Source organism: Leptonychotes weddellii, chromosome 4, assembly GCF_054177405.1.
Source record: "Leptonychotes weddellii isolate Sample4059 chromosome 4, ASM5417740v2, whole genome shotgun sequence".
NCBI classification, from domain to species: Eukaryota; Metazoa; Chordata; class Mammalia; order Carnivora; family Phocidae; genus Leptonychotes; species Leptonychotes weddellii.
Window position 1 is genome coordinate 40,173,290 of NC_138372.1, and position 106,078 is coordinate 40,279,367.

The 106,078-nt window shown below is 48.9% G+C and overlaps 3 protein-coding genes across 8 annotated transcripts; 2 read left to right on the forward strand and 1 right to left on the reverse strand.

The window, feature by feature from the left end:
• The first annotated feature begins 11,760 nt into the window (after window positions 1–11,760).
• Window positions 11,761–55,419, forward strand: MROH7 (maestro heat like repeat family member 7). The gene is made up of 22 exons (XM_081817184.1): window positions 11,761–13,788; window positions 20,327–20,400; window positions 23,311–23,385; window positions 24,736–24,815; window positions 25,098–25,227; window positions 27,283–27,378; window positions 27,887–27,991; window positions 28,202–28,337; window positions 30,235–30,347; window positions 30,711–30,887; window positions 31,307–31,461; window positions 33,677–33,815; window positions 36,871–37,061; window positions 41,528–41,665; window positions 42,743–42,857; window positions 47,098–47,238; window positions 47,914–48,093; window positions 48,680–48,835; window positions 49,109–49,231; window positions 52,296–52,398; window positions 54,432–54,494; window positions 55,028–55,419. The coding sequence occupies exons 1-22, from the start codon at window positions 12,558–12,560 to the stop codon at window positions 55,270–55,272; spliced, it is 3,966 nt and encodes a 1,321-aa protein (XP_081673310.1). The 5' UTR covers window positions 11,761–12,557; the 3' UTR covers window positions 55,273–55,419.
• Window positions 55,420–60,179: 4,760 nt separating this feature from the next.
• TTC4 (tetratricopeptide repeat domain 4) lies at window positions 60,180–84,101 on the forward strand. Of its 3 annotated transcripts, XM_081818456.1 has the most exons (11): window positions 60,183–60,373; window positions 60,978–61,095; window positions 61,879–62,040; window positions 65,363–65,440; window positions 66,915–67,039; window positions 76,236–76,322; window positions 78,099–78,316; window positions 78,941–79,022; window positions 80,113–80,199; window positions 80,721–80,803; window positions 82,925–84,101. In XM_081818456.1, exons 1-11 carry the CDS (start codon window positions 60,263–60,265, stop codon window positions 83,025–83,027), a joined length of 1,254 nt encoding a protein of 417 aa, XP_081674582.1. In that variant the 5' UTR covers window positions 60,183–60,262; the 3' UTR covers window positions 83,028–84,101. The 3 variants fall into 3 exon arrangements, with proteins under 3 accessions (XP_081674584.1, XP_081674582.1, XP_081674583.1); XM_081818458.1 differs by lacking the exon at window positions 76,236–76,322 and having other exon boundaries at window positions 60,180–60,373; XM_081818457.1 differs by lacking the exon at window positions 80,113–80,199 and having other exon boundaries at window positions 60,185–60,373.
• A 3,371-nt stretch (window positions 84,102–87,472) lies between these two features.
• PARS2 (prolyl-tRNA synthetase 2, mitochondrial) lies at window positions 87,473–95,801 on the reverse strand. Of its 4 annotated transcripts, XR_014144866.1 has the most exons (3): window positions 95,274–95,626; window positions 90,170–92,370; window positions 87,473–89,328 (listed from the first exon to the last, which is right to left on the reverse strand). XR_014144866.1 is itself a non-coding variant. In XM_031039405.2 (2 exons), exon 2 carries the CDS (start codon window positions 92,340–92,342, stop codon window positions 90,915–90,917), a length of 1,428 nt encoding a protein of 475 aa, XP_030895265.1. In that variant the 5' UTR covers window positions 92,343–92,370; window positions 95,752–95,801; the 3' UTR covers window positions 90,067–90,914. The 4 variants fall into 4 exon arrangements, 3 of the variants coding, with proteins under 3 accessions (XP_030895265.1, XP_030895266.1, XP_081674581.1); XM_031039405.2 differs by lacking the exons at window positions 87,473–89,328; window positions 95,274–95,626 and adding an exon at window positions 95,752–95,801 and having other exon boundaries at window positions 90,067–92,370; XM_031039406.2 differs by lacking the exons at window positions 87,473–89,328; window positions 95,274–95,626 and adding an exon at window positions 95,639–95,717 and having other exon boundaries at window positions 90,067–92,370.
• Between the last annotated feature and the right edge of the window lie 10,277 nt (window positions 95,802–106,078).

Below are 106,078 nucleotides of genomic sequence, written 5' to 3' on the forward strand. Positions count from 1 at the left end.
TTCCCCAATTTTGTTGTTTGAGGGGACATTGCTTTGGGAAAGATCTCCGGGATGCTCCTTTTCTTATTGCAGGTAAAACCCTTCCTTGTCCTATCATTGGGCTTGTCTGTGTCTTTTGGCTGTGTCTTGTTCACCTCTGAGGTAAACCCAGTTTTGGGCAACAGAGTGAGAGGGAAAGAAGATTCTAGATGGAGGGCATATCATGAGAAAAGGCACAGAGGCAAGAACCATTACCGTGAGTTTGGAGAAACCACTGTGTTGCTACAGCAGAAATTGTGTAGGAGGGAATGGGAGGAGAGGAGACGGGGGCACAGTTTCAGCAGTGTGATGAACTAAACACACCGGACAAACCTCCGAGGGAAAACAACTTAAATGCTGGATAAAATATAATAATCGCTTAAAGTGCATCTCTCAGCGGATGTAATAGGAAACTCTGAGAAATGACATGCAAACAGGAGCTCTGAGGGGTAAGCAACTGTCAAGGCTGACTTTTGTCCTGAGGAATCTTGCCAAACCCTGGCGACACTGAGCTTCCCCTCTGGTGGCTGTACAGATTGAGGTGACAAGGGATAAAGCCTAGGACTCCCTCCAAAGTGGGGATCCTAGCAGGATACACCTTCATGAAAATGGAATCCAAAGGTTGCACCCTTAGTAAAGGTTAAGGAGAAATAAACCCACTTGCCAGTTTGATATTGACACTTGGTGGGTTACAAAAATTCCTCTGGGGGAGCCTGGCTGGCTCAGTCGGTTGAGCATGCGACTCTTGATCTTGGGGTCGTGAGTTCAAGTCCCACGTTGGGCATGGAACCTACTTTAAAAAAAATAAATTCCTCTGAAAATTATTAACCACAGGTTGTCCCTCACACTGGTTCTTGATCCAAATTCATATCGCCTAAGGGGTCCAAAAACTCTAAATGGTAGAATTTAGTTTAAGGTAGTTGGGCGTGCCCCAAGGTAACTAGCAGAAGCAAAAACAAATCTTTTCAAGAGGAAATATATAGCTTCATCCAGGACTTAAGGAATTCCCAAGCAAAGGGTCAAAGAAAATGAACAGCTCATAGTCTGCAACCCCAAAACTCATAAGAAAACAAGGCCCCATGAGTGAAAACTGACAGAAAGGCAAACAGCAGAATCAGACCCAGGAGGTCTTTAGAAGTCAAAACAACCACAGAATAAAATATGTTTAAAGAAATAGAAACTACCTTGAAAATGTGAACAAACAGCAGTAGACTAAACAGAACGACCAAGCAAATTTTGAGAGGGAGCAAAACAGACCTTCTAGAAATGAAAAATACAATTAAAATAAAAAATTTAATGGGAAGACTTAACACAGCATAGACACAGCCGATTAGAGAATTATGTAAGATCTCTCCAGAAATCAGAGATGGGAAGTACGAGAGGTGAAGACAGAGAGAAAGGCTAGCATGCATGTAGTCAGAGTAGTAGAGGAACTGAAAGAGAATGAGGGAAAGGCAATTATTTTCTTATATTTGTGGGAAAACTTCCAAATGATTGAGCACCAACCTCCAGATTTAGGAATCACAATGAATTCCAACTAGGATAAAGTAAAATAAAAAGCAATCCATAGGGGCGCCTGGATGGCTCAGTTGGTTAAGCGGCTGCCTTCGGCTCAGGTCGTGATCCTGGGGTCTTGGGATCGAGCCCCACGTCCGGCTCCCTGCTCAGCGGAGAGCTTGCTTCTCCCTTTCCCTCTGCCTGCCACTCTGCCTACTTGTGCTGTCTCTCTATCTCTCTGTCAAATAAATAAATAAAATCTTTAAAAAAAAAAAATCTCTTTGAAATTCTTAAAAAAAAAAAAAAGCAATCCATAACTACATATGTCATAGAAAAATTGCAGAACACTCAAGTCAAAGATCTCAGAAGCAGCCGGAAATAATAGGTTGATCACACAAAAGCTGGCAAACTGACTTCTCAAAGCATCGATGGGAGCCAGGAGTCAGTGGACTATTAATATTATCATTGCTGTGCTCAAATAAAATAATACATACAGTGAAAACAGTTTCAAGAAAGAGGATAAAATGAAGTGTGTTTTTTTTTTTTTTTAAGCTATTAGAGCTCATCCCTAAAACACTCTTACTCAGGAAATGATAAAGGCTATTCTTTTTTTTTTTTTTAAAGATTTTATTTATTTGACAGAGAGAGATACAGCGAGAGAGGGAACACAAGCAGGGGGAGTGGGAGAGGGAGAAGCAGGCTTCCCGCGGAGAGGGGAGCCCGATGCGGGGCTTGATCCCAGGACCCCGGGACCATGACCTGAGCCGAAGGCAGACGCTTAACGACTGAGCCACCCAGGCGCCCCCTTTTTTTTTTTTTTAAGATTTTATTTATTTATTTGTCAGAGAGAGCACAAGCTTGGGGACCTGCCGGCAGAGGGAGAAGCAGATACCCTGCTGAGCAGGGAGCCCAGTGCGGGACTTGATCCCAGGACCCTGGGATCATGACCTGAGCCGAAGGCAGACGCTTAACTGACTGAGCCACCAAGCGCCCCAAGGCTATTCTTTTTTTTAAAAAGATCTATTTATTTATTTTAGAGAGCCAAGTGAGTGGGGGGAGGGGCAGAGGGAGAGGGAGAGTGACTCTCAAGCAGACACTATGCTGAGCGCAGAGCCGAACGTGGAGCTCGATCTCAAGACCCTGAGATCACGACCTGAGCCGAAATCAAGAGTCAGCCCCTTCATGACTGAGCCATCCAGATGCCCCGATAAAGGTTATTCTTTAGGCAGAAGGAAATTGATCTCAGGTGGTGGGTCTGAGACTCAATTTAAAAAATAGTCTGCCAAGATATCGGTTAAACCTAAACAAACATGGATCACATAAAACAATAATGTCTAATTGGTAGGGTTTAAAAAACAGAACCGGACTAAAATAAAGGATGACAATAGCATAGAAGTTGGCAGGTGGCTGACTAAACTTGAACTCTTGTAAGCTCCTTTTGGTTTTCGTTTGTTGGTTTTCCAAAGGTGGATAACACTATTACTTAATTTTAGACTTTGCCAGTAAGTATGCATGTTCAAATGGCTAGGGTAACCCTAAAGAATAGACATGAAATATGTAACTTTCACCAAGTAGAAGAGAGGAAAGCAGAGTAAGAGAAGGCAGGCAAATTCAGAAATCCTAAAGCAAGTAGGAAAAAAGAAAAATAAGAAAAAAAATTAAGAGGAGAGATTCTACTTCCAGTAACAGCAAAGCAGCTCCTTCGGACCAACCCTCCTAGAGATAACAACTGTGAACTCTGGACAAAATATAAAAAAACCAACTTCCCGGGGGCACCTGGCTGGCTTACTCAGTGGAGCACGTGACTCTTGATCTCGGGGTCATGGGTCCAAGCCCCATGTTAGGTGAAGAGCTTAATTAAAAAAAAAAAAAGAAAAAACTTACAAAGAAAAACAAAAAACAACTACCTGAAGATTCTGGAAAGAGAGAAAAAGCAGGAAGAGACCAGAGGGGGGCCAACATTTGGAAGGAGCCGCTACCACATGCAAAAATATGTGAAATCTCACAAACAGTATTCAACCGAGGAAGCTAGAAACAAGAGTGTGTGCTGTATAATTCCCCTTAATGAAGTACCATCTGAACGATGGTGTTAGAAGTCGGGATAGTGGTTACCCTTGGTGGGGGTTAGTGACTGGAAGGTCTCTGGGGGTCCCGGCAATGTCCCATTTCTACATCTGGGCACTGGTTACGTGGTGCACTTGGTGAAAATTCATCAGAATTGGCATGATACGCACAGTTTCCTGTATGCATATGGTGTTCCAGTATGAATTAACAAAATTCCAAGGGAGCAGAAACAGGCAGGTAGGAGCAGACTGTGGAAGGGCCTCGATGCCAGACCAAAGAGCTTGAACGAGCCCTGTGGGCAGTGGGTGACATGGAAGGCGTGGGAATGAGTTGTCAGGGAGGCTCCTTTGCTGCAGGATACTGCAAGTATCCTGTATTTTGCTGCAAATACTTGCTGCAAATATTTGCTGCAAATACTTGTCCTGTGGGACAGTATTTAGAAGACTGGCCAAAATCTGGGCTTCCGGTGATGAGGACTGAGCCAGAGCGGAGGGCGTGGGGTTGGAGGGACAGGACAAAATTGGAAGGACCTTTGGTTAACTGGGTGCATGAGGCCAGGGGAGGAGAGGAGGGAGTCAGAGGGGGTTCTTGGGAGAGGCTTGGCACCGCAGCTGAAGGACGGGTGAGGGGCTACTGGGACAAGAGAGGAGTTCCTGCCTGAGGAGGATTTTGCTGAAAAAGAAAACTTGGCCATGTTGGGTGGTAGGCCATGTGGAAGAGGCAAGGGGGCAGGAGCTCTAGATGGCACGGGGCCCTGAGGCCGCAGGTGGGTGGGGAGGGGGCAGAGCCAGGAGCAGGCAGGGCAGGGTGTGGAAGGCAGAGGGGTGGGGGCAGAAAAGGGAGATCTGAGGTGGTAGGAGGGTATTCACTGTTGAGCGCTGAGGCGCCTGGGGTGGGGGCTTCGGGGGCTGAGGCGGATTTCCAGGCTGGATTGAATGACCTGGGTAATCGGGAATATAGTTTAGTGGATAGTTTCAGTACGGCTTTTTAAACGGTGCCCAGTGAAGTTTTTCAGAGTAGTCACTGGTAATCTTAAGCGTTACAAAGCTTCTTTAGCAAGAGAGTAGTGTCTTCATTGCCTTATCCTGGAATCTAGGTTCCAGGGTCTGGGTCTCCCGGCCGGGCCCTCATTCCTGCCCTGCTCCACACTGTTATCTGTGCCTTGGGTGAGGAGGCAGGGTGGAGTAGGGAAAAGATAAGGGACACTCATGCCCTTGGGCCAGGGTTTTCCCTCTGTGGGTCTCAGTTTCCTCCACACAGACTGCCTGGTTCCAAAGACCTTTGCACACAGCCCACTACCCGCAGGCCTCCCTCTCAGATATGCTGTGCCCTAAGCCTGCAACATTCCTCAGAACGAGGCTGTCACCCCAAGACAGACAAAGGCGTAAGGTCATATGGTGAGGGGCTTTGATGGGGAGGCTTGAATGCTGGGCAAGGAACCTGGTCTTCCTTTGAGTAAGGCCATTTCTCGGCAGGGGTGGAGGGTCCTCCTTTGAAAGGATACCTCCCTGCTTCTAGCTACTGTGTAGGCAAGAGGAGGGGCCTCATTGGCTGGGAACTCCTGAGTCATGGTGACCTCACAAAGACCATAACACCAGCCTGGGCTGGGGGGAGACTAGGTAAGCTGAGGGGTGGCTCTGGGAAAGTCCCAGGGGTGGGGGCGGCCTGCACAGCCTCAAGGCATTTACCACCTTGACCCCACCCCCCTGGGTAAATTCCACAGTTAGAACTTCATACCTTTGGCTTAAAGCTGAATTTTCTGTTACCATGTGGATGCCCCAGGTGGAGGTAACACATTGAACTTTGTATCAGCAGCCCAAGGCTCATGGAGAAAGAGTTAGCCTTGTTTTGAGAGTATGGTGGGTGGGAGTTGGGGGAGCTGAGAAGACCCAGGAAGGAATGCCATAGACTGGGGGTGGTGGTGGGGGCAAGAAGGCAGAGACCCTGGAAGCCAGACTTGGTCTTTATCTCAAGTTCTTCTACCCTATCTTGACCCAGAGGGAGGAAGGGATGATGAGGAGGAGCATTTATTGGGGGACTCTTGGGGGTCAGGTGCTGTGATCCTCACAATGTCCATTATCCATTTTACTCCCTACACTAATGTTGTGGATTGAGTATTAATACTGATGCTCAGCATGGTGAGGCCACCTGCCCATGCTCACACCACTCGTGAGAGACCAAGTAGGTTTCAAATTCAGGTCTAGCTGACCACAAAGCCCTGGATTGGTGCATTATAACTGGGCATCAGGAGAGTTGTGTTGTTTTCTTTGGACTTTTCCTCTAGGGTAGGGCCTAAGTGGCAACGGGAATGAGGAGTGAGAAACAGGGAGATGTGGGCTCACTGAGGGATTCATGGCTCAGAAATCCCTGGGGTGTTGTAGGAAAAGCTGTCAGTTGAGAAGACCTGGGTTTGAATTCTGGCTGCCATTTGCTGGGGCTTTGCAAACATTACTTTAGATTCCTGAATAGTCTGAATTAACATGTCAGTAAGTGAAGATAATGATACCTATCTTAAAGAGTTGTCACCCATCCATCCATCCTTCCATCCATCCATCCATTCCCTTACTCCATGAATTGTTTCTGAACCTCCCCTGTGTGCTAGGCACTGTGCCATGTGCCGGGAAAACAGGGGTACCAAGATAGCCAGAGACTGACAAGCTCATTTTGTAGAGTGGAGACATATGAGTAAACAGAGTGATCCTCTAGAACAGAGTGATCACATGCAGAGGGCACTTCACCCACATTTGAGGGTCCCAGGAAGACTTCCTGGAGGAAGGGACTCCTAAACTGGCATCTACAATGTTAGATGTTAGCCAGGGGAAGTGATGGAGGTTTAGATGGGTAATCTTGGGGAAGTTTATAGGAAGAGGAAAGAGTACTTACAAAGGCCCCAAGTCAAGAAGGAGGCCAACACATTTGAGGCACTGGGAGAAGTTGAGAGTGGTTCAAGTATGGGGCTGGGGAAGGGAATGGATGGAGCTGGAGAGATAGAGGGGCCAGGCCTGTGGGCTGAGGGTCCTGGTAAAAGAAACACAGCCATCACATTGTAGACCAGGATGTCTCCACCAGTGGCCTACCCACCAGTTATGTGATAATCACTTTGAGGAGGGGCGAAAGGGGGAGAGTTTGATAAAAGTCTGATTCCTCAGCCCCTTCAGAGGTGCAAAGTGGAGGCCCAGAAATCTGTCTTATGAAAAATATAAGCTTTACTTACAACCCATTGTCTGAAAACCCATGAGAAGTCACAGAGGGGTTCTACAGGGGAATGACATGGTTGGATTGGCATGCATTTTTCCTTTGTCTGAGAATATCTTTCTTTCCCCTTCATTCCTGAGGGATAGTTTTGCCTGATCTAGAATTCACAGTTGACAGGTTTTTTTTGTTTCAGCACTGGAAAAAATGTGTCCAACTTCTTTCTGGCCTCCCTGGTTTCAGATGAGAAATCTTCTATCATTCGAATTGGTGTTCTCTGATACATAATACTCTCTGGTTGCTTTTAAGGTTTTTTTTCATTGTTTTTAGTTTTTGGAAGTTTAATCATGATGCATTTTGGGGTGGATTTCTTTGGGTTTATCCTGTTTGTGGTTTTCTCAGCTCCCTAAAACTGTATGTTTATGTCTTTCACTAAATTTGGGATATTTTCAGCTATTCTTTTTTTTTTTTTTTTTAACATTTTATTCATTTATTTCAGAGAGACAGAGAGCACAAGCAGGGGGAGTGGCAGGAAGAGGGAGCAGGGAGCCCGACATGGGGCTCGATCCCAGGACCCTGGGATCATGACCCTAGCCAAAGGCAGACGCTTAACTGACTGAGCCACCCAGGCGCCCCTCAGCTGTTACTTCTTTGAATGTTTTCAGTACCCTCTCTTCCTCTGGAACCCTGACTAAGAGTGTTAGATATTTTGTTTTGTACCACAGTTTCCTGAGGCTCTGTTTGTATTTTTTAGTCCATTCTCTCTGTTGTTTGGATTAAGTAAATTTTATTGATCTGTCTTCAGTTTCACTGATTCTGTCCTCTGTCACCTCCACTTTATTATTGAGCTGGACAGCAACTTAAAATTTTTTCAGTTGTGTCTTTAAAATAACTTCTATTTTAATTTCAGTTATTATATTATTTTATAACTTCTATTTCTTTGCTGAGATTTTCTAGTCTTTCATTTTGTTTCAGGAGGATTGGTAATTGCCTGGTGAAGCATTTTTATAATGACAGCTTTGAAATCGTTATTGCAAACTCCAACACCTGGTTCATCTCAGTGTTGAAGTTAGTTACCTTTTCTCAAGATGAGATTTTCCTAGTTTTTGGTATGATGGGTAATTTTTGATTGTAACCTTGACATCTTGGACATCATGTTAAAGACACTTTTGATCCTACTTGAATCTATTTTAGCTGGTAATCAACCTGTTAAGGCTCCGAGTGTGGGTTCTGGCCTGCTTTTACGGACCATAGTTCCAATGATAGTTTTCAGAGCCTTGGAAGCTTTGTTCTTCTGGCCCTGCTGGGGCTCTTGTTCATTCCCCGTGGTACTGCCTGCAGGCGCAAGATGGTGTTGCCCTTGGCCACCTCTTGTTACCGGGAGGCCAGGAGCTGTGGGACCTGGTAAATTCTCTGCCACTGGGTGGAGAGCCCAGAGAGGCAGGGCTCCTGCAGGTGGATTGACCTGCCACTGCCCTGGATGTGGAATGGGGATTAGGGTTCCCCACGCGGGGCGGGGGCATCTCTGTTGGGCTTCCCCTGTCCTGGTCCTTTGGCCAGAGGGAACAGGCTTTTTTATGTATGCACACACACGCTCTTGGTGGATCTGCGTTGCGGGCTCTCTGGTGCTCAGTCTGGGATATATGGGAGATAAAAAGAAAACCCTGGGCAATGAGACCAGTGTCATCCCTCCAGTCCTGAGGCTCCGAGCTGGTCCACTGCCTTCTTCCTAGCTTTCAGAGTCCTTTTATGGTTGTCAGTTGAATCATTTCCAGGACATCTAGTTGTCCTTGGAAGGGAGGAGCAGGGAAAAGTGAGTCTACACCCTCTTGCCTGGTACTTGTATTCAAAACACTGTGTCACAACATACATGGCATAAAATGCACCATGACTGACATTTGGTACCTTCGTCGTGTTATGCAACCACCATCACTATCTAGTTGCCAAACACTTCCGTCACTCCAAGAGGTAAGCCTGTTCCCAGCAAACGGTCACTTCCCATTCTCTTTCCTTGGTCCCTGGCAACCTCTCTCTATCTGCCTTAGTCTGCTTTTAGTCTCTCTAGAATTGATTATTTTAGATATTTCATATAAATGGAATCTTACAGTATGTGGACTATTCCATTCATCTGTATATCTATCCTTATGTCAGCACCACGCCACCGAATGCAATTTTATTTTTTTTAAAGATTTTATTATTTATTTATTTGACAGAGAGAGACACAGCGAGAGAGGGAACACAAGCAGGGGGAGTGGGAGAGGGAGAAGCAGGCTTCCCGCCGAGCAGGGAGCCCGATGCGGGGCTCGATCCCGGGACCCTGGGATCATGACCTGAGCCGAAGGCAGACGCTTAACGACTGAGCTACTCAGGCACCCCTGAATGCAATTTTAAAGGAAGATATGTGCAGCTCGATTTAGAAAATGGTATATTGGGAGCAGTCCCTACATACAGGAGTCGTAGGCAATGGGATCTGCACTAGGGTCTGGCAGTGGTGACGGAGATATGGGGGGATATTTGGGAGCTTTTCTGGAGCCAGAGTTGGCAGAACTTGGCCAAAATTGGATGCAGCTAGTGAGAAAGAGAGTAGTCAGGGATGATATCATTTCTGGCTTGTAGAGTAGTGCCAGTTTCTAGAAATGGAAGAGAAGAGGAAGTTCTGATTTAGGGGAAAGCTGGCATGTTCTGTTTTGGATTCTCTAGGTGTGAGGTGCCCCATGACAGACGTGTGTGTGCACGTGTAGGTGTGTGACTGCATTCTTACAAGTGCTTAACATATTCCAGGCCCATATAGCTGATAAATGTGTTCTCCACGAGGAACTGGAAGACCCCCTGATAGTTACGCCCCCTGAGGGCTCCAACAACCCTTGTTCAAGGCCTGGAAGGGTTCACTGAGGAGGGAGGATGGGAATTAGTCAGTGATTCTCTCAGTCTTAGACAGGATTAGCTGGTTGTTTTGTAGCTGTTCTCCGCCCTCCCCATTTGGGGCTCCAGGGCTTGGGAAGCAAAGGCTTGTGGCCGCCGAGTCAGCAGTGAGCTCCTTTGGCTCCGCCATGTCCCATCCAAGCCCCTCAACAACACCACTCTTCCCAGCACACAACGTCCCTTTGGTGGACGGGGAGACATGGGCTGCCCCCGTCACTGGCAGGCAGCTCTGAAGCCTTGCCTGTCTGTTGAAGATGAAAGAAGAGAATGAGGGAAAGAAGAGGAGAAGAGTGGGGAAGATCTGTTCTTTTCTCACGGAAGAGGGAGGGTCCGCCAGGGTCGAGACCTGTAGCTGTCTGCCCAGTGACCTGGTATTATGCACCTGCTACGTCAGAGGGGTAGAGATTGTTCTCTTCCATAGGCCAAACCACGTAGGCCTTCTAAAATCCTATGCACAGCCTCCGAGGCTGCACCTGATGCATATTTTTCCAGGTTGTGAATGCCTCTCTTTGATAGCTGTGGTGTGTGTGTGTGTATGCATGTGTGCACACACACACTTACATGCATGCACACAGGTGGGAGGGGCGATGACGGGAAGATCTAGGGGTGTTTGGAGCCTGAAGATTTTTTTTTTTTAGGCTCTTCTTTAAGTAAAAGAAGACAAAATTGTGAACACAAAAGTAAGTATAGTACCCTTGGAAAGGGACTGTGTAGGCCAGGAGTCCTGAATTTTTAAATTTCACTAGCTTCAGGGTCAAATCAGCCCTGGTGCTGATGGTAAGCGGCCACTTCCTGCTTCTGAAGCAGGATGCAAGCTATACATGATCTGCTTGCTTGGAATGAAGGCAGCTCCCCCTGCGCTCTGAGCACCTTACTCCTCTCTGCCCGCAGTGCCTGGCAAAGGGTAACAGAAAGGTAGCTATCATTTAGAGAGGCCTTCGGGAGCCCGTGTGTTCTGTGCTAGGCACTGAAACCACCACCAGCATGGGTGGCAGGCTTTATGCTTCCCATGTTAGCGCTGAGCAGGATGAGGGCCAGAGGGGGAAAGTCTTTTGCCCAGGCTCCCTCAGACTAGTGAGCAGTTGAACTGGGATGGAATCCAGAGCCATATGACTCCAAATCTATGGTGGTTCCGAAGCCAAGCTATAAAGAGGCACAGCGAAATTTATAGAATGAGTAAATGATTTCGTGAATGAGTTAGTGTGTGAATGAATAATACATGAATAAGCGATGAAATGAGCTAGCGAATGAATGAGTGAAGAAGACATAAGAAGAGGAAGCAAGCAGCTTATTTACTGAACAGTTCCTGTGTGCCAGGTGCTATGTTAGACTCTCCGAGGTCTTGCTGCCTAGTGGAGAGACCAGATATTATTATGTGCCAGCAAAGGAGAAGTGGACAAGGTACCCGGGGAACTTACAAGTGGACCTCACCTTTCTCGCGGACCTGGAAGGCTCTTAAGCTGGAATCTGAAGGGTGAAGCCATAGGTGCTAGCCAGGGAAGGAGTCTGGAGAAGGGTACGCCTAACTCCTGGAAGGCCCAGACCGAACCCGGGAGCCTGGCTCTTTGGAGAAACACAGAAGCATTGAAGGGTGGTGGAGTGGAGTGGGGAAGAGAGTCTGGAGGGGCAAGAGGAGTGAAAGGGGCATTAAGGCCAGACACAGAAGGGCCTTTTAGGTCCTGCTGAGACCTGGGAATGTTGTCCTGAAGATAGTGGAACGCCATGGAAGAGTTTAGGTGGATGAGTGGCATAAAGAGATGGTCTTGGCTTCCCTGAGGGCTGGTAGGGTTGGTGACATTCTTTTCCTTGACCTCCACTTCCTTAAGTATATAATGGAGCAATAATATCTAACTTCTAGGACTCTGTGTGTGTGGGGGGAGGAGGGGGGCAGATTTGGTTAGCAGCTGTGCATGTCTGGCCTGACTTTGCTCAGCAAGCATTGAGAAAACACACTTCACCTGACTCAGTCTTCTTCTGTGTCTCCTCGCAGGGGCCCAGTCCTGCTTAAGAACACCATGAATGCAGGTGAGCTCTCCCAGTGATTCCCACAGGGAGAGGAGCCCAAGGGTGCAAGTGGGGTAGGGTGGGGAGAGGGTTGGGGAATTCACCCTGCAGTCCGATTGCTGGCGTGAGGCGGGCTCTGGTTTGGAGGACTGCCCCAGGTTCTCCTCCCAGGTAGCCTGCCCCACTCAGAATAGGCAAACTGTCAAGGCCAGTTCGTAGCCCTGCCAGGGGCTGTTTTGGGAACCCAGTGCCACAGCCATCTGCAGAGTAGTTCTAGAAATTTAGGTTGGAAGTAGGGTAACCCCTAAGGAGGCTCCTTCTTGCCCTTTTCTACCTTGGTCTAGTATTTATGGACTTCCCACTGGGTGCTAGAGGCTGGGGATGTCCCAGGGACTAAGATAAGCATGGTTCTTGCCACCTCTTCCAGAGGCTAGACCACGAAATGGGTCACTGGAATAAAGTAGGATGAATATTTTGCCTGGGGGAGTGGGCTTGGCAAAGGACAGCGGGAGGAAGTTCCAAGCCAAGGGAATTGCACTGGTTAAGGGTCAAGCGCTGAGAGGAAGCAGGGTGTGGCCAGAGAAACCCCGGGGGATCTGGCTGCGACCCAGAGTGCAAGGCGCAGAGCTGTGTGGATGGGGCTGGAAAGGTGGGCTGGGCGTGGTCACGAAGTACCTGGGAAGTCATGCAAGGGCTTTCATCCTAAGGATAGTGGGGAGCCATGGAAAGGTTTTAAGCATGACTTAGAAGGTGAAGCATGCTGAATTTGCCTTTTTCTCTCTCAGGAGCATTGCAGGGAGCTCAACAGTTGGCTATTAGAGAGAAGGAAGCAGAGGCATTGAGAGACCGCCAGACCGGGCATGGCCCTGAACCCAGGGGCTAGTCTGGTCCTCTGTGAAAGCTCGAAGATGACACCTAGTCTCAGCTTCACTGAGGCCTCAGATTTAGGCTCCAGCACCATCTCTGGGCCCCACTCAGACATGGGCCTTGCTCCTCTCATGAACCCACCCCTGAATCCTGGCTCAGCTCTTGTTCCAGACCTTAATCCAAGTCTGAGTCCTGTCTCAGAGGAGGCCCCTGGCCTGGTGACTGGTAACACCCTCAGGCCTGCGGACAGCTGGACTGTGGGCCCCGCCTCCCTCCAGATCACCACTTCCCACTCAGGTGAAGCCCTGGGCCCGAGTTCAAATCAGGTCTTGAGGCCTACCTCCCAGAGGGCCCCAAGTCCAGCCTCAAACCTCGTTCTGAGCCCTAGCTCTTCTGAGGCCCAGGGTCTGAGCTCAGGGAGCCACACAGGGCCCAATTCTGAGGAGGCTCTCAACTCCCTCCCAAGCAAGATTTTTGATTTGGGTCAGAGTAACTCCAATCCTTCCAGGCCTGAAGCAAACCCATTTATAAGGCCCTATTCAAGAGAAGCCCTGGTTGTGGGCCAATGCGTCTCCAGGCCAGGCTCGAAAGCACTCCTTACTCCAGCCTCAAACTCTTCTCTGGACCCAGACGCCAACCGGATACTCGGTGTGGGCTCAAGAAACACCTCTAAGCTGGACCTGCATGCGGCTCGAGGTTCTGGTGGGACCCTGATCCCAGATGCCAACGAGACCATCAATGCGGTTTCACATAAGATCTCCGGGTCTGTCTCAAAAGGAGCCTTTGGTGCGGCCTGGAACACAAGTTCCAAGGGAACCATCAACGTGGCTTCGAATGGCAATCGCAGGTCTGACTTGAACATGACCATCACTCAGTCCTCATGCTTGACCCTGATTCCTGGCTCTAGTGATGGTATCAGCCTGCACTCCAGCACCCATGGACCCAACTCCACCCTCTCTCCACCCTCGTGCATGACCCTGATCCTGGGCTCCAATGAGACCCTCAGCCTGGGCTCCAGCCTCATTTTCAGTGACACCTCCACCCTGACACTGAGCAGCCAGCAGGATTATTCTGAGGACAACAGCATCCATGCCATACCCTTGGATGAGAATCTGGGGAGCTGGGGCGAGATGGTCAGCACTGAGACTGGTCAGTTCCCGCTGGGGTTCCCCACCCGTAACACCACAGACGAGGACACCACGGCCTTCCAAAGCATCCCAGAGGGTAAGCACAGCAAGGGTGACAGCCCCAGAGAGGGCACTACCCTGGAAGAATTTTGTATTCAGACTTGTAGGGCAGGGAGGCTAGAGAGGAGGAGTGGGAGGAGGAAGGAATAGCCTGCAGTGGACAGCATGCAATATATTAATTATACACAAGAGATCTAGTGCTCAGCCTCTGTTTGCTGTGTGACCTGGGAGGAGCTACATAATCTCTCTGAGCCTCAATTTCCGTAACTGAAATAACTCCATATCATAACACTTTTATTATGTCCAAATTATGAGTCACACAACTAACTATACATTTCTTTCAAAATATAGGCCTGTTTCTTTCCAGTTAAATTTCAGACCAGGCTTCTCAGGGTCAAGTTTGACCCATGGAGCAGGCAGGCTCTAGGCTCAGCTCACCTCTGTTGAGTGTTTGACATCCTCACTTGAGTGAAGCCTTGAAGGGCCTGTCTGGAGCCTCCGCCTCACTCACCTGGGATACGCAGGAGTTCTGAAAATTAATCCCTTGTCGATTGTTGATGTTGTAAAGACCTTTTCCCAATTATTTGTATCTCCAAATATTTTTGTTTGTTCATGCACCAATACCACATTGTGATTTTTAAAAATATACCATGGCTTTGTAAATATGTATTTACAAAGGTACAATATGTATCTGGTAGGGTGAGCATTCCTCTTTGAAGTTCTTCTCAAAATTATTCTGAGGACAATAGCATCCACACTGTGCCCTGGAGGCTATTAGTAGACTCTCATTCTTCCATATACGTTTAAAAACAAAAAAAATTTTTTTAAGATTTTATTTTTAAGTAATCTCTACACCCAACGTGGAGATTGAACTCACAACCCTGAAATTAAGAGTCACATTCTCCACTGACTGAGCCAGCCAGGTGCCCCTTCCATGTGCATTTAATGTTTGTTTGTTTGTTTATTTATTTACTTACTTATTTTTTCCATATGCTTTTAGAATACATTTGTCTAAGTCCTCAAAAAGTTTTTCTGACATTTTTATTGGAATGTTATTGATTTATCCGTCTATTCAAGTTTTCCTTTATATAGGATATACCCTTTGCTAGAATTTAAAAAAATTCTCCATAAAGGTCTAGTGCTTTTTTTTGGTAGGTTAATTCCTAGGTACTTTATAGTTTTTATTGCTATCACAAAGCATATCTTATCTTCTAATACAATTTCTATTTTGTGCTGGTGATGCTGATGATATAGAGGAACTTGATGCAAGTTGGTTTTTTCTTTTTTAAAAGATTTTATTTATTTATTTGAGAGAGAGAGAGCACAAGCAGGGGAGGGATAGAGGGAGAAGCAGACCCACCACTGAGCAGGGAGCCCAATGTGGGGCTCGATCCCAGGACCCTGGGATCACGACCCGAGCCGAAGGCAGACGCTTAACCGACTGAGCCACCCAGGTGCCCTGCAAGTTGGTTTTTTCTTTAAACAGCTTTATTGAGATATAATTTATATAACTATAAAATTTATCCACTTAAAGTGTACAATTTAATGCTTTAAAAATATACACAGTGTTATGCAACCCTCACCACCATCCATTTTAGAACATTTTCATCACCCCAAAAAGAAACTCTATACCCCTTAGATGTCATCCCCAACCCATGACCCCCAGTCCCAGTCAATCACTGATCTACTTTCTGTCTCTGTAGATTTATCTATTTTGGACATTTCGTATAAATGGAATCATACAATATGTGGTCCTTTGTGATTGGCTTCTTCTACTTAGCATAATGTTCTCAAGGTTCATTCATGTTGTAGGGTGGATCAGTACTTCATTCCTTTTTTTTTTTTTTTAAAGATTTTATTTATTTGACAGAGCACAAGCAGAGGGAGAGAGAGGGAGAAGCAGGTTCCCTACTGAGCAAGGAGCCCGATATGGGACTCGATCCCAGGACCCTGGGATCATGACCTGGGCCGAAGGCAGCCGCTTAACCGACTGAGCCACCCAGGCGTCCCTTCATTCCTTTTTATGACTGAATAATGTTCCACTGTATTCCACATTTTGTTCATCCATTCATCAGTTGATAGATATTTGGGTTGTTTCTACCCTCTGGCTATTTTGAACAATACTGCTATGAACATTCATACATAAATTTTTGTATGGATATGTCTCCATTTCTCTTTGGTATACACTTAGAGATAGGATTACTAGGTCATATGGCGACTCTGTGTTTAAGTGTATGATTTAGGGGCATTAGTCACACTCACAATATTGTACAACCATTACCACTATCTAGTTCCCAAACTTTTTCATCCCTCCAAATAGAAGCTCATACCATAAAGCCACAGCCCCCCATCCCTCTCTCTCCAGGCTCTGCTAAACTCTAATCTTTCTGTCTCTGTGAATTTGCCTACTCTAGATACATCATGAAAGTGGAATCATATATTTGACTTTTTGTGTCTGGTTCATTTCACTTACCATAACGTTCATCTATGCTGTATCATGTATCAGTACTTTGTTTCTTTTTATGGTTGGACAAAATTCCAAGATGTGTACCACATTTTATTTGTCTGTTCACCCATGGATGGGCACTTGGGTTGTTCCCACTTTTTGGCTATTGTGAATAATGCTGCTATTATAAACATCAGTGTGCAAGTACCTGTTTGAATCCTTACTTTCAATTCCTTTAGATATATACCTATGAGTGGATTTGCTGGATCATCTGGTAATTCTATGTTCAGCTTTTTGAGGAACTGCTAAATTATTTCCCAGAGCAGCTGTTCTATCTTGCATTTCCACCAGCAATGTACAAGGGTTCCAATTTCTACACAATTAATCTCTCCTTGCCAACACTTGTTATTTTTCTCCGTTCGAAAATATTTTTTATAATAGACATTCTAAAGGCTGTAAAGTGGTATCGCATCGTGGCTTTGATTTGCATTTCCCTAATGATGACCGATGTTGAGCATCTTTTCATGTGCTTATTGGCTGTTTGTATGCTTTCTTTGGAGAAATGTGTATTCAAGTCCTTTGCCTATTTTCAAATTTGGTTGTTTTTGTTGTTGTTGAGTTTTAGAAGTTCTGTAAATATTCTCTCCCATTCTGTGAGTTGCCTTTTCATTCTCTTGGGTAGTGGTTCCTTTTTTCTTTTTAATAAGATTTATTTATTTATTTAGTTATTTATTTGAGAGTGAGCACGTGCGTGAATGAGCAGGAGAAGGGGCAGAAGAGGAGGGAGAGGGATAAGCAGGCTCTGCGCTGAGGTCTGAGCCGCTCACAACCCTGTGATCATGACCCAAGCCGAAATCAAGAGTCTGACGCTTTATCTACTGAGCCACCCAGGTGTCCTGATAGTGTTCTTTGATGCACAAAAATTTTAAATTTTCACCAAGTCCAATATATTTTTTCCTTTATTGTTTGTTCTTTTGGTGTCATATTCATGAAATTATTGCCATATCCAATATCACGAAGGTTTCCTCCAATGCTTGCTTTAAAGAGTTTGTAGTTTTAGCTTTTAATCTTAGTCTTCAAGTCAATTTTTGCATATAGTGTGAGGTAGGGGCCCAACTTCATTCTTTTTTTTTTTTTTTTAAAGATTTTATTTATTTATTTGGGAGAGAGAGAATGAGAGAGAGCACATGAGAGAGGGGAGGGTCAGAGGGAGAAGCAGACTCCCTGCCGAGCAGGGAGCCCGATGCGGGACTCGATCCAGGGACTCCAGGATCATGACCTGAGCCGAAGGCAGTCGCTTAACCAACTGAGCCACCCAGGCGCCCCCAACTTCATTCTTTTGCATGTGGAAATCCAGTTTTCCCAGAACCATTTGTTGAAAAGGCCATCCTTTCCCCACTGAATGGTCTTGGCACCCTTGTCAAAAATCAATTGACTACATTTATTTCTGGGCTTTCTATTTTATTCCATTGGTCTATATGTCTGTCCTTATGCCAAAACCACACTGTTGTGATTACTATAGCTTTATAGTAAGTTTTGAAATCAGGAAGTGTGAGTCTACTAACTTCTTGTTTTTGGTTTTTTTTTTTAAGATTATTTTGGCTATTTAGGGTCAATCTTTGCTTTTTATTTTTATTTTAAGTTTTATTTATTGGGTGCCTGGGTGGCTCAGTCGGTCAAGCATCTGCCTCTGGCTCAGGTTATGATCCTGGAGTCCCAGGATTGAATCCTGCATCGGGCTCCCCGCTCAGCAGGGAGTCTGTTTCTCTTTCTGACCCTCCCCCCTTCGTGCTTTCTCTCTCACTCTGTCAAATAAATAAATAAAATCTTTTAAAAAAATGAAGTTTTATTTATTTAAGTAATCTCTACACTCCATGTGGGGCTCAAATTGACCCTGAGATCAAGAGTCACATGCTCTTCTGGCTGAGTCAGGTGCCCCCAATCTTTGCTTTTTAATAGGAACATTTTGTCCATTCGCATTTTTTTCAAGATTTTATTTATTTATTTGAGAGAGAGTGAGAAAGCAGGGGAAGGAGCAGAGGGAGAGGGACAAGCAGACTCCATCCCTGAGTGGGGAGCCTGAGTCGGGGGCATCCCACAACCCTGAGATCACTACCAGAGGCAGAGGTAAGGCGAAACCAAGAGTCAACGCCCAACCAACTGAGCTACCCAGGCATCTGTTGTCCATTTGCATTTTTAAAGACAACATGTTTTCAAATTGTACTAGCCTTTTAAAAAACCTTTTCAAGATACATAACATGTATCAGTAAAATATGTAAAGTGTACTACTAATCTCAAGTACAGCTTGATGAGTATTTACATATGTATACATGCTGGAGACTACCACACAGATCAAGACAGAGATCTTTTCCAGCAGCCCAGAACCGTCCCTTGTGACCTTTTCCATTTAATACCCGTCTCCTGGGGCAGGATTTTTCAACCTTGGCGCTACTGACATTTTGTTAGATAATTCTTTGTTGTGGGGATGTGGGTGTGGGTGTGGAGGGGCTGACCTATGCATTGTAAGATGTATCCCTGGGGGCGCCTGGGTGGCTCAGTCGTTAAGCGTCTGCCTTCGGCTCAGGTCATGATCCCAGGGTCCTGGAATCGAGCCCCGCATCGGGCTCCCTGCTCAGCGGGAAGCCTGCTTCTCCCTCTCCCACTCCCCTTGCTTGGTTCCCTCTCTGGCTGTGTCTCTTTCTGTCAAAGAAATAAATAAAATCTTAAAAAAAAAAGATGTATCCCTGGACTCCACCCAATAGACGCTAGTAGCACTTAAACCACCTGTTTGTAATAAACGCTATGTGGAGAGGTACTTGGAAACTATGTAAATATTCCATTCCTCATCAAACTTTCAATGTATTCATGTACTTGTTTATATTAGTATAGACTCATGATTTCTTAGGTTTTTCAATGAACTATAATCTGTTGCTACCACTATTTACTGTGATACCCAAATCGTCCCCAATTTGGCCAGTGGGATCCCCTTTAACCAAGCTTTTATGTCCCTTTGACATGTCCCCATCATTCTTTGAGCTCTCTTGTTTTCCGGTACCAGATGTCTCAGGCTCATTCTGAACTTTGCTGCCCAAATCCCAGGCTCAGCCATTTCTCCGAGAAGGCTTGTTCCTTTCAGTGGAAAAGGTACCTAGGAGACAAGATCTTGGAGCAGGCCATGTTCACTACTATTGGTGTCTCTTCCTCTCCCTGTTGGCTCCATCCTCCAGAAGCCTCTGGTAGTCGAGATGGCCCTGAACCAAGTTCCAGGCACTCATAGGCCCTCAGAAAGAAAGAGACCCATTTTCTTTTGGGTTTCCCTCAGTGCTCTTAAATAAGGGGCTCTATTGGTCCTGTTCAGCCAAGTGCCCATCCCTGGGCCAATCACTGTGGCTGGGGGCATGGGATGCTTTTATTGGCCAAGCTTGGGTTCCAGGCCCACCCCTATCTGAAGAAGGGGTGATGGGTGGGCTTGCATAATCCAGCTTTACTAGCTACATGGAAAGGGTAGCCCACAGGGGAGAAGGGCCTCTTTCACCAGAAGAAAGATGAGGAAATCTAGGCCTGACAAAACAGGTATCTACTATAACAAATCAGTTTGATTATACATTGTGATAACAGCTGAAAGAAGAGAATAGGATGATGCTCAAGAGGATTGTAGTGAGTCCTCCTTTACCCTGAAGGTCAGGGAGGCCTCTCTGCGGAGTGGCAGGCAAGCAGAGATTTGAAGGAGGGGAGCCCCAGCTGGGCCAGTGGGGTGTGGTAGTGGAGTGGCCCAGGTAGAGGACACCACCTGTGCAAAGGCCCTGGGCGGGAAGGTTGCCCTGGCCTGGAAGGAGGACAGTGTGGCCAGAGCATGGTGAGCCAGAGGAGAGCAGCAGGAGATAGGCTGGGGAGGTGGGCAGAGGACACTGATCCCACAGGGATTTGAGGTCCTGACAAGAATGGAGGCTTTATGCTCAGTGGAATGGGGTGCCACTGAAGGCTTTCAGGGAAGGCAGCTCAGTCTGGCAGCTAGGAAAACAAGGATTGGAGGGGCCCGGTGGGGGGAGAGGAGACAGGACTATGGCACCAGATCTATATCAGATCTTTACCCTCCCTCTTGTCTCCTCATTGAAACTGTGACATTCAGGAGTCTTCGATGAAGTGACCTCATGCCTGGTGAACGTGCCAGGGAAGAGCGAAGATGACAACAAGATGGCTCTGGTATGCTTCCTGCCCAACCCCCAGCTGACTTCCCCAGGGTGCCCCCCCTCCCCCACTCTCCAGCCCCAGTGGTCCCTGTTTCTCTGCTCGGCTCTTCTTTTCTCCTTGGGACTCATCACCATCTGGTATACACTATGCTTTGCTACTTCATTTGGTTTTTGTTAGCCTCTCACACTGGAATATGTCCTTTATCAATCAGGGATTTTTTTAAAAAAAGATTTTATTTATTTATTAGAGAGAGAGCGTGCGCACATGAGTGGCGGGGCAGAAGGAGAGGGAGAAGCAGACTCCCCTCTGAGCAGGGAGCCCGAGGTGGGCCTCCATCCCAGGACCCTGAGATCATGACCTGAGCTGAAGGCAGACATTTAACCGGCTGAGCCGCCCAGGCGCCCCCTAAATCAGGGAGTTTGGTCTCTTATTCCCAGCTCTACTCCGAGCATCTAGAACGGTGCCTGGCACATCATAGGTGCTTAATAAAGGTTTTTAAGCACTGAAGGAGGCCAGAGAAAGCCGGCACCTATAGGACTTGGTGAGGGCCAGTGGGGGCAGACTGGACAGGCTGCTGGACGTGAGTGTGAACACACACACAGTCAGGGAGACTGGCTGGTGGACGGAGGCTGGAGGTGGGATCCACCCAGGCCAGGCCGTGCAGGAGGGAGGCCCTGCCCTCAGGCTGCTTCAGAGGCAAACTCCAGTCCCTGGGTGCCCCAGGGTGGGGCATGGGGAGAGGGTGCCAGGAGTAATAAGAGGTCTGGCATTTTAGGAGTTTCCATCCTCATCCCATGGCATTCCTCCGGTTGTCCACCTTGTTCTTGCCACACTGGCCTTTCTTGGTTTCTCACACATGCCATACTCATTCCTGCCCCAGGGCCTTTGCACTTGTCCTTTCTGCCAGGAAGTTTCTTCTCAGCTACAAAATGAGCATAATAAAGTTGAAGTGAGGCCTAGTTTGGGGAGATAGGCAGAACTTCCTCTAGTTCTTCATGTGGTTACGTCCTTTTTTTTTTTTTTTAAATGATTACCTCTTTCTTGTCATTCAGGACTCAGTCCAAATATCAACTCTTCTGAGATGTCTTCTATGACCATTCAGTCTATAAGCTATCCCTCTATCATCACTTTGGCCGTTTAAGTTATCAGTTGTTATTTAGCAAACCAACCTAAAACTTAGTGGTCTAAAAGTTTACTCCGCTGGGGGATTAAGGACTGAGGGGCCCAATTTCTCATGATTCTGAAATTTTTGAAAAATTTTAATTTTAATTTATTTTTAATTGAAGTGTATACAATATTATAAGTGAATATTATAAAATATAATATATATTCTATATTATACAATATTATAAGTGAATACAGTATTATATTAGTTTCAGGTGTACAACATAGTGATGCAACATCTAAATACATGACCAAGTGATCATCAGGATAAATCTAGCTACCATCTGTCACCATACAAAGTTGTTACAATATTATTAACTGTATTCCCTATGCTGTACATTGCATCCCTATGTCTTAATTATTTTATAATGGGAAGTTTGTACCTTTTAATTCCCTTCTCCTATTTTGCCCAGCCCCCCCACCCCCTCCCCTCTGGCAACCACGAGAATGTTTCTGTATCTATGAATCTGTTTTGTTTTGTTTTGTTTGTTCGTTTGTTTTGTTTTTTTACATTCCACATATAAGTGAAATCATATGATATTTGTCTTTCTCTATCTGCTCTGTCTGACTTATTTCACTTAGCACTATATCCTCTAGGTCCATCCATGTGGTTGCAAGTGGCGAGATCTCGTTCTTTTTTATGGCTGAGTAACATTCCATTGTGTGTGTGTACATATAGATCTCACCCACCTTCTTTATCCATTCATCCGTCGATGGACACTCAGGTTGCTTCCGTATCTTGGCTACTGTAAATAGTGCCGCAGTCAACATAGCAGTGCCCACATCTTTTAGAATGAGTGCTTTTGTTTTCTTCAGCTAACTACCCAGAAGTGGACTTGCTGGACTGTATGACAATTCTGAAACGGTCTGGGCTCAGTGATGTGGCTCTTCTGCTTTGTGCTGTAGACTGAGGTCACTCGGGAGCAGGGGCTGGGACATCCGAGATGACCCTCATCTTCCACATGCTGTCATCATTCCCTATCTAGCTGGGCTTCCTTGCAGCATGGAGGCTGGGTTCCAGAAGGAAAAGACTGCCAGTTTCCTTAAGGGCTAGGCCAGGAATTGGCACATCATCGCTTCATGGCCTTCTGTTCGTCCAAGCAAGCGATGAGATGAGCCCTGATTCAAGGGCTCTCCATCCTCTTGATTGCGGTGGCGAAGAAAGTGCGGCCTCTTGCACTCACCACACCGCCCGTCAGGTTCACTTGCTTTGCTTTCTTCACTACATGAAGTTAGTTTCTCTATTCCTTGAGTTTTTCTTCTTCTACCTTAAGATAATGAGAACTCATAGATTAGTTGGACGTTGGTAAAGGTATTCCCTCTCCCAGGTGGCAGGATGACTTGACCTGACTAGGATGTGCCCTTGAGAGTGGATACTAGAAAGCCCTTAAAAGGTATTACTAGTCGTGGGATTTCGGCGGGAGGTGTCAGCACTTCTGTCCCATCAGCTCCTGCCTCCTCTCCCTCAAGGGAGCGAGACTGGAGAGGGGGTGTGCTTGGCAGTGCCTGAAATCTGGTCTTCCCCCAAACGCTGCCCTTCAGGGATTATCCAACCCCTCCCCCGCTGCCACCACAGTCTTCCCAAATCTGCACCCCACCCCAAGTGCCCCCCGTGGTTTCTCATTTCTCTGGAGCCGATGCTGGGGGCTGGCGGCTGGGGACGAGTTGGCGGTGGCTGGTGGGGGTGTGCGGGCTGTCCCTGAGGGCAGGGGTCAGCGCGGCTCTCACCCTGTGGCTTTGCCCTCTGCTGCCTCCGAGGTGGAGAATGTCATCACCCTCCAGAAGTGCCAGGAAGGGGAAGGCGAGAAGAAGACCATGATGAAGAAGATGATGGTGTGGGAACGCCGTGCGGGTCTGTGGCATTGGGTGGGGAGGAGGTGGGAGTCCACCCACTGATGAGACAGGCTTGAGGTGGGAGGAGGACAGAGGAGGAGGCAGGACGCTTGGATGTGAGCCTCAGCCCACCTCTAACTGCCCTCCACCCCCCCCCCCCCCGAGGGAGCTCGGCAGGCCATTTTCCTTCTGTGAGCCTGGCCCTTCGCATCTCCTCAGTGCCTGTGGTAATGCCTGTGCGGGGGCTCGCTCGTTGGGAGGATGCGACCTGGTGGCAGATCACTGTAGAGCCCGGGCCCCGGGACCAGTCGTTACTATTTAATACATTCTTTTCCCAGAAATTCCTCCTGGTGGGAAACTTCCAAGAGTTTCCTTATCATTTTGCAAAATACATTCACTTCTCAGTTATCCACTGGAATGGTTTGGGCCACTGAAGTCCCCAAAATTGTATTTAGTTTTGGGTCCCTTAAAGATCAAATCCTTGCCCTTGATAACTTCATTTAACTAACATTAATTGAGCACCTATCGTGTGTAGATGGGAGATGAACAGTGAGAAGTAATTAGGATGTTTTAATTTTATTATTTATTTATTTTTAAGATTTTATTTATTTATTTGAGAGAGAGAGAGCCTGCATCCGCGTGCAAGCATGAGTGGGGGAGGGGCAAAGGGAGAGGGAGAAGCAGACTCCCCACTCAGCAGGGAGCCCAGTGCGGGGGCTCGATCCCAGCACTCTGGGATCAGGGCCCGAGCTGAAGGCAGATGCTTAAAAAATTGAGCCACCCAGGCGCCCCTATTTTTTATTTTTGAAGATTTTATTTATTTATTTGAGAGAGAGAGAGAGAGAGTGCATGCACAAGCTGAGGGAGGGGCAGAGGGAGAGAGACAAGCAGACTCTGCACTGAGTGTGGAGCCCAATGCGGGGCTCGATCCCGGGACCCTGAGATCATGACCTGAGCTGAAGGCAGATGCTTAACAGACTGAGCCACCCAGGAGCTCCTAGGACAGTTTTAAGGAATTCAAGTGGACCCCCTTCAGGAGCCATTCATGGTGTTTTTTGCTTTGGGCGAGTCCACGGCTTAAATATACCTCCTTCCCACGAGGCTGCTGAAGCAGTTCTTGCTGGGCCCTAAGTGTGGGATGTGCTTGGTGGCCTTGAACTGAGCTCAGGACGGGATTTGAGCTGTGAGCTGGCTCTCCCCAGGGGAGGCCCTGCATGGTGTAGAGGTGGGGAGTTCTGTCCAGGCTGAGGGGCTGCCGCGGCCCGCACCCTATGCGGAACAGTGCCCTCGGTCCTGGTGGTCTGCAGTGGCCTTGCCCCCTCATTGGCCCCTCTGTGATCCCCTGTCCAGAGGCAGATCCGGGAGGAGCCACTGGATTCCCTCTCAAGCACCGTCCGCTGGCAGGCCATGGAGACCCTGACCCAGCTGAGGTGTCCACAGCCCCCTCCCCGACCCCCAGCCCTTTCCCCTCTTCCCTGGGCTCCACCTGTCTCCTCTGGGGCCTGTCCTCAGTGCCCCACCCACTTGGGGGCCTTTTCCTCTCCCCAGGCCCAGTCCTCCACACCCGCTTCCCTCCTCCCCACCTCATCTTGCTCAGGCCATGCCCAGGCCCCCAGCTAGGTGCCCTCCTCCCAGCCCTGAATCCTTACCTTCCTGCCTCTGGCCCCAGGGCCCCTCCCTCACTGAATGTCCTTGCTTTCTGTCTCCGCCAGTCACACTCAGCCTGTGCTGGGTGGGCAAGAAAGATCAGAGCTGGTGAACACGTGTGTGAAGAGTGTGTTCTCCCTCCCCTCTGTGCAAGCCATGCAGGAGAAAGACGAGGCCAAGGCTGAGGCCATACAGGTGAGTCCTCAGGGCCGTCAGTGTCCTTAGAGTAAGGTGCATTTCTGATCTCCCAGTGGGGAGAGAAAGAGCGTTCCAGAAGGTAGATGTGAATCTTCACACTCCTACTCCAAGCTGGATGAACTCACCTCTCCTGGCCTGAGCAGGCACTTGATAAATATTTGGTGAATGAGTGAATCTTCAGAATAAGGGATTGCTCATTTGGGGTGCTCTGTCCACTTGTGGGTCCTGCCCTAAGAGAGGGATGTGAGCACGTGTTGGCATGGCCAGCGGAGGTGGCCAGGAGTGGGAGGAGGAGGGCTGAGGACTGGGTGAGCTGGGGTGAGGCCTAGCTGGGGTGAGGGTAGAACCTTAAGGGGCTCCTGTGAGCATCTTCCAACTCGGCAGGGTGGTCCCAGGAGAAGTGGGTAGAGGTGACCCTTAGTGTAGGATATAGGGTCAGTGGGGGAGGTTTAGGGAGAGGAGTTTCAACCAGGAGGGAGGCACATTCATTCATCCTTTCATTCACTCCAAAACCACCAGGGGCTGGGGGATACAGTAGAGGGAGGGCAGGGGGGAGATGGACATTGTCAAAGAATCATACGAATAAATGCACATTTGCAGCGGTGGTAAATGTTGCAAGCAAGCCTAGAATGGGTGTCCTGGCCTAGGTGGGGGTCAAGGGTCATGGTGCTGCAGCTGAGAGGTTAAAGAAGAGCTAGTTAGCTGGTGGGGAAAGGGGGGATGGCAGAAGGAAGGGCATGCCAGGCAGAGGGAACAGCCTGTACAGTGGCCTGAGGCCAGTGAGAACATGGTGATGGCAAGGATGACAAGGGGGCACTGTGGCTGGAGCGCAGAGGTCAAGGCAAGAGTGCTGGGAAGCGAGGCTGGAGAGCACTGGCAGCATGAGGGCCCTGGGTCCCGGGAGGTGGTGCACTGAGACAGGACCGGAAGGAAAGGTGGGGAATCCCTGCAGCCTGGGAAGAGAGCAGGCAGCCCTCTTGCAGTACCAGGCCCAGACAGCAGAGGTCAGTGCTGCGCAGCGATGGGCCAAGGATCAGAGGGAAGGAGGAGGTAGTTGGTAAGTGGGGCCTGCTTGGTGGTTGTGGTGTAACCCTGGTGTGCACAGACTGGGGAAGCCTGGACAGGGACAACCTGGGAGACAGACAGATGTGACGAGCTGGCAGAAGGAGAGGAGCCAGGGGACAGAGGGTCTTCCCAGAGTGGCTCAAACCCACTCTTCCACCTTGTGTATGTGTAATGCCTGCACCTTCCTAAGACGATTCTCAGACTGTGGTGTGGCTAAGGGAGCGGGAACCTGGGCAGGCGAGACATAGCTCCCTGCAGAGGCAACTTGGAGAATGTATTTGGGTCTAGGAGCAGCAAGTAAAAAAAGCATCCGAGAACTTCCCAGAGACGTTAATACAAGTAAGGCTGGCCCCCGCATTTATCTGGCTCTTAATTCCCCCACCCATCCCCTCATTCGTTCCTCACGACTTGAAGCCTCCTTGTCGTGGGAGCTGGGACAAGTGCGTCCTCATTTGCAAAATGAGAAAAACACTTTGAGGACAAAGGGATATGGTTGTGCGAATCACCAGGCACTGAGCTGGCCCATGGTAGAGTCTCAGTCAATGTTGGGGTTCCTCTTCCTCCTCCTTTAAGGTAGGAGTGCAGGGATAATAATCACCAGTTGTTTTTTTTTAAAGATTTTATTTATTTGAGAGAGAGTGAGCGAGCGCAGGAGGGGCAGAGGGAGGGAGAGAATCCCAAGCAGACTCTGCGCTGAACACAGAGCTTGATGCAGGGCTCAACCCCAGGACCCTGAGCCAAAACCAAGAGTCTGACACTTAACCGACTCTGCCACCCAGGAGCCCCACTGATTTGTTGATAAGGAAACTATAACCCATAGGGGGGTGGAATAATTTGTCCAATATCACACCTCAAGTTAGTCTCCGAGGTGGGGCCAGAAAGCAGCTCTCATGGGTCCGAATGCTCGTCCCCTGACCCATAGCAGGGGGTGCAGGCCGGGTCTGCTCCAGAAGCCTCCTAGTGGCTTGGTCCTCCTCCTGTCCACAGACACTTTACCGTCAGACCCTGGAAGCCCTGCAGACACTGCTCAACGCCCTCTTTGTGGAGGACCCCACTCCTGCCGGGCTGAAGAGCATCTTGGAGGTGTGGGGGCAGGAAGGAGCACCAGGGCAGAGGGGAAAGAACAGGCTCCAGAGCGGTGGGGAGGCTGTGCCCAGAAGGAGTGGTTTGACTTCCAGATGTCACCTTGTGCTAGTGTTCCACCCCTGGGTCCCTCTTACAGGCCCTGTTCCAAACTCCTGCCCCTTCGCTCTCTCCCTATCCCCCATGCTCCTGCTGTAGCAGCCCCCATGGCTTTGCCTTCTCCGTTCTCATCCCTCTCTCTCTCTCTCTTCTATTCTCATGACTCTCCACCTATCATCTCTCTCCTCTCTGACCTTCCTCCTCCCTCTGGTCTTCCAGTCCTAGCCTCAGCTTCTGGACCCCATGTCTCCCTATGCTCCTGGAGGAGGGGGAGGAGGGGGGCTGTGGACTGTTGCCTTTATGCCCTCCTGGAAGCTTCCTGCTGACTGGTGAAGGCTGACCTGCCCACCCAGGCAGCAGAAGGCTGGCCTCCAGCCTGTGGCTCTGAGTCTCGCCCTTGTCCTCACAGCCCCTGGGGCCCTGGATGAACTCCGGGAAGGCCCATGAGCGAGCACGGGCTGTGAACAGCAATGTCTCTGTGTTGAACCACACGCTTCTGACCCTGCCTTTCTTTGTGAGTGGCCCCTGGGAGGGGAGGACACTCTTAGGGAGAATCTTCTCGGCTCTAAGGGAGCCGGTGTATCTGTCCCGAGGTTCCCAGGTGGTCCTCGTCATCTTCAGAGGGCTCTCCTATCGGGGCCAGACCATCCAGCTCTGTTCACTAATTACTGTATAATAGTATTGAACCTATAAGACTCAGTCCCTGAAGTTATGACACAAACAGATGACCTCGGGGTTCCCGGCGCTGGGGCTTCTGCTGGGGAGGCTCATCCTTCGCATCGGGGATCCTGATGAGGAGATTGGCCGGGAGGCTCTGGACGGCATCATCATCCTCTACACCATCCTGGAGCTCCAAAAACGTAAGCTCTTTGGAGTGCCTCTGAGGCAAGCCTTCTGAGCAGGTGCTCAGCCTGGGACTGGACTATAGCCTTGGCAGCAAGGCACGGGGAGAAGGTGGAGGAGCCAGCGAAGTGTCTGTTGGGGTCTGCAGAAGCCAGTGTGAAGCCTCAGTCCCCACAGACCCAGAGGACAGAGGCGACAAGCAAACCTATTTTGATTTAAGCAGTCCTTCCATCAGAGCCCCTCCTCATCCTTCCAAGTGTAATCTGTGACTCTCACCGTCCCATTCCTGTGACGGCCCCACGCACATGCAGGCGTGCTGGCCCTAATGTGCCGAGAGCAGGGAATTTGTCACCGCTGCATTCCCACGGTCTAGCCCTGGGCCTGGGCACAGGTGGGTGCTCAGTGAATGTTTACTGAGTGAATGAACAAAGAACAGGTCCCACGTTAGAATCTGGAGTGGCTACAACGTGTAGACGCAGCGTTAGGGAGCTGGGGACGGGCAGTGGGCTCACCGGCATCGGGCTGGTACTGTGCCGTCTCGGCAGCTACCTGCTCCTCCCTTTCTCCGCGGTCCCAACCCTGTCCAGGCCTTTGGCATGTTGTTTAAACTTCCCTGGCTCCGGAGGCCGAGTGACCTGGCAATCTGAAATCGCAGTTAACCGGCTATCCTGTGTTTTATCTGGTGACCCCAGACCCACACTGTTAGACTCTCAAGGGTGAAGTGGTTTGTCCAGACCCCCTGAGTGGAGGGAGCAGCAAAGCTAGGCTTTGATCTTGGGTCTCTCTGATTCCAGGTCTCAAGCTTCTTTTCTTTCCAGATAACCCACACATTTGGTCCTTAGGGTCCCTCTGTCTCGATGGCCCTTTCTTGTGTTTATGTCTTGCGTACCCCAGGGGATCCAGGCCAGGCCGCAGTCAGGCCTTAGGAAATGAGCCTAAAAGGTGTTTCCTTCAACAGAAAATATGAAGCCACCTTGTGCCAGGTCTATTCCAAAGGCACTGAAAACAGCAATGAAGTTAAATAATCCTCCCTGTTGAGCTGCCCTTCTCATTGTCAGGAGACAGTGAGCAAAATAAACAAGTGATACGTATAGTGAAGTTAGATAACGAGCACTTAAGAAAACAAATCAGAAAAGGGGGTTTGGGAAGGCCAGGTAGGGGGGGTTGCAATTTAAAGAGGTATCACCGAACACCCACCAGAAAGCAGAAATCAAACCAACAGCTCACTGGTGGGATGCGGACCCACGAGAACTCTCGTGCATTGCTGGTGGGCACATAGTTGGGCCCGACGGAAAACCATTTGGCAGCATCCCCTGAGGCTGACCCGATGCCTACCCTAGGACCCGGCAAGTACGCTCCTGGCTACATACCCAACACATGTGTACATACATTCACCAAAAGGCATGGACTAGGCATACCAGAATGTTCATAGCAGCACCAATAGCTGGACGTGACCCAAAGGTCCATCAGAAGTAGGAGAGAGACATAAATTGTAGTGTATTCCCACCATGGGAAATGATGCAGCACCACGAACCCATGAGTCAATGCTACCTGCAACAGTGGATGAATCTCCCCCACATAACGTTGAGGGAAACCCAGGCACACAGGAGAACATGCCACATAAAGTCCAATAGCAAGAAATCTAACCTGTGGGTTTAGGAGTCAGAACAGTGGTTACCTGGGTGGGGGAGGGGGCAGGGGACTGGAAGGGAGAGCAAAGAGGGGCCTCTGGGATGCTGATCATGTTCTGTTTCTTTTCATGTTCAGGTGCTGGTTACCTGGATGTGTTCATTCTGTAAAAATGTACCAAGCTGGTTATCTGTGATTTGTGTACTTCCTCCATCTGTGTTTAACAAAAAGTTAAAAAAAAAAAAAATAGGGTGGCCAGGCCTCACTGAGGCTTTCTTCTTGCAGGATCCAGAGAGAAGGAAGAGACCAATAAGGAGGAGCTATATGAGAGCAACAAGCGATTCCTGGGGCCCTACAACCCTGTCAGCCCATGCCAGAATATTCTGCGCGTGATTGCGGTGACCGCCTGCTGCCCACCAGCTCGGGGCCTTCCTGGGAGCGGGGGAGAGGGGCAGTGCCAGCCCACCCTAATGTCTTCTTCCCCGCTTCCATCTTTCCAGGCTCAAGTCCCCTTTAAGGAAGCCTTCCCCAACCACACAGGCCCACCCTGAGTGCCCCCTCCTCCTCTGGTCCCTGCCCAGAAGCATGTTATCCCATTCTGGGGGCAGGGGCCATGTCTCCCCTTCTTCTGTAGCTCCTCCCCAAAGGGTTGGCCCCCCGCAGAGTCTGCACGGCCTGCCCTGCTGACGTCTGCGTGTATCTGGTGGTGGCTCGCTTGGGGTCCGTCCACGGGTGTCTGTATCTCTGTGCCTTTGTGTCAGGAGTTTGGAGACTTCCTGGGACCCCAGCAGATAAAGGACCTGTTGCTAGCAGCCCTGGAAGGCTTGAAAGGCAGCTCAGAGGCCCGGGGGAAGGACTCTGGGGAGATGATGCAGCTGGCCTCAGAGGTCACGCTCAGCTCAGTGCTGGAATGGTACTGCCACAGGGTGCTGGAGGTGGTAAGGCTCCCTGGGGGCAGGGGCTGAGCCGGGAGAGCCCCCAGGGATGAGACCAGCCGTCTGGCAGCGGCAGGGTGGGGGGTGCGGGAGCCCCTAGCACTGGGGCGGGCAGGGGTGGTGGTGGCTGAGTTCTAGGTGCCTCCTACTTGCGGGTGAGGAAGAACTCACTTGCTGATCTGGGCGGGGGTGGGGAAGGCAGTGAGGACCATTGGCTGTCTCCCAGGGAAGGAGCAGGTGCGCTGCTGCCCGCTCCCTCATCTGTCTCTTGTTGCCTCCTCTCTCTCTCTCTCTCTCTCCCCTGCCCCTCTATCCTGCCACCCCCACCTCCTTCCTCCTCCCCTCTCCCTGCTCTCCCATGCCCGCCTTGGCTTCTCCAACTGGCCGCCTGGTTGCTCACGGCCACTCTGGCTGTGCCCCAGATCCCAGAGATCATGCAGGGCATCTACGTGCAGCTGAACCACATCCAGGAGCCGCGGGCCCGCGAGGTGGCCCTGCTGCCCGTCTCCCTCCTGGCCAGCTCCTTCATGACCGAGGTGGTTGTGGCCCTGCTCATGTGCCCCCTCCCGCTGGACAGGTACCAACGGAGGGGGTCCCGCCACCAGACCTCAGAGGGTTGGAGCAGCCCCCATCCTGGGCTGGGAACCTGTCCTTCCACCCAGAGCAGGCCCTGGCCCTCCCAGCTGGCCCCTTTTCCGTACGGTCTGTGGTGCTTATGACAACCATTAAGCACTTCCGAAGCACCACTGGGTGTCTGAATGCAGAGCATTAATCCCTTCCCTCAGTACAACAACCCCACTCTGCAGATGGGGAAACTGAGGTGAAGTTCCTTGTCCTCGGCACCCAGTGAGCAAGCAACAGGATGAGGACCTAAACTCAGATTTGACCAGCTCCAAGCCCAGAGCCCTAAGGAGGCCATAGAAAGGAGGCCTGAGTGTTGGTCCTGACTCTGCCTCCAGCTGTTGTGTGGTCTTGGGTAGTTCACCTGCCCTCTCTGGGCTTCACTTTCCTCCAAAGGCAAAAGGGGGAAATACTCCCTGCATGCTTCCCACTCCAGATGGCTGCTTGTGACAAGCAATGTAGCCAGCTAAGCTGAGTGCCTGCCCAGGGCTGGATGGTGCGGGAGGATGCCCCCTGCTCTCAGCCTTAGGGGAGCTCGTGGTCTGACGGGCAGAGGGCACTGTGGCCAGAGAGACCAGACTGACTGCTCCAGCCTCCCAGCCCAGGAAACACTCCCACATCTTTGAATGACCAGAACAAGGCAGCAAGTATATGGCCCACACCTTCAGATAGTTGTACGAGAGTGCGTGCAGAATCGTGCCGAGCTGGGTGATGAGCTCTGCTTCTAGTAGGGGACAGTTGGCGTCACTCATAGAGGCCAGGGAGACCGGCTGGGAAGGTGAGGGCCGGGGGGCACGTCCCCATGCTCCCACCTGGAAGAATTTCACCCTTTCTGGCCCCCACTACCCCCCACCCCCCAGAGGGTTTCTTCTTGGAATCATCAAACCTTCAGACTCACAAGACTGGCAGGGCCACACCTGACATTGGAGTTGCTCAGGCCGTAGGACAGAGCAGGGGCAGGGGCTCCTCCTCCCAGGAGTCCTTGCGGCAGCCCATGCAGCAGGCCAGACAGAGCCGGGACAAGATGGAAGGAGGCCCGGCTCTCAGGTGCCACGCCGGTGCTTGCGTGAGCCCGAGAGAGATGGCCTCCTACCATCTCGTGCCCGGGATGCCCTAGTCTTCCCTCTGGGCTTAAGAGCTGGACACTTGGGCCTCCCCGGTGAGAGGGGTAGGGGCTGCCCTGGCTGAAATGTCTCCTAAGAACTGCTCTCTCTTACAAAAGATCTGCAGACTTTGCTTCTGGGGTCCCCACGGGGACAAGCCCAGTCCCAAGAGTCACTGCTCCCTGGGAAGCTCAATGCTACAGCGTCCTCTTCGGTTCTTATAGTTAATTTATAGTTCCTCCCAGCCCAGATGCAATTTACCAATTGGGTCATTTTTACCATAGGCAATGTTGCCTAGCAACATAGTTGACATACTATCTTTATCAGGTTTCCAGGGGAACAGAGTTAGCAAGTTAATGGAAGGTTCAAATGCTCATGCAGAGGGGCAAGGGGTTCCGTTAACCCTTTCGTGCACCACTGGCCTCTCAGTGCTCTCAGGTCCGCACAGACGATAGGAATGCCCACAGGCTGGGGCCGGCTGGCCCAGAGGCTTTCCCCTGCCTGGAGTACTGCCTTGTATGGGGACAGGTGCAGGCACTCCTTGATATTATGTGACAAATGTAAGGTCCAGGCCCCAAAGGGCCCCCTGGTATAGAGGAATGACCACCGGCTTTGAAGGCACCAGACCTGGTCACTTCCTGACTCTGCAGCTCATTAGCTGTGATGTCTTGGACTAATGATTTCACCTCTCTGAGCCTCAACTCCGCATCTGTAAAATGGGAAAAATAACCCACCTTGAGGGTCATTTGAGAGTTCAGTGAACTTGAATGTCTTGAATATCTTGTTCACATCTATACGCCCAGAGATTTGCCTAGTGCCTGGGGTACAGCAGATGCTCCATATTTGCAGAATAAATTGTGTATAAAGCACATGGCATGATACCTGGGAAATAGGGTTTTCAATAATTGTTAGCCCCCTGCCTCTTAGAGAGTGTCTTCTGGACCATTGCTCACTGGCACACATGGAATTTTGATGGCATCTTCCCTTCTGCTTCCCCAAACCACTGGGAGGCAGGGTGGCCCCAGCACCCTGGTCCCCACTAACCATCTCCACCCCCCCGCCCCCCAGCAATGGCGCAGAGATGTGGAGGCAGCTGATCCTGCGCAAGCCCAGCTGTGATGTCCGAGACCTCCTGGACCTGCTCCTGACCAGCCTGAAGGAGAAGCCCTTCACCAAGAAGGGCCGGGCCTCCATCGTGCCCCTCGCAGTGAGCACCCGCCTCGCCTACCCCCTGGCTGCCCTGTCCTGAGCTCCCTGTCTTCCCCTCCTGCGGAGCTCAGCATGCCCAGCTTCTAGTGCCCTGCTCTGCCAGGGACTAGTCATGTGGCTTGGGCTCTTGTCTCCGGGCTCTTGTTTCTGACCCACTGGATGCCACGGTGCTACTGCTTACAGGGAAGGGGGCAGTCCGGGAGGGGGACTCACAGACCTGGGTCTGAGAACAGGCTTGGCTACGGGTACTAGTTTGTGACCCAAGCAAGTCACTTCTCCTCTCTGAGGCTCAACCCCTGCGTCTGTAAATGGAATGATAATGAGGAGATCTGGCTTATGTGGTGGTCGTGAAGATAAAATGAGGTACCTCATTCATTCATTTAATGACGGAACATGTTTACGTGCTCTCTGCCAGACTCCGAGCTCAGCCCTGGGAACACAGAGGGAAAGGCGGTTCTGACTGCAGGAAGGTGACTGGGTAGAGGGACAGATTTCTCTCTGCCTCTGTCACTGTCATCCTGGCCCTAGCCAGCTGGATAATACCCCTGCTCATCTCCCTGCTTCCACTCCAGCCCCTCCAACCTGTACCACAGCCAAAAAATCTTTGAGAATGCACATCTGCTCTTCTCAATCCCCTCAATGGCTTCCCATTCCCCTTGAGAATAACACAGTGTTCCTACCTGTGTTGCAAGGCCCTGAGCCCCTCTCGGGCCTTACCACACTCCATGGTCCCTCTTACTTGCATGGCTCCAGCCTTGTTCTTTGTCAGAAATTCATACACACCATGCTCTCTCTGTCACAGGGCCTTTGCACATGTAGTTCCCTCTCTTGACTGCTCTCCGCTAACCTAACTTCTACTCATCCCTCAGCTCTCAACTCAAGCATCACCTCCTCAGGGAAGCCCTCTCTTATCTCCCTGACATGATCAAATCTGTGCATATTACACTCTGCTTCACATACTTTATCTTGGAGGAGTTTACCCCAGTTGTGATTTGATTTGACACCAATTTGTGGGGTCATTTGAGTAATCTGTGAGATGCATGGATTCAGTGCCTGAGCCTCTTTTGCTCACCGTGATATCCTCAATGTCTGACATATACCAGGCACATAGTAGATGCTCAAAAAAAGTTTTGTTGGACTGATTTGCTTATTCAACAGCATTAATTGAGCACCTCCTATGTGCCAGGCAAGCTCATGAATTCTGGGGATTCAGCGGAGAGCAAGACATTCGGGTGGAGGGAAGCGAATAAAGGCGGGTGGGGGCATGGGTGGTAATAGGTTTACAGAGGAGGACACTTACTCAGTTACATCCCAGGCCTTAGCTAAGGTCACAGAGCTAGTGAGTGGTGGGGCCAGGGCTCAAGCCCAGATCTCCTACTTCTGAATCCTGTGCTTCACCACTGGGTCTCTCTGCCTCTCTGCCCCAGCACTGAGGTCTACAAATAAGGCATGAGCCTCCATTCTTTCCCTGATTTGGTCATTCATCCTCTCCTCTCTCAATCAGTGTGTGTTAGTGTATTCTTGAGTCACTCATTTGTGCTTTTGTTCAAGTACAGTTTGAGCATAGATACAGCCCGGACTACTTTTTATCTCATGGTGTTGATAAACAACGTGAGCAAGACTGAGCCAAGAGCAGAGCCCTATGGCACATCACTAGAGACTTTTCTCTGCAGCACAGACTGTTTTTTTTGGATACAATCATTATCTTTGGTTTACTGAAAAACGTAAAGGCTTTGAGTCCAAGAGGTTCATCTTAGCTCTGCCACTGCCTCACTATATAATCTCAGTCAATCACTTCCCCCTCTCTAGCCTTGGTGTTTTGATCTGTAAAATGGGTGGTAATGAGTCCTGCCTTGTCTAACTTCCCTTTTCAGAAGAGTGAAATAGTGTGTGTGAAAGGGCTTCCTAGGCTGTAAAGTATAAATAACTGCCATTCATCATTCTCATCCAGCCCTCATTGTGTCACTTATTTCCCTGGGAACATGCCGTGGGCTCTGTCACTTCACAGTCAAATGCTCTTCCCTTGGGCCAGCAGCATGGGAGCACAGATCTTGGTCACTTCTTTGTAAAGCATTCTCACCTCTCCCCTCATTCACTCTCCACCACACCTGTGGGGCTGGCGGGACGAGGACCGTTGACCCCCCTTGACAGGATGAATGAATCTGAAGCCCAAAGAGGGCCAGGGAGTGGTGGGGCCAGAATGAGCTATCCAATCTCGTGACCCCAGCTCATCATCTCCCCCGCCCCCCGCCCCTGCATTGTCCTCCTGCCAGTTAGAGAGGCCTTGGTGGGCGGGGCGGGAGGCAGGCCCAGGCCAGCACCAGAGATGAATGGCAGGTGGAGAGGTTGGACGGTGAGCACGTCGGGTCCCAGGGAGCATGGTGGGCCAAAAGCCAATAAAGCCAAGTTCCTGGGACTTGGGACAGCTGGTGTGGGGAGTCGTGGAGAGAAAAGGCAGGGAGTGATCAGTAGGCATGGAGTGCCAGAGTCCAGGGCTGGGTCTCCCTGGCTCCCACTCAAGGCTGGGATTTGTTTCTCTTGGTTGCTGGGCACCAGGGGAGGCAGTGAGGGCGGCCTGGTTTAATGGCCCAAAGCGAGGGGACAACTGGTGCCCCATCATGGTCTCCGTGCCTGTGTTATGAATGAGGAAGAGGCAGGGCATGTGGAAGCTGGTGTCTGAAAGCCAGGGTTCCAGTCCCAGCTCTGCTCCCAAAGGCCAGGTGACCAGGGCTAAGTGCTTTCACCCCTCTGAGCGCGTCTCCTCACCTGCACAATGGGATCAAGACTCCACCTCACAAAAGGTGGGAGAGGAGCCCTCCATCCAATTCTTCCAGGGCTGTGTCAACACAAAGAGGCAGGCCATTGTTCTGGTGTAGGGCTCACCCACAGAGCCAGGAGTTGGGGTGCGGTGGCGGGGCGGGGGGCGCGGTGTGGGGAGATCTGGGCTCTACCAGTTTGAGCCAGAGAAGAGCAAAGATCCAGGTCCAACCTTCTAGAGAAGCAGCCTGGGCCCCTGCCAGGAGCCTCCAGCCAGCCCCCTGCTCTGCCCCCAGGCAGCCAGCGGCCTGTGTGAGCTCCTGTCGGTCAACAGCTGCGTGGGCCGCGTGAGGCGCATTTACCCCCAGCTGCTCCTGGCCCTGCTCATTCAGGTCCATTACCACATCGGTCTCCACCTGCCTAGCCGCATGGCTTTCCGCAAGGACGCCAAGAAGGACACTCAGCCTTCCCTCTTCGTACCCGTGCGGTATGTCCTGCTGTCCCTGGCTGGGGGAGGGCCACGAAGCAAGGGCCCTTCGTAAAATCTTGAGGGCAGTCAACCGGTAGAAATTAGCTTTGGGACTAAAAGAGAAAACAGTAGCACATTTTTAGGAGAGCCAATAACTTGCACAATAGCTACTTGGTGTGTGTGTCAGGACTGCCTGGTGCTGGACAACAGCAATGAATCAGCCTTCCCCCAAGGAGCTCACAATTTCATGTTTCCTCCTCCCTCCCTAGACATATTAATTTGTATTAGATTTGTATCCAAGGTCCACCTTTTATTTTATTATTTATTTTTTATTATGCTCAGTTAGCCACTGTGTAGTACGTAGTTTTTTTTTTTTTAATATTTTATTATTTATTTGACAGAGAGAGACACAGTGAGAGAGGGAACACAAGCAGGGGGAGTGGGAGAGGGAGAAGCAGGCTTCCCGCGGAGCAGGGAGCCCGATGCGGGGCTCGATCCCAGGACCCCGGGTCATGACCTGAGCCGAAGGCAGCCGCTTTAACGACTGAGCCACCCAGGCACCCCCGTAATTAGTTTTTGATGTAGTGTTCAGTGACTCATTAGCTAAGTATAACACCCAGTGCTCATCACAACACGTGCCCTCCTCAATACTCCTCACCCTGTTACGCCCTCCCCCGCCCCACCCTCTGAGACCCTCAGATTGTTTCCCGGGTTCCATAGTCTCTCATGGTTCATCTCCCTCTCTGATTTCTCCCCCTTTGCATTTCCCTCCCTTCCCCTATGGTCCTCTGTGCTATTGTTTATGTTTCACATATGAGTGAAACCATATGATAATTGACTTTCTCTGCTTGACTTATTTCACTTAGCATAATCCCCTCCAGTTCCATCCATGTCAATGCAAATGGTGGGTATTCATCGTTTCTGATGGCTGAGTAATATTCCATTGTATATATGGACCACATCTTCTTTATCCATTCACCTGTTGAAGGGCATCTTGGCTCCTTCCACAGTTTGGCTATTGTGGACATTGCTGCTATGAACATTGGGGTGTGTGTGCCCCTTATTTTCACTACAACTGTATCTGTGGGGTAAATACCTAGTAGTGTAATTGCTGGGTCGTAGGGTAGCTCTATTCTTAACATCTTGAGGAACCTCCATACTGTCTTCCAGAGTGGCTGCACCAGTTCGCATTCCTACCAACAGTGTAAGAGGGTTCCCCTTTCTCCACATCCTCGCCAACATTTGTTGTTTCATTTTGTTAATTTTTGCCATTCTAACTGGTATAAGGTGGTATCTCACTGTGGTTTTGATTTGTATTTTCCTGGTGGCTAGTGATGTTGAGGATTTTTTCATGTGCCTGTTAGCCATTTGTATGTCTTCTTTGAAGAAGTGTCTGTTCATGTTTTCTGCCGATTTTTTGACTGGGTTATTAGTTTTTGACTGTTGAATTTGAGAAGTTCTTTATAGATCTTGGATATCAGCCCTTTATCTGTAATGTCGTTTACAAATATCTTCTCCCATTCCGTGGGCTGCCTCTTTGTTTTGTTAACTGTTTCCTTTGCTGTGCAGAAGCTTTTTATCTCGATGAAGTCCCAAAAGTTCACTTTTGCTTTTGTTTCACTTGCCTTTGGAGACGTGTCTTGAAAGAAGTTACTGTAGCCGATGTCGAAGAGGTTACTGCCTATATTCTCCTCTAGGATTTTGATGGATTCCTGTCTCACATTGAGGTCTTTTATTTTATTATTTTATTTTTTAAGTGGACTCCATGCTGGGCTTGAACTCACGACCCTGAGATCATGACCTGAGCTGAGATAAAGAGTCAGATGCTTAACCGACTGAGCCATCCAGGCGCCCCTCACCATTTTATTTTTAATTATTAACCCGTATAGATAATATATGCACATGGGTAAAAATCTCAGAAGGCATTAAAAGTGAGTCTCCTTTCCTCTCCTTACCCAGTGAGCCTCCCCAGAACAACCAGGTTCTTTCATACCCTTCCACAGGTGGTTGATATAGAGATAAGCACACGTTTCTGTTTCTATTTTTACACCAATAGTAGCGTACTTTACAGTTACACACTTTTGCTTTTAGCATATACTATATCTTAGGAGAACATACATATAGAGCCGCCTCGTTATTTTTAACAGCCACGTATTATCTCTCTGAGTGGAATTCCAATGTACCATAATTTATTTAGCCAGGATCCTCTTGGTTTAGGTACTTTGCACTTACAGACAAAGCTGCAGTGAGTTCGTTTATGTGTCTTTATGCACACATGTGATTGTACAATGTAAGACAAATTCCTGAAAGGAGACTGGGCTCACTGAAGGGTTTCTGCATTTTCATAGTGAGCTGGGACAGGGATATGTGGTAGAAAATATTCTTGACCAGTGAATGATGAAGGGGAAAATGGAGTACCCCCTCAAGCACCCAGTTTGCCACATGGCCTCCCCCAGAGGTCACTGCATCAGGAGGGTGTGAGAATGGCCGTTCCCACACCTTGGCCAGCACAGTGGAACAGAAGATATTTTTATCTTCACTGATCTGAAAGTTGAAAAAAAAATGCTGTCATTTTAGTTTGATTTTCTCTTATTATGATTGAGGTTGAGGTTGAAATGCCCTTCCTGTTTTCTTTTTTTAAAGATTTTATTTATTTGAGAGGGAGAGAGCGAGTGCACGCGTTAGCGGGGGAGGAGCAGAGGGGGATGCAGAGGGAGAGAGAGAATCTCAAGCAGACTTTGTGCTGAGCATGGAGCCCCATGCGGGGCTCCATCTTACCACCCTGAGATCATGACCTGAGCCAAAACCAAGAATGGGATGCTTAACCATCTGAGCCACTCAGTGCCCCTGTGTTTCCTTTTCTGTGAGCAACATTTGCTCAATTTTATATAGGACTGTTGAGATTTTTTTTGTGTTAATTTCTAAGAGCTTTTTATATATTAATATAAATATATATAACATATATATATTTACATATATATGTTAACTCTTTGTCACGTGTATTCCACTTAACCGGTAACTATTTTATGGTCTTTGCCATTCAGAAGGTTTAAGTTTGTATGCAGTCGAGTTTCTCAGTCTTTTCTTCTTGGGCTTCTATTGTGTGGGATGCTCAGGGAGGCACACTTGGAGGGGCTGAGGGCAAGCAGTTGCAAGGCTGGGCTTGAAGTCAGAACATCTCAGATTTGGGTGCTGGTTCCATCATTTGGGCTTTGTCCTTTGGGTAAACCACTTTAACCTCTTGGAAGCCTGGTGTGCTTGCCCATGAAATGGGGTAAGTGATTCCTGCCCCACAGGTATGTTGTAAGGACCAAATAGGACCCCGCCTCCCAGTGGGACACCCCGTACCAAGGCCATGGCACCACCTCTGACTCCCCTGGTGCTTGTGAGGGTGGAGAAGCTTGCAGAGTGGGCGTTTGGGGGAGCCATAGGGCCTGCACCACACCCATAACCTTCCTCCCACACTGTCACCTCTGCCTTTTTACAAAGCAGCGCAGACCTTGTCTGGGGCTCCTAGAGGTGTATCTCTGGGAGTGGGGTGGGGAGGAAGGAAGATGGGTAGGGTCATTTGTGTTAAAATTTGGAGCCCGATCAAGGAAATGGTGGAAGAGTGGAGTGACCTAACTAGGAATGATGCGGCACTGTGTCCAAAAGCTTTAGCCTGATTCCGAGTTCCTCAGCTGCACACACCGGGAGCAGGTGGGTGAGGTCTGGGTAAAAGCTGCGACTGTCTGAAACCTCTAAGTCACGTCACTGCCTGTGAGTTCCTGAGCCCAGAGCTGTCCCCAAGCCAGGTGGTGAGAAGGTGACCGGCTGCCCCTGGAGATGGGGACACACTGGGAGAGGAGGGTGGTCAAGTCACAGAGGAGAACATTACACAGGTGGCTCATTTGGTCTTAGTTAAAGGTGCTGATGCTTGACATGGAAGGTAGAACCTTCCTTCTAATGAAAACATGTAAATCTTAGCTTAGCTATTCAGCCAGTTTTTGTGGGGAAGGGAATAGGTGGGGGAAGGGAGAGTCGGGGAGGGCAAGCTCCAGGCTCTTAGGGTGGGCAACACCTGGAGCCTGCCTCCCTCTCTCCCTCCCTGGGTCTTTGAGACATATGCTGTCAGTTACAGTCCTGGACCAGCAAAGTCAGACACACACACACATACACACACGCACGCACGCACGCACGCCCCGGGGTGCTGGGGAGGCCTGGCTCCAACCTCTCCCTCCAGGGAAAGAGACTCGGGAGAAAAGGGAGGATGAAGCACCATTTGGCAGAATTTTGCCTCTGTTGACTCTCTTTCTCAAAGCCAATAATAATTTTTTAAAAGCCGCTTTTGGTGGATACACCGATGACTGCTACCTCACGATCAGCCCGGCCCAGAGAAGCTTGTCTGTCCAGATGGGAGCTGGCCAGATGGGAGGCTGGCTGGAGGGAGGCCCGGCCCACAGGGGGGTGGGGGGCATAAGGTCTCAGCCCCCTCATCTCGGCAGCTGGGTGGTCAAAGTGGTGAAAACGCTGCTGCTGAGGATGGGCTGCTCGTATGAGGCCACCTTTCTGGAGGACCAGGGCGGCTGGGAACTCCTGGAGCAGGCGGAGAACCACCACCGGGGAGTGTCCCTGCTGGCCAGGTGAGGCTGGGACAGCAGGGCGCAGGGGGTGGGCAGAGGGAGAGATTTGGTTTGCATCTCTCTCTGGGCCAGGACCCTTCCCTCAGTCCATCACCTCTGCTAAGCGGCGGGGTATGGTCTACCTCGGTGGGTGGTCGCACCCTCTGTGGGCACTAACTGTGGCTGGGACAGTGCTGGCAACTGCAGGGCACTTAGCTTCCCTACGTATGGGGGACTGTATGGGGACCTTAGTTCCTACACTCATACAGACATGGGGGCATAGCCGAGTAGTTCAGTGTGGCCTTGGGGCTGGTCGGCCTATGTCCGAGTCCCAGCCCACCACCTCTCAGCTGTGTGACCCAGGGCAAGTTCTTGCCCCTCTCTGTGTCTCAGTTTGCCCCTCAGTCATGTGGAAATAATAATAGGACCCATCTCCAGGGTTTAGGATGAGGGTTAAAGTACTTTAAACAGCCCCTGGTATATGGAAAGGGCTCAGCACAGGTTAGCTTTCACAGGTTATGCTGACTGGTGGGGCAGGGATTATCAGCCCACATTTTGCACAGCAGGATGCCAAGGTCCAGAGGGGGACAGCTGTGTATCAAAGGTCACACAGCCAGGAAGTGGCAATGCTGGGAGATGACCTGCTGACCCAGACCGGGGTCTTCCCTCGCCCCCATACACAGCCTCCCATGGGGTTGGGAAGGGGCACCTCGATTCCGATGATGTGGCTCCTGCAGGAACAGTCTGTTCCTTAACCTTGCACCCTGAGTGCCCAGGATGGTGCTGTCCCCAGGGGTCTCAGGACACAGTTGCATTTATTGAGCACCTACTATGCTCTAGGCATTGTGCAAAGAGCTGTATGCTCTGCGCTCTTGGGCAAGCTTTTCCACTCTGAGCCTCAGGTTCCCCATCTGTAAAACAAAGCAGTTAAACTAGATGGCCTCTGAGGTCCTGTCCAGGTAGGAAATCCTGGAAACCCAGGAACCCCGGTGCCTCTGACTTGCTCAGACTTTAGGGTATCAGGCCAGGCCCTCCTACCCCCTAGCAGGTCCCCTGGGGCTGGAGAGCCTGAGGCTGCCCACCCTTCCTCACCCCCAGGGCCATGGTTCACTACTCGTGTCAGGAGCTGTGCCGCATCCTCTACCTGCTCATCCCGCTCCTGGAGCGAGGCGACGAAAAGCACAAGATCACTGCCACCGCCTTCTACGTGGAGGTACCGAGCGGGCAGCTCCTCTGGGCGAGGAGCCTTGCCCAGAGGAGCCCTGGGCGAGGCTCCTCTCCGGCCTCCCCAAGCACACACATCAGTTCACATTACCGGTCATTTCTCCTGTGCGAACAGTACTTAAAAATGGAGAGTTTGGGATCTCCCATTTGCTCCTCCTCTCTCCACCCCTTCACCCCATTCTACTCTTTCCAGACTCCCCCCGTGCCCGGGCAAGCCCCAACCTTTGCTGGGCACTGCCATGTGCTGAGCGCCAGACTAGAGATACAAGGTTGGAGGTACAAATATGAAAATGACTCTGCCCAGGCCTCAAGGAATTCTCAGTGTGACAGGGAAGCCCGAGGATGTCCCAATTATGAAATGGGGTGCCATGGAGTTACTTGTGCTCTGATGGGGACAGTCCACGCTGTGGTGGGAGAACAGGAGACTTGTGGTGGTGGTGGTGGTGGGAGCATCAGGGAGGGCTTCCTAGAGGAAGTGACATCTAAGCTGAGTTGAGTGTGTGGAGGGTACTAGGGGGCGCTGGGAGAGATGAACCAGGAGGTTGGTTAGGGTCAGACCCAGAAGAGGAGACCCACCAGCAATAATAGCTGAGCAGTTACTATCTTCCAGGCACGTTCTTAGAGTTTTACCCATATTGATTCATTTAATCCTCATAATAATCCTATGATGCAGATGCCATTTCATCCCCCATTTTAGAAGAGCAAACTGAGGCACAGATTTAAATCCATTTTCCAAGGCCACGCAGCTCATAAGTGGCAGACTCAGGATTCAAACCCAGACTCTTGGGTTCTCAAACCCACTCTCTCCCGCCCTGCCTCTCTCTCTTCAGTTTAGAAAGAATCATGGTAAAATACACATAACGTAAAAGTTACCATTTTCGCCAAGGTTAAGTGTACGTCCAGGGGCATGACGTATGCTCACACCGCCCGTGCAGCCGGCAACACCAACCACAGAACTGTTCATCTTCCTTCCCCAGTGCAGCCTCCGCCTCAAACTGAAACTGTCTCATGAAATACTACCTCCCCAGGGGGCCTCTGCAGCCCCTGGCGACAAGCATTCTACGTTGTCGCTATGAGCTTGCCATTGCAGGTTTCACTGAAGCTGAATCATGCAACGTGTCCTTTTGTGTCTGGCTTATTTCACTCAACATCATGTCTTCAAGGTTTGTGTATGTTGTTAACAGGGCTCAGAATTTCATTCTTTTTTAAGGCTGCGTAATACTCCCTTGTATGTATCTACCACACTTGGTCCGTTCACCTGTCCGTGGACCCTTGTAAAGCCCACTCTCCTTACTGCCACCTGTGCTGTCTCATGTGACCTGCTGGTTGTCGTGCTGGGGTCTGTGCCATCATCAGGGTCTGCAGTGCGGTTCAGAGGTAAGAGGCTCACTTTCTGCTCGGAGAGTAGAAGGTCAAGGAAGGCTACCTGGAGGAGGTGTCATCTGAGCTGGGCCTTGACAGGTGAGTAAAGTTTGCTAGATGGACAGGAGGCAGCATGGCCTTCCAGGCATTTCCTGCATCTTTTCTGCCTCTCCAGCTGGACTGTGAGTCTGGGGAGGGGGGACCATGTCGTTTTGGCATTGCATCCCCAACCCCAGCCCTGAAAGCTCCCCAAGTAGGCGGATGGATGAGTGAGTGCCCTGTTGAACACTTGGCCTGGCCCTGCAGGCACCAGTAGAATGTGTCACTTCCGGCAGGGCAAGCTAGGGGCATGCTCAAGGAGTCCAGAGAGATTCTGACTAGGTCTGCCCGACTGGATCCTCATTTCCAGTCAGCCACTTCTCTCTTAAGTCTGTGAGTGGCTACCACTTGTGGTTCTTGGGGGGGATGGTGGTGGTGGCATCTTGCCAGACCTCAGGGGACACTCCCATGTCCACCCCAAGGTCAGGGGTGCTAGGCTTAACCTTTCCCGAACATTCCCCAGGGAACTCTGAGCAGTGGCCCTCCTCCCTGGAGCAAGTATCCTCAGCCAGGTTCAGTCCTTCTCCCGCGCCCCAGAAGAGGTGGGCTGCTCTCCGCCAGAGCCAGGCTGGCCACAGTCACTGCGGCACCTTGACGTAGCTCACATATCCCGCCCCGGCCTCCCCCGTCACCTACGCTGTGATCGTCTATGTGTGTGCTTGCTGCTCCCAACGGCAGGGGAACTCAAGGGAGCTGTGTGACCTCAAGTCCCGGAACCTGCCTGTGCCTCAGTTTCCTCATTTGCAATATGGGGATAATGAATTGCCCATCTTATAGGGTTTTTTTAATAGAGAGAGAGCACTAGAGAACTCATGCAAGCGGGGGGAGGGGCAGAGGGGGAGAGAGAGAGAGAATCTCCAGTAGACTCCCAGATGAGTTTGGAGCCCCACTCGGGGCTCGATCCCACGATCCTGAGATCATGACCTGAGCTGAAATCAGGAGCCAGACGCTTAACCGACTGAGCCACCCAGGCACCCCAAGGGTTTTGATGAGGATTAAATGAGTACGTAAAACTCTTAGGATAGTGCCTGCATCTAGGAAGCATCGTCTGTGAGTCAGCTATATTGCTATTATTATTATTATTGATTATCATCAGTACTCTTCTCTACATCTCTAGTGTGCAGGCTGGAAACTGGTGCCGAGCGGGCCTGGGTACCAGTTGTGTGGCTGGGCAGAGCGAGGGCGGTGGGTGGAGCCTCTCCTCTACTGCCTCCTCCCCCTCTGGGCCACCGCCCTGCCCCTCTGTCCGGCCCTCTCTCCTTGTCCTACTGACTCGGGGTCTCAGTAGTCACAGTAGCGGTAAGGCCGGGGAATGGGTGAGAGAAGTGTTTATGAGGATGACCAGGGAGGAACTGAAGACGAGTTGGCTGCTGCGGGTGGGAGGGTGGCGGGGAGAGGAAGGAGATGGGGGTGATGCCTGATTGAGGCTAGGACAACAGAGGGGTGGTGGTGCTAGACCTGGCAATGGGAACACAGGAGGAAGGGCAACTCTAAGGAGGAAAGGAGCTGAATTTCATGTTGGACCTGAACTCTTGCACCAAAAGTGTCCCCTAAGCACACACTCTCCCCCAGAGCTTGTAATAGGTAACGGGAACCCAGGGAGTAACGGTCAGTGTTTGTCCTTAAGGAAGCCCCGGGAGGATGCAGGAGGCAGATGCATTAAGCAGATAGGGGTACTCAGGTTTCCATGTTCAGGGCTCCCAGGGGCCCAGAGAAGGAGGCAATCCACCCAGGTGAGGTGAGGTCTGCGGGCATTGTCAAAAACAGCTTCAAGGGGGGCCGAGTTTTAGATGGAGCCATGCAAGGTGAGTTGGGGCTGGAGTGGAGGTGGGCACCTTTGCAGAAGGGCATCCTGCCAGCACAGAGAGGACAGAACAGCCTGGATCATTCCACAAGCAATGGGCAGCTTGGTTAGAAGCTGGTTGGTGGTAAGAGTGTGGGCTATAGGGTGGACATGGAGTGAATGAGGCCCCAGAGGCAAGCTGGGCCCAATGGCGAGAGGCAGTGGGGGGCACGGGGCTCTGAGCTAGAGGGTGACGTGTTCAGCCTTGCTATGAGGTGGTGATGGACATCGGGTGGTGATGGACATCGGGCAGAGATGTCTGGCAAACTGTTGGTTTTCCAAGTCGGAAGCTCCGGACAGCGGCACAGACTAGAGACAGTGACTAGGGTGTTACATGCCCGGGGACAGCAGTTAAAGTCCTGAGCAGAGGAGCTCATTGAGGACAGTGGGCAGAGGGAAGCCAGGCAGAGAGGACAGAGTTCAGCGTCACCAACACTGACGGCTGGGTGGGGACAGGAGTGAGTGGCTGTCATAACTAAACCAGTGCCATCCAATATGATAGCCACAAGCCACATGGGGCCTATTTGGCCCCCGAAATGTGTCTGTCTGAATTGAAATGTGTTTTAAGTTTAAAATTCACACCACATTTCAGACTTGGTTCAAAAAATTTTTTTCACAGAGTGTAAAATATATTAATAATGTTTATATTGATTATGTGTTGAAATGATAATACTTTGGATATACTGGGTCAAGTAAGAGGCATTACTAACATTAATTTCACCTATTTCTTTTTTGCCTTTTTAATGTGGCTCCTAGAAAATTTAAACTTAATGCACGTGGCTTGCGTCGGACAGCACTAACCAGATAGCCATCATTCATGCCCCACACTCAGCCCCTGGTCATCCAGCGAGCACTACCGGTGCATGGGGAGACGGGGGGCTGCCCTGCCCCTTGGCTCAGGGAGTAATTCCTGTTACTCCCGTAGCTTCTGCAGATGGAGCAGGTGCGGCGGATCCCGGAGGAGTACTCTCTTGGGCGGATGGTAGAAGGCCTGAACCACCAGGACCCCATCATGAAGGTGCTGTCCATCCGAGGCCTGGCCATCTTGGCCCGCAGGACTGAGAAGGTGAGCAGAGGGCAGAGGAGAGCCTGGCCCAGCCAGGCCCTGAGCTGGAGGAAGGAGGGAGCCTGGCCATCACTGACTCTCAGATGCTGGAATCCCTGTCTCTCCCTGCCTCAGTTGCCCCATCTGTAAAGTGGATAGCCTTTAATGATTCCCTATACACTTTATTCTTTTTGAAATAGTTTCTACTCCAGTTTTTTTCCACAGTAACCCTGAGGGCAGTATGTCTAAGAGGGGTTGGGGATGGCAGTAATTATTCCTATTTTATAGATAGGAAACTGAGGCCCAGATTGTTGGTACATCTTAACATTTTAAAAAAGTGCTTTGTTTTCCTCTACCAGGCACTGTTGCGGCTCATGGTATAGAGGGATGAAGGGACAGGATGTAGACTCAGAAAGCTAACCAGCAATGCAGGTCCTCTACCGAGTGCCAACAAGGGGTGGCAACAAAGGGCCTCAGGTGTCCAGACCCGGAAGGAGTCAGTGAGGCCAAAGAGGACTTTGGGGACAACAAGAGCTTGAGCAAGGGCATTCCAGGCAGGTGGGATGGCATAACCAAAGGCCTCGGAGGCAGCACGTGCTCCACCAAGTTCATCTTAGTGAATCAGAGGCTGGGTCTCCCACCTGTCAGCCCCTACTGTCAGATAGGAGCCCGCATCCCAATGGTCCTGCCCCACAGAATGCCAAGGTGCAGGCCCTCCTACCCTCTATGGTGAAGGGCCTGAAGAGCATGGACGGGCTGCTGGTGGTGGAGGCGGCCCACAACCTCAAGACCATCTTCAAGGGGCAGGACCGGAAGCTGACGGACAGCTCCGTCTATGTGGAGATGCTGCAGATCCTGCTGCCACATTTCAGCGACGTAAGGGATCCCACGGTGGGGTGAGGGTGCGAGGGTTGGGGGGCAGCCCATGGAGGGTGGCTCTTGACTACTCTGGGGGCTGCTATAGTTCCGGTGGCCTGCTGAGGCAGGGCAGAGCGGAATCAGCCCCAGGGGAAGGGGCACCTTGTTCCAACTGGCCCATGTCTTTTGCACCGAGAAAGATCCTTTTCTAATCAGTTCTCACAGAGAGAGCTCTTTTGTAATCAAGTCTCGCCAGACAACTTGCCTCATTGCAATTGGCCCACCTAGAGGGGGGCACGTGTTTTTGATGCTTCCAGCAGAGGGGGGCATTTTCCCACTTGGCACTAAGGCACCTTTTAGGTTAGCAGGGGGCCCTGGCTGGGGAGAGCGGGCAGAAGTCCAGAGCTAGGCTCCAGTGAGGGAGGCGCTGGCCCCAGATCAGCCCCACCCGGTGGCCTCCACCCTGCTCCATCTCTGTGTGTCTTGTGCCTGGAGGGTCCCCCAGAATGAGTGGGAGGAAGGCCGCATACCTCCATGTGGGGCTCAGAGGCCCAGGCAGCCCCTTGGAGGAGGGAGCATGCCTGAGCCTCGGGATCTGCCCCAGTCTCGAGAGGACGTGCGCTCCTCCTGCATCAACCTGTATGGCAAGGTGGTCCAGAAGCTGCGGTCGCCCTGCACCCCAGCCATGGAAGAGCAGCTGATCAGCACCTTGGTGCCCCTGCTGCTGATCATGCAAGAGGGCAACGCCAAGGTGAGCCAGGTGAGTGTGTGTAGGCAGCGGGCCCTGTGGCCGAGCCTCCCTTTATGGAAACCAAGCCAGAATCACTAACCATCCATTATGGACAAGCCTGTGTTCCAAAGGCACCATGTCAGAATTCCTCCTCAAAATGGACAACTTCACTTGTGCCTTTCAAATAGGAATTGATTTTTCTAGAATTCAGTTTCACAAAACCCTTTTTTTTTTTTTTCTGGAAGATGTTCTGGCTGTCCTGGAATTCCCCATCTCTGGTATTGTCTTCCTATTGGTCCCCAGAAATGTATAAAGACCCTGTTCCGCTGTTCTTGCATCATGGCATGGGAATTGCCAAAAAGAGCTTATAGCCGGAAGTCCTGGGACAACCAGCCGCAGACGGTGGCCAAAATATGCAAGTACCTTGTGAGTGCTTTCAAGACCACAGTGGTTCCCGACGAGCGTGTTGGAGGTGGGCAAAGCTTTCCCCTTTCCTCTTCCTTCTTTCTGCACAAGCATCCTGACCGGCAATTGCACTATTACCCACACCTTGTTGGCTCCTAGACATTCATCTGCATTTCTGGCTTCTCACTTCTGGTGTCCCTCTCTGGTGGCTTACCGGACACGTCCCCGCTGACCCACACACGCTTCAAGCTCGACATGCCTCTTCTGAGCTGATGGTCTTCCCATTTCAATTCTGCTCTGTCCCTCTAGATCCCCAAAGCAGAAACCTAGAATTACCCTAGACTCCATCTCTTCCACCTTCCACAATTGATCAATCTGAAATATCCTAAACATCTCCGCATCTGTTTTCTTTCGCTTCCTGTCCCCACGGTCCTTGCCCTTAGTTCAGGGCACAGATGTCTCCCAGCTGGGCTGTGGATCCAGCCACCTCCGGCTCTCTCTTCCTTGAACCTCATCTCTTCCGATCCTATTCCCACTCGGGCCACCAGAGCAGTCTGCTTCAAACACGAGTCTGTCTGTGTTATTTCCCTGTTTCAGGAGCTTCACTGATTCCCTGTTCTGCATCAGCATTTCCCAGGGTGTATTCTCTGTGACACCCACCCCACAGGAAATGCCCCACAGGGGAGAAAAGAGGCTCTAAGATGAATAAGTTTGGGAAACACTGCCTCGCCATCTTCCTCTTGGGGGTTTTCAATCCCTTTGGCTCACTAAAGGCTCTGAGATGGTCTGTACTGAGATGTTCCATGGTTGTTGATCCATGGTTTCCCAAACTTATTTAACCACCAAACCCCCTTTCTAGGTAACACGTGAGGGCATCCTGAGGTAGGAGCAGGCCACCCGTACTCCATGGAATGCACACTGCAGGATGCAGCCCAGTCCCTCTGCACACCATTTGGGAAGCTTTGTTCTAAGTTCCACCTACCTACCCTGCTGTCACAGGCACCCCAAGACGCAGACTCAGGGACAGAGATTAGCATGCAGGAGGTTTATTTGGGCATGGCCTTGGGATCGACACCTGTGGAAGGGAGGGCAGGGACAGGAGGAGAGGTCAAGCTGCAGTGTAGCTTTGGGGGAGGTCTCAGCCACTGCTGCAGTGAGATCCCCCACATTTGGGGCCAGGGGCCAGGTCTTTATACCCCCGTGTCCATTTGTTACCGGATGCCAGCCACCCTGGGAAAGGGACGTGACCTTGGGTCGGCAGTTCTCTTCCTCGGAGGCAGTCCCCAGTGTTGGGGGAGAAATCCTTCACACCAAAGGGAGACCTGGGTGGGGCACGCCAGCACCCCCCACAGCAATCTAACGAAAATATGCAGAGTCACAGATGGTTCCTAGGATTAAGAAAAGGGCTGGACACCACCACTATCAGTAATGCTCAAAACCTCTGCAGTCCAGGGTCTAATATTATTCCCGTCATTTCATGAGGGAAAAAGAGGCCTAGGGGCGGTGTTTGGCCAGGGCGCTAATTCAAATACCTCCAGCGACCAGGGAACGGGTGGAAAATGATCATGGGTGACACAGAAGCGGTGGGACCTCTGGCAACATGGAGGCCAGGCCCTGTTGAAAGCATGAGTGGGTGATCCTGCTCACGGTGCAGGCCGCTCTTGCCAGCAACTCTGCTTTCACAAGAAAAGCTAGAGACCCAGATTTTTATAAGACATTAATTAGCAATCAATTTAGCTTGTTGAAAACACTGTGCTGGTCACTGCTCTGCCAACTCTTCATGGTTTGTGGGCTGTCGGCTTGTGACCTCTGTGTTAGGCCCTTCTAGAGTCTCTCTTTTGGCTCTTCCAGCATCAACAGATTTGCTCATGTGAAGGTCAACTTCTAGCCTGAGCTTTAAGGAGGGGGGCAGTAACCCATTAATTAATTAATTAATTAATTCATCCATCCATCCATCCATCCATCCAGTGCTTTCTGGGCAGCTCTGCCACACCAAGCTTTGTGTCCAGGAAGCTGCGGACTTGGAGCTGAGTGAGCTGGCCCCTTCTCTTGGGGGAGCTCTGGATCTGGTGGGGGAGATAGGTATAAATAATCACAGCACAATGTCATAGGTGACATGACAAGGGCTGTGCAAGATGCTGCAGAAACGTGAAGAGTGGTGAGAGCCGCTCTGCCTGAGAGTTGTGAAAGGCTTCAGGGAAGGGGTGGCTTCTGAGCTGAGCCTCAAGGGATGAGAGGGATCCATCAGATGAAGAAGAGAGGGAGGGGCACTCCAATCGGGAGCAATCGCTTGTACCAGGCACAGAGCTGGGGAGAGCCGGGCCACATCCTGGCACTGGAGCAGAGTGTGCATACCAGGTAGAGGCATTGGTGGAAACTGAGGCAGGGGAGCATGATCATGAAGGCTTTGATGCCAGGCCCAGAGTTTACTCCCTGACATGCAGATTGTCAACAGGAGAGTAATCGTATCAGATTCTTCTTCATCTCCCTCCACAGCGTCTTAGCAGAATGCCTGCCCCCTAGTTTCTACTTGATCAAACTCATCCTGAACACCACCGTCAGACTATTTTGCCCAAAACATTGCTTTGTCATTGCTCTATCAAGAATGGATTCTGGCTTCCTACTTTCTGATGCATAAGTAAGCCTTATTCCTGTCTGGCTTTTAAGGACTTTTAAGACCTCTCTAACTCTCTAATTTATTCTTCACTGCACTGTAACTTGAATTCTTCACCCCCATCAGACCTGTCTCCTTATCCATCATGTCCCTTGCATGCCATGTCCATTCTCACTTGGCTGGACTTCTTATTTTAGAACTTTATTTTGACTTGCAGCAGGGGGTGGACTGGAAGAGGATACACTCAAGGCAGGAAGACCATGGAAAGGATTGTTGCAATCCACTAAGAGAAGATGAGGCCTGGCCTCTGGGGGCCTCAGGCGGAGGCCAGGATGGGTGGCAGAGAAGTTTAGGAGGCGAGGAGCCAGGGCTCGGCTGCCTGACAGGATCACCATTCCTAGCTTTGGGAAGGGTGGATGGGCGATTAGTCCCTCCGAGGGACAGCACTCTTGGGCTTTCTCTTTGTCCCAGGTGACTACACACCAAGACAGCACCTTCACATTCCTCAGCCAGAGCCTGGAGTATGCCAAGAATTCCCGGGCCTCCCTCCGGAAGTACTCAGTCATGTTCATAGGTAACCTGGCAGAACTAGTTTTGCTGCTGGGACTCTGCCTGCCCTCCATTTTGCTTCCTCCCCTTGGAAAGAAGCTGCCAGTCCTTCTGGCACCTGGGAAATGCCTCCCTTGGGTTCAAGGCTTGGCCAGCAGACAGTCATGGTGCAAATTAGAAAGGTCTTCCCTCCTCTAAAATCCCTGCTTGGGAACTGGGCCACAGGGTGGATCCAGCCTGGAGTCCTTGTGCAGGTCACAACCTTGGCAACTGTACACAGCGGAACTGCTGCTTCCTGCCCGCCCCTCCCACCGCTAATACAGCATGGCTCCAGGCCCAGCGGGAGCCTACCATTGACTGTGTCAGGAGGGGCCAAGCTGTGCAGTAGAAAGAGTGAAGTAGAATCTCAGCTCCATGATCCCCTTTCCATGTGACCCCAACCGAGTCATTTACTGCCACTGAGCCTGTTTCCTCACCTGTAAAATGGGGATTAACTCCTGTTTCACAGATCAGATGAGAATATTTTTTAAAAACGTGAAGCCTGGCTAGTCAAGGTACTCCCTCAACATAGCTCACTCCACATTTCCCATAATCCCAACCTCTGCCTTTCTGGGGAAAAAACAACTAGATTCCCCTCACTCAGAATCCCCCACTCTAGCCCAGAGCCTTCTGATGGCATGTGGGAATATCTCCTCCCAGCTACTGCCCTCCCCTCCCCCCAAATAACCACACGCTCTTCACCAGGCCCAAGAGACCTCACTGCCCAGGAGCTTGGAGAGGATGACCTTCCCATTCCCCACTTCGAAAAGCGATGCTTCTTTTGGTTCCTTTCCTCAATTCACTTGTGGTTTTCATCGGTCCAGTCACCCATGCACCCACTCACTGGTTCAGGTAGCAAACATTGCTTGATGCTCCACTCTGTGTCGGGCACCGTGCCTAGTCTAGAGAAACAGAGAACCCTTCCGGAGGTGATGTGGATGGCAGGGGTGGGGGTGGGGCGCGTGTGCTGTTAACATGATCCAGGCAGGGACAGAGGAGCAATGCCCAGGACCGGGGGCATCCCTCAGACTGTGGGGGCCTGCTCAGAGGCAGCTTCTCACACAGAGTGACATTATTCCCTAGACGCTGACTTCTCTAAATCGTGCTCCATTTAATCACATCTAAAAATGTTAGTGTTTAACCCTTTGATTTCTCACCTCTTGTGCGTTCGTGAAACCCTGAAGAAAGTTATGAATGCTTTCGCTAGAAAAATGCATACATGCATACAATTGTGCGTGTGATTTAAGATCCTCAGAGACTGCCCTTCCCACTTGCCCACCTCGAGTGCATCTAAGCGGGAGACCTCAGGTCTGGTGGGAGCGGTTCATAGGTCACAAGGTATATCGCAGTATATACAGATGAAGGGAAACTCAGGTGCTCTGAGAACCCAGAGAGGCACCTAACTGAGTTTGGGTGCAGGGTCAGGAAGGATTTCCTGGAGAAGTAATTATGGTAAGCTGAATAGTCAAGGATAAATAGGAATGAGCCCGGCAGAGAAATGTGGGAAGGGCCTAACAGCAGGCCACATTCACGGACCTGCAGGTGCTTTGGGAACCAGGCATGCAGGCAGGGAGCGGGGGAGGGCTGGACAAGGTGGCCAAGGAACAGAGTCTCAGGCCTTCCAGGGCCCCACCAACCACCTGCCTGAAAGGTATGCGAGGCACTGTGTCCTTCTCGCATGCATGCTGCTCAAACTACCTGAAGGGGGGCAGCTGAGGCAGCACTTCCCCGAGTCTCAGATCAGGACACTGAGGGCCAGCCTGGGTAAGGGACCACTGTCAGAGTCAGCTGCAGCCCAGATCCTGTCCCTGTCCTGGTGCCATCCCTGCCCTCTGGACCCGCCACCTCTCCCAGGACCCCTCGTAGAGAATCTGTCCCAGGGTCAAAACGAAGTTCTCCTTTTATGTCCTCATTCGTGGGACTCAAGAAGGGTGGGAGAGTTTCTCTTAGGAGGTCTGGTCTGAGGGTGGGGGTCAGAGTCAGGAGGTGGATGCACTAACCTCTTGGATTACACTCAAGGGTCCCTGGTCCCCTGCATGGAGAGCATAATGACAGAAGACCGTCTGAATGAAGTTAAAGCAGGTAAGTCATACCCTACGTCTTTGAGATCTCAGGGGGCCGGTGAGAGAATGAGTGGGCTCACAGTGGGTGACAGGAAACAGAAGAGATAGGTCTCGAAGCAAGTGGCTTCAGCTCAGCCCAGCTGTGCTAGTCTTTATCCACAGTGAGTAGTGTTAAGGGGTCACCAAGACACACAATACACAGCCCCACCCTAGGGGAGTTTACAGTCTAGGAAACCAGACTAGAAAATAAGCCCCAAACCATTTCGTGCAGGGCGAATAGTTCAGACTCTTACTGGGGCAGATTAATTTTGTAACTGGGGAAACGGATGGGAGCCTGAGGCTGGAGCAGTCCCAGAAGGCTTCCTGAAGGAGGCAGTTTTGATTCAGGCTTTGAAAAGCAGGAACGGTTTGAAGAGCTGGGAGGAAGGTAAGATGAGGGGACGCTGAGCAGAGTGCCTGAGCCAACACACAGAAGTGAGAAGGAATGATGAGTGTGAGACCTATGTGGGGACCTGGTCTTAACAAGCGGCCTTTCCCTTCCCCGTGACCCAGCTCTGGAAAACCTGAGACACGACCCAGAAGCATCAGTGTGCATCTACGCGGCCCAGGCCCAGGACCACATCCTGGCCAGCTGCTGGCGGAACTCCTGGCCACTACCGCATGGGGACTCGTGGGTGTGTGACCCGGCCACCACGCACCGCTGGAGCCCCAGCTGTGAGAACCTGCCCACTTCCCACCAGCAGCGCTCCTGGATCATGCAGGCCCTGGGCTCCTGGAAGATGTCCTTGAAGCAGTGATGTCCCTGAGCCCCCAGCCCTCCTCAGGGGTGGCCAAGGCCAAAGTCATGCCCCTATAAATGCCACGTGGCTTACCTCTCCCTGTGAGTGTTTCCTCATGGGAGGCGCTGTGGCTCTGTGCGACTCATCGGCAAGATGAGCGTGGCCTTCACTGTTGACTCGGTCAACATCTACAGACTCACACAGGCTGTTTTGTCCACATTTTATAGGTGGGGAAGCCATGCTCTGAGAGGTGAAGTGGCTTCCTCATGGCCACAGAGCAAGTCTCCTTCCTGCCTCAGTGTCCCCTCCCCCACAGGGAGGGTAGAAGGACAAAGGGGGATGGTGATTGGAGTGGCTTTAGGGGAAGGAAAAGGAGAGACTCTCCCACCCCATGACATCGGCACATCCTGGAGCCCTGACCTCTGAGTCCCACTCTTGGGTCTCTGCTCGGAGATTGGCTCTCTCTCATTCGGGTCACATTCACTGAGCACCTAACCTGGACCAGGCCTGCTCTGGGTGCTGGAGGAGAACAAGACCAGTCCCAGGCCCTGGTAATTCATACTCTGAAGCAGGGCTTCTCAAAAGGGGTGATTTTGACCTGTGGGGAATATTTGGCAATATCTGGAGACATTTTTGGTTGTTGGATGGAGCCCAGAGACGCTGCTAAACAACCTACAGTGCACAGGACAGGCCCCACAGTGAAGAATTATCCATCCCAAATGGCCAAAAGTGCTGAGGTTGAGACACTTTGGTCTAATGGAAGTATCAGAGACATGGAAAGACACCAACACCCTAGTGCGGTGATGACGGAACTCAGGGGAGCTGTGAAGTCCAAAGGATGTACATAGGCCAGCAGGGAGTTGGGGTGTCAGGGAAGGCTTCCCAGAGACAAGACCCCCCATTAGGGGGCTTGGAAAGATGACCACATGGTGGGCGTATATGGAGGAGAGCAAGGCACACGGGACCGAGGACCAACTGCTGATACGTAGGTTCAGTGGATCCTAGAGTGCGTGTGGGGGGAGATCAGGGCCAGGGCCAGGTCCCTAAGGCCTTGGAGGCTGTGTGAAGGAGGGAGACTTCAGGGAGCAGCGGGAAGGCATGGTGTGGTGTTAAGCCAGGGAGAGATGTGTGCAAATATCGGCTTTAGAAAGCTGCTTCCTCTAGAGGATCAGGAACCCCACAGACACGGCTGGTGGGAGGGCGGATGGCTGCAGCCCTCTGGACATGAATCTGTCACTGTTCAGTGGTACTAAGTTTATGCATGCTGTCACCTGGCAATTCCACTCGTGAGCACACACCTTGGAGCTCGTCCCACAGGTCCGTAAAAGAGACGTGTGAGGAAGTCTCCTGCAGCATTATTTGTAGTGCCCGGGAGAGGAGGCAGCCTGGGCATCCCTGGTCGGGGAGGGAATGGGCACCGTGGAGCCCGTGCAGCAGTTAGAGGCCGAGGGGGTATGTGGTGCAACACGTGGGACCTAAAACCTCCTGCTGAGGAGGAAAGTACATAAAAAAATGCATGCACAAAAGAAGTCACATTTTGCAAGAACACTTACAAACTGAAAATACACATTAAAACACACAGTGGTGGGAGGGAGTAAGGAGGGATCTGGGACATAAAGGGGAATAAATGACAAAAGGGAGGGGAAGTACACTCTGTGGTGGAAGGAAAGCAGAGGGAGGGCAGTGAATAAGGACACAGGGAGGCTTGGCTGGAGGCTTGGGGGAAGGAATGGAAGTCTGGACAGCAGGGTAGGATGGAGAGGGAGACTGGACCTTCAGGAGATGGGAGAAGAGGAATTTTCAGAACCTGGTGGTTGACAGGATGGAGAAAGGGGGAGGGAGAGTGAAGTGCTGAGGGTGGTGCCTGCATTTCTGGGCCGATGACTGGGTCAAGGGTGTCCCCCACTGGGTGGTCTCTCGGGACCAGAAGCAGGTTCAGGGGGAGAGGAATTCAGGCTGGATGTGGTGAGCTTGAGGGGCTGGGCGTCACAGTGGTAGAGACATCTGCTGGGTGGCTGGCTGCATAGTGGGAGGCAAGGCAGAGGGACTTGGAATGGAAACAGGTTTGGGATTCCTCGCAGACAGGGCTGAGGTGAGATTCCCTGGGCGAGGGTGTAGAGTACATCTAAGCTCCTGCTTGGATGAGGAACCCATGAAGTTGACCACACAATCATCTGCCAATAAATGATAGGCAAAGACCATCAGGGCCTACGAGGGAGCAGGAAATGGGGGTGGTCCATGTGCATAACCTTTTCCGTTGCCAAGAATGTTCATGAGCATGGCCTGTTTGGAGGCTCACAGCAGCCATATGGAGTTATGGAGAAGGCAAGCTGGCTTTACTGCCTGTGTTCTACAGGTGAGGACAGGGCTTGATGATGAGTGGGCCTTGTCCAAGATCACGCAAGAGAATCAATAGAAGTGTGGGTCCCAAAGGTCTCCCAACTCCCATGTCGAAGCCCTTCCCACCCAAAGACACTGCTGCTTTCATTGGCCAGAACATAGGTCTGGGCTGGTCTTGACAATCGACAGCTGCCACATTCTGGGTCCGTGTGGCTTCAAAGCATAACAGAGGCTGACAGTGTCAGTAATTGGCCAAGGCCCCCAAGTAGTCTTGAGTGGGAAGGGCCCAAGAGCACTCAGCAAGTCACTTCCCTCACTTCCTGAGCCTCCCCCATGATCACCTGTAAAATGAATTCTTGCCTCACAGGGTTTTTTGTTTTTTTTTTAAGATTTTATTTATTTGACAGAGACACAGCGAAAGAGGGAACACAAGCAGGGGGAGTGGGAGCGGGAAAAGCAGGCTTCTTCCGGAGCAGGGAGCCTGATGCGGGGCTCGATCCCAGGACCTGGAATCATGACCTGGGCTGAAGGCAGACGCTTAATGACTGAGCCACCCAGGCGCCCCACCTCACAGCGTTTTATAGGAATCAAAACATGGAAGCCAAGGGGTTTGTAGGCTCTGTACCCAAGAAGGGAAAAGACAATGAAGAGGAGAGTAAGAATGGGAACCATTAGGGAGCAGGCTGGAGGAGGAAGTGTGGAAAAGGAGGCTCAGATTTGGAGGAGAGGAGGCCCTTGGACCAGGTGTTCTGCTGGGCATGGGTGGGCTAGAAGGGGAAAGACAGGTGTGGTCCTGGAAGGCTCACGGCCCTCTGTACGTCATCCTTAGCCCTGCTGTATCTCTCACCCTGGGATCAGATCATGACCAAGCCTGCCAGTTCCACTGCTGGGCCTCCCATCTCTTCTCTTCCCTGGTCTCTCATCAGCAGCCTTGTCAATCTCTTAATCCAGCCTCCCCCCATCAATCCTTCACCTGGCAACCCAGGCCTTCCTAAAACAAATTTGCCCTTAGGTCTATCACTGGCTCACTATCCTCTGCAAGATAAAGGGCTACAAGATAAAGGCCTGACTGCCCTCTGGCCCCCATTCAGCTTGCTGGCCTTTCCTCTTGACTTTTATGGTACCCAGCATGCCAGGCTCTTGCACACCACCATGCCTCTCTGCACAGGGACTCTGACAGCTGCCTAAAATGCTCAACTCCTTTCCAGCCTCCAACCATCTGGGGAGACCTTCCTCATCTCTGCTCTCAGCTCTGCAGAGAACTTGGGTCTGTGAAATCTTGCTGACTCCCCGAGGTAACACCCACCCTTCTGTGCCTCCACTGTGCAGACTTGTGGAAGTGCTTTAGATTGGCCTGCTGCCTATCTGCCTATCTGCCTAGCCTTCTAGACCAGGCTGTGGGCTCCCTGAGCCTATAGCACCCATGGCTGTGGGAGGGCGCACCTGGCCTGGAGATCTTGTTTCCATCTCAGCTGGGGTGGATAGGGAGGTGGTTAACCTCAGAAATAGGCATGGCTGATCACATAGCCCCTTTTCTTGAAACTCTTCAGAAGGTACCACTGCACTCTTAGAAGACCCAAGTCTTCAGAATCACTACCCATCATCCCTCCTACCTCACCTACTCACCCTCCTTCTCATTTTGCTCCGGCCACCCCCACCCCCAGCTCCCCTCCCTGGGGCTGGGCACTGCCAGTCCCCTCCCTAAAGAATGCTCCTCCCCAGACAGGCCCTGGCCACCCTGGGATTCCTCCTTTGCTTGAATGCATGTATACCCAGTTTAAACTGCACCCCCACCCCCTCATTAGGGACACCTGAGTGGCTCAGTCAGTTGGGTCTCAAACTCTTGATTTCGGTTCAGGTCATGACCTCAGGATCGTGAGTTGAGCCCGCATCTGTCTCCCTGCTTAGCGCGGAGTCGGTTTGGGATTCTGCCTCTCCCTCTGCCCCTCCCCCTGCACACATGCGCACTCTCTCTCTCTCTCAAATAAAAAATCTTAAAAAAATAAAATAAAAACTTTTCCCCGATAGCTTTTTCTAGCACCTGACAACCTCTTACATCTTATTTGTTTACTGTCTGTCTTTCCCCACTATCTTATCAACTCCTGGAGAGCGGGGTTTACCCAGCGACCACAATAGGCCTGAACACACAAAGAGCTTAGGAAACATGTATTGACTGGCTGAACAAATCAGCGAATGAGGGGCGCCTGGGTGGCTCAGTGGGTTAGACGTCTGCCTTCCACTCAGGTCATGATCCCAGAGTCCTGGGATCGAGCCCCGCATCGGGCTCCCTGCTCTGCGGGAAGCCTGCTTCTCCCTCTCCCACTCCTCCTGTTTGTGTTCCCTCTCTCGCTGTGTCTCTCTCTGTCAAATAAATAAAATCTTTAAAAACACACACACACAAAGGAACTAAGTGATAGTGGGCACTGTGGGGCGCCGGGTTTATCCACCACCCCAAACACTCGGGGGCGGGGCGGGGCGGTGGCCAGTCGAGGGGAGGGCGGGGCGGGGCGGGGCGGGGGCGGAGCCGGCGGCCGGGCCCCAGAAGGGCGGAACCCGAGGCTCGGGGGCGGGCGCGGCCCGGAGGACTGAGGGAAAGGCACCCGCGCTGCCGGAAGTGGGCGCGCGGTTCTCGCCACCCTGACCGTGGCGGGAGGGCGGAGGAGTCGCCATGGAGCTGCTTGACCCGGACGCCGCCGGCGAAGATGCCATGGACTCGTTCCTAGAAAAGTTCCAGAGCCAGCCTTACCGTGGCGGCTTCCACGAGGACCAGTGGGAGGAGGTGGGCGGCCCGGGGCCCCGCACGTGTGTGGGGGCGTCGTCCCGACGACGCCTGGGGCTGGCGGGCGGGCGCCTCCCGCACCCCCGGTTCCCCCGGCCCTGCCAGCGGAAAGGTGGTTTCCACCTGGGACTGTTAGAAAACGGGACTCGGGTTTTTGAGGGCAGTCTTCAGCTGCCAGTACATTTAGGAGTCTAGGTTTTGGAGTCAGACAGACCTGAGACTCCACCATTTGCTGGCTCAGTTACTTAACTTCTCTGAGCCCGTGTCCTCATTTGTAAAATTTCCCTAACTAGAGCCACAGTCTCGTAGCATTGCGGCGAAAATGAAGGGATATGGTGGGTGAAGTGCCGGGAACATAAGAGCGTTCCATTAATGGTGATTCCCACCGCCCTTGGAAGATTGTGAGCACCGAAAGAATCGTTAGAGATCCTTGCCCTGCGCTCTCATCTTACACTTGGGAAACTGAGGCCTGGATAGGGAGAGAGATAACTAACCATGACTTGCAAATCATGATGAGAGAGAAAACTTTGATACAGAGATGTGGAATTGGATCTACCCTGTGGAAAATCTTACTCCTATAGTTCATTCTTCTCTTCATCTCCAGGAATTTGAAAAGGTCCCCCTATTTATGAAGAAAGCGCCATCTGAAATTGATCCCAATGAGAATCCTGACTTGGCTTGCCTTCAGTCAATTATTTTTGATGAAGAGCGATCTCCAGAAGGTATCTTACATGAGTCTAATATTTGTTTTGTGTCTCCATTGAATGAGGTAAAGAGCAAGTCAGAAAGTTTCTGATAACAAGAAGTAGTTAGCCTGGGCTAACTCGTCACTATTTATTCCACATATACACTCCCCCCCCCCCCCCCGCCCATATCCACTAAATGCTAGGCTTTGGGGATAAAGGGATGAGTAAGATTGCCCTCAAAGGTCTCATGCTCCATTTAAAAAAATCTCATGCTCCAGTGGATAGCCAGATTGTCCCTTGTGTATGTGATAAGTGCCAACATGTGGCTATGTACTAGGTGCGGTGGGAACACTGAAGTGGGGGAGGTAGGAATGGGCTCACAATGGATTGGAAATCTGAACTGATTCTTAACAATTTTGTAGGCTCTTACTAAGGTGAGGAGAGGGGAATTTGCATTCCAGGGAATAAAATATAAGCAAAAACAGAAGTATAATTTCCCTCTATTTCTTCAGTAATTAAAAAAAAGTCCTTCAAGAGGTAGGATAAATATACTTTTTTTCTTTATGCATCTTTTTTTTTTTTTTGGTAAGGGTCCAATCTACCTTGTAAGATATTTGGAATTGATTGTAGCATTAAGTACACATGACTTTGCTTCTCCATGTTGATACCCAGTTTTACAGGATTAATTTTGGAGTTTCCTTTATTGGTTTCTTTTTATTTGGTTTATCATATGTAAAATTATTGTATGATTTAGAATCTATTTTTAATGAGACTTAAAAAAAAATAGGAAATAGTGATTATTTATTCTCTTCTTTGCAGAACAGGCCAAGACCTATAAGGATGAGGGCAATGATTACTTTAAAGAAAAAGACTATAAAAAGGCTGTGATTTCGTACACTGAAGGATTAAAGAAGAAATGCACAGACCCTGATTTGAATGCTGTCCTTTATACCAACCGGGCAGCAGCACAGTACTATCTAGGTAATTTATTCTATTATTTAGTGCTTTCTAAAGAATTAACTTATGGTAAAAGCCATTATGATGGCTAGTGCAGAGTTTGAGAGTGTCAGAGGAAGAGCTGCTTATCCCAGAAAGCTAGGCTAGTTTACTCTAATTGAACACTGATCTTCCAGGTAGACTGGCTGAAAAGGGAAACCAGATAGATCGTATAATTCTTACTCTCTGAACCAAATGAGTGACACACCTTAATACATGAATTGGTATGATCTGAGGTTTTTTTTAGCCCAAATGCTTTTGTCTTAAAAAAAAAATGTGTTTTTGGTTTTGGTTTTTGGCCTTTTACCCTCTTCTGAAGGATGCTAGAAGGATTCAAGCAAAGAGATGTTTGTGTGAGAGAAACTATCTTAAAGGGAGAATTTTTCAAAGAGTATTCTGTGGAACCTGAAGTGAAAAATATTCTTTGGAAAGTGCTGCTGCTTTGTTGGAGATTGCAGTGCACAGTATGTTAAAGATGCTGAGATGACCTGCAGCAAAGAACTTTACCCTTTGATTCTTAAGTTTTGTAAGCCCCCTTTTCAAGTAACACTAACTAACATGCAGGACTCTTCTGCACACGTGACTTTGGGAAACACTCATTATTAAGGAGACCTGGGGCCTCTGAGGGGCTGGTAGAGAATAAGCCTTGCAGTCTAGCTGGGATGAGTCTGCTGGGACTCATCACCATTTGAGCAGAGTCTCTCCCCAACCATAGTCTGCTCCAACTGTTGTCTCCTTTTGCATGTTTCATTATAAAATTCTAAATAGTAAGAGTGGTATAGAACTTTAGAGATTATTTGGGCCAACCAACCCCTTCATTTTACATAGGCCCAGAGAGGGTCCCTCTGATAAGTGCAAGAACTTGGACTAGAAACCCATTCTTCTAACTTCTGGAGGAATACATTTTCTTCAGCAGATGAACTCGAGTTTTTGTTCTGTGCTAGGCAGTGGTGTCGCAGAGATGAGTAAGATCTGGCCTTTTCCAGAAGGAGTTGCGTTCATTTCTTTATTCAATCAGTAAATATATTAAAAAATATATATATATATATAAAGCGTTTACTGTGTGCTAGGCATTGCACTGTGAGCAACAGCTACATAGTTCCTTTCTTTGGGGGAACTTAAAGACTGTAGGGCTAATCAGCCCAGAAGCGCCACCTTGCGAGAAGAAAACCGTGTGTGTGATGCCAGAGGAGCGGAGGCATAATCATCACAGCCATTCCTTAAATGAGATGGCACCGGTACAGCTCACAGAGCACTTTCACATTTGTTATCCCTCTTGACCTCACAGCACCTATGTAAGGTAGGTGAGGTTAACAGCTTTATCCCTAGTCGGCAGAGTACACAACTGAAGTAAAGTACAGTAAATTTAGTAAAATGAACTGTGTAAGGGTGCACAGTGCTAGGATTAGTATGCAGAATCAGGTTTGATTCCAAATGCACTAAATGGAAAAAACCTTGACCCACACTTCCAGAAGGTACCTGGTGCTGTCAGTTCCTTAGTCCTGGGTACTTTTAGGTTATGCAGTACAACTTGACAGCTTTGGGGCTTTCCCTCTGCTGGCTTAGAATTCAGTTTTCTTAGGACTGATTAGTCATTTAACCATTGTCCCTTTGTTTTCGAGCTTTAAAATGTGTTCTGTGTTTTTACTCTTGTCTCTGTGGGTTTATGGCATTTTGGGGGGAAGGGGAAGAGTAGTGGAGGTTTAGTTAAATCCTTATGTTCAATCTACCATCCTTAACCAGAAGTCTTTGGATCTCTTTTATATACATTTTTTTCCATAGTTAATATCATGCTGTTCTTCCAGTTTTGCATTCAGTTCTTTTCACTTAATTTTATAACATAAACAATACCACCTGTCAAGATATTTTTGAATACTATTTTAATAGCTACATAAAGTTGCATCATTTGGACATACCAGTGTTTACACAGTTGGTTTTACTGTTCTGCTATTATTGAATATACAGCTGCTTTTAGGTTTTTTAAAATAATGCAGTAATGAACACAGTTAGTGATAAAGATTTCCTACGAATTCTGATTATTCTTAAGGCTGAAGCCAGATTTGGCAAACTATGGCTCACAGGCCACATCTGGATTCCTGGCTTCCTGTGAGCTAAAAATGCCTTTTATATTTTTAAAGGATTGTAAAACAAAGAAGAATGTGTAACAGACCATATGTGGCCTGTAAAGCCTAAAATATTTACTATATGGCCCTTTACAGAAAAATTTAGCTGACCTCTGCACTAGATTTTTAGAAGTGAAAATAGTAAGTAAATACCAAACTGTTAAGTAATATTTACAGTATAAACTAGAAAGTGAAAATCTACCTCATGCCCTTCTAGTTTGGATAACAGTGTGTTTGATTGCACACCTTTTTTTTTTTTTTTTTAAAGGTTTTATTTATTTGAGAGAGTGAGTACAAGTTGGGGGGAGGGGCAGAGGGAGAGGGAGAAGCAGACTCCCCGCTCAGCAGGGAGCCGGATGCGGGCTCAATCCCAGGACCCTGAGCAGAAGGCAGACGCTTCACTGACTGAGCCACCCAGATGCCCCTACACACCTTTTTTTTTTTTTACAAATATATATGTGTGTGTACATATGTCTGTATATTTAGATTGGTTTGTTTTACAAAAAATATTGATATTTTACACATTGACATTATACACATAGAACCACCAGTTAAAACACAGGCATCCTGTCACACCTTTTACGTGCACATCTATCTTACCCTTTTTAATGGTTGCATAGTATTTAGTGGTGTGGATTTACCATAGTTCATTTAATCATTACTACATTGAGGATGTTTAGGGTATCACCAGTGTTTCACAACTCACAGTTAAAACTAATGCTGCAGTTGACATGCTTTCACATTTATCCTTACATATTTGTCCAGGTATTTTTAAGGATAAGTTGTTAGAAGAATATTGTTGGGTCAGAGTATACGCACAAGTGCATGCTAATTTGCTCTCTGATTTACCCTTAAGAGTGCCCTTTTCCCATGTCTTCACCCATCCTGGATATTACCTGTTTTTAATTTTTACCAGTTCCATGTTAATTTTAATTTCTTCAGTCAGTGGTGATGTTGAGCATCTTTTCATGGGCTTGCTAGCCATTTATAGTTGTTCTGTGGGCTTCTAGTGTTACAAATATTTCTAAGACTTGATGAGCACAACTATATTTTTTTCTAAAAACTGTTGCTCTGATTTATATTTCTCTAAGACTATACAAGAATGTCCATGTCTCTACACATGAAATTTTGCAAATATTCTGATCTCAGTCTTGTTTTCTCTTTTACTAAATGGTGCCTGTTAGGCAATTTTCGTTCTGCTCTCAATGATGTGACAGCTGCCAGAAAGCTAAAACCCTGCCACCTCAAAGCAATAGTAAGAGGTAAGTATTGTAGAACTACAGTATGGTTGTCCTTATGGAAAAGTTGGCACTCACTGCACCAAAAGTTGAGGCATTTTAAGCTTCGATATTAAGGTGCTAAGATACTAATGAAGTCACCTTATTTTTGCAATCTTGATATTAAGTTCCTGGTCCTTATCAATAGCAACATGCCATTTTTAAAAGAATTTCCCAGAGAATAATATAACTCTTTATATTTTAAGAATTTGTAGAGAAATTGAAACTCCTCATTTTAAATTAGCAATAAAATTAATTAAAATAAAGCAGTTCCAAAAGCCACATTCTAATTTTTTTTTCAAGTTAGCTAATTGAAAGGCGAGATCTTCAAATGTCATGTTAATTAAAAGATAAGTTATGGACCTTTGCTGATAACTCTGATGCTGAGATGTTCCCAGATTATATTTTCTTTTGTGGTCTGACCTTTCTATGTAATAATAGTGCTTATATTACTTTTATACTTTACCTTTTGTTTGAGAAGCTCAGAGGTGCTTTGTAAACTTTAATTTATTCATCACATATTAATCTTCCTTATAGTCCCATGATCGACTGCTTTATCATAAGCCAAATGCTTTACCAAAGTTATGCATCTTTAGGTATGCATAGTTAGGGGTTTGTATAGGTAGATCCATGTCCCTCAGCTGTAGGGAACGAAGGTACTGTTCAAAGATTGGCAAGTAAAGTCAGTGTAGTCCTGTGGAATTGGGACAAGCTGGAGTCTATAAATCTTGAATTGTCAGTTTTACCTCAGCATGTGACCTTGGCAAGATACCCACTCTGAGTGTCAGTTTGCTCATCTCTGGAAGATGAGGTTGGATTCTGTTGACATCTAAGCCCTTACAGTTCTGATATTTGGAAATTCTGTGGAAAGTCTAAAGAGGCTAACTGGAGAAGAATAAACATGGTGAGAGGAGAGGCAGCTTAACCTGGAAGCCATTAGGAACAATTTTAGGAGAGACCTAATGTCTTTGGTCTTGCCACTGCTTTGATGAATGGCTGAGGTCAGTTCTGTTTTCTGTCTCTATTAAATATCTGAGATGGACTTTATTCTGATTTGCAGATGAGGAACCTGAAGCTTGGAGATGGTCAGTATTTTATCTAATGCCTAGTTGGTAAACAATAGCGCCAGATTTCCAGCCCAGATCTGTCTGACTCTAAACCCTGTGCTCTTTGCCATTAAGTTGTAGCCTTCCCTACTTTAAAAGCCCTTAATGTCAGGGAGGCTTACAGGAGTTTTAAGCTGAATGGGCCCTAGAGATCTTTCTGATCTAAGATACAAAAAATATTCTTCCTTGTCTGGGGAGTGCAGTAGAAGGGGCTTTAATCATCTGTTGTCCCTTTAGAATGCTGGCTGGTAGCTGGTGGAGGTTGGGGATGGGGGTGGGGGGGTGGTTCCTGCTCAAGGAGAGCTCTTCCCATGCATATTGTCCACGTATTCTAAGGGTTCTGGGTTCTACAGGTGCCTTATGCCATCTGGAACTGAAAAACTTTGCTGAGGCTGTGAACTGGTGTGATGAAGGGTTGCAGATCGATGCCAGAGAGAAGAAGCTTCTGGAAATGAGGGCTAAAGCAGACAAGCTGAAGGTTGGCAAAATCATTAGCCAGTTGGCATTTATTACTTAGCACTAATTAATTAGTATTTCCCAGATTGTGTCTTTTGGGTCATTGTCAACTTTTTCTTCTTTAAAAACAAAACCCAAAACTATTCCCTACCTTTGGAACTCTGGAGGACACAAACAAATAAAGACATAAATAGTTATAATGTGACAGAGGCAAGCAAGAATATATAGTATATATAGTAGTAGTATCTGCTGATAGCAGAGAAGGTTTGTCGAAAGAGGTGATGTCTGATCTCTTGAAGACTGAGCAAGAGTTTACTCCACTGGAGGGTGGGGGTGAGGACTGCAGAACATTCCAGAAAGGAGAGAGCATAACCATCGGCAAGTCCTTGATATTTCTGAAACTCAGTCCCCTTTTTGAAAATAGTGTGTGTAATACATATCTCAAAGGTTTTTATGAGGATTAAATGAGAAAGTGTGTGTGTATGTTAGCACATTTTTTTTTTTTTTTTTAAAGATTTTTTTTATTTATTTGAGAGAGAGAATGAGACCGAGAGAGAGCACGAGATGGGGGAGGGTCAGAGGGAGAAGCAGGCTCCCCGCCGAGCAGGGAGCCCGATGTGGGACTCGATCCCGGGACTCCAGGATCATGACCTGAGCCGAAGGCAGTCGCTTAATCAACTGAGCCACCCAGGCGCCCCCTGTTAGCACATTTCTTGACTTACAGTAAGGAGTTGATAAATTTGTGGCTATTATGATTTGAATAAATAAGAAATGGCACTTGACTGCCATAATGTAGTCTGCACACTATGTAAATCTCTTGAAAGAGAGCAGAGGAAATGACGGAAACATTTAAACAGGGGCGCCTGGGTGGCTCAGTCGGTTAAGTGTCCGACTCTTGATTTCAGCTTGGGTAGTAATCTCAGGGTCCTGGGATCGAGCCCTGCGTTGGGCTCCCCACTCAGCAGGGAGTCTGCTTGTCTCCTCCCTCTGCCCCTGTTCATGCGTGCACACGCCACGCTCTCTCTCAAATAAATCTTTAAAAAGAACATTTAAACAAATCTTTAAGTTTCTACAATATTGTGTAACTCCCAGCTTTAAGACATCTATAACTTGCTGATGAAATGCACGTAATAGCAACTGATAATAATAACAGAATACCATCACTACCAAAAATAATGTCCAGCATTTAGCATTTACTGTGTGTATCTTCCAGGTGCTATTTAAAAATTTTTACTTTTATTTATGAATTCATTTAAATCACACAACAACCCTATGAAGTAGGAACTATTCTAATTCACCTCTCAGTAGTGAGGTAGCTAAAGCACAGAGAGATCAGGAAGCTGCCTGAGTCACATAGCTGTGGTGAAGATGGGTGTCAGAATCAGGCAGTCTGGCTCTAGAATCCTATGCAGTACTGCCTTACGTGTCTGTTCAGTATAAAGCCAGAACTAGACTTCAGTCTGATTCTTGGTCTAAGTCTGTCTTCATTACTTAGACTACGGAAGGGGAATTTTCAGTGCTATGGGAGCCTATAGCTCCCATGCAAAGGGGTAGGTTTTAGAGGTCATTCTGGTTATATAAAATGGTAGAAAAAGTAGATAATCTGGTGATTCACAAGGCTCGGTAACAGAATTCTGAGTCTAGGTGACTGGGTATGGGCCAGAATTTCTAAAAGTGGTGTATATAGGAGAGAATGTCTAAAGGGCTACTGCGGAAGGACATAGCCAAGTTAATCCACGGAAAAACCCTTAGTGGACCTAAATGAAAGCTTTCAGATCTTGTAGCACAGGCGCAGTTTTTTGTTGTTGTTGTTTTGTTTGTTTGTTTTTGCAGATATCTTTTTAAAAATTTAAATTCAGTTAATTAACATATAATGTATTATTGGTTTCAGAGGTAGACGTCAGTGATTCATCAGTATTATAGGATACCCAGTGCTCATTACATACATCACATACCCTCCTTAATGTCCATCATCCAGTTACCCCATCCTACTACCCTTCTCCCCTCCAGCAACCCTCAGTTTGTTTACTATGATGAAGAGTCTCTTACGGTTTGTCTCCCTCTCCGATTTTGTCTTTATTTTTTCCTCTCTTCCCTTATGATCCTCTGTTTTGTTTCTTAAATTCCACATATGAGTGAAATCATATGATAATTGTCTTTCTCTGATTGACTTATTTCACTTAGCATAATACCCGCTAGTTCCATCCACGTTGTTGCAAATAGCAAGATTTCATTTTTTTTTGATGGTTGAGTAGTATTCCATTGTGTATATGCCACATCTTTTTTTTTTTTAAGATTTATTTATTTGTCAGAGAGTGAGCAAATGAGCGAGTGTGCATGCCGTGCGCAAGAGCACAAGCGGGGGAGCGGCAGGCAGAGGGAGAAATAGGCTCTCCGCCCGATGCAGGACCCAATCCCAGGACCCTGGGATCATGACCTGAGCTGAAAGCAGACGCTTAACTGACTGAGCCACCCAGGCGTCCCCATATACCACATCGTCTTTGTCCATTCATCTGTCGTTGGGTGTCTGGGCTCTTTCCACAGTTTGGCTATTGTGGACATTGCTGCTATAAACACTAGGGTGCATGTGCCCCTTCGGATCATTACATTGGTATCTTTGTGGTAAACACCAAGGAGTGCAGTTGCTGGGTCGTAGAGTAGCTCTATTTTCAACTTTTTGAGGAACCTCCATACTGTTTTCCAGAGTGGCTGCACCAGCTTGCATTCCCACCAACAGCGTAGGAGGGTTCCCCTTTCTCTGCATCCTTGCCAACATCTGTCATTTCCTGACTTGTTAATTTTAGCCATTCTGACTGGTGTGAGGTGGTATCTCATTGTGGTTTTGATTTATATTTCCCTGATACAGATGCACAGTTAAAGATTTCAGGGCCCCGGGCGCCTGGGTGGCTCAGTTGGTTAAGCGACTGCCTTCGGCTCAGGTCATGATCCTGGAGTCCCAGGATCGAGTCCCCCATCGGGCTCCCTGCTCGGCAGGGAGTCTGCTTCTCCCTCTGCCCCTCCCCCCTCTCATGTGCTCGCTCTCATTCTCTCTCTCTGAAATAAATAAATAAAATCTTTAAAAAAAAAATTAAAAAAAAAAAGATTTCAGGGCCCCAAAGCCTGACACTGGGTATGGGTGACATTGCTTGTTGAGTGTCAGTTTATTCTATATCTGAGTATAAATTGACGCTGGATTCCTATGTGCTTGGCTTATGTAAACAATGTATCTTATATGCCTATATTAAAATCAGAACAGCCATCAAGGCAATGAATATTACCAGAAATAAAGCATGGCTTTGTTAAATGATAAAAGGGTCAGCTAATCAAGAAGATTTAACAATTCTAAATATGCACGTATCTAAGAACCTCAAAATATAAGAAGCAAAAAAATTGAGGGAGACAAATCTACAAATAGGTGTAGATGTCAACATCCCTGTCTCTTAATAAGAGAGAGAGAACAAGTAGATAAATCAGTAAAGAGAAGTGATATCAGGAAAATGGCCAAATAAAGACCTAAAATTCTTTACTTCATAAAGTCTATGGAAAACTGGCAAAAATGGTCAGAGTCACTAACTTTTTTCAGAGCTCTGAAATGAGCCAAAGGCTTGCAGCAATCTGGGGAGTGTTTATTCAAGAAAAATGGCTGCACCTGCATAAGCACAGCAAGCTTTGTGACATTTTAACTTTCCCTATTCCCATCTCCTCCCTCCCTCGTACCACAGTAGCCTTGAAAGAATCATGGTGAAAATGAGCAGCCCAGCGCCACCAGAGGAGGCAGATTGGATTAGAGCTCGTTCAAAGCCCCGTTCCCAGGGAACTGCCATTATTGGACCATCTGGGTGGTCTCCTAGAAGACCCCACTCATAAGGCGGATTTTATTTGACTCATCTTGGAGCTATCCCAGTATGAAAAGCTTTTGGCGGGGGGCTGGGAAGGAGGGATGTGTAAAACAATTAGAAGCAGTTATTTAAGATTGCAGCTGCCTGAGATAGTGAACAACAGGGCAAACAGTAGGCTTAGAAGAATATTTAAAAGGAAAAGCTGGGGAATGAGATTCTTCAGGTGCTTTGAAAAGCTCCAACATATTCCAGGAGATCTGCAAGGTCACTTGTGTGTCCAGGGCTATGCATGTGCTTAGGAAGGATCTAAGAAGGCCTAAGCTCTGACCTCTGGCTGACTTGCAGTCTCTGTAAAAGTAGTAAGTGAAGGCTGAGGCTGAATTGTAAACTGTTTGGGTGAGTGTTGAAGGTGTGTCACAATATGCACGAGAGAGCCCCTCAGCTAAGAGTGGGACACTTTTTGGCTTCAGGCATTCAGGGAAATCTGTCCAATCATTAAGGACTTTAGTGGTCACATAAAACCAAATACAGGCTTTACAGAATTAGTTCAGGAAAGTACCTAAACAGTAACAACAGCAGTATCAAACACTGGAGAGGAAAGAGAGAGAATCCAATTTCCAGAGTTGCTACATTGTATTATTTTAAATGTCTGGTTTTCAATACAAAATTACAAGACATGCAAAGAAATAAGAAAATATGGCCCATACACAGGAAAAAAAATCAATAGAAAATGTCCCGGAGGAAGCCCAGACATGAGACTTAAAAAGCAAAGACTTTAAACCACACTTTGAAATATGTTCTAGGAAGAAAGCAATGTCTTAAGAACTAAAAAAAAAATATGAGAACAATGTCTTACCAAATAGAGACTATCAATAAATTGTGAAAAAGAATCAAATAGAAATTCTGTAGTTGAAAAGTGTAATAATTGAAAAGTTCATGTAAGGGCTCAAGAGCAGAACTGTGAAGATAGATCCATTGTGATTACCCAGTGTGAGGAACAGAAAGAAGAATAAAGAAACATTAAGAGAGGGGTGTCTGGGTGGCTCAGTCAGTTGGGCATCTGACTCTTGATTTCAGCTCAGGTTAAGATCTCAGGGTCATGAGATTGAGCCCCACATCAGGCTCTGCACTCAGAGGGGAGTCTGCTTGATATTCTCTTCCTCTCTCTCTCTCTACCTCTCCCCCCACACCCATGTTCTCTTCTTCTCTCTCTCTCTTTAAAATAAAATAAATAAATCTTTTTAAAAAAGAAAAGAAACACGAAGAGAGACTGAGGAACCTGTGGGATGCCATCAAGTATATCATCATAGACATGGGAGTCCCAGGAGAGGAGAAAGAAAAAGGGACAAAAGAATATATGAAGATTTAATAGCTGAAAACTTCCCAGATTTGATTTTAAAAAAAGTAATCTACTCTTCCAAGAAACTTAAACTCCACGTAGGATATACTTGAAGAAATCTACACCCAGACACATCATAATCAAACTGTTGAAAGTCAAACAGAATGTTAAAAGCATCAAGAGAGAAGAGACTCTTCACATACAAGAAATCCTCAATGAAAGTAACAACTGAGGGATGCCTGGGTGGTTCAGTTGGTTGAGCATCCAAATTTTGACTTTGGCTCAGGACGTGAACTTACGGTTGTGAGATCAAGCCCTGCGTAGGGCTCTGTGTTGGGCGTGGAGCCTGCTTAAGATTCTCTCTGGCCCTCTCCCTCTGCCCCCTCCCCTAAAAGTAACAGCTGATTTCACATCAGAAGCCATGGGAGCCAAAGGGCCATGGGTTGACATTCAGAGTGCTGAAAGAAAGATTATCAGCTAAGAGTTCTATATACCGCAAACCTATCCTTCAAAAATGGAGAAGAAAAGGAAAACTCTTTAGGTGCAAATGATATGATCTTGTATATAGAAAATCCTAAGGAATTCACTAAAAAAACTATTAGAACTAATAGATTAGTAAGCTGGTATGACACATTAATATACAAAATCCAATTGTATTCTATAGACTTTTGGTAAATATTCCAAATATGAAAACAATTCCATTTACAATAGCATCAAAAAGAATAACAGGAATAAATTTAACAGAAGTAGCATAAAACTTATAATCTGAAATACAAACACTGTTGAAAGAAATTAAATCTAAAAAAATGGAAGACCTCCGTGGATCAGATCTTAATATTGTTAAGATGAGAATGCTCCCCAAATTGGTGTATAGATTCAGCTCAGTCTGCACCAAATTTCCAGTTGGCTGCTCTGCAGAATATTGACCAACTGATTCTAATATTCATACATGAATTTAAGGGACTCAGAATAGCCAAAACAATCCTAAAAAAAAAAAAAAAAATTAGAGGACTCACACTTCCCAATTTCAAATCTTACTACAAAGCTATAGTAATCAAGACATTGTGGTACTGGCAGAAGGGGATAGACTTACAGATCAGTGTAATAGAATTGAGAGCTCAGAAATAAACCCTCATATTTATAGACAGTTGATTTTCAACAAGGGTACCATTCAGTGGGGAAGGAATAGTCTTTTCCATATCTGCATGAAAAGCATGAATTTGGACCCCTACCTCATACTATATACAAAATGGATCGAAGAACAAAGTATAAAACTCTTCAAAGAAAATGTTGGCATTAATTTTCATGACCTTGGATTAGGCATGGTTTCTTAGATATGACACAAAAAGCACAAGAAACAAAAAAGATAAACTGGACTTCATCAAAAGTAAAAACTTGTGCATCAAAGGCTGCCATTGAGAAAGTGAAAAGACAACCCACAGGGTGGGAGAGTATTTATAAATCATATATCTGTTAAGGGACCTTTATCTAGAATATATAAAGAACTCTTAACATCTCAATAATTAAAAGACAGCGCCATTTTTTAGATGGGCAAAGGATGTGAACAGACGTTTCTCCAAAGAGGATACATAAATGGCCAAAAAGCACATGAAAGATGCTTAACATTCTTAGTCATTAGGGAAATGTAAATCAAAACCGCAGTGAGATACTATTTCACGCTAGGATGGTTATAATTTTTTTTAAAGGAAAATAACAAATGTTGAGAAGGATGTGGAGAAACGGAAACCTTCACATGTTGCTGGTGAGAATGTAAAATGACAGCCACTATAGAGAACAGTTTGACAGGGACGCCTGGGTGGCTCGGTCAGTTACGCGTCTGCCTTCTGCTCAGGACATGATCCCAGGGGCCTGGAATTGCGCCCCACATCAGGCTCCTTGCTCCACAGGGAGTCTGCTTGTCCCTCTGCCCCTCCCCCTGCTCGTGCTCCCTCTTGCTCTCTCTCAATAAATAAATAAAATCCTTAAAAAAAAAACATTTTGACAGTTCCTCAAAAAATTAACTACAAAATTAACATAAGAACCAGCACTTCCACTCCTAAGTATATACCCAAAGAAATTGAAACAGTATTAAAATAAATACTTGTACAGGAGTGTTCATAGCAACAGGGTTCATAATGGCCAAAAAGTAGAAACAATCTCAATGTCCATCAACTGATGATAAATAAAATGTGGTATGTTCATACAATGGAATATTATTCAGCCATAAAGGAGAATGAAGTATGATATACACTGCAATGTAGGTGAACCTCAAAAACACCATGTTAAGTGAAAGAAGCCAGATTTATAAAAGATCACATATTGTATGACTATATATCAAACATCCAAAATAGGCAAATCTATAGAGACAGAAAGCAGATTAGTGGTTGCCAGGGGTTGGGGACAGCGGGAAGTGCAGAGGTGTTTACCTAAGAGAAATGAAAACATGCTCATAAAAAGACTTGTATAATAGTCACAGCCTGTTTTATTCATAGTAATCCAGAAACAGCTCTTGTGTCCAACAAGAGGTAAGAGATAAGTAAAGTGTGATACTCATACGATGGGATATTACTTGGTATAAAAAGAAACCTATCAGTGATGGGATAGGAGGGAGACTGACTGCAAAGGGGCATGAGGGAACTTTCTAGGGGATAGAAATGCCCGTTTTGATTGAAGTGTTGGGTACTTAAGGTATACCCTTGTCTAAACTCATTGAACTATACACTTAAAATCTGTACATTATACCTCAACAAAGTTGATTTTTTTTTTTTTTTTTTTTAAAGGGCAGCAGACTCCACAGCTCAGGGCTCCTCTGACCTGGAGGTCATTCTACTTTATGTGGCTGCCAAGACCCCAAACTTCATATGAGACTTCATAATCCACATCACTCACATGTATAGTGTGAATCAGAGTAAAAACAATAGGGGACAGAGTCTGTGTCATCCTTAATCATTCTCTAATGTGGACCAGACACTGTGGTTTGATGTAGCTCAACTGTAAAGGCAAAATTGGACATAGATTTTAGTGGTGTCCGTGGGGTGGAGTACTCTGGATAGTGTAATCAAACAGCAGAAAGGAGTTTTGCAGCTCTTTTGGCAGACTGGATTGGAGAAAGAATGGACAAGAGTTATTAGCCATTGTCCTCCTGAACGGGTAGACTTTGTTCACGAGAAATAAAAGATCTGTGTTAGCCTTTGTGGGGAGGATAAGGGATGGTTGGTACTATATTTTAGATCAGAGGTCAGCAAACTGACCCCTAGGCCAAATCTAGCCTGTGGCCTGTTTTTATACATTCTGTGAATTAAAGATGTTTTTCACATTTTTAAAGAGTTATAAACAACAAAAGTAGATAATTTGTGACAGAGAGCATACATGGTCTGCAAAACCTTACAGAAAGTTTGCTGACCTCTGTTAATCTACGATTCTGAGGGTAAGAGCAGAATCAACTGGTTTGGGGCAGATTTGCAAGAAAAGGAAATCTAAATTTTATTTCTGCCAGATTAAGTAGACTGATGATGTTTTTCTATCATGGATTATAATTGGGCAAAGGGCAGAGCCTCTGATAAGTTCTTGCCCTGGGTTTTTCCAGTGTTTCCTATACTCCAGCCATCCCAGAGAAGTTGAAATACCTCATAGATCCTGATGTCAGTCCCTCTACCTAGAATGCCCTTTCTCCTTCATCTGGTGGAATGTTCCATGTCCACCTAAACCCACCTCAGTGGGGCACAATCCATCACTCCTGTATTTTATAGCACTGGCTTCACATTGGCAGGGTAACACATAACGGACATTTCATTGTTTGTCCCCCTTAGTAGACTGTGAGCTCCGTGGGTATGGGAACTATACATTTTAAATTTCTGCTGCCACCAGTCCTGGCACCAGACGTGCACTCTTAAAATATTAATTGAACTGAATCAGGCCGCTGGTATTGCTCGACACAGGAACCTGGGTTGGACAGATACTGGAGATAGTAAGCAGCAGGCTGGGGTGACAGAAGAGGAAACAAGCCCCCTAGAGCTGATGGGTCTGAATTTCATTTTTAGAGAACTGAGCAGAGGGATATCAGGAAAGCAAAGTTGAAAGAAAAGAAGGAGCAGAATCAGAACGAGGCTTTACTCCAGGCCATCAAGGTGAGTTCTCAGACCTCAGGCCCATATGATCTTGCTAATCCTCAAGCTTGTTGGGAAACTGTCTTGGGATGCTTTACCTGAATGAATTTGTTCATTTTCTCTTTGCTTTGGTGAAGCATTGTGCTAAAGGGGCTCTGGAGTCCAGACCCCTGAGTTCAGTCCACTTTCCTGCTTGTGTACATATGTTGATCTCAGGTAAGCTACACTGGATAGTTGCTGTGGGTTGAGCATTATTTAATCTTCACAGTGGCCTTCTGAGGTAGATCTTCTAGCTACTGATTTGCTAGATGGTGATGTGGTCTCAGGGAGGTGAAGAAACCTCACACAGCTAATGTGTATCAGAGCCAGGTCCTTGCTCTTAGCCACTGCATCCTGAAAAAATCTGAATTTTTAGGATGTTGCTCCTTTAGCAACAACAAAAATTTGACCCTGTCCTTTCTTCCCTGCATTTTAAATGGATGTAGCCTGAGCCAATTCTTATTTTTTTACCTGGATACTGAATACCCAGCAAGTCACCTGTGGAGCTTTGGCTTGCTTGGTCTCCACAAGGGAAATGATACCTGCCATGAGATTGTGGAGTAGGTTCTTGGTTTCATTCTTTGTTGAGTTAAATTATGCACCATTTAAGTTACTTGTTGACTTTGAGAACTTCACACTACTAAGATGCACTCCACTAGTCCCTCCCCATAACAAGCAATCTGTTAACAGGAGTGGGACGGAATACTCCAGATTCTCTTGCTAATTCTCATTCACAGTGAGAGATTTAGTCACATTCTAAAATGTAGAATATTGGAATGCCCATTCGCATACAGATCTGATTTTGGCGCTCTCCTTTAGTTTGACCCTGCATCTCAAGCTTCATTGTACATAAGAATTACTCTAATAGTCATATACACAGAACCATATTTTACCGATGGTTTAAAGCAGGAGCCAGTGGATCTCAGCCCTGCCTATTTGTTTATGTTACTTATGGCTATTTTCACACTATGGTGGCAGAGTCAAGTAGTTAATTTCACCAGAGACCATTTGGCTCACAAAGCCTAAAATATTTCTATCTGACCCTTTAAGGAAAAGTTTGCCAACCCCTGATTTAGCATTGTCAAATCAAAAGTAATTTTGATTGCATGTAACTTTCCCCTCGTGTGCTAGCCTCCACACACATACATAAAGAGACAACTCTTCTGTTCAGACCTTTGATTTATCTTTATTTCCATGAGACAGTCAAGATTAGGTCAATGTGCATTATTTTTAGTATTCCATGTCCTAGCTAAACCAACACACTTGCCATTTTCGTATATGCTACACTCTTGATCTTATCTGTGCCTTTGCATATTCTGTTCCTTGGTGGTGAATGCCTTTCCATCCTCCCCCGACCCTTCCAACTTCTCTGCCTTTCATAGTCATTGCTCAGGGCCCAGTATTCCCCAGTCATCTCCAGTCCCCAGGCTGAATTAATTATCGATGGTCTGCATTTCTGCAACTCCACTTCTTACCTTATGTTGTACTTATTTCCATAGTTGTTTGCCCACTAGACCATGAGCAGGGTCTTGAGGGCAGGAACCATGTCTAGCTTTTTTCTGTGATACAGGGTCCAGCATGTGTTAGAATCCTGGTGAAGGTGAGTTATCCCTGCTGTGCTAGGCCTCAGGGGTAATGAAGATGAATTGTGTAGAGCTGGCCTCAGGGAGCTCACAGTATGGTGGTTTCCCTGCTGTTGAAATGGGCTTGCATCCTTCCACACAATAAGGTTTGTGTGTATTTCTGTTTTTAATCCAGGTTAGGAACATCAGGCTAGCCTCTGAAGCTGCTGGTCGGGATGAAGATTCAGACTCAGAAGGTCTAGGTGCGCTTTTCCTGGATGGGCTCAGCTCGGAGAACCCCTATGGAGCCAGGCTGAAGGTAGACGAGCAGGGCAGGTTGAGCTGGCCCGTGCTCTTTCTGTACCCGGAGCACGCCCAGTCGGACTTCATCGCTACGTTTCACGAGGACTCCAGGTACTTACTTGCCCAAGAGCCCTCTGTTCTTGCTGGCATGCTCTTTCCTTACTGTCTCAGCAGAGGGACAAGTGGATTTTTGGTTGAGGAGGGAAGAGAATAGAGGATTAACAGTCTGGTTTGGCATAACCTTTCTATCCTGGAGCTGATTTCTCCTTTTACTAACTATAACTAGCTTTGCAATGACAGACACAAGTCTCACCATCATCCTGACTTGGCTAGTAAGCAGAGCACCACAGTATTGTTTGTCAAGCACTGACACATATCTCTGGTGAGATACGAAGTCGTTCTAGGTAGTATATGCATAGTAACTGAAGGGTGTATTAGAAAAAATATAACTAGCAGTTTTAACATGTGATTTCATAGGGTTAATGCTTAGAATGTGGCTAAATGTAAGGAATGTTAAGCCTGAATCAGTTTAAAGAAAATTACTATGTCATAATAGGACAAGTAATACACATTCATTTTGGCTTAAGTCAGATGGTTTTGGCTCAAAATGGCTTAGGCCTGCATTTCATGTTTTGTACATTTTTGATAGCTCTCTGAATGGGTGTCCAGGGACTGTGATGTAGGAAAATAGATCATGAGTTATTGATACCTAGAAAGGACATGTTATATCCTTAGGTTTATTGATCATCTAATGGTGATGTTTGGTGAAACACCCTCTTGGGACTTAGAGCGGAAATACTGCCCTGATAATTTAGAGGTAAGAGATGTTTTACCTTGTTCCTGGATGGGATATTTTTTGCAGGGAGGTGAGGGGAGCAAGTTTTTACTGCCTTAAAAAAAAAAAATTGTGGGCGCCTGGGTGGCTCCGATAGTTAAGCGGCTGTCTCCAGCTCAGGTCATGATCCCAGGGTCCTGGGATTGAGTCCTGCATCGGGCTCCCTGCTTCTTGGGAGCCTGCTTCTCCCTCTGCCTCTCTCTCTCTCTCATGAATAAATAAATAAAATCTTGAGGAAAAAAAGAAAATTGTGTCGGGGCATCTGGGTGGCTTAGTGGGTTAAGTGTCTGCCTTTGGCTCAGGTCATGATCCCAGGGTCCTGGGATAAGGCCCCATGTTGGGCTCCCTGCTCAGCGGGAAGTCTGCTTCTCCATCTCCCTCTCCCCCTGCTTGTGCTTGCACTCTTGTTCTCTCTGTCAAATAAATAAAATCTTTAAAAAATTCAAAAAAAATTTTGTCAAATGATACAGAACGTAAAATTTACTATTTGAACCATTTTTAAGTCCCTGCTTCCGTAGCATTAAGTACATTCACATGCTTGTACAACCATTCCCACCATCCGTCTCCACTTCATCGTCCCGAACTGAAACTCTGCACCCATGGAACAGTAACTTCATTCTCCCCTCCCTCCAGCCCCTGGCAACCACCATTCCACTTGCTCTATGAATGAGCCTACTCTAGGAACCTCATATAAGTGGAACCATATACTGCTTGTCCTTTTGTATCTGGCTTATTTTACTTAGCTTCATGTCTTCAAGTTTCATCCATATTGTAGCCTGTGTCAGAATTTCTTTCCTTTTTAAGGCTGAATAATATTCCATTGTTCCATTGTTGGGACCTTTTTTTTTTCTTTTTTTAAATCACATCTTACAGTACAAAGACTTTCTCTTCTACTAACCATTTGAGAGTAAGATGCCAACTGATGCCCCATTGCCCCTGAATACTTCAGTGTCAGTTTCCTACAAACAAGGATATTTTCCTTCATAATCTCACCCATCAAAATTAGGAAATTAGCTTTGAGGAAAAAAAAAAAGGAAATTAGCTTTGATATACTGTACCGTCTAATTCTCAGACACCCTGTATCAGCTGTCCCCACGCAGGGACACCCTTCTCACCTGCATGGGCTCTGACACCTCATCTTGCACAGCCATCCTACCAGGTAACCCTTCTCACCTGGCTTAGGCTGGCCAGCTCCCAGCAAGACTGCCCTCCACTGACCAGGCTCTGGCACCCCTCCCTGCCAGCCTCACCCTGCACGGGCTTGGACACCTGCACAGGGCCACCATCCTTCTCCTCCTCCTCGGGCCCTTCCCCTGCTTTGAGCCACCATAGCTTGCTTCCCCCACATCGAAGGGGTCTAGGACTGAATTGCTAGGGAAGGGAAGACGCGTGGGTCTGGGCTTGAATCTTGGCTCCTGTGTTTGCTAGGTGGGTGTCATTGGTGAGTTATCTCCCTTCTCTGAGCCTTCGTTCTATCTTTGGAAAATGGAGCCCATAGTACCTTTCTTAGTATCACGCGCGAGGACTGAGTGCTTTATATTCCACAACTCTATAAAGGAGTCATTCAACTAATTACAGTTGCCATCTCTTTAGCTTTTCCCTAGACTCGGCCTCAGCGTGCCTGGTGCTGCTGAGACCTTGTATTTGTGTCTGATTCCTGCCCCTCTGTTATTCTTGCAGGTCTACTTTGAGGATGAAGACGGGACAGAACTCTACCGGGTGCCTCTCAAGAGCACCCTACTGCAGGTGCTGCAGCACCCCCGGTGAGTCCACCTTCACGAGGCCGAGCAGACCAGGGAAGGTGCCCAGGCGCCATCCCGGGGATACAGCCAGGGTTTCATTGCACTGCTGATGGATTGCCTTGTACTGCCCTCCCTTCTGCCCTGACACAAAACTGAGATGGCAGCCGTGAAGCCTGGCCCAGGTCATTGGCCAAACAGGCTTCAGTATGACTCAGCCTGTTGTGCTGCAGCCAGGACACCCTCAGACTGGGAGAAGTGAATGGGGCTGGTCTGAGAAGGGAAAAGCTGCCTGACTGTGGGACCTGAAAACAGCAGGGTTGGCACTCCTGTTCCTCTTTGCTTTGTGCCTGTGTCCCCTGATATTGTTACCTGGAAAGAACATCGGTTTGTGAAGTCACACGCCATCATTTACCGGCTGTGTGACTGTAAGCACATACTGCCTCCCTGGGGAGGTTTCCTCATCTTTCGGGTAGGGGTACTAATCCTTGCCTACATTGTTCTCCGGTGTTTGAGAGCCAGTGAGAGAGCAGGAGTCAAAGTGCTTTTGTAAACTGTAAAGGGCAGTCTTTTTGTAAGAGGGCATCTTTGTTAGTAGCTATGGCAGCCAGCTGGATGTGGCTTTTGTCTCTTTGTTCAGCTTTGGGGTGTTCCTGGACCATAAAGGAATCCCCTCAGTGGATTTGTAAGTTGACTCTTGGACTGTTTTCCCCTAAGCTTTGAGCAAAGCAAATGCTCTTGCGTTTAGGCTAAAGGAGCCCGATGTATTGGGCATGAGGGTGGTTGGGCATGGTAGGAAAGAGGCTGGAGAGCTGGGCTAGGGCCATTCAGGAAAGCCTTGAATGCCCTGCTCAGGAGCATACTTTATCCTGATAGTGGTATATGGAGCCACAGAGAATGTGTAGGTAAAATTTACAGAGTAGTATATAGATTTTATGTGTACTAGTTGATGGTGATGCATGAGGTGAGGGGTGGATTGGCAAAGAGATTTCAGAGGCAGACTGGATGGGAATTGGTGATGTGGTGACTGACCTGGTAGGAAGTCCAGCTGGTCTCTTGATGCTTCTGCTTTGGCTTGTCAGGCAGGAGGTGAAGATTTCTTCAGATATGAATGATGACTTCTCTTAGCAGGGTTTTTTTTCTGGCACTAAATCTCCCTTCTAGTTTCTAGACAAATTTTTTCCATTATTTAGCAAATTATTACCATAATTCTTTAAAGGCCTGAGGTCCACTCTCCCCATCTCCAAAAAATGGGGGAGAAGTCTAAACAAAGTAGATCTGTGGAGGAAAGCCAATTTCATGCTTCTCAGAAAATGTAAATGCTATTAGAAATGTTTACTTCTTAAATGACTGGCATAGGTAAGAGGCTACTCAGGACAGGATTCTGGCAACTTCAGACCCTGAACTGAGTGGAGCTAAGATACAGCCCCCGCCCCGCCTCGGTCCAGATCCAGGCACATTGGGTAATGCTAACACTCTTCAGTCTGGGAGGCCAAAGCCTTGCCCACCTCTCCGACCTGCCCCACTCCACTTGCTTTATGCCCCAACAACAGCAAATGCTCTGGTGCTCTGCACTTCCTCGCTTTTGCTCCCCCCGTGCCTCATCACTACCCCTCTTCTAAATTAAAGTCAAGATGGACAAGGCATCTTCCAGGAAGCTTTTCTTGATTCCCCTTTCCTAGAGAGGGAATCATGCCCTTTGGACTAACGCTGTACCTCACAAATGCTTCTACAGTTGTTTTTGCTGTCATTAACTGATTACTTATCTCCCTCCCCTCAGGACTTGAAAGCAGGGATGATGGGTTTTGTTTTTAGCACAGGGCCCAAGTTACCCTGGGCATGCACTGTTGAATGAAGGAATGAATGCATGAAAGCAAGCAAGCATGTTCTCATAGTTTGATTTCCTGTTTAGCCACAGGCATACATGATGCTAGAGGACTGGCCCAAATGTTCTGGCTAGGTTATAGAGGGGAGAGGATCATGCTAATTTGCCAGATATGTAAACCACCAAAAAAATAAATGTGCTAAACTTGCATTTTAATGTTGACTCACATCCAAAGGTTCACCTTGAATGTGGTTGGGGAGGTGCATGGATGATTAAGATCACAATTCAGTTAACCCCTTCTTCTGTTGTGTTCACTGCAGGTACTTTGTAAAAGCCCTGACACCGGCATTTTTGGTCTGTGTAGGATCCTCTGCTTTTTGTAGGAATTACCTCCAGGGGAGAAAAGTGCACCAGGTGAAGTAACCAAGCCAGGCGGAGCCAGGGCCCCTGGATCTCCTCCCTCATTCGCCTCTGCCTGAAATCCAGCACATTTGAATCAGCTGAGCCCTACACTTTATTTCTGCCACCCTGGGGACAGTGGCGGGGGGAGAGCTGCTGACTTCCCTGAACTACATTCTCTCTGGTGAAAGTGCCAAGCTCCAGCTGGTCTCCAGTCTATTCTGTTGATACACAACTCTGTACCTTGGTCATGACATCCTTGGACTCACTGTGAGCTGTGTTACCACCAGCCTCTATCCCTGAAGGGACCATCTTACAGTCACCACAGCAGCTGACCTGAGGAAGTCCTGGCCTGTGGACACAGACTCAGGATCCAGTTGGCTGGACCTTTATGATGTTAGAGGCCTCAGAGAAGCTACCCCTCAAACCACGCGTATACACAAACCACACAAATAATTTTAAGGCATTCAGGCTGAGGGACTCCAACCTCCAGGTTCTCGTGAGCCGAGAGGCTTGCTCTTTGGGGATACTGTTCTTGGAGTGAGATGAGGTCACGAAAGCTGGCTCTTGTTTTTGCACCTGTAAAGACCTACAAACCGGGATCCTGCAAAACCCCTAGAAAGTTTACCAGTTTTCCTGACCTGTGTAGTAGGGCAAACTGACAGACTTGGATGGTGGACTCTTGAGTTCCTCTCCAGTTTTCACATTTTAGGATTTTGTGCCTTTTGAACCTCTTTTGGCAGTTGAGTCATTGTCATAGGTTGTATTTTTGTGTGCAGCTGTTCGCTCCTCTTTCCTAGAGGGTGTAGCCACGGGACTGCTTGCAGTATCCGCCCCATCCCACGGGGGAGGCAAAGGGACGGGGGTGGGCTCGTCCAGACGGGAGGCCGGAGAGCATTGCGTGGTGCGTTCATGCTTCCCAGCTAGCGGCTGTTCCATCAGCCTGGGTGCCAGCATGGTAAGACATGGAGCAGAGCTGAAGGAGCTGACTGCAGCTGTTGATTGTAACGTGAATGAGAAATAAATGAGATTTGGGGGTTGTTACTGTAGCAAAGCTAAGTAATACATCATTAAACTGAAACCAGCTGCTGTCCTTAAGATGGACTAATTTGAGGTTTTGTGCTGTGTGCTTTACTGTCTTTGAAGGGCAGTTTGCTGTGGAATATTGACAACCACGCAGCTGTCCTTCCAGGTGCGGGTCCCTGCATGTGGCTTGTGGCCTGGAAGCTGAAGTCCCGCCTCCACCCTCGCCTGGCTTAGGCCAGACCGAGGCTCTCCCAGCTAGAGACTGACTGTTTGGCTGTCTTTGTAAGAACTTGGCACTCTATGTACGAGGCTGAACAGTTGGTCAGCAGCAACCCTGGCGGCCAGTGCAGCAGCCTCACTGTCCTGGGGCAGAGCGGGTCCCGGTGTGCCACCTCACTCATCTGTGAAGCAGACGGCTTACTCAGCTCTTTCCTGGACACCCCTGAGAAACCAAGTTCTGAGACCTTCATCCCCACCACCCAGTCCTTCCTTTGGGCTCCTGGCTCGGCCCTGCCCCTCTATCTGGCTAGGGGGAGCAGAAGTAGAAAGGGGAGGAGTGACTTAGCGTGGCAGACTGCAGACCACAGCTGGGACCCTGGTAGCTGCTGACTTGCCGTGCCTGTGAGGACGGACTGCTCGGGGCCTCCCTCTCAATGAGTCACCACACCTACCTGATAGGCTTGTCCATCGCACCTCTGTGCAGATCAGCAGCATCAGACCAACAAGTCTCAACAGGGGTGACTTGCACCCCAGGGCACACCTGTCAATGTCTAGAGACATTTTTGATTGTCACAACTTGGTGGGATGCTACTGGCATCTATGGGTAGAGGCCAGGGATGCTGTTAAATATCCTCGAGTGCACAGGACGGCCCCCACAACACAGCATCGTCTGACAAACTGTTAATAATGCTGAGTTTGAGAAACACTGCACAAAAACTTACAGAAGGAAAGCTCTCAATGGGCAGAGGCCAGATGGGGATTTGTCTTAGTGCCCAGGCCTGACACACAGTGATTGTGACACCTAGGGAGCTGTGTGTGTGCGCTGATGAGTGGATGGATGAATGAACTAATGAATGAAAAAATAAACCAGAGTTCTGTTCCAAGGACCCATCTGCACACACACAAGCATGAGCAATGGCATTCCCGGGCTCAAGCCCGTGTGCCTGCCTTGCACCCTCTCCAAGAAGACTTCTGGCCTCCCTGGCCCATGGGCCCTGCCTTCTCTGACCTCCGCCATCCTCTGGTCTCTAGGGGAGTGGTAGAGCGCAAACTGAGGAGCCGGCCATGGAGGCTAGGACTAGAAATGAAGCCACAACAAGCAAGTCCTCACCCCTGCTGGGAGCCCTCAGTGGCTCCCCCTTCCCTCACCAACATGCTTGGTGTGGCACTCAAGGCCCTTTAGGGTCTAGCCCCTACCCACCCCTGCGGCTTCCTCTCTCCCACCTTAGCCCAGCCATCCCAGACATGGTTCAGCTCTGGGGCAGCAGGGTGCAGTGGCCTGAGTCTCACTCTGGAGCCAGGCTACCTGCCTTCCAATTCCAGCCCCGCAACTCATTAGCTGATGGCCTCAGGCCCTGTGCCTCAGTTTCCTCATGTGCAACACAAAGCATAATAGCACCTCCCTCACACAGGTGCTGTGAGGACTGTATGAATTAATCTATGTGACGCCCATGGAACAGCTTGCCTCAAACTAAGTGCTCACTCTAGGACAATTATTTTTTTATTCTCCAATCATGCCATGCTCTTAGCTTTGGACCTTTGCACATTCTGCTCCCTCTGCCTGGAGCATTCTTACTCTCACTTGCACCCTTGCCTCCACCCCCAACTCTTCCTCCCTTTCCTGTTTAACATCTAGTCCTTAACCAGGCCTGGCTGCCTCCTCCAGGACGCCTTCCCGGCCCCCTATCCCACATGTCCCATGGCACCTGTACCATTACCACACTTGCCACACTGCATTTTAATTGTCTGCTTACTGGATGGTTCCTCCCACTTCTTTGTAAACTGAATCAGGGACCCTGACCTGTGCACATTTGTCCTGCCAGCACCTGGCCCAGCACCTACTCCGCACATAGTAGGTACACAAATAATTACTAACCGATGGCCCAGAGGAAGGGGTGGTGAATTCTCAACAGATTATGGGTGGAAGCCACCACCCATGATGGATATGGGCCATGAAGTTGGGAGAGGGACCTGGGAAGGGTGGTGAGTGTGGGTTGTTAGGACCCCGAAGCAAAGGCAAGGAGCATGTTCCAGGGGGCGTGCATAATGGCCTGGCTCGCTAGTAACAGCTGCCATCTACTGAGCCCTGAGGAGGCGCCAGACCGTGTTCTTGGTGCTTTATGCGGACTGGCTCGCTCACTCCGCCTGACACTTCGAGCAGGCTAGTAGTTTACAGTACCATTTTACTGACAAGGAAAGGGGTACAGAGAGGCTAAGTAACTTGCCCAAAGTTAGCTAGCTAGTGAAAAGCAGAGCCAGGATTTCAATTCATGACTCCCCTAAGCCCCTCAAGAGATACCTGCCAACAATAAGACTGGGCCTCTGCCTTTGAAGAGTTGGCATGAGACCCAGCTGCCCTTGCCTGTTCAGTGCTGTGGTCAAGTCTTGGCATTCAATGTCATGCAATGTCCCCAAACTGCCTGGGCAGAAGAGTCTAGCCTGCAGAGCCAGACTGCCAGAGCCCGCAGTGGACTCCCCACAGCACTCGACAACCTGCCAGTAGGGCTCCTGTCAGCCCACGAGCTTTCTGGGTGAGCCTGGGTGACAAGTTCTTCCCTTGCAAATGGCGTGTCCTCAGTCACCATTAACCAGTAAGTGCTTCCTCCTCACTCTCCTAGCCCTAGTTTTATTTAGCCAAGAGCAAATAGGCTTTAACCATGGAAGCTCATTAGCAGCCTTCAGAGCGGCGGGCTTAACAGGAGTGGACATCATCCCTGCACCAAAGTGGTATCTGAACAGGGGGACCCTAAAGATGCCACCCCGTTCTGCTGGCCCACATGCACCCCCCGCCCACGACATGCAAAGGGCTAACTGGCCTAGTGTAAGGGCAGCTGCCACTTACCCTGCTGTGAGCCACTGTTGTCCCTGGTGCACGGAGGGAGCGCAGGAAGCGTGAGGAAGCATCTCGCACAAGGTCAGATAGCTATCAAGTGGCCTAGGCAGTCTGATTCCACAGTGTCTAGTGTGGGTCACTATGAGCTATGTCATTACTTTAAATTAAGTGCAGCATCTTGAGTTTTTTCAAGTTTTAAGTTTGCAATAACATCATAAAAAGTTCACCATTTTCCACATTATAAAACTTTTCCTAACTCTAAAACAAAACCTTACATGCCCTTGGATGCATAGTAATCCATTCTAAAAAGCATTCTGGCATCTTGGTGTAGAAATGGATGGTGGGAACTCTGTAAAGTTCCCTGGCACTCAAATAGTTAAGCAAACGACAGTTTCAACAGATTTCTGCAAGTCTTTACTGATAGCCCAGCAGGTGTTTCTTCCATTAAAACACAGAATACTAATGGAGCCCTTGATTTACATTCCAGGCTTGATTTACACAATGGTTTTGTTATGCACCAGCTTTTGTCCCCAAGTATTAATTCTGCTAAATATTTCCCGGCCAGTTCCTTCTAGATCTCCCCAAGGAATGAGCAATGATAATACATCCTATGTCTGTTATTTTGCCAGCATCCCCATTTCATCGATTTATGGCAAGAGGTAACATTGGCAAATTCGGACAGGAGAGAGTAAGGTACACGGTCTGAGTATCTGTCTTTCCTCTAAGGCGATGGAGCCATTCCATGGGTGTCACTTAATTCTTGCCCGTGGCACTCCCCAGGAAGGTTATAAAGCATCACATCAAGAAAACTAGATCCAGCTCTTGAGATACGTTACCAGCAGATCCTAAGTCGTCTGGAGTGAAGGAAGTGTTTCCTGACAGCACAGGGTTAAGTATTTCACGTAAGCGAGCTTAGGCAACCCCCTGGGAGGTGCACTGCCGTGAGCACATCTTACAGATGAAGCGGAGACGCATGAAGGGCAAGTAATTTGTCTAAGGTCACATCCCTGGTAAGTGGTGGATCTAGGAGTATGTCTCTTCCAGGTTCTGGTCTTTCCACCAGAGCATACTGCCCCTGGCTTCTTAGAAGACATGCTGGCTTAGTAATCAGGGCACCTGGGTTTCCGTTCAGCTTGCCCTTGAGCCAGTCATGGTACTCCCTGTATTTGTCTCCCTTGGAAAATAAAGGACAGTACCTGTTTCACACCTACAAGGCTTTTGTAGTTCAGAGGCTGATCTAGCCAGACTTCTCAAGAGCGACTGGAGGTAGCCTGATTTAGGGGACACAGCTCGTGGCCTGCAGTCAGGTGTTCTGCCAGTCAGATGGTGTGTGGCAGGTTAATTCCCACCCCAGGCTTGCTTCCCATCTGTGAAAGGAGGGATGGACAGGCGGGCCCCAAGTCCTCCTGTTCTAAACTTCCATGATTCTGTATCGTCCTCAAACTCTTCTGTAACTCGAACATTTATGAAGAGTTTAAAGTTAATTGGTTCTCTATTCCTGAAATCTCGTTTTAAAAAGTGCTTACAGGGGCACCTGGGTGGCTCAGTCGTTAAGCGTCTGCCTTCGGCTCAGGTCATGATCCCAGGGTCCTGGGATCGAGCCCCGCATCGGGCTCCTTTCCCGCTGGGCGGGGAGCCTGCTTCTCCCTCTCCCACTCCCCCTGCTTGTGTTCCTGCTCTCTCTGTGTCTCTCTCTATCAAATAAATCAAATCTTTAAAAAAAAAAAAAAAGTGCTTACATTAGGCTAGCCCTCCAACTTCCATAAATCAGCTTACGGAGCACAGATTTAAAATTAAAAAAAGGTGAGGGGGAGGTACAGGCTTCCAGTTATGGAACGAATAGGACACAGGGATAAAAGGTACAGCACAGGGAATATAGTCAATGGCATGTACTAGTGTATGGTGACAGATGGCGGCTACACTTGTGAGTACAGCGTCAAGTAGTTACTGAGTCACTATAGTGTACGCCTGAAATGAATGGAACCCTGTGTGTCAACTATACTTCAGTTAAGAATTAAATTTTTTAAAATATTAAGACAAATTTGCACAAATTCTAAGTGCTCATCTATTTGGAGCTAACTCGATTAGATAGACATAAATAATTCAGTTTTGTTTACTGAAATCACTTCCGTCTAGGCAGAGGCCATGTAGTTGTGATGGGAACGGCACAGGTGTTGGTCAATACTCGGATTCTAGTTCTGACACTGGGCATCCTCAAGTTGCTGAATGGAGCTTCAGGTCCCTCATCTGTAAAAGAAGAACAGCACCCACCTTGCACAGTTTAAGGTATGAAAAGGATATATAAAAGTGCCTCACAGCACAGTCGTATGTGGCAGGCCCTCAACAAATAAATGAGCAGACCATTAAAAGCAGAGTGCGCACATCATCTGATAATGTACAGAGCAAATGACTCAAAGAAACACTCAGCTACAAAGCCGCTCAGGGACGGCCACTGCCTGGAAGTACGCTGGGAACCATGAATCAACTCCGCACATTAGAATCATCTACAGAGCTTTAAAATGCACGATGCCCAGGCCACACCCCAGACCCTAACCAGAACTGGGTGGGACCAAAGTGTAGCCAAGGGGAAGGTCCCCTGACTTACAATCCAGCCTCTCTAGGTTTGATGTCAGAATGTGCATCTCCTGGCCCAAATGCTGGGCCCAGAGTGCCAGCGGTAGGTCTGGGGGCCATCAGGGCTTGCCACATACATTAGGAAACCTGATGGTGTGTGCTTGGGCAGTAACTGTGGGAGCAGTAACACCCTGCTGGGAAGCAACTGGCTACGACAAGAAGTGCAGTATGCTGGGGTGGCTCAAGTCTGATCCTGGTTTCCCACAGAATTCAGGCAGACACCTTGGTATGTGCCCCCTGGCGTGGCTCTAGGACCCAGCTCTGCTCCCAGGACAAGCTCACCGTGACACCGGAAGCCTGCTATCCCTCACATCTGGGGGAGGAAATGGTTTCAAACATACTCCCAGCCACCAAAGGTAGGGTTTTTTTGTTCGAGTAGAGTGTAGAAATAGTAGAAAAAGAAAGGACAGAAGAGTCTCAGGAAGCCGCTCACAGTGAAAACGGCAGGCCTTACCACCGTTCATGAACAGGCAAGGCTCGTCCCGGTAGCCTGACTTTATTCAATGAGCAGAACAGGATCTCGGCGCTCAGCCGCCTCAATAGGGCCACATCTCTGGAGGTGGTGTTTTGGGCGATTAGCTAATTCTATCAACTTTCTATGTAGCTTAGACTATGGAGGATCAGAGGAACCAGATCTGCCTGTCATGAACCTCTTGTGGAACCCGCCGGCGACAGCTGTAAGGACTTTACAGATCTAGTTCCATTTTCTCATGTCACAGATGGGGAATCTGAGGCCCCAGCAGGAGAAGGGACTTGTCCAAGTGGAGCAGGGCTGGTGGGCCTGCTCTTCAGACCAAAGTGCAGCAAGAGGCCAGGGGTCAGACTGCTGGAGCTGGGAGGGCCTTGGCCACCGGCCACTCCCACCCTCTACACGGGAAACTCGAGAGAAGGGAAGTGACTCACCCAAGGGCCAAGAGGAGCAGCTCTTTCTTGCCCCCTGCCTCCTCACAGAAGCTCCACACTGGAATGGAAGAGGAATGGTATGTGGCAGCAAGGTCAGCCCAGAGAATGGAATCACCGACTTGAAATACAAATAGTCTAAACAAAGGACTGGATAGAAGTCAGTTTCCCTAACACGCTCCCGCCTTCCATGAGCTGCCTTGTTTCCGGAGAGACCGGCCCTGGAAGGGAGTGTAGGAAAAGGCAGCATTAGAATGAACACCAAGGCTGCAGGATGGGGTGGGAGTGGCTCGGGGCTTTCAGACAACCCGCACTTGGCTCAGAAATTCCGTGACTCCCTCTCTGGTGAGGAAGAGCACCTCACCGGTGTTCTGGCTCCAAACTTCAAAATGTGCCGGGTCCTCCAGGGCCCTCTTGCCCGCGATGATCACGAAGGGGTAGCCAAACTTGTTGGCGTCTTTTAGTCTGTTTCCAATGGTCCGATGGGTCCTGTCGTCGAGCAGGACCTCCCCGCGGAGCTGCGGCAAGGCCTCCGTGATGAGGTCGTACAGGTGGTCCATGAGCTCGGCGGCCGCCTCCTCCTTACTGCCCTTCTTCGGGGGGATGAGGCACAGCTGGTAAGGCGCCAGGAGGCCGGGCCAGCGGACGCAGTCCTCCGTAGACAGCACTTCAATGGCAGCGGCCAGTATCCGCGTCACGCCCAGGCCGTAGCAGCCCATCTCAGCCAGGCACGGCCTGCCCTGGGCATCAGTGAACTGGGCATTGAAAATGGAGGAGTACTTGGTGCCCAGGTAAAACGTGTGCCCCACCTCGATGCCTCTGGCCTCGGTCAGTGGGCCCCGGCAGGCCGGGCAGTCAGTCTGCGGCCAGCGCAGTGTCTCCATGTTGGCCGAGAAGCCGCAGCCGGGACAGACGGCAAACCGGTCCTCCCCGATGTCGGCCGGGAGCTGGAACTCGTGAGACGCGGTGCCCCCGATGCTGCCCACGTCCGCCTGGACCCTGACGCACCGCAGCCCCAGCCTGCGGAACAGGCTGCCGTAGGCCTCGCACACCAGGCCGTAGGTGTGCCGGGCGGCCTCCGGGGAGGAGTCGAAGCTGTACATGTCCTTCATGTAAAACTCCCGGCCGCGGAGAAGACCAAAGCGGGGCCTGGGCTCGTCCCGAAACTTCCTTGTCACCTGGTACAGCAGGAACGGGAGCTGCTTGTAGGACACTGCCTTCTGGGAGGCGACCAGGGCAGTGACGGCTTCCTCGTGAGTGGGTCCCAAGCAGTATTCCTTGCCGTGTCTGTCTCTAAGTCTTAGCAGCTCCTTGCCCATGAGGTCCCACCGGTTGGTGGCTCGCCAGAGCTCCCCTGGGCTGAGGCTGGGCATGTTGACCTTCTGCCCCCCGATGGCCCGCATCTCCTGGTCTATCACCCGCTCGAGCTTCTCCATGGCTCGCACGGTGTAAGGCAGGAGGTGGTAACAGCCGGGGCTTGCTGGGTGGATCAGGCCCACGTGCAGCATCAACCGCTGGCTCTTACAGGTCAGGTCGCCAGATGTGCCCTCGAGAGAGAGCACCTGGTCTTCCCGAAGGTTCTGGGGCTGGAACATGCGAGACAGCACCAAGCGCTTCCCTCTCTCGGGGTCACAGTGGTAAAACCTGTGAGGACCGGACCCAGAGAGCTGGTGGCTGCAGGTGGCCAGGACGGGCAGTGCTCTGCATCTTGACAGCAGGCCTTCCATGACACCCGGCCCAGAGAAGCACTTGTGCCTGGAGAGAGACGAGCCGGGCAGAGATAAGCATTAACAGTGTCCACGCAGCCAGCTCAGTCTGGTCTCCAACACACACTTCTAAGACAGCCATCGACTTTGCAGATGCAAACTCTTTCATTTCTAATTTTCTAGCAGATTTAAGTCCTACCTTTCGTTTAAAAAAAGGAAATCAATATTTTCGCATTAATAAAATTTTAACAGCATACTGTGGAGACACCACTGCATGGGATTGCCCAGGCTCTGGAATCGGGCAGCCTGGATTCCTGGAGTGCTTCTTGCTGACTGCACCCTGTGTAGCTCGGGACGCATGACTTAACCCCTCTGTGCTCAGTTTCTTCATCTGCTAAATGGTAATACAACAGGACCTACCTTGTAGGTTTATTGTGGGGATTTAGAAGATTTATAAAAAGTTAACTGAACAGTACCTGACACATTCTATGAGTACAATCAATGTTTGCTATTGTTATTACAGAAAACTGGGAAAAACAAATAAATTGCTGCTGGCCTCATCAATAGCCCTTTCCCTGTTCCAACTGTGCCATGCTCACTCTAAAACACATTGTGCCCCTTGCATACCAGCACCGACTTATCCTCCCGGCCTCGGGATCACCATCCTGTCCTCTAGGATGCCTTCTTTGTCCCACGCCCCCGCCCAGAAGGCCAGCTTCTCCCACAGCAGCCCCTACTGATCACCGATCACTCTCAGAGTGACTGCTCGGGTAGCTGCCTGTCTTCCCCCCAGGCACGCAGCTCTGTGCGGCCAAGGACCATATCTAACTTGCTTGCCACTCAGCACGGAGCAGGGCTTTACTAGACAGTCTACTGAATGAGCACATGTGTTTCTCTATGATTTTACAAAACATTCACATTCCTGATGGCAGTACAACATTCCATTAAGCATATCAGAAATGATTCTCCTATTACGAGAGTTGTCATTTTCTCTGTTATATACAATCTACAATGAACAGAAGGCTTTTGTTTGTTTGTGGTACATTTGGGACAGATTCTCAGGAATGGAATTACTGAGTCAACACATACGAACTCTTTTAAGGTTCCTGATTTATATTGCCAAGTTCAGTGAGCGCCTCTACCCTTCAGCATCTCCCATGAAGCAGAGCTGCCCTGCAGTAAGCTGAAAATGGGCTGCTGCCTCCTCTCAGTTCTGGAGCCTGGAACCCTTGGGCGGCCCCCTCCAGCTCCCAGTGGCCTCAAGTCCTCCAGCTGGTCCCCTACCACCTCAGGAAGCCTCATCCATTTCCCCCGTGCACAGTACAAATATTACCATTTCCTATGTGGCCTGTGGCCTGAGACAGGTTGGAACGCACTACCACAGAGCCCTGATGGGACTGAGTGGAAAAGTGTGAGCCCCGGAGGTAGGTACACATGGTTCACATCTGGCTCACTCACTTACTTCAGGTCCCACCTCAGGCCAGGGGCTCATACCAGAAACTCCTTCCTCCTTGACTCCTCCTAAAGCAAACGAGTCTGTCTCTGACCTTCCTCTCAAGTCCACCCCCTCCTTCCTGGCTCTTACTGCCTCTATTCTGGGTTAGCGCCTCAAAAATGCTTGGTCCATTACAGTAGCCCAGTGGTTGTGAAACTTAAGTGAGCATCAGAATCACATGGATGGCTTGTTAAAACACTGATTGTGGGGACTCAGCCCCAGAGTTTGATTCAGTAGGCCTGGGGAGTGGGCAGAGAAACTGTAGTTCTAACGAGTTTCCAGGTGATGCTGATACTGTTGGTCTAGGGACCACACTGGGAGAAGCACTCCACGTGGGCAGTAACCGGGTCTGTCTTATTCCAAGTTGCATCTGTAGCATCCGCATGGGGCCTGCCCACAGTGGACACTCAATAAATGTCCATCAATGACTGAATTGAATGACTCTTAAACCCTGTCTGTCCTGTCTCCAGACTACAGCTAAAAAGACAGTTGATCCAATCACTCCCCTGCTTATAACCCATGACTGGCTCCCCATCCTAATTTCCTTGGGATGGTACTGCCATAGGAAGCCTCTTCATATTTTGATCCTAACACACCTCTTCCAGCTTTTTATCCTACCACTCCCCTAACATGCCCCAAACTGCTCATCATTCCTGGAAGAGGCCGGCTGCACCCCATCAACTGCAACATTCAAGGCTCCTTATTGCAAGAAGCTTCTCCAACCCCTTCAAACAGAGATAATTACACTTCCTTCTCTGTGCCCCCACTGCACACACCTCTTTATAGTTTACGGCTCTGGAATAATTTTCAAAAATATTTCTGAGAAACTGCTGTGCCAGGCACTGGGAGTGAGCAATGCTTCATGTCCTAGTCCTCCATTAAACGAGGAGTTCATGATGCTTTCTACATTGTCAGATTTCAGGGCCTAGCACAATGCCTAATATTTAGGCTATTAATAATGTTTGCTGATCAGGTATATTAGTGAATGAAAAGCAAAGTGAAGGGGTGCAATGCGACAATTATCTGGATAGTTTAAATAAAAGACATGAGCTCTCTGCCCTCACCCCCAATGTGTCCCTGTTCTCAGACCCCTCAGCTTACACAGAAGGGAGAATAATTACTATTATCCCAAATTCTCAAGGTTATCTACAGACAATACCTCAAAAACAGTATAGGAAGTAACGTGTCCTGCACCTCAGACTCTGGCAAAGAGCTTGAGTCATTCAGCAAATTTTTAGAGCAGCTACTCAGGTCCTTGGGGCACAGGCCTCTTTTAAGGTTAACTCACAATGGCCCTGCAATCCAATCAGGAAAGCTGTGCGTAAATCGCTGCCAACAGCGCCTGATACATAGTAAACGCTAGTGTTTGCTATCATTATGCCCAACTCACAGACGAGGTAAACTCAGGGATGTGCGGTCACCGGCCCAGCGACACTGCAGATGAGCACAGGGCACACCTGGAATGCTAGGTCCTCGCCTCCAGTTTCCACGGTTTCCGTCTCGGACCGTGCTGCACCAAACAGCAACGGAACTCCAGACCTAGTTCTACAAATCGGCTCGGCCTTCACTGGCTGCGTGACCCTGGTCAAGTGACTTCGGTCTCCAGGCCTGTCTCCCCACACGTAAAATGGGAAGGTTGGCCGGGCCACCAGACGCTCCCAGAGGGTCTCTCCAGGGCCGGCACTTCCGGGAACACCGTGACACTCACAAGACCCGAGGTCCACGGGGAGGAAGGTCTGCCCTCACGCTACAACAGACGAAACACATTAACCCAGAGTTCAGGTGACTGCGACCCCGCCCCCAAACCAAGGACGGCACGCACGTGGAAACACAGCCACCAAGGTCCTACGTCTCCGCGCCTAGAACCGACACCGAGCCCGAGCCCTCTCTTCCCCGCGCCGCCCCCGCCCAATCCTCGCTGTCACCCACGCTCACCAAGTGAAGTGCCAGTCAACACCGCCCGCGCGTCCGCCCCGCCGGCCCAACGCGCCTGCGCCAGGGCGTGCCCGCCCCAAGCCCCGCCTCCTGACTTTCTTGCCAATCACAAAGCCGCTCTCACGGAGACTGGCCCCCCCCACACCCCCACCCCACCACTCTAGACTCCTGTGAGAGGTTTTCCGGAAGTTTAGCTAAGGAGAAAGAGCCCGGCTCTACTCCACGACCATAGATTGGCTTGGACAGCGAAGAGTAAATTACCGTTCCGGAAGTGCCCTCTAGGATTTAGGGAGGTGTAACTCTATGATAAAAGCCTGGGGTTCCCTCCCTCTGCCAGGGGCTTCTGCACTCTCGAAATGGAAAGGCTGGCAGCGGTGTAACCAAGGCAACAGTGGGCCTTTCCGTTTGGAATCTACCCTAGGATTTTACAGGCTTTCAACTTAAATACATTAAAAATTTTTAAACAGAAAAAAATACCTTCATTACAAAGTCCAAGACAGTGTTTAAGACACTAAATCAAACTTTAATTCACAAAATATTTTTTTGAGCAGCTATCATGTACCAACCACTTGGAGAAACTGGGAAGAGTGAACAAAACAAACAAAATTCCCTGCATTCAAGGTGGCTTACATTCTAGTGAAAAGAGTCAATAAATCAATACAGTGAAATTTGGAAGGGGAGCAGGAACTCAGTAACCAAAGGTAGTAGTATTTTTATGCAATGAATTAAAATTATTGTAAAAAAATCCATGGTAAACAAAATACCAAACTTCTAAATAAAGACAGGATCCATCAGTATCCATCCATAGAGAAAAAAAATAACTATGAAAAAGGAATGGGTTGGAGGTAGAGTGGTTGCAATTCAGGATGATCGGGGAAAGCCTCATCTAGAAAGTGACATTTTGGCAAAGACCGGCAGGTGAGAAAGCCTTGCAGCTATCTGGGGGAAGAATGTTCTAGACACAGGGAACAAGCACACATGTCCTGAAGAGGGAGCTGTATATCATGTAACTCAAGCTAACTAAGAACAGACATGGTCTATTGAGTGCCTAAAATGTGCCAGACCCAGTGCAAGACACTGGCCCCAAGAGGCTCTCAGACCCCAAGATCTGCCAGGAGCAACACCATATGATCAGTGTAATAGGGGCCGAGGAAAGTCCTGTGGGAGTGTAGGGAAGGAGGAATTCACTGAGGAGGTGATCCTTGAGCTGAGCCTGAAGGATGAGTCGAGTTTCCCAGGACAAGAATGGTGGTGGGAGCGGAGTGGAATGGCCAGGCTGAGGGACCAGGGCACTCGGGCAGGGAATCAGGAAATGAGCTGGTGTGAGGGAATCGTGGGGTGTCAGAGGGTTTACTGCTCCTAACACACAGGCCAAAACAGTGCTTCTCAACCTGAGCTGCACTGAACTCACCCTGTGCCCCGGTTCCCCTGCCCAGAGATGCTAGGTATTAGTCTGGGGTGGGACTTAGCATCAGTAGTCCCCCAGATGATCTAATGTGCAATCTGCGCTAGTTCTGCTGGTCTACAGGAAAGGCACTGGACAGCCTGGTGGGGCATTGGGTTGCAGGGGGCCGTGTCGATGGGTGTCATCACCTTGGCCTTACAGTGGAAGAAAATACGGCTTGGGTGAACCCCACGACTGGCATCTGCCCTCCAGCTAGGAGGCCAGGCAGAGCTGGGCTGGACTTGAGCTCTTTTGCTCTAAGAATGTCACTGGGCCTCTGCAGCTCAGCTCTGTGGTCCAGGCTTTCCCTAAGGAGTGCAATCCTAAAGGTTTTACTGAGGCAATATTCCCCATGCCTCCTCTCTGGGGGCAGGAGGTGAATAATCTTCAGTATCAGGATCCACAGTAACCTTATATTTCTCCCTGCTCCCATGCATGTTATTACATCCCTTCCAATCCTGGAAACACCAGGCATCCGTCCTCTGCACCCTGAGGTGTTAATTATTTCTCAATTAGCAGTTCCCAGGCTGTAGAGCATAGTGGTGTGGAGAGGCCTAATGACTTGCCGTGTTTATACACCCCCACATCTTCAGAGCACTTTACCAATGGTAACTAATTAATGCTTACGACTCCCGTGGGAGGCAGGCCGAGCACTGCTGCATTTTACTGTGAGTTTGCAGGAGGTTTTGCAGCCTGGAGCCAGCCATGGTCAGAGTAGATTTGCTCCCCATTGAGAAAGTCCAGGGGTGGTGGAGACCCAGAATCTAGCCCTATTACCACAGCAATTTCTGGTATGACATTTCAATCAATTACTTGATCAGTTATTTATTGGGTTTTTTATTTACAAAGTTCATTCATGATTAGAACCCTACAAGTTCCATAAAACAGAAAAAAAAAACCCCACAAAAAATTCATTCATTCAGTGTCATAAAAAAACAAAAAACAAAAAACCCTAAAGCAAAAGGACTCCACACCTACCCCAGTGCTGCACAGCCTTGGGGACAGACTATGCACTTAGCAGTTTGCTTGCACTGGCCATTGGTCATCAGACTGGGAGCTCCTTGGGGGTAGGCACAGGTTTTGTTCTTTTCTGTATCCTTAACCTTGACCAGAGGGCCTGACCCAGTTGGCGATTAGCAAAGCGTTTTGCTTTTTGATTGTTGTTTTAATATATCAATGAGTGAATGAATAGATAGATTAATAGTTTGTCTCTTCCTCAGGTTGGACCCCTTCCAAGGACACACTGAGTCATTCCCTCATCCAGAGCCCATGGCCTGGCACAGAGGGACTCTGAATATGTGTTGAATGAACAAGTGAAGTCAGAGTTCATGGTGAGCTTCCTGACCTCAAGCTGCTCATAATCTCCTGGAGAGTCTGCCTCTCAAAGTGATGGTCCCTGGATCCTGTGGTAAGAAGTTGTGAAGAGCCGAGAGCAAGAGCTGTACTGCACGGAGTGGGGAGTGGGATCACGGAGGGCTTCTTGGAGGAGGGGACCTGGAGATGGACCTTAAAGGATAACCAGGAGCTTCCCAGGATGACAGGGGAGATAGAAAGACAGTGTAATCAGAGGGAAAGCAGGTGACCACTAGCTGTAAGGAAGAAGGCTGAAAGACAGTCTGGCTGGAGCACAGAGCACACTTAGGCATCGTGGAAGCACGACTGGGAAGGCTGTGGATGCCAGTGTGCCAGGGCCTGCTGGACCAGCCTGTGAGTTTCTGTTCATCTCTGAGCTACAGTGAAGTGTTTTTCCTCAAGATTGATACTCCTCTTCCCACCAACACACATCTATTTTGAAGCTTAGCCCAAAACAACAACTCGGAGAAAATCCCTGGGCATTTTGCGTTCCACTCTACAGCATGAGTTCGTTATAATTTGAAAACAAGCATGATTGTCACTCCAAGATGGCTGCTTCCTCTGCTGAAGACGCCGGCCAGCGCGAGAAGCCAGCCTGAAGGAAATGGAAGGGCTTTACACCAGGGAAGGACACGGGCAGCTGTGTTTCCTCGCCCGAGTGAGGTGTGAACTCAGATGGGAGGAAGAGGATGGCGAGAGAGGCGGGATGGGTGACTCCTACAATGGGCCAGACCCGGGCAGAGGTGGGAGAGGAGGGGACAGACTCCAGGGCCCTGGGACAGGCCACCGGATGGACTCCTGAGCCCATCCCCGCCCCATTAGCCCAGCCCAGCCCACATAGACTGGACTGGAGGGGGGAGGGCAGCCTTGACTTGGAATCCTGCCGGCCACTTCCAGTGATGTGACTTGGGGTCTCCTGCTTCCTCGGTTCTTCATTAGTAACACAGGAATCATGAGGCACACATAGGGCCATTGTGAAGGTTCAATGAGAGATGTAAAGGAAAGCATCTGGCTCATCCTTCAATCCATTCCAACTTGGGCAACACCATGGCTCCCCTCACCTACCATAAAGAGAGAACCATCATTCTGCTGCTGCCCATTTCCTTCAGACTCCCTACTCTTGCCACCGCCACATGACACGGATCTCTTTTGTCTTCAGCAGCCTCTTCTCCTTGGACCCAGAATGTATCACTTGTTTACTTGTTTTGTGCCTAAGTCTAGGGGTCATTAGAGACCAGGAGGAGGCTGGGAAGGTAGCCCCCCCACTTTAAAAAAATATTTTATTTATTTTAAAAGAGAGAGAGTGTGCAAACAAGCGGGGTTGGGGGCAGAGGGAGAGGGAGAGAGGAAATTTCAAGCAGATTCCTCACTGAGTATGGAGCCTGACTCTGGGGCTCGATCTCATGACCCTGAGATCGTGACCTGAGCCGAAATCAAGAGTCGGACGCTTAACCGACTGAACCACCCAGTTGCCCCAGTGGGCCCCTTTTTTATCCAGAATCCTCAGAATTGAAGAGTGAGACTGTCAATCATCATCATCATCATCATCATTCACATTTATACAGTATTTGCTGTGAGCCAGGGGCAATATTAAACGCTTTATACCATATCTGATTAAATCCTTACACTAGTCCCGTTAGGTGTAAGTATCACTGTTATGTCCATTTTACAGATGAGGCAACCAAGGCTTGGAAAGTTTGGTTAGCTTGTCCACAGTCAACACAACTAGTAAAAGGGGGAGAAAGGATCATCTCCAGGTCTGTTTGGTGCAAAGTGATCTCCACACTCATGGCCTCCAATGTCAACTTATTTGTATCAGACATGTCTTGACCCATAACCAAATTTGTAGGAGCAATCAGCCAAACAGGTCATTTCTGTTTGGCTGGGTCCCCTCTGGACGCCCGCTCTTCAGGGCCTGGCTCAAGGGCATCCTGTTAGGGACGCTTCCTTGAAGCCCACACTGGCAGGGACTCTCCCTCTCTTGAGACCCCTCAAAATTGTGTCTGTTCCCTCTCTGGGTTTACAGCTGAGTGTGCACACGCAGTGGGGCAAACAGACCTGAGTGCCAATCCTCACTTTGCCACCCACTTACCATGTGTCTGTGCGGGATATTCAACTTCCCCGAGGCTCACATGCTGCAGCCTTAAAATAGCAGTGACAACTTTCCCTTGGAGTGTGATGAAGATATAAAGGGCTCAGCACAGCGCCTGGTGCAGAGTCAGGGTTCAGGAGTGTTTGCTATTATTATTCTTATTATTGATGATGAAGGTACCTGGCTGGCACAGTGCCGGGCACACACTGGGTCAGGAGCACATACATACAAAAAATTCATCTCTCTCCCCACATCTGACTAGCCTGCCAGCTCCCAGAGGGGAGGGCACATGTCATGTCCATTTCTAGCCCTGCCACAGTAAATCTGCTTACTCTGTTAAAAGGTTTTGCTCTTTTCTGCACATAGTAAATCTCAATACCTATTTGCCAAATTAATGTCTTTCTAAATAATTCCCTCAATTCATAGGAATGCCGTGTTAAAAATGCAACAAAACAAAATCCTAGCGATAATTAATCTGTCATCCGGGAAGTCCTTTTCGAGCCCCTGCTTGGGGTGAGCTCCGCAGAGCACCGGGGACAGCCTCAAGACTGGAGCACACCATAGGTGCCCCAGGACAGAGCAAATGATCACACGTCTGTGAGTATGGCTGTGATTCCAGCAGGCTGTCTGGTCACTCTCATCTGGGAGGATGAGGGAATGGAGTTCCTTCCAACAGGCCCAGAAAGGCCCTTGCCCTTTCTCTTTGGTGCACTGTTCAAGTTAGATGTGAGTGTGGTGAGGTGGAGTTTGTGCCCTCTGAAGCTGCTGGCTCAGAGAGAGGGAGGCAGCGTCTGGATCCAAACACACCTGGGTTTGCTTTCTAGTTTCGGAACTTACAGGCTGTGTGACCTGGGTCAAAGGACTTGACCTTTCTGGTCTTTGGCTATAATACAATGGGGTCAGTAAACTCTTTGAAATGTTGTGAAGAGCAGGCAAACAACATTACAAAACAACTTTGTAAACTGAAAGTTCCATATGAACACTAGTAACAGAAATATATTCAGGGACACCTGGGTGGCTCAGTCCATTGAGTGTCGGCCTTCGGCTCAAGTCGTGGTCCCAGGGTCCTGGGATCGAGCCCCGGGCCCCACGTCGGGCTCCCTGCTCAGTGGGGAGCCTGCTTCTCCCTCTACCTTCCCCCCCTACCCCCGCCCCCACTCCCTTCTCATGCTCTCCCTCTCTCTCAAATAAATAAAATCTTTTTTTTTTTTAAGATTTTATTTATTTATTTGACAGAGAGAAACACAGCGAGAGAGGGAACACAAGCAGGGGGAGTGGGAGAGGGAGAAGCAGGCCTCCCGCTGAACAGGGATCCTGACGTGGGGCTCGATCCCAGGACCCTGGCTGGGATCATGACCTGAGCTGAAGGCAGACGCTTAATGACTGAGCCACCCAGGCGCCCCTCAAATAAATAAAATCTTAAAAAAAAAAGAAATTTATTCAGATCATTCTTTTGTAAGATTAAATGTGTAACGAGATGATGACTTTTAAGTAATTAAATGAGATTATGTATGTGAAGCGAGGGAAGGGCGTCTGGTACATAGCACTCAGTGTAGGATTAACTATTGTTAATACTTCAGTATGGCCCTCACATCTGCCTCTCCACCAGCCAGCTGCTCTTTCCCCCCACGTCCACATGGCTCCCTCCTTCCCCTCCTCCAGGTCTATGCTCCATTGTCATCCTCACAGCCAGGACTTCCCGACACCCTAATTTTCACTGCAATCCCCACCCCTGCCCCCATTACTCCCAATCCTCTCTTTCTCCCTGCTTTTTCTCCTTCACAACATTGGTTACCATTTAACATAGTAAATGTCCTAGTTTTTTTGTTTATTTGCCTAGACCAATGGGCACCAAACTTTTTCTGTAAAGGCCCAGAGAGTAAATATTTTATGCTTTGCAGGCCATATGGTCTCTGTCACAACTACTCAACTCTGTTGTTATAACATGAAAGCAGCCATAGAGACTTGGGAACAAATGAGCATGGCCGTGTTCCAATAAAACTTTATTTAAAGAAAACAGGTGGCAGACTGAATCTGGCCTGTGGGCCATAGTTTGCCAACCTCTGGCCTAGATAATTGCCTGGTGTACTGCAAATGCTTAATAAATATTTGTTGAATGAATTAATTAGTGAATAAATGAATAGAGGAGCACAAAACATCTGGTTCAGTGACTGGGACACATCTGGTACTCAATAAATGCTCATTCCTTCCTATTTCATACTTAATAAATACAAGATGGGCCATGATGTACTGCATTAGAGGTGTGAAGAAAGTGCCCTGGGAACATTGCAGCGGTAGAGTCTTCCTCCTGGGATGAGGGAGGGCTTTGAAGGTGTCTAAAGCTGGACTCCTCCAGAAGCCGACCTCGAGTCAAGGATGCTGGGGCAAGTAGATTATTTGGGAGGTGATCCCAGGAAGCACCGGAAGGGGGGTGGGGAAGTGAAAGCAGAAAACGCTGGAAGTGAATATAGGGTGTGGTAACAGACTAGCAGTTTCCTGCTGTGGGCAATGGGGCATTAAAGCCAACAGGACCACAGGGAGACTGTGGAACATGCTTCAGATTTATCCTGTTCCCCCACCCCACCCCTGCTTATGAGGCTGGGGGATTTATCTTCCAGTTTCCACTTCCCATTGGTTGAAGGTTGCTCCCAGAGGCATCAAGTACCCAGTGCTTCCGGTCAGGTGGAGAGTGGCAGGCGCATGCAGTAGGATGATCTTAGCGGGTGCCTGGTGCGTGAGGGGGGAAGGGAACATGGGCGGGCACCGAGGTGATATTTGAGCTGGCCTTGCAAGATAAATACACGCCATCTTGTTTAGGATACTGTTTTCAGGTCTTTGGTGCCCATGGCTAAACCTAATCCTAATGGGAACACTTGCTAATAGCTGTTCCAGCAGACAGTGTCTTCTGTCCCTTGCATCCAGATGGAAAACTCTGAGGGAAGGACTCTGATTGGCCCAACTTGGGTCCTGTCAGCGTTAGGAGGGCGGGATATTATGACTGGCAGCCCCCTGCCACCACTCAGAGTGGGGAAGGACACATAAGAAGCCCGGGAAGAAGAGGCATGGTGTCCCCAGAGGGCAGGGTGCTGGGCAGATGAAACAATAGATCTCCAGCACAGTAGGGCTGTTTTTGTTTTTTCTTTTACTTTGTGGATGACAAATAAAGCTCACAGAGGAGCTGCAGTTTAATGAAACAATTTACACACCAAAATAGAACAAGCTCCATCACAGAGCTATTGACTGTTTTTGGAAACATAAACATGAAAAATGCGTTCAGATTTTCTGAAGCGTTCAGTTTACAGAGCAACATATGTGATAGAGGAGAGAGTAATTTAGACCCTAAATAGTTAAAGAGCCATTTGTTAGTACTCTTTAGACTGCCTACATCCCAGGTTAAGTGTGGAGGGACCTCAGGAAAGTCATTTAACCTCCTGGAGCCTCAGTTTCCTCATCTGTAAAATGGAGACAGCTAATGGGCTTGTGGGATTAAATGGGGCAAGGTGTGTGAGATGTGTGCTAGAATGACTGACCCATGGCAAGTTCTCAGTAAGTAGTTTCGATGGTGAGGATGATGATGATGACTTTCTTTGACTTCCCATCAGGAACTTCCCCTGCTTAAATTGTTCTTCTGTGGCCACCTAGAGGCCAGGTGGGGCATTTCCACATCTCCACAGGAGTTTCTGCTCACGTGTCTCACCAAGAACATCCTCTGCCTCTCCTCCTCATCGCAACACTGGAGGGGTAGGAAAGGTGCCCCGGGTAGGTGGGACAGGGTGCGCCTCGGCAGGCTCACCCGTGTGCAGCCCGGAGTGAGGAGGAGCCGGGGCAGGAAGGAGCTGGCTGTTAGGGCGCTCGCTAACTCCACCAGCAAGTCTTGCCAGTGATTTGGCCCCCGGAGCCCACAGCCGGAGCAGGAGCAGGGAGGGTTTCTCCCTGGAAGCACGCCCGCAATGCTGGGGATCTGTTTCCGTCTGCTCATTTTACTGCTGAGTTGTAAAGTGCTAAATGTCATTATCCTCCCCTTCCTTAAACAAGAAAAAAAGTTAACAGCCTGAGAAAAGGAGATATTTCACTTCATTAGGCATCCAGCCACCATCATCCGCACAGGGTGTCCCCTTGGGGCCTGATTAGGGATGAGGAGGAGTCCTGTTCTGCTCAGCTTTCAGCTCCCAGCACCCACTCAGTGCTCTTGGCTGGGTGCCGGCAGCTGCGGGCTGGGTCAGAGCTCGGCCTGCCCATTGGCAGAGTAGCCAGAGCAAAGTGACTTGTTCAAGTGCACCTTGCTTATTAGGGTCTGTTCTTTGTGGCCCCGAAGGTGAACTTGATAGTGATAGTAGTAATGAAGAAAAGATCTTTTTCTTTCTTTCTTTCTTTTTTTTTCTTTCTTTCTTTTTCTCTTTTCTTCTTTCTTTTTCTTCTTTCTCTCTCTCTTTCTTTCTTTTCTTCTTTCTTTCAAGATTTTATTTATTTGAGAGAGAGAGATAGGGAAAGAGAGCACAAGCCGGGGGGTGGGGTGGGGAAAGGGAGAAGCAGGCTCCCCGCTGAGCAGGGAGCCGGATGTGGGGCTCAATCCCAGGACCCCGGGATCATGACCCGAGCCGAAGGCAGACACTTAACTGACTGTGCCACCCAGACGCCCCTCTTTCTTTTTTTAAGATTTTATTTATTTATTTGAGAGAGAGAAAGAGATAGCGACAGAGATAGGGAGAGAGAGCACAAGCAGGGGAGAGGCAGAAAGAAACAGACTCCCCACTGAGCAGGGAGCCCAATGCAGGGCTTAGGGCTCCATCCCAGGACCCCGGGATCATGACCTGACCCGAAGGCAGACAGACGCTTAATCGACTAAGCCACCCAGGCGCCCCAGAAAAGAAGATTTCAACTCAAGAGTGGGCCACACTCCGCAGACTTAAGATCTGCTGAAAAATGGAATGATTCCCTCAATAGGTAGTGAGTTGCCTGCTTTCCAGGGGCATGCACATGGTTTAGACACTCCTTTCAGAACACTCACTGATGAGAGGAGTTTTGATCTAGATGGAGAAGTTGGAAAAGGTGAAGGCTAATGTTCTTTCCAACACTGAGATTCTAGAAACCTGTAACTGAAAAATCTTACCTGTTTTCACGATCTTTTTTTCCTTTTAAATTTTATTATGTTATATTAGTCACCATACAATACATCATTAGTTTTTGATGTGGTGATCCACGATTCATTGTTTTCGTATAACACCCAGTGCTCCATGCAGTACGTGCCCTCCTTAATACCCATCACCGGGCTAACCAATCCCCCCTCCCCCCTCCCCTCTAAAACCGTTTGTTTCTCAGGTCCATAGTCTCTCATGGTTCATCTCTCCCTCCAATTCCCCCCCCCATTTTTCCCTTCCTTCTCCTAATGTCCTCCATGTTATTCCTTATGTTCCACAAATAAGTGAAACCGTATGATA

Bases quoted from the DNA above. Each gene is read 5' to 3' on its own strand.
- MROH7 (XM_081817184.1), top strand. From the start codon at position 12,558: ATGGCCCTGAACCCAGGGGCTAGTCTGGTCCTCTGTGAAAGCTCGAAG. The intron at 30,888-31,306 runs GTAAGGCTCCCT...GCTGTGCCCCAG, and splicing joins GCCACAGGGTGCTGGAGGTG to ATCCCAGAGATCATGCAGGG. The intron at 31,462-33,676 runs GTACCAACGGAG...CCCGCCCCCCAG, and splicing joins TGCCCCCTCCCGCTGGACAG to CAATGGCGCAGAGATGTGGA.
- TTC4 (XM_081818456.1), top strand. From the start codon at position 60,263: ATGGAGCTGCTTGACCCGGACGCCGCCGGCGAAGATGCCATGGACTCG. The intron at 62,041-65,362 runs GTAATTTATTCT...GGTGCCTGTTAG, and splicing joins AGCAGCACAGTACTATCTAG to GCAATTTTCGTTCTGCTCTC. The intron at 79,023-80,112 runs GTAAGAGATGTT...TCTAATTCTCAG, and splicing joins ACTGCCCTGATAATTTAGAG to ACACCCTGTATCAGCTGTCC.
- PARS2 (XM_031039405.2), bottom strand. From the start codon at position 92,342: ATGGAAGGCCTGCTGTCAAGATGCAGAGCACTGCCCGTCCTGGCCACC.